Source organism: Oncorhynchus clarkii, chromosome 23, assembly GCF_045791955.1.
Source record: "Oncorhynchus clarkii lewisi isolate Uvic-CL-2024 chromosome 23, UVic_Ocla_1.0, whole genome shotgun sequence".
Taxonomy (NCBI): domain Eukaryota; kingdom Metazoa; phylum Chordata; class Actinopteri; order Salmoniformes; family Salmonidae; genus Oncorhynchus; species Oncorhynchus clarkii.
The window spans coordinates 9620107-9764285 of NC_092169.1; the positions used below are offsets into that span (position 1 = coordinate 9620107).

Genomic DNA, 144179 nt, shown 5'->3' on the forward strand with positions numbered 1-144179 from the left:
ACACTGCTGTGCTCTAGGTGAGGATGTTCATGATAAAAGTTGCATGACGTCAAGGACCAGTCAAGAAACTAAAACGCCCTGCACATATCGTTTCTTTCACCACGGTTTGCAGCCGCAAAGTGATTTTTGCTAATGTGCATCTAAGGTAAGATTTCAACCATTATGTCACATTACAGGTCACGATTTATTGAAGCAGATGTCCCAATTTCTGTTTTATTCTAATGACACATATGCGATTTATTGGAGTCTTCTCCAATCTACATCAAGTCATTGATGTAGATTGCCTTGTATGAATGCTTAATTTGCCATTAGGCTTCTTGTGTTAAAGTACATATTTAGGACTGTCACTCTCTGTCACTAACGTTTGTTATTTCCCCAGAGCAAATCTTTTTTCGCTCGCTCCTTTGTGGACTCAAAAAATGGGAAGATTAGACACTCTGAGAGAATTTAATTTATTGTCATGGATGAGAGAGGAAAGACAATCGAGGAAGTTGACCCTGGTCATCGTTTTCATCGCCTTGCTGCTGGATAATATGCTTCTAACGGTGGTCGGTAGGTGCAACTTTGGAAATATTATTTTCACACCTGTTACTGTTGTGTCAACTGTTGTGTCACCCATCAATGCCTGTCTAAAGGACAATTCGTGTCTGTTGCTAGCCAAACTAACCCATTAACAATGTGGACAACTGACAATATTATTTTCAAACATGCAATGTTTTGTTGTTTCACTTGTAAGAAGGTTGCATTCTCCTTTTTGTTTAGAGTAGTTCAATTATAATTTTTGGTGTGGAAAAAAAGTTATTCGGTCTTGGCTATTACCCCCCCCCCCCCCCCCAAAATAAAAAAACATTGTCTAGTCTAAAGCCTATGATTTGCTCATAATTTTACCTTGCATGAAGCTTTTTAATTATATACGAAATTAGACACTAGCTACTTCAGTTGTTACATTTCATTCAAATAAGATACACATTGGTTTTCATCCCATATCCAATATTAGATAGCACAATGAGTAAGAATGACAGTCTGGTCTCATAGACTAAACTATACATAGTAAACGTAAATCATCGACACAAAAATGTGTATTATATGTTAGGTGTGGTATGATACATAAAACAGAAGGTTACTTAAGGCAAAACTGAAAGTTGGGTGGGTGAGTGTATAACGCGAATGTCTAGCAACCCAAAGGTTGCGTGTTCGAATCTCATCACAGACAACTGGCATTTGAACTAATTAGCAACATTGCAACTACTTGCTACTTTGCAACTACTTAACATGTTAGTGTTAGCCACCTAGCTAACATTAGCAACAACAAATTGGAATTCGTAACATATTTTACATTTTGGAAATTCGTAACATATTGTACGAATTGTAATTCTTAACATTTCATACGAAATGGATGATGGACATCCACAAATGAATACATACATACCAAATGTAACATATCATACTAATCCAGGCTGCATCACATCCGAATGTGATTGGGAGTCCCATAAGGCGGCGCACAATTGGCCCAGCGTCGTCCAGGTTTGGCCAAGGTAGGCCGTTATTGTAAATAAGAATTTGTTCTTAACTGACTTGCCTAGTTAAATAAAGGTGAAATAAAATGTAAATAAATAATTGGAACATCCCGGATTTACTTTTACTACTTTTACGTCTACTCCTGAGTCCAAGTTCAGAATGAATGAATAAAATAGGTCATAAATCCAACACATTGTGAATTAAAATGTAAATATACCCATAATAACATAATAGTAAGCGGCCTATGTGCTACAATGTTTTTCCCTAAACATTTCCTCTGTTGATTATTCATGTTATCAGATTGTGTCAAGTTACAACCTTAGGCATTTTCAAAAGCTGAATGTAGCCTTTAGTGTAAAGTTCACAGGGAGGTTAATTGTTAATAATTGGTCATAATTTATATCGCCTTTCACGTGGCCAAGTGAATAGTAATTAGTCAATTAAAACTATGGTGGGCCGGGATGGTGGGCCCGCTACAGATTATTTGGCCGTGGAATTCATCCATCTACACCCATTGTATATTTTTGGTCCCAAGGTCCCCAGCTCTCTTGATTTCCTTGAAAGCATCAGCATTGCCATTACCAATGAATCTCCCAGTCGTATCAGATTATGGATGACATTGATGTGCACATGAATGCTGTTATTTTGCTTGAGATCGTGTCGTCACGTCTCCCGGACGTCCATGTCCATTGAGCAATGGATACAGATGACTAGAGTAGCTGTATATGCTCATACGTGATTGGAGACAAATCTATAAACAGCAAGGGTGTGAATAACAATATGATAAAAGCATGATAATAACAATACTATGAAAATAATAAGCTAAAACCATCTTAATGGGGCCAATTATTGTGTTATCTGGCACATTTATAGCTACATGAGTTAAATCAAATCAATCTTTTCTTAACCTTTGAAAGAAATGGAGTGTGTCCTAATGTCCTACCCGCTACGAAAATCAAATAAATATGAAATAAATTTGTAATTATATTCCACACAGACTTCTTTGGATGATGAGGTTATATCGGAATATACTATAGTAGATATAACACTTTTCAGGATCTGTTTTTCTGCTCCTTTCTTCCTGGTAGTCCCCATCATCCCCAGCTACCTATACACAGTTGATGATGCAGCAGCCAACATGGCCAAGAATCACACCACGGCCTCCCCACACACCCCTTCTGGAACCTTCCAGACCATCGTGTCCCTCTATGACAACTCTGTCAGGGTAACCAGCGGGGGCCCAATGGACTCCACACCCATACCCTTGGATCAGGCGCAGGCGGTCTCTCTTTCCACCTCGGCTCTCACACCCCACAATTCCACAGAGCCTGACTGCCCCAAAGCAGATGACCAGCTTCTCAATGAGAATGTGAAAGTGGGACTACTTTTTGCCTCCAAGGCCACCGTACAGCTCATCACCAACCCCTTTATTGGGCCTCTCACCAACAGGTGGGTGATTGACATGATCACACTGGTTGGTGTGTTTTCTGTTATCTAATTTTCATACTTATTTCTAGATTATTTCAGTAAAATGCCAGCTGTGAACTGGCTTGCATGGCAACTATAATTCAGGTTTCGTAAAACCTGTCTATTTATGTTGCCTTAGTTTATGAATAGTTTTAGCATTTAAAATGATTCCCTGATTGCACAAATGTTTTAATTATGGTTATAAAAGGGTGGTTTCATACAGTTATGACTTGATTTGACTAATAATACTAATAATTAAGACAAGTAGTTTTGAATGACACTAAAATGAGATGACAGCAGGCATGCAGGTTAGGCCAATGTGTATCTTCAGTGTGAAGCCACATGCAGTGTGGGTGCCTGCCAGGGCTTCCTGCTAGCCTAGAGCTAAATGGTGGCTCAGCTTGGCCTGCGTTTGGGTAATCAGTCAAAGGTCCATGGAGAGAAAGACCAGGAACAGACTCTTTTCAAGTGACAGGGAGTCAAATCGAATGCTGCCATTTGTATATTGCTATTTTGAGACCAAATGTCATGTCAGTTAGATCTAATCCAGCCTGTTCCCATATAGCTAAATTCCTGTTTAGTGGTTTGTGTTGGATTTATGCATCTCTGCATGCATGCATTCAGTATGGACCCTGCTTGTAGTGCTTTACAAGCACTTGTAGTTATTGTTTTGAACTACGTACTGTATTCTGAAATTACTCAATATCGATTGTACTAAGGATCAGTACTTTTGTAGACATATCTGTATGTTAGCGCACCTATTCGGAAAGACCAATTTGTCAGAGATATTACTGTGAAATATTGTCTTATGGAATGCTCACATGGGTAAAGTCAGTCAAGGTTTGAGCTCTAGCAGTGCTCACTGCTCAGTTATAGACGAATGCATCAAGGCTAATATTTACCGTCTCAGCCGGGCGCCACAATATTCTGTAATTGAAGCAAACAATAGAATCCTATTATTTACCCATAGTCACCTTCCGTGTGGGAAACGACAACACAAGGCAAGTCATGCATGTCAGGTACATGGAACAAGGCTCTAAGTACACACAATGCATATTTACAAAAGCATTGACACCGCACAATGATTGTGTCGTTTTTGTGCAGACCAACTCCCAGGTGTGTATCACACAAATATCAGTTGTATCACAACCATTGTGTCAAACGCAGTGTGTACGAGGCCAAAGAGTGTTTCTGCCCAACTTCTACTAGACTGCCTGATGTTAGATGAGCTGTAGTTATGCGTCTTGTTTTATATATTATTGCATTACATTCTATAGTATTGAGAAAGGATGTCTCAATGTGCTTACAGAATAGGATACCAGATCCCCATGTTTGCCGGGTTCTGTATTATGTTCCTGTCAACCATTAGTAAGTATTACCCACATCCACACCTGTCACATCCACACCTGTTTCCAGATCTCACACCGTGTTTCAATTATATTTTTTCATGATTGATGTTTTCTTTTCTTTTTTTTGTCGTCTGAATTTCTATTGTCGTCGTTGTAAAGTGTTCGCCTTCTCATCGAGCTACACTCTGCTGTTTCTGGCCAGATCCCTGCAGGGTGTGGGCTCCTCCTGCTCCTCCGTGGCTGGTGAGGTCCTTGGCATTACCCCTGACATTTATAGATGCTTTCAGGATTAGCTTCACTTTGAGACAGGAGCAGCAAGCACATACAGTTGCCCCAGAACCTTCCCCTTTGTTATTACAGTAGGCCTACCTTGGTATGTATCTTTGTCTCTCGAGTTGAACAATGAGGCATTTATTATACACATCTCTAGTTGAGTTATTGAAAGAAGATGTGGTGAGAGGAACAACAAATACTCCCTAACGTAACGCTGGTAAGTGTCTATTCAAACAGTCACATAGGATTTGTTGCAAGCAGCCCTGGGATAAATGAAGAGCAGTGTTTCAAGAACTAATAATGTATGTAGTATGCTATAAATAAATACATTGCCTTGCAAAAGTATTCAGATTTTTTTTTAAATTATGTTACAAAGTGGGATTAAAATTGATGTAATTGTAATTTTTCTGTCAACAATATACACAAAACACTGTAATGTCAAAGTGGAAGAATTAAAGATTCATATAAAATTAAATAACAAAAATATAGTTGTTGCATAGTATTCAGCCCCTTTGTTTAGGCAATCCTAAATTAGTTCAGGAGTCAAATTGGCTTAACAAATTACATGAAAAGTTACATGGACATGACATGATTTTTAAACGACTAACCCTTCCTCTGTCCCCCATACATACATCTGTAAAGTCCCTCAGTCATGTATTGAATTTCAAGCACAGATTCTACTACAAAGACCAGGGAACTTTTCGAAAGCCTCATAAAAAAAGGGCAGTGATTGGTAAATAGGTAACAATAAAAATCAGACAGTGAATACCTCTTGTGGCATGCATGGTCTAATGTATAATTGTGCTGTGCATTATGTATTAAGCCACCCAGACACCTCCATGATACAGTCGTCCTTCTGAACTGAGCTGCAGGACAGGAATGAAACTGCTCAGGGATGTCACCTTAAGGACATTGGTGGTTTTAAAAGTGGTTTCAATGGCTGTGACGGGAGAGGACTGAGAATGGATCAGCAACATTGTAGTGACTCCACAATAATGACCTAAATGACAGAGAGAAAAGAACAACATAAATATACAAAACATGCATCTTGTATACAACAAGGCACTAAAGTAATACTGCAAGAAAAACATGACACAGGAATACACTTTTTGTCCTAAATGCAAGCCTTATGTTTGGGGAAAATCCAATACAACACATCACTGAGTAACTGCCTTCTTATTTTCAAGCGTGGTGGTGCCTCCATCGTGGTATGGGTATGCTTGACATCAGCAAATACTGGGGAGTTTTTCAGGATAAAAAAAACGGGCTAAATACAGGCAAAATCCTAAAGCAAACGTTGCTTCAAGTCTGCTTCATACCAGACACTGGGAGAGAAATCTACACTGGAGTTGCTTACCAAGAAGACAGTGTATGTTCCTAAGTGGCCAAGTTACAGTTTTGACTTAAATCTGCTTGAAATACTATGGCAAGACTTGAACATTTCTGTTTAGCCATGATCACCAACATCTTGACAGAGCTTGAAGAATTTAGAAAATAATAATAGGTCAATCTTGCGCAATCCAGCTGAGACTTACCCAAGAAGATTCACCTCTGTAATCGCAGCCAAAGGTGTTTCTAACATGTATGGCCTCAGGGTTATTTATATTTATGCAACGACTATATTTTATTTATTACATTTTTATTAATGTTTTTAAACATTTTATACTTTTTCTTCCAAGTTGACGATAGAGTATTTTGTGTAGATTGTTGACAAAAAATTACAATTAGTCCTTCTGAGTAGCGCAGCTGTCTAAGGCACTGCGTCGCAGTGCTAAAAACATCACTACAGACCCGCGTTCAATCCCAGGCTGTGTCACAGCCGGCTGCGACTGGGAGACCCATGAGGCGGCGTGCGATTGGCCAAGCGTAGTCCGGGTTTGGCCAGCCGGGATGTCCCTGTCCCATTGCACTCTAGCGACTCCTTGTGGCAGGCCGGGCGCCTGCAAGCTGACTTCGGTCACCAGCTGGAAAGTGTTTCCTCGGACACATTGGTGCGGATGGCTTAAGCGAGCAGTGTGCCAAGAAGCAGTGCAGCTTGGTGGGGTCATGTTTCGGAGGACGCATGGCTCTCAACCTTCGCCTCTCCTGTGTCCGTACGGGAGTTGCAGCGATGGGACAAGACAACTACTAATTGGATATGATGAAATTGGAGAGAAAAAAGGGTAAAAAAAAGAAAAACACCTACTCACGGGTTTATCTTTATTTTACTACATTTTACTATGAAATAACACATATGGAATCATGTAGTAACCAAAAAACAACAAACAAAATATAGTTTCTATTTGAGATTCTTCAAAGTAGCCACCCCATCAATGCGCCCCTTCGATACGCCATCCCATCTGGTTTGGGCTTAGTGGGACTATCATTTGTTTTTCAACAGGACAATGACCCAACACACCTCTAGGCTGTGTAAGGTCTATTTTACAAAGAAGGATAGTGATGGAGTGCTGCATCAGATGACCTGGCCTCCACAATCACCCGACCTCAACCCAATTGAGATGGTTTGGGATGAGTCGGACCGCAGAGTGAAGGAAAAGCAGCCAACAAGTGCTCAGAATATGTGGGAAATCCTTCAAGACTGTTGAAAAGCATTCCTGATGAAGCTCGTTGAGAGAATGCCAAGAGTGTGCAAGCTGTCATCAAGGCAAAGGGTGGTTACTTTGAAGAATCTCAAATATAAAATATACTTAGATTTGCTTAGCACTTTTTTGGTTACTACATGATTCCTTCCGTATGTGTTATTTCATAGTTTTGATGTCTTCACTATTATTCTACAATGTAGAAAATAGTAAAAATAAAGAAAAATCCTTGAATGAGTAGGTGTGTCCAAACTTTTGACTGGTTCTATGTATGTAAAAATATATATATATATATTTAAAAGACAATTAAATCCATTTTAATTGTGAAAATGTGGGGGGTCTGAATACTTTTGCAAGGCACTGTATATTACCCTGACTGCTCAAACCAACTAAATAGATATGGCCAGGTGAAATGTACATTTGTATATAAGAGCTTACATGTTCTGTTCTTCTTCTAGGGATGGGGATGCTTGCCAGTGTGTACACAGATGACGAGGAGAGGGGAAATGCCATCGGGATAGCACTGGGTGGTCTGGCCATGGGCGTGCTGGGTATGTACACAATTCATGATGTATTTGAGCTCTTTGTAGACTACTGTAACAGGCAACAGTTGGCACAAAATCATTGACCACCTTTAATTTCTTCCACCCAGTGGGCCCACCATTCGGCAGCGTCATGTATGAGTTTGTGGGGAAAACGGCGCCTTTCCTCATTCTGGCTGTTCTGGCTGTGCTGGATGGAGGTAAGTAATGTGGCCATGTTTCTCTCTATCATAATGCAGATATTCTGTTTTCTCTAATCTGGAGTCACCTGTTAGGCATGCTAACTAAGTTCATCCTCTGTGTCTCCCAACAGCACTGCAACTGTTCATTCTCCAGCCCTCAAAGGTGGAACCAGAGGTGAGTGTATGGCTATCGATTTGACAGCTCTTTTTATGATTATTGATGTAAATTCATTGGAATTGTGTAAGAATGTGTTCACAATCACCAGATCACTGTGATATGAATGCGGGGATCAATAGAGTATTATAAGTGATTTGATTGGATTCATACAGCGTCTTTCCAGATGCTTAAAGTGTTTTACACTGTTTAGGGAATACAAATAGTGCACAGGCCATTACAAGTAATTTAAAACTGAATAAATACACTTTTCTCTGTCAGAACTCTTCTGCCATGCAAACAGATAAGCAGAGAAATGAACCTCAGCCGCTCACAGTGACAGCCATGAGTGATGATCCATTTGGAAGTGTCTTCCAGCCAGGTTTTTATATCAGAGCGGCAGCCTGAGCTGTGCGCTGTGTAGGTCTCTGGTATGATGGGTTACCATCCCAGTTAGAGGAGACATGTGCCTGGGATGGATATTCCTATCAGAGCCCCTCTGACTTTGATCTATGGGGCTGATGCATATCAGTCATCACGGATACCAAGGAGGTAGTGACAGAGACCCAATCGAATGGCGGCTGTGATTATCAGACCAATGGCGCTTATACATTGTTTAGTTGTGGATGATGAATATTAAAAAGGGAAGGGGACATGACATAATCCTCACTATTAGTACATCGCTGCTGGGCGGCATGTAGCCTAGTGGTTAGAGCGTTGGACTAGTAACCGAAAGGTTGCAAGATCAAATCCCCAAGCTGACAAGATAAAAATCTGTGGTTCTGCCCCTGAGCAAGGCAGTTATAACCCACTGTTCCTATGTCGTCATTGAAAATAAGGATTTGTTCTTAACTGACTTGCCTAGTTAAAAAAAAATTAAATCTCTTGCTGAGATTTTTTAAACAGTGACGTGAATACATGATCATTAAGCTTAAAGACGTTGTCATAGTAACTGACAAGAGGTTATTGTCACACCTGTGCCAGTCATTAGTGAACTCAATGGCTATGTGTGGACATGTCCTATTCATTACTGTAAGAGCAGGAACAGTGGTATTTCAGTGTGCACAAACACTTTGCATACTGAAAGCACAGATAGTAACTGTACATCATTGTGGAAGATGTAAAGATACAGACAGCACTGTAGCAACTAGGTACCACATAATTATTTGAGGCTGCCTTTTTGTATTAATCAGTTTTGACATGAAACTGATAGCTCTGTTTATCTCTACATTTCCTGACCCTTTTCTCTCTACAGAGCCAGAAAGGGTCCTCACTTTGGAGCCTTATTAAAGATCCATACATACTCATTGCTGCAGGTAAGAATTCATAATTTATTATTGTTAGTCATATTATTACTTCATTCTGAAGTACCCACTGTGGCATTTCCCATTTCAGTCACACTAAGTGAAAAGCAACTGGGTGGGAGCAAAGATGTGGAAGAAGAACTGACTGAGATGTTCAAACAAATTGTATTCCAGTGGTTGAATTTCTGCCCTGAGCTAGGAAAAGACAAACACTGAGCCTACCAATTGATTTCTGGGTTAAGAACAGTATTATTGCCAGAAAGAGTGTTGAGAGGGAGCGAGCACTGCATGTTAGAAGGGGTCATCTCCGCATCAGAATAGAGTGTGTATGTGTGTTGTGTGCGTGCACATTTGCTTGTGTGTGTTGGTGTATGTGTGATGCTGAAGTGCTTGGGGAAACAACATCTATGTGTCAGTTAGATTCCCCACCACTTCAATTACCAGGCCCTTTTGCCAGGGCAGCCTAATACTGGGTATTATGCCTGGGGGGGGGGGGGGGGGGGGGGGGGGGGCTGTCAGGGACATAAAAATGTGTAAAGATGGAGAACAACAGGCCCAAGATCCACTTATCCTCAATCACATTCTCTTTTCCAGGATCCATTTGTTTTGCAAACATGGCCATTGCAATGTTAGAACCAGCGTTGCCTATTTGGATGATGGAGACCATGTGTCCAAGAAAATGGCAGCTAGGTATTTTGACATTTCTTTTCCTTTTTGTCAACCCTGTTTCCCCTATTGACAATGCTGCACATGAAACCACTCTGCTTTTTAAATGTTTTATTTTACCTTTATTTAACTAGGCAAGTCAGTTAAGAAGAAATTCTTATTTTCAATGACGGCCTAGGAACAGGGGCAGAACGACAGATTTGTACCTTGTCAGCTCGGGGATTTGAACTTGCAACCTTCCGGTTACTAGTCCAACGCTCTAACCACTAGGCTACCCTGCTTGCTGAATGTACTTAGAATAATGGCCTTCATTTGAACTCGAGGTTTGAAAACACAGCAAAAAAAAACAGCATAGCACAATAATAACTTGATTATGACACTGTGGCGTATAACTGTGAATTCACAAAAACGTCATACAGTCTCTAGATGACCATTGAAACGGATCTGTAGTCGTTCTCAACCTCATTGAACCTCCCGTTTTAGTGAAACCGAATACTCTTTTTCTTTTCCCGCCATTATGACTTATTTTTATTAGTGGCATTGACTATGAGGACTCGCACAGATAAATGGGGGATGAGAAAGAGGATGGAGGGACATGGGGGGGAGGCAGGGGGACAGGATATTAGGGTTTCATTTGCGGGCGAGTGGAGAGTGGGAGTGCTCATTACTGTGTCTAGGAGATATGCTGGAGCCCTATGATAGAGACGGATAATGTGCTTGCTTATCTGGGCCCCTCTGTACCCTGCTATCTCTCGCTCTCTACCCTGCTATCTCTCTCTCTACCCTGCTCTCTCTCAACTGATCTCTGTCCCTCCCTCTCTATCTTTCTCTCTGCCAGGCGTTGCCTTTGTGCCAGCCAGCATCTCCTACCTTATTGGAACTAACATCTTTGGCGTCCTCGCGCACAAGATGGGGAGGTAGGGAGGGAAATGACTCCCGTTTTTTTTCGTTCTCCTTATCTTTTCCTATGTTGGCATCTGTTTCCTGTGCTATTGAGCAACTCTAAATTAGATTTCTCAGGCAGGTTGGGTATTTGCTGTTTATTGAAGTCTACAGCATGACAGTGTGTTTATAACCACTTTGCTAACGTTTGTTTGTTTACCACAGTTGTGTGTGCACAGTCACATTTAAATCAATAGATTTTTACCTCACACTTTATGAAAATACATGTGTTTCAGGGCTCAAATAATGCCTGTAGTCATAGAAGTATTCTTTTAGAAAGTTTGAAAAAAAATCTAACATTTGTTTCTCAAAATGTCCTAATCCAGTCTCAAAGAAAACAGATTGTGATCCATTTGCTTCCTCTGTCATTTATTTGAAGTTTATTATTGTAATAAATGAGATTTTGTGGGCTTGCGGTAACAAAAACAACAGTGAAGGGAGGGGAGAGGGACATTGACTGTTGTCATTGGCAGACCCTGAACTGCTCTTTCCTCTTTTCCCAGATGGCTGTGCTCTCTCATCGGGATGGTCCTCGTGGGGGTTAGCATCCTCTGTGTGAGTACTAGACACATCTTTATCAGGTAGCTTTTAGCATCCAGCTCAACACAATGCTAACATTAATGTAGCTGTTTAGCCTGGTGGCATCATCAGAATCAGGGGGTCCATCTGAGGATGTTGGGTAACACCATACAGTGCCTTCGGAAAGTATTCAGACCCCTTAACTTTTTCCACATTTTGTTATGTTACAGCCTTATTCTAAAATTGATTAAATAAATACAAATTCCTCATCAATCTGCACACAGTAACCCATAATGACAAAGCAAAAACAGTTTTTTTGAAAAGTATTCAGAGCCTTTACTATGAGACTCGATATTGAGCTCAGGTGCAACCTGTTTCCATTGATCATTCTTGAGATATTTCTACAACTTGATTGGAGTCCACCTGTGGTAAATTCAATTGATTGGACATGATTTGAAGGCACACACCTGTCTATATAAGGTCCCACAGTTGACAGTCCACGTCGGAGCAAAAACTAAGTGATGAGGTTGAAGGAATTGTCCGTAGAGCTCTGAGACAGCAAGGCACAGATCTGGGGAAGGGTACCAAAAGATTTCTGCAGCATTGAAGGTCCCCAAGAACACAGTGGCCTCCATCATTCTTAAATGGAAGTTTGAAACCACCGAGACTCTTCCTAGGGTTGCCCACCCGGCCATACAGAACAATCGGGGGAGAAAGGCCTTGATGAAAACCTGCTCAAAGAGTAATCAGGACCTCAGACTGCAGCGAAGGTTCACCTTCCAACAGAACAATGACCCTAAGCACACAGCCAAGACAACGCAGGACTGGCTTCGGGACAGGTCTCTGAATATCCTTGAGTGGCCCAGCCAGAGCCCAGACGTGAACCCGATCGAACATCTCAGGAGAGACCTGAAAATAGCTGTGTAGCAATGCTGTAATTGATGCTGTAATTACTTCCAAAGGTGCTTGAACAAATGGTTTGAATAATTATGTGAATGTGATATTTCAGGTTTTATTTCACATTTCTAAAAACCTGTTTTTGCTTTGTAATCATGGGGTGTTGTGTGTAGATTGATGATGGAGAAAAAAAAACTATTTCATCAATTTTAGAATAAGGCAGTAACGTTACAAAATGTGGAAAAAGTCCAGGGTTCTGAATACTTTCCAAGGCACTGTAAAAACAGGGGTATGTGGACACCCCTTCAAATTAGTGGATACGGCTATTTCAGCAACACTGGTTACTGACAGGTGTAATATATATATATATATATATATCACACAGCCATTGGCAGTATAGTGGCCTTACTGAAGAGCTCCGTGACTTTTAACGTGGCACTGTCATAGGATGCCACCTTTCCAACAAGTCAGTTCGTCAAATTTCTGCCCAGCTAGAGCTGCCCAGGTCACCTGTAAGTGTTGTCATTGTGAAGTGGAAATGTATAGGAGCAACAACAGCTCAGCTGCGAAGTGGTAAGTAACACAAGCTCACAGAATGGGACCGCAGAATGCTGAAGTGTGTAGCACGTAAAAATCATCTGTCCTCGGTTGCAACACTCACTACAGAGTTTCAAACAGTTCTTGTACCGGCACAAGAACTGTTTGTTGGGAGCTTCATGAAATGGGTTTCCATGGCCAAGCAGCCACACACAAGCCTAAGATCACCATGCGCAATGCCAAGCGTCTGCTGGAGTCATGTAAAGCTCACCGCCATTGGACTCTGGAGCAGTGGAAACAAGTTCTCTGGAGTGATGCATCACGCTTCACAATCTGGCAGTCTGATGGACAAATCTTTTTATATTTTTTATAATAGACCGCTGCTTCACTCGGGAGCCCAGAGTGCCAGGAGAACGCTACCTGCCCCAATGCATAGTGCCAACTGTAAAGTTTGGTGGATAAGGAATAATGATTGGGGGCTGTTTTTCATGGTTCGGGTTAAGCCCCTTAGTTCCACTGAATGGAAATCTTAATGCTACAGGCCTACAATGACATTCTAGATAATTATGTGCTTCCAACTTTGTGCCAACAGTTTGGGGAAGGCCCTTTCAAGTTTCAGCATGACATCTAGTGAAAAGCGTCCACAACTCCATATTAATGCCCATGATTTTGGAATGAGATGTTGGACGAGCACGGGTCCACATACTTTTGGTCATGTTGTGTAGGTGAAAGCTAGGGTTTTACCAACCCAGTCATGTCAGATCAGGGGTTACATACAAGAAGGGAGGAAGTAAGGATTCATTTTCTAAGTATTGGAACAGGCCTACTGTCTTAATGTCCTACTGTATCTCATTAGTCTCCAAATCATATTTTGAGTCTACGAAGGGAAGGGGAGTTCAATCAGAAGTCAATTCAAAAGCCAGTCAGAAAACAGTGAATTCTCTGGACACAGATAATTACATTTTCATGGTTGTTCCTTATGCAATTGTGTTGTGCGATAACAAATGTAGTGCGAGAACAAAGATCCTCAAGTCCTTAGACCACATAAAGATGGTATTCTGAATTACACGGTAAACATTTGATCAATACAAATCCTCTTCCACTCCTTACCTTGACTATGTCGTGTCATAGGTCCCTTTCGCTAAGGACATCTATGGACTGATACTTCCGAATTTTGGTGTTGGTTTTGCAATTGGTAAGTCAATTTGTATTGCATTGTATAGAGAAACAACAGATGATGAAATCAGCATCTGGTTTGTAACAGATATTACTGAACTTCTCATTCTCTTGTCAGGCATGGTGGATTCCTCTATGATGCCAATCATGGGATATTTGGTGGACCTGAGACATGTGTCAGTCTATGGCACTGTGTACGCCATTGCTGATGTGGCTTTCTGCATGGGCTTTGCTTTAGGTAAATTACCATCAGATGCTTGAAAATATCCCAGTCCCATAGTATAGTTTTAAAACATGTCTGTCACACGTTCTTATCTATGTTTTTTTTTGTTGTTGAGGTGTGGCACGAAAAGAGTGGCATCACGATATGTCAATTTGGGGGAAATAATCTATATCCGGCTCCTCTATAAGCTCACTGACCTTCCTTTTGCTGATGAAGGTCCGTCCGCTGGAGGCGCCATAGCGAAGAACATTGGGTTCCCCTGGCTCATGACCATCATCGGCGTCGTGGACATCCTCTTCGCTCCCCTCTGCTACTTCCTCAGGAGTCCTCCTGGGAGGGAAGAGAAAATGGTGAGACACTGAACACCTTGTACACACGTGCACAGAAGTGTGCACGCATGCACACACACACACAAACATACTACACACACTTAAACAGAGGTATGCGTTTGAATACTGGTTACTTGTAAAGCTACATCTGATGCAGAGAGAACTATCCATTGCCGTCCCCACAGGCTCAAACTATTGCCATCTTTTCACTACCAGGTGAAAAGGAGAGAGAGGAACTCGAGACACACTTTGATCATGAGACACACTTTGAATGGGCTGTCTGTTTAAGTTGACCAGTTCAGGTCTCATCATCGCTGTGTATTGCATTTTACTGCTTTTGGCCACCCCCACTCTACCTTCTACCTGCTTTTGGTTCCCTAGACTAAATTGATTTAGACTATGAGTAAGCTGTGTATGGGTAGGTGGAAGAGGATGGCTTATTTGTGCACATGGGGGAGGGATAGGTGGATAGATTGTGCACATGGTGCCTGGTGGCACCTTAATTGGGGAGGACAGGCTCATAGTAATAACTGGAATGGAATTAATGGAATGGTATCAAACACATGAGCTGTGTTCAAATACCCATGCAAACATACTGTATACTGCATACTTAATGAGTATATACTAAATACTATATACTATTAGTTCATTCTAGTATACTGTAAACGAATGGTATCGTTTCAGTTGAGCATACTAGGGCTTTGCCTGTCTACCGGAAGTGGATGCTGTTGCTATGCAACCTCTTGCTAGCCTGTTAGCATAACAAATGACTAGCTAAACATTTTACGATTTTGGGGGTATTCGTAAATTCAATCTGCAGTACCAAAATGCGCTCTGGGCGTTTGTAAATCCAGAGCGTTGTCAGATTGTAAATTCAGAGCGGTCGGAGCGTTCAGAGAGCACACTGGACACTCTGGCCAAGGAGTAAGGAGTAGGGTTGATCCGAGCGTTCAACGGCAGTCAAGCACCCACGCTAACTGGCTAACGTTGGCTAGCTACTTCTAGACACAAATGAGAGAACACCTCTCTCTGACCATTTTACTTGCCATAGCAGAGCTGGTTAGGCTGTTTTCATGTTATCCAGAGCGTTGGTGACTGTAACTGTGCTGCTGGCAAAAATGTATTACGCTTTTTTTTGCCGACACCGGCCATATTCAACTGTGCGCTAGAGTAGATAGCCAGAATTAACCATGTCTATTGAAACGCTCAACGACTATACCGCTTAGCTAAGAATGATGTGAATAATCAAGTCAATAAACTTTGGTTAGTTAGATAGCAGATAGTTAATATACTGCCTGGCAAGTTTGATGTATTAGTATCCAACTAACGTTAGGTAACTAGCTAACATACCGGTACATACTGCTGTAATGCTATGCGGTTCGTAAGGATAGTGTAGCTAGCAAATTGTCTGCCAACGTAACGCAACTTATTTGAAAAGTCATTACTTTATTACATTGCTCAACATTTTCTTAACATTTGTCATTAGTTAGTCAGACTTCGGCTGCATTTTCTCCGCCATTTTCTTCAAATCTGAAAACGTTGTGAAGCCACACCCATTTTCTGAAGAATTGCATTATGGGCCCTAAAAGTACGGAAATAGTGTCCCCTGCGTGTATACTTTGTATTTTTCTGAATTTAGTACGACATCTGGAAACTTTTGGCATACTAACTATATCCATACTATGACCAATAAGCATACTATATACTCAATTCCCGTCACAAATAGTACGATCAGTGCGGTTAGTATGAGTATTCGAACACAGCTATGATTCTACGCCATTCACTCCATTCCAGCCTCTTGTGGTGGAGGGATTGGTGGACAGATTGTGAGAATGTTTACTGTTTGCTGTAACAGATACACCACATACATGACCAGATAGCAGGGGATTCAGCTTTATTAAAGTGTTTGAACTATATAAAGTTTCCCCTTTTGACCTTTTGGTGGTAGATGGTGGTGGTGAATGGTGGTAAGTCTAAAGGTAACTTCCAAAATAAAGAAGGATACAAAATATTGAAAGCAGGTGTTTCCACACAGGTGTGGTTCCTAAATTAGTTAAGCAATTAATATCCCATCATGCTTAGTGTCATGTATAAAAATGCAGAGTTGCCCATTATTGTAGCTACCATGGCTGGAATAAGAGAGCTCAGTGACATTGAAAGAGGGGTCTCAAAGGAGCATAGGAGGTTTAAAAGGTGTGTGTGTGTGTGTGTGCGTATCAGTCACCAGATCTCAACCCAATTGAACACTTATGGAAGATTCTGGATTAGCGCCTGAGATAGCTTTTTCCACCACCATCAACAAAACACCAAATTATGGAATTTGTCATAGAAGAATGGTGTTGCATCCCTACAATAGTGTTCCAGACAATCCGAAGGCGCATTGAAGCTGTTTTGGCACTATTAAGACACTTTATCTTGGCGTTTCCTTTTTTTTGGCAGTTACAGTGCCTTGCAAAAGTATTCACCCTCCTTTGCGTTTTTCCTATTTTGTTGCATTACAACCTGTATTTTAAATAGATTTTATTTGGATTTCATGCAATGGACATACACAAAATAGTCCAAATTGGTGAGGTGAAATACAGGGAAATTCTTGATGGAAACCTCTTTTAGAGACTGGGACAGAGGTTCACCTTCCAGCAGGACAATGACCATAAGCATACTGCTAAAGCAACACTTGAGTGGTTTAAGGGGAAACATTTAAATGTCTTGGAATGGCCAAGTCAAAGCCCAGACCTCAATCCAATTGAGAATCTATGGTATGACTTAAAGATTGCTGTACACCAGTGGTTGCCATCTAACTTGAAGGAGCTGGAGCAGTTTTGCCTTGAAGAATGGGCAAAAATCCCAGTGGTTAGATGTGCCAAGCTTATAGAGACATACCCCAAGAGACTTGCAGCTGTAATTGCTGCAAAAGCTGTCTCTGCAAAGTATTGACTTTGGGGGGGGGGGGGGGGGGGAGAGTTATGCACACTCAAGTTCTCAGTTTGTCTTATTTCTTGTTTGTTTCACAATAAAAAACAAATTTGCGTCTTCAAAGTAGTAGGCATGTTGTGTAAATCAAATGATACCAACACCCCAAAAATCAATTTTAATTCCAGGTTGTAAGGCAACAAAATAGGGAAAATGCCAAGGGGGTGAATACTTTTGTAAGCCACTGTACAATACCTGTACATAGTTAGAAATGCTTTTATAAATTGCACATGCGTATGTCTGCAACTAACTAATGTCATTTTTGCTATTTTATTATACATAAAAAAACAGAAATACATTATTTACATAAGTGTTCTGCCCCTTTGCTATGAGACTCGAAATTGAGCTCAGGTACATCCTGTTTTCATTGATCATCCTTCAGATGTTTCTACAACTTCATTGGAGCCCACTTGTGGTAAATTCAATTGATAGGACATGATTTGGAAAGGCACACACCTGTCTAAGGTCCCACAGTTGACAGTGCATGTCAGAGCAAAAACCAAGCCACGAGGTCGAAGGGATTGTCCGTAGAGCTCCAAGACAGGATTGTGTCGAGGCACAGATCTGGGGAAGGGTACCAAAACATTTTTGCAGCATTGAAGGTCCCCAAGAACACAGTGGCCTCCATCATTCTTAAATGGATGAAGTTTGGAATCCCCAAGCCTCTTCCTAGAGCTGGCCGGCCAGCCAATCTGAGCAATCGGGGGAGAAGGGCCTTGTGACAGAGCTCCAGAGTTCCTCTGTGGAGATGGGAGAACCTTCCAGAAGGACAACCAACTCAGCAGCATTCCACCAATCAGGCCTTATGTTAGAGTGGCCAGACGGAAGCCACTCCTCAGTAAAAGGCACATTACAGACCGCTTGGAGTTTGCCAAAAGGCACCTAAAGGACTCGCAGACAATGAGAAACAAGATTCTCTGGTCTGATGAAACCAAGATTGAACTATTTAGCCTGGCACCATCCCTACGGTTAAGCATGGGACTGGGAGACTAATCAGGATCGAGGGAAAGGAGCAAACGGAACGGAGCAAAGTATAGAGAGATCCTTGTTGAAAACTTGCTCCGGAGTCATCAGGACCTCAGACTGGGGTGAAGGTTCACATTCCAACAGGACAACGACCCTAAGCACACAGCCAAGGCAATGCAGGAGTGGCTTTGGGACAAGTCTCTATGTCCTCGAGTGGCCCAGCCAGAACCCAGACTTGAATCCGATCTATCCTCTCTTTAGAGACCCGTAAATAGCTGTGCAGTGACACTCTCCAGTCAACCTGACAGAGCTTGAGAGGATCTGCAGAGAAGAATGGGAGAAACTCATCAAATACAGGTGTGCCAAGCTTGTAGCGTCATACCCAAGAAGACTCGAGGCTGTAATCACTGCCAAAGGTGCTTCAACAAAGTACTGATTTAAAGGGTCTGAATACTTATGTAAATGTGATATTTCTAAAAACCTGTTTTTGGTTTGTCTTCATGGATATTGGTTGTAGATTAATGAGAAAAAAAGCAATTTAATTCATCTTAGAATAAGGCTGTAATGTAACAAAATGAATACTTTCTGAATGCACTGAGACAGGCGGATGAATTTGCCTTGGTAGTTGTCTTCCACATGACTGTTACAATGTAACCACAGTACAAAGCTCTTTGTGTTCAATCGAGAACCACCTTTTGTCTCTGAAACTTTGATCCTTGATAACAAATTATTGGTGGCTAATTTTTGTTCTCTTAGAATTTCTGGTAAATTCTTTGGTTATATTCTGACTCTATACAATTGTAATCTTCTCAGGCCATCTTGATGGACTCTAACTGCTCGATGAAGACCCGATCATACTCAACACAGGGGAACACAGAGTACGAAGAGATGGAGACAGAGTACGATGAGTATTAATGGACACCAGACATGTATGTTACCTTCCAGAGGATCTATTTTGTTGTACAAAAACAGAGATACAATGTTTATTATTTTTTAACAGCGAAGCTGTTTCGTTGTGAGTGTCCGTCTTCACTGTTCTGTGTCATTGTTATTGTACGACTAGAGCAAACCAAAGTTGTTGTCATTGCCCTGTGTTTATTTTGAGCCAACAGCCTTATCCAATGGAAGTGGGGCCGTGTCAAAACAGGGTTTTCATGGGCCGTAATAGCAGACTGCTGTGAGTCATATTTACTGAATAGTTCAGATGAGGGTGGTATTATACAGTCGTGTCCAAAAGTTTTGAAAATGACACAAATATTAATTTTCAAAGTCTGCTGTCTCAGTTTGTATGATGCCAATTTGCATATACTCCAGAATGTTATGAAGAGTGACCAGATGAATTGCAAAGTCCCTCTTTGCCATGCAAATTAACTGAATCCCCCAAAAACATTTCCACTGCATTTCAGCCCTGCCACAAAAGGACCAGCTGACATCATGTCAGTGATTCTCTCATTAACACAGGTGTGAGTGTTGACGAGGACAAGGCTGGAGATCATCCTGTCATGCTGATTGAGTTTGAATAACAGACTGGAAGCTTCAAAAGGAGGGTGGTGCTTGGAATCATTGTTCTTCCTCTGTCAACCATGGTTACCTGCAAGGAAACACATGCCGTCATCATTGCTTTGCACAAAAAGGGCTTAACAGGCAAGGATATTGCTGCCAGTAAGATTGCACCTAAATCAACCATTTATTGGATCATCAAGAACTTCAAGCAGAGTGGTTCAATTGTTGTGAAGAAGGATTCAGGGTGCCCAAGAAAGTCCAGCAAGCACCAGGACCGTCTCCTAAAGTTGATTTAGCTGCGGGATCGGGGCACCACCAGTACAGAGCATGCCCAGGAATGGCAGCAGACAGGTATGAGTGCATCTGCACGCACAGTGAGGCGAAGACTTTTGGAGGATGGCCTGGTGTCAAGAAGGGCAGCAAAGAAGCCAATTCTCTGCAGGAAAAACATCAGGGACAGACTGATATTCTGCAAAAGGTACAAGGATTGGACTGCTGAGGACTGGGGTAAAGTCATTTTCTTTGATCCCCTTTCCGATTGTTTGAGGCATCCGGAGAAAAGCTTGTCCGGAGAAGACAAGGTGAGCGCTAACATCAGTCCTGTGTCATGCCAACAGTAAAGCATCCTGAGACCATCCATGTGTGCGGTTGCTTCTTAGCCAAGGAAGTGGGCTCACTCACAATTTTGCCTAAGAACACAGCCATGAATAAAGAATGGTACCAACACATCCTCTGAGAGCAACTTCTCCCAACCATCCAGGAACAGTTTGGTGACGAACAATGCCTTTTCCAGCATGATGGAGCACCTTGCCATAAGGCAAAAGTGATAACTAAGTGGCTCTGGGAACAAAACATAGATATTTTGGGTCCATGGCCAGGAAACTCCCCAGACCTTAATCCCATTGAGAACTTGTGGTCCTCAAGAGGCGGGTGGACAAACAAAATCCCACGAATTCTGACAAACTCCAAGCATTGATTATGCAAGAATGGGCTGCCATCAGTCAGCATGTGGCCCAGAAGTAAATTGACAGCATGCCAGGGCTGATTGCAGAGGTCTTGAAGAAGAAGGGTCAACACTGTAAATATTGACTCTTTGCATCAACTTCATATAATTGTCAATAAAAGCCTTTGACACTTATGAAATGCTTGTAATCATACTTCAGTATTCCATAGTAACATCTGACAAAAAATATTTAAAGACACTGAAGCAGCAAACTTTGTGGAAATTAATATTTGTGTCATTCTCAAAAATTTTGGCCACAACTGTAGATCACCAAATTCTGTGCTGTAGATCGGCTAGGAGTACAAACCTATCCTAATAATTCACCTATTGGCCATTAACAGTACGAACAAAACTAATGTACTTAGAGAGTTACTTCTGTCTGTGTAGAAACTGACCTAGGGTCAGATTCAACATCTCGAACAAGGCACTATGAGAACACTGCTTAGTGTTGGTCATTCTATTGGTTGAGTATAATTGGTAAATTATTTAGATATATAGTATAACATAGCCTATTACAGAGATACAAGTTACTCAATACATTTGGAATGAGAATGTTCTTACTGCTATAACAAGGCAAACCACATTTTACCTTGAAATGGGCCTTTTTCATTGATTCCACAAACATTTTTTTTTTATACATTGAGATTGATTTTTAAATTGAGGAAATACCTGAAATGAAAGGACAATACACCAGAAGCTGTTATAGCCAATGCTGTCCTGGGTTGACTGCTTATGACTGTGCTTGTGACTATTTGCATGGTATACCACATTAAAAAAAAACACCATCACTCCAATGCCTTTCCTCAGTTTCACTGTCCACATCAAAACTAAAAACAAGTTAATAAAGCACATGACTGTCACTGTAAATGATACCACAGCTCATAGGACACATGTTTAGCTGTTTTTTAAGTGTACATACGTTTTGGTAAACCATTTGAATGTGTGGAAAACGAAGACTCATATCTTTTTTTTCACCTTTATTTAACCAGGTAGGCTAGGCGAGTTCTCATTTGCAACTGTGACCTGGCCAAGATAAAGCGTAGCAATTCGACACATACAACAACACAGAGTTACACATGGAATAAACAAAACGAACAGTCAATAATACAGTAGAACAAAAGAAAACAAAAAGTCTATATACAGTGAGTGCAAATGAGGTAAGTTAAGGAAATAAATAGGCCATGGTGGCGAAGTAATTACAATATAGCAATTAAACACTGGAATGGTAGATTGGCAGAAGATGAATGTGCAGGTAGAGATACTGGGGTGCAAAGGGGCAAAATAAATAAATACCAGTATGGGGATGAGGTAGGTAGATAGATGGGCTGTTTACAGATGTACTATGTACAGGTGCAGTGATCTGTAAGCTGCTCTGACAGCTGGTGCTTTAAGCTAGTGAGGGAGATGAGTGAGAGATATCTGCTGGTATCTGCTACGCGTGCTACGAGTGGGTGCTGCTATGGTGACCAGTGAGCTGAGATAAGGCGGGGCTTTACCTAGCAGAGACTTGTAGATAACCTGTAGCCAGTGGATTTGTCGACGTGTATGACGCGAGGGCCAACCAACGAGAGCGTACAGGTTGCAATGGTGGGTAGTGTATGGGGCTTTGGTGACAAAACAGATCGCACTGTGATAGACTGCATCCAGTTTGTTGAGTAGAGTGTTGGAGACTATTTTATAGATGACATCACCGAAGTCGAGGATCGGTAGGATGGTAAGTTTTACGAGGGTGTGTTTGGCAGCATGAGTGAAGGATGCTTTGTTGCGATATAGGAAGCCAATTCTAGATTTAATTTTGGATTGGAGATGCTTAATGTGAGTCTGGAAGGAGAGTTTACAGTCTAACCAGACACCCAGATATTTGTAGTTGTCCACGTATTCTAAGTTAGAGCCGTCCAGGCTGGACGGGCGGGCAGGTGCGGGCAGTGATCGATTGAATAGCATGCAATTAGTTTTATTTGCGTTTAAGAGCCGTTGGAGGCCACGGAAGGAGAGTTGTATGGCATTGAAGCTCGTCTGGAGGTTAGTTAACACAGTGTCCAAGGAGGGGCCATAAATATACAGAATGGTGTCGTCTGCGTAGAGGTGGATTAGAGAATCACCAGCAGCAAGAGCAACATCATTGATGTATACAGAAAAGAGTCGGCCCGAGAATTGAACCCTGTGGCACACCCATAGAGACTGTCAGAGGACCGGACAACAGTCCCTCCTATTTGACACACTGAACTCTATCAGAAAAGTAGTTGGTCAACCAGGCGAGGCAATCATTTGAGAAACCAAGGCTGTCGAGTCTACCAATAAGAATGTTGTGATTGACAGAGTCGAAAGCCTTGGCCAGGTCGATGAATATGGCTGCACAGTAATGTCTCTTATCGATGGTGGTTATGATGTTGTTTAGAACCATGAGCGTGGCTGAGGTGCACCCATGACCAGCTCTGAAACCAGATTGCATAGCGGAGAAGGTATGGTGGGATTCGAAATGGTCAGTAATCTGTTTGTTAACTTGGCTTTCAAAGACCTTAGAAAGACAGGGTAGGATAGATATAGGTCTGTAGCAGTTTGGGTCTAGAGTGTCACTCCCTTTGAAGAGGGGGATGACCGCGGCAGCTTTCCAATCTTTGGGAATCTCAGACGATACTAAAGAGAGGTTGAGCAGGCTAGTAATAGGGATCTGAACTCTCAATGTTTAGGGAGAAGATAATTAACTTTCCCTATTGACATTACAAGCCATACAAATATATATTGTGTTGAAAAGTAAACGTACGGATACAGGTTTACTTTGACGTCTCTGAATAAACAGCATCTTGAGGAGATGGTAAAGCACTTTATCAGAGTCTAGTTACTCACACCATTTAACTCCAAGGACAGTTCTAGTATGTTGATGTTGGTTTAGCAGAGAGAGAATGGAGGTGATGAGCTTGATATGTTTTGTAATTGTGTCTAATGTTAGCAACAAAACGCTCAAAGTTTTATCAAAGATGAATTCACTTATTATTGTGTGTGCAGTGCACTGAACATCCCAGTTGTGTTAATCCCTAACAATACTCCCGAGTGGTACAGCAGTTTAAGGCACTGCATCTCAGTGTTAGAGGTGTCACTACAGTCCCTGGTTTGAATCCAGGCTGTATCACAACCGACCGTGATTGGGAGTCCCATAGAGCGGCGCACAATTGGCCCAGGTTTGGCCGGTGGAGGCCGTCATTGTAAATAAGAGTTTGTTCTTAACTGACTTGCCTAGTTAAATAAATAAAATAGAACCGCAATGTACATTATTTTCAAACACTGAGGTTGAATTCCTGGTCTCAATCTTGAGCAGTTGGAATCTTAAACTAACCTGTGAAGAGCATTAACATTATTTGTGAACACTTCCAGTAGGTCATCAAAAAGTATACACACAATATATACAGATCAATATGCATTGTTCCCAAGACCCAAGATTATATTGACCAGCAGCAATGTGCATGCACATACATACAGTAGCAACTTCAGTCTGAGGATTTGATTGGCTGACTGGGCCCTGGCCTGCACATGTCATTAGAGACTTTTGTGTGAAGTCCGTCACCAGTATTAATCCACAACACAGAGCCATGAAGTGTCCCCCCCCCCCCCCCCTCTCTCCTCTCCTATTTGTCCTGAAGCTGAAAATATTGACTCATCCACTGCTCTTTGTCAAGACCACTGTGATCTAACAGAAACAGCCAGGCATACAAAGCACTGCTAATAACTGTCAAATATCTCTGTGCTGTTTTGCAAAGTGCATTTATTACAAACCATTCTGTGGTTGTTTGAGCAAACCTGATATCTGGAAATCTGTGAAAATACTTTTATGCCCTTGCCACGGAAAAACACAATGGCACATGTTAAAAATGTCAAATAAGACTGCATTTTTAGGTATATGAACTGTTAATTGCAAAACTCTGGGTTTGCTGGATTGCAGGTTTGGTTGAATGGACACCCCAATGGGTTTCATTGTAAATAAATGATGCAAGCAAAAAAGTCTGTGTTGGAGTTGACAGAGAAAGTTTCTTGATACCTTAACTATTAGTTTCATTATTTGCTCTTAAATGTATATTAACATTTTAAATTGAAATGCTCATGTCGAGATGGCTACCATTCTGAGAGATTGTTATTATTTCGCAATACATTGTTGGGTCATGTAGGTTACATAATGGATTATACAGTGCCCTCCTGAATTATTGGCACCCCATGTGAACAAAAAAGGCTGTGAAAAAATGTAATTGTTGTTTATCAACTTGTTCTTACACTCCAAATATCATATGAACGTAACATTTAATTGAGTTTAAAAAAATCAAGAAAAAATGTTTTTATTCTAAAACATGCGTCAGAATTATTGCCACACCTAAAAATTATTATTAACAAAATCAAATGTATGTATATTCTGATCTGAGTCTTTGGGAACTCTTAACAGGTCATCCATGACAGGGGTATAAATATGAGGTGACACGCAGGCTAAATCCCTTAGTCATCCATCAACATGGACAAAAGGTTGTTGACCTTCACAAATCAGGCAATGGCTATAAAAAGATAGCTACATGCCTGAAAATACCAATGGCAATAATTAATACATTTTAAACAACTGGTGACTGTGATGAACCTGCCTCGAAGAGGATGCAAGTGTATTAAGAAGGATGGTTCAAGTGGCAAAGAAAATCTCCAAGGATAATAGTTGGAGAATTGCAGAAGGGTAACATCTTGGAGTCACCAAGTCTCCAAAACTACAATTAGACGCCACCAATGCCAAAAAGTTATTTGAAAGGGTTGCTAGAACAAAGCCTCTGCGGTCACCAAACCACAAACGTAAGCACTTGGAGTTTGCTAAATGTCATTGGAAGTTTGATTGGAACCACGTTCTATGGTCTGATTAGACTACAAGAGAGATTTTTGGCAACAAGGGTTTGGTGTAAAAAGAGAGCCATGGTCATGCAGAAAATAAGTATGGTGGTGGATCTGTGATGTTGTGGGGCTGTTTACATCCAAAAACCCTGGGAACATTGTAAGGATCAGTGGTGGAAATATTACCCAATTTTCATACTTAAGTAAAAGTATAGATACCTTAATAGAAAGTTACTCAAGTAAAAGTGAACGTAAGCCAGTCAAATACTACTTGAGTAAAAGTCTAAAAGTATTTGGTTTTAAATATACTTAAGGATCAAAATTAGGGCCTCCCGAGTGGCGCAGTGGTCTAAGGCACTGCATCGCTGTGCCACGAGAGATTCTGGGTTCGAGTCCAGGCTCTGTTGCAGCCGGCTGTGACCGGAAGACCCATGGGGCGGCGCACAATTGGCTCAGCGTCATCTGGGTTAGGGGAGGGTTTGTCCCATCACACACTAGCAACTCCTGTGGCTGGCTGGGCACAGTGCATGCTGACACGGTTGCCAGGTGTTTGGTGTTTCCTCCAACACATTGGTGCGGCTGGCTTCCGGGTTAAGTGGGCATTGTGTCAAGAAGCAGTGCGGCTTGGTTGGGTTGTGTTTCGGAGGACGCACGGCTCTCGACCTTCACCTCTCCCGAGTCCATACGGGAGTTGCAGCGATGAGACAAGACTATAACTACCAACTGGATAACAAGAAAATGGGGTAAAAAAAATATATTTTAAAAATAATACATTCTTTGGGAATGTATTAAAGTAAAAGTTGTCAAAAACAGAAATAGTAAAGTACAGATACCCCCCAAAGACGACTCAAGTACTTTACACCACTGGTTAGGATACATGGCATCATGGGCTCACTCCAGACAGGCAAAAACCTGGGTCGTCGTTGGGAGGCTAAAACTGGGTCGTCGTTGGATCTTCCAGCAGGACAACAATCCAAAGCAAACCTCCAAATCCACAAGAAAATGGTTCACTGACCATAGAATCAAGCTTTTGCGATGGCCATCCCAGTCCCCTGACCTAAACCCTACTGAAAACCTGTGGGGTGAGCTGAAGAGGGGAGTCCACAAGCGAGGACCAAGGATCTGGAGGAATGGTCTCAAATCGCTTCCTGTGTTCTCCCACCCCATCAAACATTACTAGACAACTCAGAGCTGTTATCTTGGAAAGGGGAGGGTGCTCAAATAACTAAATGCAGAGGTGCCAATAATTGTGATATGCATGTTTGTTTAAAAAAAACAGGTTAGATTCATATATTTTGAGTGTAAGATTAAGCTGATAAACAACTTTTTTACCTAGCCTTTTTTGTTTATATTTACCTAGAGTGTAGAGATGAATATATTGGTCATTTGTTTATATTAGAACTCTATTGCACACATGCACAAACATATGTGTGTGTGTGCCCATGTTGGTGTGTGTGCCTTCTGACATGTATGTAATTGGTTTGTGTGTATATCAACTACTTACTAACTGGTACACAAAAACAAATGTTGACCTTTTATATTCTGGACTGGTTGTTTACCTGTAAAGTGTGCTGATTGTGTAATATATGTTGATACTCAGTGGGGATGGAAAACCCCAAAATAAATGTTGCTCTGAAAAAGTGTTTGAATTTAATATGAGTATGTCAACATTGGATATCTTTTTTTTTAAGCAGTAGATTCAATCAACCTCAGTTTGTTACATGTTTGATGGTATGATTGTTTTTGACTGAGGATAAATGCCTCCTATTCTTGATGTCTTCGAAGCAGTAGTGGGAGACACAAGGATGATGGGGGACCAGGCTATGATGATGGGGGTGTGTGTCACCAGTTTCCCATGTTTGAGACGACACACTGTACTTATCATGTCAGTCTCCCCACTGGGCTCCAATTACTTACCAGATGCTCCGTTCCCATTCCACCAAGGAACTTTACAGTTACCATAAGACCGATGGCTGCCTTATCTTTCCCTGTGTCTACAGGACAGTGTGAGAGAAAAACCATTAGATCAATGTAATGTTTCACTAAGAAAATATTTAACAGGAGCAAATGCCATATTCTGAAGGTACTGTAAGACTATGAGTTCAGTATTGTGTAATTCAACGAGTATTTGGAGTAGAAACACACAGGAAGGGGCTTCAGATGAGCTTGTTTATTGAGGCTATGTACAATAGCGCTTCATCACATGATCCACCTCTAGAACTGTGTACAACATCCCTCTTACAAAGCAAATCACAAAAGCAGAACGCCATAACACGATGTGAATCGTGGGGAGAGAGATAAACAGCATATGAATGGGATTAGAGAGCACAGATGTACAATAGCTGCAGCAGTAGTAATGGAAGTAGCAAGACACAGACCAAAAATGTTTTTTGTTTACTCTCCTCATGAGCTCAATTCCAGCCCAGGGTCCCCCAAGTTACCTAACTGACCCTTAAACTACGCCAGATATTTTTTTGCGTCGGAGAGAAACAACGAGAAACTGAAAAGGAGAGATTGCAAACTGAAGATTCCCTTCCTGATTATCACGTCTTAATTTCCTACAAAAATATGAATATACACAACAATTGAAGAGAGATCAACAAGTAGCAGCCAAGACAGTATCTAGAAGAGCATCACGTCTATTGCACAGACATTTTTTGCTTTGCTTCCTTTCCCCTTCACACCTTGTATATTGTCCTCCTGTCTGACCCCAGAAGTCCTGCTTTTAACCAGCTCTGGTCCTGTGCTGAAGCAAATGGCAGCACAGCCACAGAAGTACACTGCAATATAAATTAGCTTGGTGAGAACAGAATACATGTCATACTGATCCTATCCAGAGGATTTGGGCCCCATGAGAAGAGAATAATGCTCTCCTTATATGAACTTTACCCTAAAAATCAGTGTCCTGTCCCCCCATCCTAACTGCACAGAGCATTTATAACATCCTAACTGCACAGAGCATTTATAACATCCTAACTGCTCAGAGCATTTATAACATCCTAACTGCTCAGAGCATTTATAACATCCTAACTGCACAGAGCATTTATAACATCCTAACTGCTCAGAGCATTTATAACATCCTAACTGCTCAGAGCATTTATAACATCCTAACTGCTCAGAGCATTTATAACATCCTAACTGCTCAGAGCATTTATAACATCCTAACTGCACAGAGCATTTATAACATCCTAACTGCACAGAGCATTTATAACATCCTAACTGCTCAGAGCATTTATAACATCCTAACTGCTCAGAGCATTTATAACATCCTAACTGCTCAGAGCATTTATAACATCCTAACTGCACAGAGCATTTATAACATCCTAACTGCACAGAGCATTTATAACATCCTAACTGCTCAGAGCATTTATAACATCCTAACTGCTCAGAGCATTTATAACATCCTAACTGCACAGAGCATTTATAACATCCTAACTGCTCAGAGCATTTATAACATCCTAACTGCTCAGAGCATTTATAACATCCTAACTGCACAGAGCATTTATAACATCCTAACTGCACAGAGCATTTATAACATCCTAACTGCTCAGAGCATTTATAACATCCTAACTGCTCAGAGCATTTATAACATCCTAACTGCTCAGAGCATTTATAACATCCTAACTGCACAGAGCATTTATAACATCCTAACTGCACAGAGCATTTATAACATCCTAACTGCACAGAGCATTTATAACATCCTAACTGCACAGAGCATTTATAACATCCTAACTGCTCAGAGCATTTATAACATCCTAACTGCACAGAGCATTTATAACATCCTAACTGCTCAGAGCATTTATAACATCCTAACTGCACAGAGCATGTATAACATCCTAACTGCACAGAGCATTTATAAAATCAGAACCCACACCAGTCACCAAACCAAGTAAATAAAGATATGCAGTACCAGTAAAACATTGACACACCTACTCATTCCATGGTTGTTATTTTTACAATTTTCTAAATTCTAGAATAATAGTGAAGACATCAAAACTATGACATAACACATATGGAACCAAAAAAGTGTTAATACATTTTATATTTGAGATTGCTCAAAGTAGCCACCCTTTTCCTTGATGACAGCTTCGCACACTCTTGAAACAGTCTTGAAGGAGTTCCCACATATCCTGAGCACTTGTTGGCTGTTTTTCCTTCACTCTGCGGTCCAACTCATCCCAAATCGTCTAAATTGGGTTGAGGTCAGGGGATTATTGAGGCCAGGTCAACTGATGAAGCACTCAATCACTCTCCTTCTTGGTAAAATAGGCAGCACACAGCCTAGAGGTGTGTTGGGTCATTGTCCTGTTGAAAAACAAATGATATCCCATCTGGTTTGCGCTTAGTGGGACTGGCGTATCGCTGCAGAATGCTGTGGTAGCCATGCTGGTTAAGTGTGCTTTGAATTCTAAATAAATCACCAACAGTGTCACCAGCAAAGCACCCCCACACCATCTCCTCCATACTTCACGGTGGGAACCACATATGCGGAGATCATCCGTTCACCTACTCTGCATCTCACAAAGACACGGCGGTTGGAACCAAAAATAAAACATTTGGACTCATCAGATCAAAGGACCAGTTTAATGTTTAATGTCCATTGCTCGTGTTTCTTGGCCCAAGCAAGTTTCCTTATTATTGATGTCCTTTAGTAGTGGTTTGTTTGCAGCAATTTGACCATGAAGACCTGATTCACACAGTCTCCTCTAAACAGTTGATGTTGAAATGTGTCTGTTACTTGAACTCTGTGAAGCATTTATTTGGGCTGCAATTTCTGAGGCTGGTAACTCTAATGAACTTATCCTCTGCAGCAGAGGTAACTCTGGGTCTTCCTTTCCTGTGACAGTCCTCATGAGAGCCAGTTTCATCATAGTGCTTGATGGTTTTTGTGACTGCCCTTGAAGAAACTTTCAAAGGTCTTGAAATGTTCCAGATTGACGGACCTTCATGTCTTAAAGTAATGACGGACTGAAGTTTCTCTTTGCTTATTTGAGCTGTTCTTGCCATAATATGGACTTAGCCCTATTTGGTAAAATTATATCTTCTGTATACCACCCCTACCTTGTCACAACACAACTGATTGGCTCAAACGAATTAGAAGGAAAGAAATTCCTCAAATGAACTTTTAACAAGGCATACCTGTTAACTGAAATACATTCCAAGATGACTTCCTCATGAAGCTGGTTGAGAGAATGCCAAGAGTTTGTAACGCTGTCATCAAGAAAAAGGGTGGCTACTTTGAAGAAACTCAAATATAAAATATATGTAGATTTGTTTAACACTTTTTTGGTTACTACATGATTCCATATGTGTAAATTTGTCATTTTCATGTCTTCACTATTATTCTTCAATGTAGACAATTGTAAACATAAAGCAAAATCCTGGAATGAGTAGGTGTGTTCAATCTTTTGACTGGCACTGTACATAGAATAAAACAGAGATCCATGTGCTCCTGTAACAACATTCATACTGAGATGAACAATATAAATAAAAACTTTCTGCCACGACTACATAAATACTTTGCATTTATCAAGAATAATTTCAAAAGCAAACATTCCGTCTGAAGTAACATGATTGGATAAAACCACCACCACCATAGTTATGTTTTACTTCAGGGATATTATATCCATACAAAAAAAAAAAAAAAAAAAAAACGATTTGGAAGGGGGGCAAGAACACAAAAGCAGGTGCTTAATCAAATAACTTACAACATTTTAAAATGATACATTTGAGAAAAATATTATATAACTATCCCTCCACCCAAAAAGCTAAGAAAACATTGTAACAGAGAGAGAACTAACATGTACAGTTAATATGCTGGTTAAACAAAATGGGTCATACATGTTTGGCCTATAAATAAATTGAACCAAGGATGACAGGGGAGAGACCATCTTCCCCCACAACATTATTGCCCATTTCATTCAATCATCACGAGCTTGTAGTTTGCAAAAAATCAAAAAAAGTCCAAAAGAAGAGGAAAGTCATAGGTGATTTCTAAAAATAGATTATGCATTCAAATCAAAAGCTCACACACAAAGTGAAGATATGAAAAGTACATCATCTGAAACATCCATTTCCATATGGTGGAGGATTTCATTTTTGTTCTGCATTTCCACACTGTTGTCTTCCTGTAGACGCACAACACGGTGTCCAGTCTAACAAAATATGCTTGTGTTACTCACAGTAAAACAAATCAAACTAATATTTATTCGCGAAATACAATTTGGATAAAACAGAGCCATTTGCTATTTGCATAGCTCCTGCAATGGCAACCACATTTTGATTGCAATCTTCTGCAAAACGGAAAAGCGGTTGCTGTAACTTTCAGTGATAATACTGATGTGATAGATAGTGATGATACTGAACTGTGACAAACATTTAAACTTACATTTTCAAGTGATAGAAAAAAAGTTACAGGGCACCTTAATGTCAACAAAAGCTAAATTATAGAAGGCAATTTTATATATGTATGTTTTAAAATGTTTGTGATCCCAAGCACTTACAGATTGCCATGAAACACTGATCCTCAATGCAAATTTCACCATCTAGCTTTCCAGCTACCCTTTAAAAGTATAATTTTAGGAAAACTAGACTGCTGTTCTTTGGGACAATAAGAGTGGTCTCCCCAAACCAAGTATGAATTGCGTGACCAATTGTTTTACAAATCAACAATTTCACCCTCACCAGACCGCCTCAGCTGATCTTCAGAAGGTAACCTTCACCCCACCATCCCCACAGAAAAATGTTCTGAAGCCCATCCCTCGTCCTTGTCCTCTCTAGTGGAGCGCCTCCACACAGATCTGCTCCTCTGTGATGTCATCCAGCAGCTGGGCCTCCACTGGGCTGCATATATCACTGTCATAAACCTCTGTCCCCAGTAAGGCCTCCTCCAATGCCACCCCCTTATCCTTGAAACCATGTGGCTCCGAGGGGGAGGTGCCGGTGCTATCCACAGACTCCAGGTCCTCGATGCCTGCCCGGTAGTGAATCACGAGCAGGGTGAGAGCCTGGAGCCTCTCCCCAGACTTGGCCAGGGCGGACGTGATCAGGGCCTTCCTCCGGGCGTCCCCCGTCTCCCTCTCCTCCAGCATCAGGGCATTGTTGTTCTCCAGTTCCTGGTCGATCTCTTGCTGCAGCTTGTCTAGCATCAGCTCCAGCTTCTGAGAGCGCTCGTCAGTGGGCAGGCCCCGGTAAAGGTCGCGGCCGATCTCCTTCACTGCGATAAATACACTGTCGTCAAGTCCTCCCTCCCGCCGTACAAGCTTGGTGCTGCCGCCGGCTGCATGCTTGGAGGGGCTGGCCCCAGCGTAGGTTTCTGTATCGCTGCTCTCGTTGTCAGAGATGTCGGGGATGTGCACCACATCTGGCACATCAGCCGCTTGCTCTGCCAGCCGGCTCTTTGGCACCTGGCGCAGATTGAGCAGACGGGAGCCGGTGTTGATGATGTGGCGGCTGAGGCCCGCAGTGGCGCGGTTGATGGTGGATTTGGCCTCCGGGTCGGCACTGCGTCGGTCGGTGGCGGCCACGCAGAAAGGGTGCTCGGCCAGGCACTTCTCTTGGCACTTCTTGTGGCAGACATAGGAACAGATCATACACTGGGAGGCGGCCTTGGTCCACACCTTCTTCTTGCAGTACTCGCACCAGGTGGGGTTCTGGAACTGGGTGTCCTGAAAGTTGTGGCGCACCTCCACCAGCTGTATGGCACTGTAGGCCAGGTCGTCACGGGGAACAAAGGAAAGCTGTTCCCTCTCCCTTAGCTCCTCATCCGGCATGCTGGCCTTCTTTTCACCCTCCATCAGCCCAGCACACGTCTCTAACTCTCCATCAGCCAGGTAGCTGAAGTTGAGTGTGACGTCTCCGTAGCAGAGCTTCTCGTTGAAGCCCTTGTGGGTGCTAAGGCTGCGCAGGGCGGTTCGGCTGACACTGGCCCTGGGCTCTGGGGCTTCCAGTCTGAAAGTGCTCTGGTACTCAGACGAGGACAGACACTCCAGGGCCACATGCTCCAGTGTCAAGCTGACGTGGCCCAGACACAGCAGGCTGCCCAGCTTGAAGGGGTCTTTGCACCACAGGGCCGTGTTAAGGTACTTATGGTTGCTCTCCACCGCTAACACCACAGAACCATTGCCCCAATGGGCCGTCCGGTTGCGGAACATGATCTCTGAGGACTCCCACATTGAGTGGTCCTCCATGATGTCTCGGGTGATGATGGAGCTCTCAGACACCTTGTCTTTGGCCAGTTCCTGCTTGCTGGGAGCGGAGGGGGCCCCTGGTGGCTCTTCGCAGGGCTCGGGTGGTTTGACTGCCGGCTTTGGTTCGGGCTGTTTCACAGGTGTCGTCACAGCACTGCCTTTGTCACCATTGCTTCCAGTGGAGTGTGTAGGAGTCTTTTCTGGAGTTTTCTCAGCTGCGGTGGAAGCTTCGCTCCCCTCCAACAGACTTTGTGTTTCAGAAGAGGCTGACGTTAATTTAATGTGGGGTCTAGGGGGAACCAGCGGGCGAGTGGGTGGGGGTGGAGGGGGGACAGTGGGGCGCTGTGGCCCCTCTCCTGGCTCGCCACTCTTGTGTGTTGAGTGCTTTGGTGTGGGTGGAGGTCTGACCGGTGACTGAAGCCCTGCCAAGTTCAGTTTGCGGTTGAGGATGGGCGATATGCTGCCAAGGGGTTTGGAGGCCAGATTGGCCACAGTCCTTTTAGAGCTTTGGTTTACTGACAGGAAATCCTCCTTGGCCTCGGCGCTGCTACTAAGCAGGCTAGACTTGGGGTCTGCAATCGACTCTTCAAACTCAGAGTCCATGTCTCTGCTGTCAGATATGTCGGCGAGGGCGGTGATGGGTGCCGGGTCCTCCTCATAGCCCCCCGGCGGGAGGATGAACCCGGGCTCCTCCAGCTGGCCCAGCCCCTCCTGGAGGGCTCCCAGGCCAATGGTGGTGCTCTGGTGACGCACAGGCCTCTCATACAGGACCAGCACCCTGTCCCCTGCCTGCTTCAGCAGTTTGGGCACTTGGACAGAGGATGTCACTTTGACACCTGCCCAGAGATAGAGAACATGTTAGACTCATAGAGATAAACAGTACAACTGAACAACATACATCCAGTATTACTGTATGCTGCTGTTCTTAAGTCACTTCGAACATCCTCAGGGTTGCCAGATCATGCCACAGTCAGTTTACTTATGCTGCATGGCCTTACTGTCTTACCGCCGATGGCGATGAGTCGATCGCCCCTCTGTAGGTCTGCCAGGGCAGCAGGAGAGTTGGGAGTGACTGTCTCGATGCTGACATGGACCGCATCACCCTCACAGTCGGAGATGTGCCTGAATGTCATACCCACACTCCCAAAGGGCCCTTTGATCACCTCTGCCTGAAACACACAGAGAGAAACAAACACACTTAGCACTTTCAACTTAGGATCACTTTAAAACTAGAATCCTGAAGAAAAAACAAAGTGTTTTGCTAAAAAGCTAAGAAATGTAACCACTCTCAAATGTATAGATAGAGCTATGGATGCATGGACTGACCATCCATGATATAAAAAAATATACTTTTAACCATGTTTTGAGGCTATACAGTGTTTGTAAGTAAGCTCATAAGGCATTTATAAGTTATATTCTACAAGAATGAATGGGTATATAGAATAATGTGTAAGTCCAAAAATGGATGTAGCAACTAAGGATTCTAACTTTAAGCTTGCTATGGATATCAGAACATTGAACAAAATACAGTAAGCCAAAGTATCACAGAACAGTTAACACCCTTACAGCATACAAATATTAAACAATATTAGTATTCAACAAATGAAGTTCATTTCTAGACAGTAAGTAAACACTTGACTTCTTGTGAAGTCCTCTATTTATAGCAGTCGACTATAAAACATCTCATATGTTGCCTGACTACAATATTTTATTTTGAAACGTTAATAAATACATGCTGTGTTAATTTTGGCAGGGTTACCTGCCTACAATACCCACTGTAATGTGCGTAGGTCTCAAGCCCATAGTAAGTCAATAGCGCTAACTGGCTAGCTACTAATGTTAGCTAGCCAGATATAAATTCTCCATGGCTATCTACCTTGGATAACATTGGTTTTAGGTCATTTTTACTATGTTCTGTTCTAGGCCTGTTCTACTATCTGGTTAGCTACATTCCTAGGACGTCATTGAAAATAAGAATGGTCTTCTTAACTGACTTGCTTAGTTAAATAAAGGTAAAAATGTAAAAAATCATTTTAGGTCATTTTTGCCTGTTTAACTAGCTTAAACGATTCATATACAGTGCATTCAAAAAGTATTCAGACCACTTGATTTTTTCCACAATTATTCTAAAGTGAAATAAAAAAATTAAAAAATCCCAACAATCTACAGTACACACAATAATGACATAGCAAAAACAGGTTTAAACATTTTTGCAAATGTATTCAAAATAAACTTAAATATCACATTTACACAAGTATTCAGAACCATTAAATCAATACTTTGTTGAAGCACCTTTGGCAGCGATTACAGCCTCGAGTCTTCTTGGGTATGACGCTACAAGCTTGGCACACCTATATTTGGTGAGTTTCTCCCATTCTTCTCTGCAGATCCTCTCATGCTCTGTCAGGTTGGATGGGGAGTGTGGCTTGGGGTTGTTGTCCTGTTGGAAGGTGAATCTTTGCCCCAGTCGGAGGCCCTGAGCGCTATGGAGCAGGTTTTCATCAAGGATCTCTCTGTATTTTGCTCTGTTCATCTTTTCCTGGATCCGGTCTCCAAGTCCCTGCCGCTGAAAAACATCCCCATAGCATAATGCTGGCTCCACCATGCTTCACCGTAGTGATGGTGCCAGGTTTCCTTGGCATTCAGGCCAAAGAGTTCAATCTTGGTTTCATCAGACCAGATAATCGTGTTTCTCATGGTCAGAGTTGCTTCAATATATCCACAGAATTTTCCTTAATCATGATGCAATCTATTTTGTGAAGTGCACCAGTCCCTCCTGCAGCAAAGCACTCCCACAACATGATGCTGCCACCAACGTGCTTCGGTTGGGATGGTGTTCTTCGGCATGCAAGCCTCACCCTTTTTCCTCCAAACATAACAATGGTCATTATGGCCAAACAGTTCTATTTTTGTTTCATCAGACCAGAAGACATTTCTCCAAAAAGTACGATCTTTGTCCCCATGTGCAGTTGCAAACCGTAGTCTGGCTTTTTTATGGCGGTTTTTGGAGCAGTGGCTTCTTCCTTGCAAAAATGAGTTTCAATGACTCCAACCTAAGTGTATGTAAACTTCTGACTTCAACTGTATGTAAGCAAGGTTTGAAATGATCATGTTTTAGTCAAATATTAAAAATCGGACAATTTGCAGTCTACAAATTATTTGTAATTATGTTCCGGCCCCCTGACTATCTGCTCAAGAAAAAAAATCCCGGCTCCTGTTGAGTCATGCTGATGGCAGAGTCAGCACGCGTCCATGGGCCCATCCTGCCTGGTGTCAACGGTACAGACTGGTGGCAGTGGTGTAATGGTGTGGGGATTGAGCAATGTTTCCTTGCCTTGAAGAAAATGAAATACAGAGATAGAGGTGCTAGTGTCAGAGGTTACGTAAAACCAAACGGTTTGACGAGTAAAAATAAAAGCATAGCTACAAATAGAGGACATTAGGACAATTCAAGTTGGTTTAGCAATGGCAAATATACTTCAAATGAGTAGGCAACACTCACCAATAAGCCATCTATCCTCAACAGCTCAGGCCAACATTGCTGTTCTGCAGAATGGATGAGTTGTGTGTTCCACCTGGCCACCACATTCAGCAGCGTATTTTGCGCATCACACAATGTGCAGGTGATAGGTTGAGTGAGTGGAAGCCTTTTCTGTTCACATAGTTGAACTTGTTTAGGGAGGGTGCTTTTATGGCGATGTGGGTGCCGTCTATTGCTCCATTCGTATTTGGGAACCTATTGATGGCAAAGAAACCCCTCAACTTTAACCTGTTGTGAGATGGAGTATGGAAATTGTATGCAACTGTTCGTTTTTCTAATGATCACATCCAAAACACAGTCCGTCGAGCTGTGAGATGCCGGTAAACTCCTGCCAAAAACCCTAGGGTGGAGAGCACTTGGATGTGCACCGGAGTGGCATGTGCTTGCCTTTCTAAAGTAGGTATTAAATCCTTACAAAAATCCTATAACATTGGTTTGGGGAAACTATGTCTGATGATCCAATTTGTACTTGACGCTAAAAAGTCCCACCTGTCTCTAAAAACGTGCTCGCTGCAAAATACAATAACTGTGCCAAATCTTCCAACAGAGCAAGATCGGCCAGCTCTCATTCCATTTCCCCATTTCCTTTAATAGTATTTCAACAATGGCTTCCCTTTCACATGTACCTCTAATTTAACAAATAACTGTACTTTATAAGGATTATTATTGTAACAAATGCACTGTCAAGATATGTTGCATGACTTCACAATAAAAATGGATCACAATTTCAACATATATTTGACCCATTCACTAGGCTACGCTTGACCAGCAGTTCCCGTATTCCGACCAATCGACACTGTGCGTACGCATGGTCATGGATGTAAATTTACACACACTCTCAAGCAAACGTTCATATTGATAAATCTCACACTTTGCGCGGAAATGATACCCTGCATCGTTTACGCACAGATTTGTGCCTACAGATGATTGATAAATGAGGCTCCTGGAGTTTACCAGCTGCCTCAATCACTGTCACAGCGCACTGAGAACAAGTCACGTATCCACCATTCACCGGTTGTGACGTCGGGGCAACCTGCTTTGTGTCTCCCTGGCCCAATGCAACATGACAGCATGCGTCGCTAAAGTGCAGTCCGTCTAAAGTTGGAGTCCCCCTCTATTGTATGCAGATCCTCATAACACCATGTCATCATGGGACAATTCCAACTATCAACATCGTGCACACACCAACACAACTATGGAATTGTGGAGGAAGTTGATGAAGTCGGTCAGATCTTGAATGAGAGTTCAAATGTGATGAGAGATTGATGGTTGAGGGAGAAGGGGAGACAGAGAGGACTCAGAGAAGCCAGAGAGACTGAGACGAACAACTGTAATTTCCCAGCTGTCATTTGGCATAATTCTCAAGGAGGGAACTGATCGAGTTAGGGGCGGGGATGAAAAAGCAAATGATCTATATGAGCTGGCAAGCCGAGGGGGGTTGATTCACTTGAAGCTGACGGATGATTTCAAACCTGGGATGGGAACCTTTTGGAGATAAAGAGATGTGGCTACATCACAATGTAACACTGTAGGCAAGAACAGATCATAATGGTTTATATTTCTAATAAAAGTTTCAGGTATCATCAGAAAAAGTAAAATGGTAACTTGTGCTTTTGACGTACATTGATTTAACTATTTTATTGTTGGAAATCAAATGATTGTGCAATCATAAAGAACTGCAGATTATCTTGACTATGTTCACACATGTTGCAGATTGTTTAAAAATACTTACAATACACCAGAAAAATAAAAACACAGTTGAGGTGTGAACCATGAAAATAGACTGTAGGCAACTGACAGAATGTTTTTTTTAAATAAAAATAACAAAAAACAATCTATTTTATTGTCACATACACCATATAGGTGCATATAGGTTCCTGTTCCCAAGAAAGCTAAGGTAACTGAGCTAAACGACTACCGCCCCGTAGCACTCACTTCCGTCATCATGAAGTGCTTTGAGAGACTAGTCAAGGACCATATCACCTCCACCCTACCTGACACCCTAGACCCACTCCAATTTGCTTACCGCCCAAATAGGTCCACAGACGATGCAATCTCAACCACACTGCACACTGCCCTAACCCATCTGGACAAGAGGAATACCTATGTGAGAATGCTGTTCATTGACTACAGCTCGGCATTCAACACCATAGTACCCTCCAAGCTCGTCATCAAGCTCGAGACCCTGGGTCTCGACCCCGCCCTGTGCAACTGGGTACTGGACTTCCTGACGGGCCGCCCCCAGGTGGTGAGGGTAGGCAACAACATCTCCTCCCCGCTGATCCTCAACACTGGGGCCCCACAAGGGTGCGTTCTGAGCCCTCTCCTGTACTCCCTGTTCACCCACGACTGCGTGGCCACGCACGCCTCCAACTCAATCATCAAGTTTGCGGACGACACAACAGTGGTAGGCTTGATTACCAACAACGACGAGACGGCCTACAGGGAGGAGGTGAGGGCCCTCGGAGTGTGGTGTCAGGAAAATAACCTCACACTCAACGTCAACAAAACTAAGGAGATGATTGTGGACTTCAGGAAACAGCAGAGGGAACACCCCCCTATCCACATCGATGGAACAGTAGTGGAGAGGGTAGCAAGTTTTAAGTTCCTCGGCGTACACATCACAGACAAACTGAATTGGTCCACTCACACAGACAGCATCGTGAAGAAGGCGCAGCAGCGCCTCTTCAACCTCAGGAGGCTGAAGAAATTCGGCTTGTCACCAAAAGCACTTACAAACTTCTACAGATGCACAATCGAGAGCATCCTGGCGGGCTGTATCACCGCCTGGTACGGCAACTGCTCCGCCCTCAACCGTAAGGCTCTCCAGAGGGTAGTGAGGTCTGCACAACGCATCACCGGGGGCAAACTACCTGCCCTCCAGGACACCTACACCACCCGATGTCACAGGAAGGCCATAAAGATCATCAAGGACATCAACCACCCGAGCCACTGCCTGTTCACCCCGCTATCATCCAGAAGGCGAGGTCAGTACAGGTGCATCAAAGCTGGGACCGAGAGACTGAAAAACAGCTTCTATCTCAAGGCCATCAGACTGTTAAACAGCCACCACTAACATTGAGTGGCTGCTGCCAACACACTGACACGGACTCAACTCCAGCCACTTTAATAATGGGAATTGATGGGAAATTATGTAAATATATCACTAGCCACTTTAAACAATGCTACCTTATATAATGTTACTTACCCTACATTATTCATCTCATATGCATACGTATATACTGTACTCTATATCATCGACTGCATCCTTATGTAATACATGTACCACTAGCCACTTTAAACTATGCCACTTTGTTTACATACTCATCTCATATGTATATACTGTACTCGATACCATCTACTGTATCTTGCCTATGCTGCTCTGTACCATCACTCATTCATATATCTTTATGTACATATTCTTTATCCCCTTACACTGTGTACAAGACTAGTTTTGGAATTGTTAGTTAGATTACTTGTTGGTTATTACTGCATTGTCGGAACTAGAAGCACAAGCATTTCGCTACACTCGCATTAACATCTGCTAACCATGTGTATGTGACAAATAAAATTTGATTTGATTTGAAATGTGTTGTTTTACAGGGTCAGCCAAATTAGGGTTAAGTGCCTTGCTCAAGAGCACAGACAAAATAAAATATTGTCAGCTCAGGATTTCAAACCAGTGACCTTTCGGTTACTGGCCCAACAATCTAACCACTAGGCTACCTGCCGCCATTATATAGTGTGGACAGCAGTTTTTTAAGTTAGTCCTATAACCTGTTTATAAATCCCATGGACCCAGGAACCTGCCTTTTCATTTGAGACATTCCAAATTCATTTAATGCAGGTTTCTGCCTCACGGCTTAACCTGATCTGGCCACGTTGCTCCCCTTTCCTAGAATACCCTAACGACATTTAAAAGGCAACAGGTGTTTGTGGGGAAACTAGGAGAACAGCAAAGCTAACAGTAGCTGTAAAGACAAACTGTGCACAAGAGCCTTTAAAGTCATCAAAATTGTGCACAAGTCAATGATGAAGACCACTGTGTATCTAAGGATTAAATGTCAGGAATTGTGAAAAACTGAGTTTAAATGTATTTGGCTAAGGTGCATGTAAACTTCCGACTTCAACTGTGTAAATACACACACACACACACTTACACAAATATATATATTTTTACAAGTGTCAAACAGAGTTGACAGCATGCTCTTGTAATATTAGAGGAGGAAACTACACATTTTGTAGGTAAGTCAAACTATGGGGGCCAATCTTGCCAAAGAAAACATGTTTTCCCCCTTTTCTAAAATAAGAGGCCAGTGAGATTCAGAAGAGGGTCTGAAACCACACATACCGTCAGCTCCAAAATGATTGGAACCCTTGATAAAATAAGAGGCCAGTGAGATTCAGAAGAGGGTCTGAAACCACACATACCGTCAGCTCCAAAATGATTGGAACCCTTTTCTAAAATAAGAGGCCAGTGAGATTCAGAAGAGGGTCTGAAACCACACATACCGTCAGCTCCAAAATGATTGGAACCCTTGATAAAATAAGAGGCCAGTGAGATTCAGAAGAGGGTCTGAAACCACACATACCGTCAGCTCCAAAATGATTGGAACCCTTGATAAAATAAGAGGCCAGTGAGATTCAGAAGAGGGTCTGAAACCACACATACCGTCAGCTCCAAAATGATTGGAACCCTTTTCTAAAATAAGAGGCCAGTGAGATTCAGAAGAGGGTCTGAAACCACACATACCGTCAGCTCCAAAATGATTGGAACCCTTGATAAAATAAGAGGCCAGTGAGATTCAGAAGAGGGTCTGAAACCACACATACCGTCAGCTCCAAAATGATTGGAACCCTTGATAAAATAAGAGGCCAGTGAGATTCAGAAGAGGGTCTGAAACCACACATACCATCAGCTCCAAAATGATTGGAACCCTTGATAAAATAAGAGGCCAGTGAGATTCAGAAGAGGGTCTGAAACCACACATACCGTCAGCTCCAAAATGATTGGAACCCTTGATAAAATAAGAGGCCAGTGAGATTCAGAAGAGGGTCTGAAACCACACATACCGTCAGCTCCAAAATGATTGGAACCCTTGATAAAATAAGAGGCCAGTGAGATTCAGAAGAGGGTCTGAAACCACACATACCGTCAGCTCCAAAATGATTGGAACCCTTGATAAAATAAGAGGCCAGTGAGATTCAGAAGAGGGTCTGAAACCACACATACCGTCAGCTCCAAAATGATTGGAACCCTTGATAAAAGACGAGCAAACTCGACTTCAGAAAATAAATATACAAAATAATCTATATTTTATGCCAAAAGAATTACACTAATACAATTGCTCAGAGAAAGAGATATTGTTTAACAAGTCATATTTACTTTTCTCAAAAAGATAGGGGTCAAAATGATTGGCACCCTTGTTTTAAATACCTTTACCTTTAAATACCCTTACCTTGCAAACATAATGGCACTGGGCCTTTTAATAAAATGTTTTAGGAGATTGGAGAACACATTGGGAGGGATTTAGACAATTCCTCCATAAGTAATCTTTCCAGATTCTTGATATCCTTCGTCTGTGCTTATGGACTGCCCACTTCAATTCAAACCACAGGTTTTCAATGGGGTTCAAGTCTGGAGACTCAGATGGCCATTGCAAAATGTTGATTTAGTGGTCAAGTAACCATTTCTTAATGGATTTTGATGTGTGCTTGGGGTTACTGGCTTGCTAGAAGATTCACCTGCGTCCAAGTTTCAGCCTCCTGGCAGCGGTAACCAGGTTTTTGGCTAAAATGTCCTAGTACTGTGTAAAGTTCATGATGACGTAGACCTTAACAAGGGCCCCAGGAGCAGTGGAAGCAAAATAGCCCCATAACGTCAAAGATCCACCACCATATTTTACAGTAGGTATGGGTTAATCTTTCTTTCGAAGCCAAACCCACCACTAGCCCAAGAGCTATATTTTCATGTCATCCAACACATGTAAACGCCTGGAGTATGCTAAACGGTAATGGCACTTGGATCGGAACCTGTGCTGGGGTCAGATTATATGAAAATAGAGTTCTTACACCAGTGGTGGAAAGATGCATAAAAAGAAAAGACCATACCTACTGTAAAATATGTGGACTTGTTCATCAAAATCTCTTTCTCTGAGTAATTGTATTAGTATAAAATATAATTTAAAAAATGTAGCATGCAATATAGCTCAGAAATGTTAATTGTATTATTTATTTTTCATTCAGTCTTTTTCGTTTATCTATCAAGGGTGCCAATCATTTTGGACCCGAGTGTACATAAAGCAATTCAAGCTCAACATTTAGCTGGGCAGAGTGAATATCAAGGGTGCCGCCGCTATTACTGAGGCTAATATCTTCTTTGTGCCAGGAGCGGAAACGCTGTGTGATCTAAACCGGAGGCTTTCATCTGAGAATGTCTGCCTCTGAAAGCATTGCAATCCACTTCAGTCGCTGGTTATGATGCAAATCACACACAAGGCTGCGACTGACAAAAGACAATTTAACATCAGATCGAATGGTCTGCTATACACTGCTATAGTCACGAAGCAAATTCAATTGACTGCAAACCATCAGCTGGATCCTCATGAGTTTCAGCATCCAACCTGAAGAAACACTGATCTCTGAACTAGACATTCAGTCTAAAACCTCACAATTCTAAAAAGCATTAAACAAAACTGTTTTCATGGTATTGCAGCTTATCAATATTTTGTGATGATAATGCTCACCGGGGGCCTCCCGGGTGGCGCAGTGGTTAAGGGAGCTGTACTGCAGCTTATCAATATTTTGTGATGATAATGCTCGCCGGGGGCCTCCCGGGTGGCACAGTGGTTAAGGGCGCTGTAATGCAGCTTATCAATATTTTGTGATGATAATGCTCGCCGGGGGCCTCCCGGGTGGCGCAGTGGTTAAGGCCGCTGTACTGCAGCTTATCAATATTTTGTGATGATAATGCTCGCCGGGGGCCTCCCGGGTGGCGCAGTGGTTAAGGGCGCTGTACTGCAGCTTATCAATATTTTGTGATGATAATGCTCGCCGGGGGCCTCCCGGGTGGCGCAGTGGTTAAGGGCGCTGTACTGCGGCTTATCAATATTTTGTGATGATAATGCTCGCCGGGGGCCTCCCGGGTGGCGCAGTGGTTAAGGGCGCTGTACTGCGGCTTATCAATATTTTGTGATGATAATGCTCGCCGGGGGCCTCCCGGGTGGCGCAGTGGTTAAGGGCGCTGTACTGCAGCTTATCAATATTTTGTGATGATAATGCTCGCCGGGGGCCTCCCGGGTGGCACAGTGGTTAAGGGCGCTGTACTGCAGCTTATCAATATTTTGTGATGATAATGCTCGCCGGGGGCCTCCCGGGTGGCACAGTGGTTAAGGGCGCTGTACTGCAGCTTATCAATATTTTGTGATGATAATGCTCGCCGGGGGCCTCCCGGGTGGCACAGTGGTTAAGGGAGCTGTACTGCAGCGCCAGCTGTGCCATCAGAGACTCTGGGTAAGCGCCCAGGCTCTGTCGTAACCGGCCACGACCGGGAGGTCCATGGGGCGACGCACAATTGGCCTAGCGTCGTCCGGGTTAGGGAGGGCTTGGTCGGTAGGGATGTCCTCGTCTCATCGCGCACCAGCGACTCCTGTGGCGGGCCGGGCGCAGTGCGCGCTAACCAAGGTTGCCAGGTGCACGGTGTTTCCTCCGACACATTGGTGCGGCTGGCTTCCGGGTTGGATGCGCGCTGTGTTAAGAAGCAGTGCGGCTAGGTTGGGTTGTGTATCGGAGGACGCATGACTTTCAACCTTCGTCTCTCCCGAGCCCGTACGGGAGTTGTAGCGATGAGACAAGATAGTAGCTACTACAACAATTGGACACCACGAAATTGGGGAGAAAATGGGGTAAAAATCCCCCCCCCCCCCCCAAAAAAAAAAAAAGATAATGCTCGCCGGGTCAAGGAGGGTTAGGCTTGAAGCTCATCAGTTTGCCTTGAATAGGATTTATAGGAAATAGGCATGTCACCTCTTGAAGGCTCTCAAAAATGAGACACTATACAAAAGAAGAAAGCAGAGATAATACCCTCTGCTATGACTGTTCTACATGCCCTGGCAGCAAGACCCTGAGATAGACATCCTGTGTGTGTCCATGTCACTGTTTTCCCCCAAAAATCCTAACCCACTCAGAGGAGTCATTGAGTGGCAATTATGGGTAATTTGCAAGGATGAACGCCGACTAAAGGGCAATTACGGAGGAGACGGTAGGAGCAGTGGGGAGCGGCGTAGGATTCAGCCAGGCCAATAATTTCAGGGAGCAGGTAAACAGATGCTGCCGCTCACCAGGGCTGTGGCGTGCAGCGCTCCGCACCACATCAATTTAAACTGATGCTGTACACGGTCCCTATAGATCAGCACGCCTGGCCCACAGATGGCCTACCTGCCATGAACTAAAAAGAGGCACACCAAACACACACCTCCCTGAGGAGGAATATTCATTGACCAGCATTAATGTCCCCTCGAGCTGTGTGTACAACATGGTACCATTGTCTTGAGTGACATGTGATTACATTCATAGGGGTGACGTAACACTAAAAAGCTTTACAGTTAGATGACCAAGTCGTAGGCTGCAGCAAAATCATACAGGGTTGAATACATCTATGCTTGCTGTTACAGCACTTCAAGTATTTATACTGAAAAAAATGATCGACTTGCACTGAGCGGAAATCATATGTTTTTCAGTACAGGAAGTGAGGTGAGTCAACACCATTGATGACTAAATACAACTCCACTACGTGCTTTATTCAGTTACTGTTCACAGGGAAACAAGTAGTGAAATCGTAAACATAAAACTGCAGGATGATTCACACAACAAAAAAAAACAGTGTCCCCACAAATACAATTGTATGCTCTGCTAAGCAACATTGCCTCTGAACAGAATGCACAGACATCAAATTGTACGCTGCAATTGTAATGACAGGCCGTCTGACAGAGTAGATTGGTGAGAAACAAATTACCCATGTAGCAGATGCCAAGAGATTGAGGAGGCGGCGGGTAGCCTAGTGGTTAAGCGGTGGAAAATCTGACGATGTGCCTTTGAGCAAGGCACTTAACCCTAATCGCTTCTGTAAGTCACTCTGGATAAGAGTGTCAGCTAAATTACCAAAATGTCAAATGTAAATGAGCAAATATGCCAAGTTGAGGCACATGGATGGGTGTGTGTGTGTGCTGACGGACAGTCATTGTGCTCAAACACAGTAGCCTTGCATATATACCTGTTGCTCGAGCGACGCCACTGTTCAATCTACCTCTTCATCCACCCCCTGGGTCATTTGCATATGAGAGCAGAGTTTTTTTTTTTTTGTGTGTGAAGTGCAAATAGTGCCTTCTCCCCTCCCACATGCTGTGTGCACAACACACACACACACCGTGGACACTGACAAGAAAGAAAACCCCTAATGAATTTAGAAATAAGACCGCTGTTCTCTCCCAGGTGTTCATTAAAGAGTGTTTGTCCCGGGCTCCTTCAGAGTTATGGTCTACTGTACACCGATGATTCATTCAACTAACATAAGAGAAACCAGCACAACCTCTCATAATCCACCAGTGCTGCTGCTGACACAAAACAATTATAGTAGTATTCCTTTCAGCTTGATGTTAGTATCCAAATATGAATATAAAGTATATATATCTACAGTATGCGTCAGTAAACACCTTTTTTTATCATTTAGACATAAAAAAAAAAGACTGAATATCAACCATGGTGTTGGACAAAAACAGACCTGAAATTCAACTAATGAAAAACTGTGTGCGCCAAACAGACCTTTTCTTATGGCACTTTTCGTGCTTAAAGTTGTTTTTAAATGGTTTTTCACCCTCAAATGACATTGTTTTATTAATTTATGTGGGTGCTTAATCTCAAGCGCGAGCTGAAGTGACTGAGTAATCTAGTTAACATTGACAGAGAACAGATAGCTCTTGGTTTCTTCTCACTGAGGAGAAAAACAAACAGGAAGCGTAGCAACAGTGAATGGCCTCGATGTAAATAGAAAAATGTTATGCCTATTTCAGCAAACCTATCTTTTATCTGTGCTGCCATGAAGAACAAATGAAAGGTTAATATGACTTATTTAGCAGGTATTCCTGATTAAAATACACATTCGTCTGTAGCCTCGTCCTCCGCTTGAGTAAGAATATAGTTGGCCATTATCTTCTTTGATTCATCACAGTATCTATTTAAATCGCACGTTAGATTTTTACTTAAATTGGCCTGTACTGTGAAATCTATTCAATAGTTTGTTGATAATGTGTGTGTGTCTTTGTTATTATGTAGCCTATTTAAATTATGTGAAATTCTATGACAGAGAAATTTTAGATAAATGTTAAACTTCAGCACTCCCTACATCAACGTCCATGTGTAGACACCATGCTAGATGCCAAAATATAAGCAGCAATATCATGACGTTAGGCAGCAAGAGGTAAAAAAAACTAGAAAGGTTAGCCAAAACAAACATGGTTTCAGTGGTTTTGCACTATTCAGAAAAAAGATAAAACATGTCAACGATACTAGCCCCTTACTTTCATTCTGCCTCAAAAAACATTATATAATACCCTGTATAGGCCAGGTAGTCTCTAGTGTAACATGTGCTTTTAGAGGTACAAACTGAAATATAGATGACCTGAGAGGGCTGGGGCTTCTGCAGAATGGCTGAACTTGAAGCTCCTCTCGGGCTGGTCCAGGGGGTTGCACGTGAGCAGAGTGTCTGCCCGGATGCTGGTCAGGGCGAACAAATCCTTTTCCCTGTCACTGGGCTGCCCAGTAATCTAATCTAATGCCACATGTCAGATCGATTTGTGTATGCTTATAGGGTACAAGTCCCTGCAAGGCATGCAGACAGCTACTGCAGGGGGTCCGCGGCCAGATCTCAAAATATATTTAAAAATACATGTTTATGAATATTATTAAAAACAACGGGAATAAATTGAGGGTGTAATACAGTATTATGGATCTAGAATTTCTGTTCTTTCCACAGTATTCCACCAATTATCAATGTTTTCAACTCAATACTTATTGTTTTCCCCAAAAATACATTTAAAAAAAATTATATATATATATATATATATATACACATCTTCACATGCTTTAAAATGGCAAAGTTCTCCTTCTGCCTCATGGAAAAATGTGTTGAATTTCAGGATATTAGCTTTAAAACTGCATTAAAAAAACACATCTCTGCCACATGACAAGATGTGTAGAATTGCAGGAAATTTGCTTGAAAACTGCAAAATTCTCTCTGATACCAAGAGGAGGGCCTCTAAAATGTTCCTTCCCAGGGCCAGAGACTTGGTTTGTCTGGCCATGCACTGTCAAAAAGTCATAGTAAAACTCTAAGTATGCTATTTTTACCTCACTCGAGTTGTGTTCTGATTATGAGGGGATCCCCAATGAATTAGGCATCACAAAAAGCATCCCCAGCCCCCAAAAAGTTTGGCAACCCCTGCAATATGGAATAGAATGTGTAAGAGCGAATGTGACTGTGATTACTTTTATATGGCTGGTTACGGCTGCCTGGTTTAACAGATTTAATAAAAGGTCTCATAATGGATGTTTCCTCAATAATCTCTGTTTTGGATGTGAAGCATTGCAATCTGTTTAACTCAAAAACTTTTAATTGAAGGAGAAAGCCAATTACATTACTCGTTGGGCATGTTGCAGATGTACCTGCTAAATCAGGCCTCACACGTAACTGACATAATTATCGTTGCCTGTCATGGTTGCCCTTTCCTCTTTCGTGAAAAGTAAATAACGCTCTAAATCAACTATTCAAATACCTATTTATTTTACTGAAATGTATGTCCCTCAGTTTTATGCCATTGGTGTTACCGCCTTGAAAATCACAGATTACACTACAAAGATATACAAGGACATTGAGCATTCTCTCCATTGGCGAACTGCTACTGGGGAAGAGGTCTGTCTATATTAAATACAATTATTAGCTAATCACACCCATTTAGTATGTCATACATTTGAGGATTCCATTGATCATTTGGAGTGTGTAAATTCAAAAGTGTCAATTGGTGGTAGTCAATTTAAATGAAGCATTAGTGGCTTCCACTAATGATGAAGTAATTAAGCTACTATATTAGTTATTTTAGGATGGGAAGATGTACCCAAATACATTTAAATAATACAAATCTAGAAAAATTGAGTTGACAAAGCTTGCGGTCTAATTTATGATTGTGTTTGTCATCAAAAGATATTTGAATTTTAATGTTGCCACTGTGGCTTATGATAGGAGGCCGGGTTCAAAAGCAAGGGGACAAAAGAGTTGTTATGGAGACTGAGGCAAACACAAAAAAGGTACTCATGTCCGCCCCCCCCCCCCCCCCTCCCTAATTTGCACTTGCACATACAGCCTCCCCTGTAGGTTCTTCACCCACACGTAGTCCACAGGTCTGTTTATAGCAGGCCCATTGTCCTTCGCACCCAGATAATAATCTCTCATCAGCAGCAGTTTTCCCAAATGGAAATAAAACCACCACAAAGACACAAAATGTCCTTCCTCTCATATCAGCAATTTCCTTTCAAACAGCAATGACACACTTTTATTTTCCTTATCACGTTGGCATTTAATTATTTATTCTTGGTCCTTTGAGCTCCAACGTGCAGCTTGTCAATCAGGCAAATGCAGAGTTAGCCTGGTCATATCCTTGTCTGAACTTCTCAAGTGGAGGCTCTCTGTGGGATCGCAGGTGCTACTCAGCTCTCTGGGACTTCTCAATCCTGACTTGCCTGATTAACCCCTGGCATTTACTTAGCTTACCTTACCTTACCTTAGGAGCTGATTGGAGCCCATAGGTAAACAGCAACACAGTGTATTAGTCTGCTCCAACCACAGTGTATTAGTCTGGTCCAACCACAGTGTATTAGTCTGGTCCAACCACAGTGTATTAGAACATCCCCTGCCAACCAACCCTTTGAACCCTACCAGAGCAGACGTGGAGCCAGTCCCATAGCAACCCCCTCCAGCACCAGTCTCTTCATTTGTCTCTTAGCCTTCCTGTGTACTATCAGAGTTTTGGATCAGAGGAAATTCAAACTGCAGCAGAAAAAAATTCTAAGAAAAATGACCATCAATTTATTTCATACTGAATGAAGTTAAACTGAGGAGAAAAAACATGGCCCTTGTCAGAGGAATATAAGCTGATCATAAAACTAAACAGTTCTCCTTCAGCTCATCTGAGCAGTTTGCCAACTAGTGTGATCTACTGTAGGCTATAGCCTAAGATCCATCTGCTGTGAGTTTATACCGGTACTAATAAAACAAACATTGATTTGCTGTGCCACAACATCATAGTATTTCTACCAAACTTAGTTTTAATAAACTTGTGTTATGCTTTTCTTCAGTAAATGGATCTGTTTTGGTACAACAACAGCTTTCTAAAGGTTATGTAGTTCTTTGTGGCACTGTGGCAGCCAAACCTGCCTGCGCATGAAACACAGAGCATCGCATTTGGTTCATTTCCTCACAGTATTGATGTTTCTTTCAGAACCTGGGACAATTCTGACATACAGCAGCAAATAACGTGAGGTCATTCACGCTCGAATGAGTGATGCTGTCCAAGGCATCAGATGAAGGCATTCCGAGCCCAAATGACAGGAAGTCAGTAATGTGGTTGTGGCGAGGTCTGTCATGCTCACCCTCCGAGGTGAATCGATTGTAAATTCAATGATGATAACAAACAGCCTACGAGACCTGGTGTCTGTGTCTTTAATCTGTTCCCACCTTGCAGACACACAGCTGTAAACAGAATTATAGTGGGCCATTTATTGGCCACACCTAGGAGGAAGGCGCTGATAAGTGTCACACAATCCGGCAGTCAATTTGTTTGCCATGTAACAGATATTGAGGTGACAGCAGTTCTCCAATGGCTTGATGATCAACTATCCCCACTGGGTTAAGAAATAAAATTATTTTACTGGCTTTTGAGAGAGTTGATGCATGTCAATACATTTTCCACATACATTTTCGATCCATTAATATGTGTCAAAGGCATTTTTGTTACCTACAGTGGTTCATCCTTTAAAAGTTGCAGCGTACTGCGGTGCAGCTTGCATGGTGCCGCAGAATTTTATGGCACGTTATTTACGTGTGAATCACTGGTAGAATTAATGCTAGTTAGTGTTAGTTTGCCCACCAGAGGGCATCTTTGAGAAGCATTTGATAGCCTTTTTGTAAGAACATAGTATACGGGACATATTTTAAGAAAAGTTGCTTGTTTAATTTGATTCATATTATGATGTTTCTATTCCAAGAAAAAAAAAAAAACTTGGGGTTTCCGTTAGGATGGAACGGAAAATATGGCACTGTACAACATGACGGTCGGGAGTACAGTACTGGACTACTTCGCTAAAGAATCCCCATGTCATGCGGGCACGTGGGAGACCGGGGTTCAATTCCCCGACAGGGAGGAAGGAGTAGGCTGTCCTTGTAAATAAGAATTTGTTCTTACTGACTTGTCTAGTTATAAAGGTTTCACTACGAGCATAACATTTTCATTCCCTAATTTTCTAATTGTAGTCTAACCAATACCCAAATGGAAATTCAGTGAAAATAAAAATCTCATTGATTTATCAAGACCAGTCCCCATGCTTGTTTCAGAGCAGTGCGATACTGTGCTAAAATAGTTGTAGGCTATTGCTTCAAATTCTATTGCTTCTAACTTCAATATGCTCTTTAAATAAATAAGACCTACACCACTTTTAACAGCACATTACTCAACACTAGTGAGACTCATGTCGCCTACGGTTGGCCTTCAGTATATCGAAAAATATGACTTCTCTCCGCTAATAATTACATATAGAGGATTGGAGGATATTTATGTAATTCAGTGATATTTATTCCCATAGTAATTCGTTATGGAGCCATAACTAAATAAACATCTGCATTTTGAAAGAGTATTTTTATAATTATTTTATTAACGAAAGCATAAAGATGCCAGTATTAGTTACACTGTTTTAGGTTGAACGTTCAGACTGGCACTAAGAACAAACAGCTAGAACGTTTCCCTAGTCAGCGACATTATTAGTGCAATGCCTCAAAGTGTTGCCAGTGTGGCGAGGTGGGGGTCCTTCCTTCCTTCCTTCCCTCCCTCCCTCCCTCCCTGCGGGCTAGGTCGGTCTTCTGTGCGCGGCTCTGCGGCCCATCCCGTGGCCCCTGCCCCCGTGCCTTGAACCTCGCACGCTTTCAGTGGATACAGCAGGAGAACTGCAAGGCAGTCCCATTGTGGGTCACTCGGGAGCCATGACCAATATATATTGTCCTGCTAATAACAGGGTTAATAATATATCTGTGAGAATATCCAACAGGCTTTTATATAACTCTAAACTAATAAATAATAGCTTTGTTAAAAAATATATATATTTTGGAGATGATTTTGTATTCAAATAACATAAAATGAGCAAGAAAAAGGCCATCCTTGAACATGGCGTGAGACATCATTACTAATTTGTAAATAAAGCCAGTTTGTTATTTATAATTATTTATTTATGTTTTTAGAGGGAGAGAAACCAAAAACCTAGTCATCTCATGCGACTCCCAGTCGAGGCCGGCACGGGTATTGAACCAGCATCTGTAGCAACACAGCATGCCACTACATGCAGTGTCTTAGACAGTTGTGCCACTCAGGCGCTGTATAATGTGACCGATCGGGAGTGGCCTACAGTAAGAACAAAATCATCTTAACAAAATAAAATAATAAAAACCTTAGTGTAACAACAGTTTTAGTAAGTAATACTGAAATCATGCACCATTATCAGTTTATATTTAGGTTTATGTCACCCATTCATTGTCAGAGACACAGTAGGACACAAAAGCTTAATCGGTGCTCCAACTCCCCTGTGCGCTGGTCTGGAGCAATGAAGTGGTGACGCAGGGTACCGTACTAAACCACACATTACCTAAGTCCCGCAGCATAATCACAAAACTTTTAGTGGCGCAACCACTGTATATTATCACTGTCCCTCAGGGAATTGAATAGCCACACCAACACGATGAAAGCAACTAAAAAAATACCTGATAAACCATCTACTTTTTCACATCCTCTCCATGTAAATCAAACATTTGCCTCAAGAGAAGAGCTTGATAGCTCTGCCACACAACAAAGGAGCCAGTAAGTGCACTGTGTATACCTGACCTGTATGGTGGAGTTTGGGGTTGTGTGCAGCCCATCGCCTGAATGAACCTCATCTTTGCAGGGCAGAATGAGCAGGGGCAGGCGAGGTCAAAGGGAGGGGGAGAGAGAGAGGGAGACAGACCTGTCAATTGACTGCCTTTCATCAGCTGTCAGTGCGAGCCATGCACAAGGTGGATTAAAAGAGACAGGAACGCACACACGCCGGAGTGGAACATCAAACAGTGGGGAGTGAAGAGGTGCGTCAGAGTATCTCTGATGACACCAATGGACACAGGAAGTGCTCCCTTTCGATCGCTCCAAACCAGCACTGGTGAGATGCTGAAGGCCAGACTGCAGAGATGGACACATGGAGTTGTTCCAGGTGAACTGGAAAAATGAGAGAGGATCCTTTGTGAAAAAAGGATGCAGAAAAATGACAGTTCTTAAGGCGTCCACATGCTTCCCATGCGAAACAGTTTGTGCATCTATTATGATGGCATTTTGTGATGTTATTTGTTCGTTTTGGTCTTTGGCAAGGTACCTACCCCTAAAAAACAACAAAATGACAGATTTCTTGAGATATCTTAGATCATTAGTGTCCAGGACGTTGATCGCGGTTGACCCTTTCAGAGAGGCCTTTTTAGAGGCAGCAGAAAAGTAAAAAAAAGTCTGGGCACCCCTGTCTTAGATGAATTCAGACTATTTTGAGGAAGTGTATACTGGCTACGGCATCTCAAGGAGGACAAACAGTACTAGTGCCTATTTTTTCTCATTTCTCAAGCGAAGGTCTTTTAAGGGAGTACAGACATTCACTTCAGCCCAGTTCTGCTTGGAGCAAACCAAACCTAGTGTGCAGACAGATGCCTTTACAGTGAAAAGTGAGGAAATGTCTTATTGATTATTCATGAAAGACGGGGAGGGACAGAAACACAGAAAAATGCTGAATAAAAGAAAGAAAAACACAAGGAAATAAAAGCAAACAAGCTCTCTAGGTCACAGGAATTAAGGATGCCCAGTGAGCACCTTTACGTCTTGTCTTGTTTTTGACACTCAGTCTGTGGGGAACTCCTCTGAACGAGCTGTGCGTGCACAGTACTACGTCTAACTGTGTACAGACAGACTCACTAGTCTCCAGCCAGCTGAAGAGAGTGAGCCTCAGAGAGATAGCTCCTAACTCCAGCCAGAGACATTGTCTGCCTGTGTCATTCCCATGACCAACAGCAATGATGATGGAGAGAGTGAGAGAGATGTAGAAATGGACTGCTCTGTGGTGAGAAACGCTGTGTTCTTTCGCAGTGTCATGATCTCCTAACCACTGGGCTGAGGTGATCCTATCGACAGAGCAGTGCATTTCCCTTTATGTGTAGTAAAAATAAGTGTGTGTGTGTGTGTGTGTGTGTGTGTGGGGGGGGGGGGGGGGTAGTGCAGTGCTGAACCCGGACATCCTTTGTCATTGAGGAGAACTAGACATCAGTTCTTAGATATAGCCATTCAGCCAATCACTTTCTAATCTAAGCACACACCTTCAGGCACATTTGGACAACAGTAAAAAAATAAAAAATAAAAAAAAATCTAGTTTAAATCAATTGGTTATTTACCATTAACATTTTGGTACTAAAGAGATGGACTTATAGACACACAAATATGAAAACATATGTAGAAAACAAATACAGACACACATCGTCTGGTAGGCTGTCAGAAAGCATCAGCACTCGGGGCCAGTTGATGGCTGATGATGGAATCAATGGGGCAGATGTGCAAACACGTAAGGCGGAGCAGTCTGCACCACAGGCCTCCTGTCACTAATAAACCCAGCCCAGCTTGGTCATGGAAAAAGGCTAAATTTACCCAAGCGTCCGCAACGTTTCCTCTCCCCCTACACATATTGAGACGGGTAGATGACACAAAAGGGGTATGTCTGGGTATTATGTGATGGCAGGAAGGAGTGTGAAGGGAGCGAGCCCCCCCTCTAGTCTACAATAGGAAGGGAAATGCATCTAAAAATCAATATTAGGAATGCAAACCGTGCTATAACTCGATGTAGGGGAGGGTGGTCAAGGTGAGAGTAAAACGGAAGCAGATAGCTCAAACCTTATCCTGGTTTACAATCATTTACCAGTAAAATTACACTATACTCTAAGCTACAACTGTGACCACACAACTAGTATGAATGACAACACTATTTTCTTTCTGCAAACAGGTTATTCAAGAGCAGGCTTTGCAGCACTCTGCAATGGAAACCAGTGTTGTGCATGTCTTTTGTGTGAAACAACTAAGTAAATATCTACAGACAGCTGCAAATGGCTGTGAAAAACACTGTCAATAATATAATTTAGAAGCTTGAACCAATTCTCCTGGAAAAATGCTACTCTGAGGACAGAGCTGCTCAAGGGAGGAAGGGAGGGAGAGAGAGAGAGAGAAAGTAGTTAAGTCGCATGAAAACCATGAACACAAAGAGCCCAGTTCAGAGGAAAGTTGGGCCTCATCTCAGGCGATCATTCTTGGAAAAAAATGCAAAGGAATATGCAAAGAGAGAAAGAGTGACCTTTTTTCAGATGGTATCGCCTTTAATCCTTAGCATGGAGTCCTGTTGGGACACAAGCTGGAAGAGGCTGATAAAAAAGCCTAAATGCCACTTTGCATCTGCATCTCTAGGTTGCATATTAATGGAGAGCTGGCAACAGATCTGTCTGTAGAGGAGCCATTAGAGGGACGCACCAGGCAAGTTGAACACTTTTACCTCAGCAGCTGCAGTTGAGGTTTTACATTGGAAGGAATGTTTGAGGAAAATGTGTTGTAGCACGTCTGTGATTCATAGCTTTTACAAAAATGGCTACTGCCTTCGGCTATCACTTGCACTATTACACACAGTGCATTCAGAAAGTATTCAGACCCTTAGACTTTTTCCACATTTTGTTAAAGCCTTAATCTGAAATATAATTTTTTCCTCAATGTACACACAATACCCCATAATGACAAAGCAAAAACAGGTTGACATTTTTGTAAACATATAAAAAAAATAAACACACCTTAAGTGTAAGTATTCAGACTCTTTGCTATGAGAATAGAAATTGAGCTCATCCTGTTTCCATTTATCATCCTTGAGCTGTTTCTACAACTTGGAGTCCACCTGTGGTAAATTCAATTGATTGGAAATGATTTGGAAAGGCACACACTTGTGTAAGTAAGGTCCCACAGCTGACAGTGCATGTCAGAGCAAAAACCAAGCCATGAGGTTGAAGGATATGTCCGTATAACTGGGGAAGGGTACCAAAAAATGTCTGCAGCATTGAAGGTCCCCAAGAACACAGCAGACTCCATCATTCTTAAATATAATAAGTTTAGAACCACAAGACTCTTCCTTGAGCTGGCTGCCTGGCCAAACTGAGCAATCGGGGGAGAGGGGCCTTGGTCAGGGAGGTGACCAAGAAACCAATGGTCACTCTGACAGAGCTCCAGAGTACTTCTGTGGAGTCAGGCCTTTATGGCAGAGTGGCCAGACGGACGCCACTCCTCAGTAAAAGGCACATGAGAGCCCGCTTGGACTTTGCCAAAAAGGCACCTAATGGACTCGCAGACCAAGAGAAACAAGATTCTCTGGTCTCATGAAACCAAGATTGAACTCTTTGGCCTGAATGCCAAGCGTCACATCTGGAGGAAACCTGGCACCATCCCTACGGTGAAGCATGGTGGTGGCATCATGCTGTGGGGACTGGGAGGCAGGGACTGGGAGAGAAGTCAGGATCAAGGGAAAGATGAACGGAGCAAAATACAGAGAGATCATTGATGAAAACTTGCTCCGGAGTCATCAGGACCTCAGACTGGGGTGAAGGTTCACCTTCCAACAGGACAATGACCCTCAGCACACAGCCAAGACAACACAGGAGTGGCTTTGGGACAAGTCTCTGTATATGTTTGAGTGCCCCAGCCAGAGCCCGGACTTGAACCCAATCACACATCTCTGGAGAGACCTGAAAATAGCTGTGCAGCAACACTCCCCATCCAACCCGACAGAGCTTGAGAAGATCTGCAGAGGAAAATGGGAGAAACTCCCCAAATATGGGTGTGCCAAGCTTGTAACGTCATACCCAAGAAGACTCGAGGCTGTAATCGCTGCCAAAGGTGCTTCAACAAAATACTGAGTAAAGGGTCTGAATACTTATGTAAGTGTCATATCAGTTTTAAAATGTTTAATACATTTGCTAAAATGTACAAAATTAAATAATATAAAAAGTCATAATGGGGTAGTTAGTGTGTGTAGCTTGATGAGGGAATTTTGCAATCAAATTTAGAATAAGGCTGTGACGTAACAAAATGTGGAAAAGGTCTGAATGCTTTTTGAATGCACTGTAGGCTACAGAGCAACAACAAAAACACAGTTTGAAGCAAAGCGTAAAACTCAAACAAGCTTAATATGGGAAAATGTAATGGTAGAGATATAATTAGGTCTCTCTCAAATTAATGAGGGTAAAATAAAAATGATGTTCATTGGCTCCCTCTTTAAAACAAACATCACACACAACTGTCATTTACAGATCATGTCATGCTAGAAAGAATGGCTTACTGAGAGGATACTCAGTAAATAAGGATTACTGAGACATTTATTGGAAGAGACGTAGCGAAGAACAAATGTTAGCGGCATTGCCCCCTGCTGGATAGGATGGAAGCTGCTCCTTTAATTACAATGAATATGAAATAATTGTTCAGAGAAATTACCTCTTGAATGAAACTAAAATTAACTTTGAGCCAATACAAATGACAGTTATACACACAGAAAGAAGCAGCGTTGGGATGTGTGAGCGGTGGAGTCAGCAATTAGCCTAGACTTGACATTTCAGTCCCAAATGGTCGTTAGGCGTTACTTCCGAAAAACCCCAATGTGAAAATGCTAATATCTCTGAATTGCTGCAATTAGAAAAGGTTTGCTCTAAGGCCTGATTATTTGTTTTCTTTCAAAATGTTACTGGGGGTAATTGACTTCTCAGATGGGGGGGGAAGTTGAAACATTTGTGTCAATAGATCAAGTATGTCATGCTTCTTCTATAATGGTTATGGTCTCTATCATGTTAATATCTGTGAATAAAAATGTATAAAAATCAAACGTGTCAGCAGCCTTCTGGCTTTTTGTCAGAAACAAATAGGCATTCAACTTAGGTGGTCTTTAAGAAAGATGACTGCTGTTTTACATGGGGGGGAACAGTATCTTAAGAGAAGCCCACCGTTTTGATGGAGCTGCGCGTCTTCTCTTTCCACTCATGGCTGCTCAGCTCAAAGGTGCAGTGCACGTAGGTCTCTCTGTCATACGAGCCCAGGATAAACAGCCTGAAGGAGAAATTACAGAACAAAAAGCTCATTTAGACAGTACATCATTGCGGATTCTCTTGGTCTCCCTATGTATAGTGCATAGCCTACTGTATGTAAACCTGTTGATGCCACTATGTTTTCTGGTGCTACTAAGATGTATCAGAGAGACCCCTGACCAATGGTTGCAATGATACTAAAGCAAACAAACACTGTCAAGGCTATTGCTGCCCCCTGGTGTAGTGATGAAAATACACAAGAAAAGCATAAACTACTGTAGTATAGCAGTAGTATCTGCACATTTGAAGTGTTGAGCTATTTACACTCCCATAATTATTTATTTTGGATGGTGAAGATAAAATGTTTCATATGAGGTGACAGTACAGAATGTCACCTTTTATTTGAGGGTATTATTTTTATACATACCTGTTTTACAGCACTTTATGTATCTAGTACCCCAATTTGAAGGTGTCATAAGTATTTTTACAAATGTACTTGTGTATAAAAGTAGTCAAGTGTTGTATTTGGTCCCATATTCCTAGCACAAATTGACTACATCAAGCTTGTGACTCCACAAACTTGTTGGATGCATTTGCAGTTTGTTTTGGTTGTGTTTCAGATTATGATGTGCCCCAATATAAATGAATGGTAAATAATGTATGGTGTCATTTTGGAGTCTTTTATTATTGTAAATAAGAGTGGAAAATGTTTCTGAACACTTCTACATTAATGTCATGCTACCATGACTATGGATAATCCTGAATACTGATGAGAAAGTTAGACGCACAAAGATCATACTCCCACTGTTATTTACAATAAAAGTGACTTCAAAAAGACAATACATTATTTACCATTCATTTCTATTGGGCACAACATAACCCGAAACACAACCAAAATAAACTGCAAATGCATCCAACAATTTTGTCGAGTCACAAGCTTGACGTAGTCATTGTGTGATAGGAATATGGGAGCAAATACTACACTTGACTACTTATGACTCCTTCAAATAGGCGGTACTAGATACATAACAGTTATTTCTTTCATAAAGTTCTTTCTAAACGGTAAAACAGTTATATAAAACACCCTCCAAAAAAAGGTGACATTCTGTAGTGTCTCATATGAAACGGTTCATCTCAAATCCAAAATGCTGGAGTATAGAGCCAAATGAAAAGTTTTTGCTTCACTGTCAAATTAATACATAGGAGAGTATTCTTGTGTATTGTGGGATTCATTTCTACAATATACAGTACGTAGACCTATTTGAAATGGATGGTTTCAAAATGTATATTTTTTTAACTTAATTTTATGGTCATAAAAATACAACTGACAAGTGTTTAAAAAAGCAAATAAAAGAAACGGTAGTAACCTTTTTTTATTTTCCTCAATTAGACCACTGGATAAACCACTGGAGTCCCCAATTACTGTATACAACAAGTGCAGTATTTATACAAGAAGTGTGGATTCTGGATTAACAATATACTGACTATGTCTCCATCTGGTGGTGGTAGACAGCACATTTTACACAGACTTGATAACTTAATACTGTCACGGACTGATTGCAAAATCTTCGAGCTCCTCTCTGAATTTGGGTAAAAGCCGACCACAAACTTTGGACACCCTTCTTCTGTCTTGACCAGGGGTTTTCTTTATTTTTGCTATTTTCTACATTGTAGAATAGTGAAAACATCGAAATAACACAGTAATAACCCAAAAAAGTGTTAAACAAATATATATTTTAAATTTGAGATTCTTCATAGTAGCCACCCTTTGCCTTGATGACAGCGTTACAAACTCTTGGCATTCTCACAACCAGCTTCATGAGGAAGTCATCTTGGAATGTATTTCAATTAACAGGAGTGCCTTGTTAGAAGTTAATTTCTGGAATTAATTTCCTTCTTAATGCTTTTGAGCCAATCATTTGTGTTGTGACAAGGTAGGGGTGGTATACAGAAGATAACCCTATATGGTAAAAGAGCAAGTGATTTATAAATCAGTCAGTGGCAGTATGGTAAGAACAGCTCAAATAAGCAAAGAGAAATGACAGTCCATTACTTTAAGACATGAAGGTCAGTCAACACAGAACATTAAGAACCTTGAAAGTGTCTTCAAGCACAGTCACAAAAACCATCAAGTGCTTGATGTAACTTGTTAACTGCACCTCAGATTGCAGCCCAAATAAATGCTTCCCAGAGCTCAAGTAACAGACACATCTCAACATCAACTGCGTGAGGAAACTGCGTGAATCAGGCCACTAAGGACACCAATAAGAAGAGACTTGCTTGGGTCAAGAAACACGAGCAATGGACATTAGACTGGTGGAAATCTGCCCTTTGGTCTGATGATTCCCAAATTTGCGATTTTTGCTTCCAACGGCCATGTCTTTGTGAGATGCCGAGTAGGTGAACGGATGATCTCCGCATATGTGGTTCCCACCATGAAGCATGGAGGAGGTGCTTTGCTGGTGACACCGTCTGATTTATTTAGAATGCAAGGCACACTTAACCAGTATGGCTACCACAGCATTCTGCAGCAATACGCCATCTCATCATGGTTTGTGCTTTCAACCTCCAGGCTGTGTAAGGGCTATTTGACCAAGAAGTGCTGCATGAGTGCTGCATCAGATGACCGGGCCTCCACAATCACCATTGAGATGGTTTGGGATGAGTTGGAATGCAGAGTGAAGGAAAAGCATCCAACAAGTGCTCAGCACATGTGGGAACTCCTGGAAAAGCTGGTTGAGAGAATGCCAAGTGTGCAAAGCTAATTTATTTATTGATTTTTTTTACTTTCATTGAACTAGGCAAGTCAGTTAAAGAACAAATTCTTATTTACAATGATGGCCTAGGAATAGTAGTAGTAGCCTTGTTCAGGTGCAGAACAACAGATTTTTACCTTGTCAGCTCGGGGATTCGATCTAGCAACCTTTCGGTTACTGGCTCTAACCACTAGGCTACCCTGCCGCCCCATCATCAAGGCTGAAGAAACTCAAATATAAAATAGAGATTCTCATTTGTTTAACACTTTTTTGGTTACTACATGGTTCCATAGTTTAAGTCAACACTATTACTCCACAATGTAGGAAATAGTTTTAAAAAATAAATTTGACTGGTAACTCTATATTCATACAGAGCCTAGTGAAAGTCTACACACCCCTTGCACAGTCTTCACCTTTTGATGCCTTACAATTACATCTGAAAAAAGAGATTCATTTGGATTTTATTCCTACAGATCAACACAACCTACTGCTCGTGGCAATGTCATTTCGCTAAGTTTACCTTTAAGGACCTTGTTGCAAACAGAATGGATGATTTGGAGTGGATTTTTTAACACCAGCTTTCTTCTTTTCACTTTGTCATACAGGCCAGTAATGTGGAGTGAAAGCAAAGTTGTTGATCCTCTGTATTTTCAAGTATTGTGGTGGCAGCATCAGGTTATAGATATGCTCGTCACCTGCAGCGACTGGGGAGTTTGTCCGGATGTAAATATTAAATATTAATATTAAAAAGGAGGAAAACCTACAGCAGTCTGAGTTTTATTTTTCAGCTGGAGAATTACACAGATTTTAACACCAAAGTCTACGTTTGAATATTGCTGTCCATCAATGATTCCCAACCAAATTGACTGAGCTTGAGCAATATTGACAAAAACTATAGCTGCTGTAAGAGTTGTGCTTAGTTGGCAAAATCTTATTCAAAATGAGTCACAGTTGAATTACTGCCAAAGCTTCTTCCACCACATTAACTCTGGGGTGTGAAAATATATGCATTCATATATGCAATGTGTATTTTGTATTAATTTGGAGGGGAAAAAAATTGACTTTGAAATCCCTTTTTAGATTGAATTTTAGACTTTCACTAGCGATGTATTTTGGACACATGGTAGGCAAGAAAAAGCAAGCATGCTATCATTACCTTTAAAGAGGTTTCTCACCGTCTGTTGGTAGTAACCAGACAGAAAGTAGCCAAAACTAAGATAACATAAAGAACATGATAGGCAGTTTAAAGAGATCCTGTTGCAATTTGCAATCGATCAAATATTCATCCGGACCAGTGCACTGTACATTTCAGGCCTATGTAGAATATCCTGATATTCCTCTGAATATCAACAACCTTTTTTTCCTTAAAAATGCATTGCCTATCCCCCAAAAACTAAGACCTCGCAGTTTGGTTGCATTTGGCACCATCCCAATGGAATTCCACATAGACAAACCCAATATTGGATAAGGTAAGTTGAGGTGGATGGTTGTCATTGTCAGATATGTCTGGCTGGCCCAGTGAGGTAATCGGGTATCCATTTGCAGCAGCTGTGAGGATAGGTGTGTCAGCCAGCCAGTCATAGCGTTGGCCTGGCCTCATAATGGGCAGGGACTGTGCATTATTAATGAGGAGCGGTTTCTGGATGTCCTACCGTCTGCAACCACTCCACTAATATACCAGACCCAAGCAACATAAAGGCTTACACCACCATCAGGAGAGGGTGGAGGAGACAGAGCTCAGACCCAGAGCTGGCATGTTTACACATTTTCATTGGCCCAGAGTAGGGCTCTGGAGGTCATGAAATTGTGTCATCTGGTTGTCATGCAAAAGTCTGCAGCTAATTAACATAAACATGTTTAGCATCTCAAGGCCTCCGCGCATACAAGCCGCTGATGCATGCCTTTTCAACATCTACATTTAAAAAAGTCTAATAAATCAATTTAATATACACCATCACAATAAATCCATTATTTATTTTAGTCAGATCTAAAGGAAATTGCCCTCCTTTCGGCAAATCTGACCACGACTCCATTTTGTTGCTCCCAGCCTATAGACAGAAACTAAAACAGGAAACGCCTGTGCTCAGGTTTGTTCAACGCTGGTCCGACCAATCTGATTCCACGCTTCAAGATTGTTTCGATCACATGGATATGTTCCGGATAGCATCGAACAACAACATTGATGTATATGCTGAGTTTATTAGCAAATGCATCAGTGATGTTGTACCCACGGTGACTATTAAAACCTTCATCAACCAGAAACCGTGGATTGATGGCAGCATTCGCGCAAAACTGAAAGTGCGAACCACTGCTTTTAATCACGGCAAGGCGACCGGAAACATGACAGAATACAAACAGTGTAGCTATTCCCTCCGCAAGGCAATCAAACAAGCTAAGAGTCAGTATAGAGACAAAGTAGAGTCACAATTCAACGGCTCAGACACGAGACGTATGTGGCAGGGTCTACAGTCAATCACGGATTACAAAAATAAAATCAGCCCCGTCGCGGACCAGGATGTCTTGCTCCAGACAGACTAAATAACTTCTTTGCTCACTTTGAGGACAATACAGTGCCACTGACAAGGCCCGCTACCAAAACCTGCGGGCTCTCCTTCACTGCAGCCAATGCGAGTAAAACATTTAAACGTATTAAACCTCGCAAGTCTGCCGGCCCTAACGGCATCCCTAGTCCGTCCTCAGAGAATGCCCAGACCAGCTGGCTGGTGTGTTTATGGACATATTCAATCAATCTCTATCCCAGTCTGCTGTTCCCACATGCTTCAAAAGGGCCACCATTGTTCCTGTTCCCAAGAAAGCTAAGGTAACTGAGCTAAATGACTATCGCCCCATAGCACTCACTTCCGTCATCATGAAGTGCTTTGAGAGACTAGTCAAGGATCATATCACCTCCATCCTACCCGACACCCTAGACCCACTTCAATTTGCTTACTGCACCAATAGGTCCACAGACGACGCAATCGCAATCACACTGCCCTAACCCATCTAGATAAGAGGAATACCTATGTAAGAATGCTGTTCATCGATTACAGCTCAGCATTTAACACCATAGTACCCTCCAAACTCGTCATTAAGATCGCAACCATGGGTCTCGACCCCACCCTGTGCAACTTGGTCCTGGACATTCTGACGGGCTTCCCCCAGGTGGTGAGCGTTGGAAACAACATCTCCACCCCACTGATCCTCAACACTGGGGCCCCACAAGGGTGCGTTCCCAGCCCTCTTCTGTACTCCCCGTTCACACATGACTGCGTGGCCATGCACGCCTCCAACTCAAATCATCAAGTTTGCAGACGACACTACAGTGGTAGGTTTGATTACCAACAATGACAAGACAGCCTATAGGGAGGAGGTGAGGGCACTGGGAGTGTAGTGTCAGGAAAAATAACCTCACACTCAACGTCAACAAAACGATAATGATGATCGTGGACTTCAAGAAACAGAAACGGGACAGTAGTGGAGAAGGTGGAAAGTTTTAAGTTCCTCGGCGTACACATCACAGACAAACTGAAATGGTCCACCCACAAGGACAGTGTTGTGAAGGCGCAACAGCACCTCTTCAACTGAAGAAATTTGGCACGTCACCGAAAACACTAACTTTTACAGATGCACAATCGAGAGCATCCTTTCGGGCTGTATCACCGCCTGGTACGGCAACTGCTCCGCCCACAACCGTAAGGCTCTCCAAAGGATAGTGAGGTCTGCACAACGCATCACGGGGGGAAACTACCTGCCCTCCAGGACACCTACACCACCCAATGTCACAGGAAGGCCAAAAATATAATCACTTGAGCCACTGCCTGTTCACCCCGCTATCATCCCGAAGGCGAGGTCAGTACAGGTGCATCAAAGCTGGGACCGAGAGACTGGAAAAACAGCTTCTATCTCAAGGCCATCAGACTGTTAAACAGCCATCACAAACATTGAGTGGCTGCTGCCAACACCAGTTTATATAATGTTTACATACCCTACATTACTCATCTCATATGTATATACTGTACTCTATACCATCTACTGCATCTTGCCTATGCCTTTAGGCCATCGCTCATCCATATATTTATATGTACATATTCATATTAGTTCCTTTACACTTGTGTGTATAAGGTAGATGTGAAATTGTTAGGGTACTTGTTAGATATTACTGCACTGTCGGAACAAGAAGCACAAGCATTTCGCTACACTTGCTTTAACATCTGCTAACCATGTGTATGTGAGCAATAAAAAATTATTTGGATAGACATTTTGGAACGTAGCATAAGGTAACCACACCATCTGGTATGAATAATAATAAATAAATAACTGTCCACACTCAAAAGCGATTACTCTAATTTGTATAATTTTGGAGTATAGGCTAGACCAATTATGTACCAAAGGCATCTTAAAATCAGTTTAGTTTCTTGTTTTTCTGCCATGCGTAATATGCTGTAGGTTATATATTGTATAACGGCAGAGTCATTATTCAGGTTTTTATTTCATGCTTGCGCTCATAAGCCTCTGCGGCTGTATAAGCCCTAATATGCCAATGTGTGTTTTGAATTAATCATCACCTTAGAAAGCACTGTTTCGTTACCGTTTGCATTGATGTCAGAGTGGTTAGAGGGACAATAGAGCCCGTTATGCCATTAGCAAGTTGGGTACTACTAAAGCATGTCCAGTGTGCATAAGAGGAGATTACCATGACTCAACAGTCACATGGAATTTTACTGCGGTCATGAGGTGGTGAAACAGTCACCGCAACAGCCCTAGCCCAGTGCAGAAGTGGGTGTGTTTCAGGAAGGGAGAGGAGACTAGTGAAGGGATACATCACCTACCCCGAGACAAAGGGCTGCTTTCTAAGTGCGCCCTCTAACATGGAAACCAAACCAGCTACGCGCGTGCGCCATCGTGCATACATTTATTTTGTCCCCCCACACCAAATGCGATCACGACACGCAGGTTAAAATGTCAAAACAAACTCTGAACCAATTATATTAATTTAGGGACCGGTTGAAAAGTATTAAACATTTATGGCAATTTATCTAGCTAGCTTGCACTTGCTAGCTAATTTGTCCTATTTAGCTAGCTTGCTGTTGCTAGCTAATTTGTCCTGGGATATAAACATTGAGTTGATATTTTACCTGAAATGCACAAGGTCCTCTACTCCGCCAATTAAACCAAACATAAAATGGTCAACCAAATCGTTTCTAGTCATCTCTCCTCCTTCCAGGCTTTTTCTTCTCTTGACTTTATATGGCGATTGGCAACTTTTATAAATGAGGTGCATTACCGGCACTGACCTCGTTTGTCTTTCAGTCACCCACGTGGGTGTAACCAATGAGGAGATGGCACATGGATAGCTGCTTCTATAAATCAATGAGGAGATGGGCGAGTCAGGACTTGCAGTACGATCTGCATCAGAAATAGAACGGACTTCTATTTTAGCCCTTGGCAACGCAGACGCTCATTGGCGCGCGCGAGCAGTGTGGGTGCAATAATTGAATAACATGCATGTCTAAATTTATTTTGCGCGCACACGACGTGAGCGGTGTAGTCAGCCTGAAACTGTGGTAGGCATTGTCGCCCAAACGGATTAGGTTAGTTTGAGCAGGCGGTAAGTCAATCACCTGGTAAATTTGTAGCCCTGCAGGTTAAGTTGATTAGTGCTGCATTTCCTTTCTGTGGCTAGAGAATAAAAGGCCTTGATTGTTTATGAAGAGCAGGCTTGAACACCTAGCATAGATACTAGTGACAAATGCAATGTTAAGATATAGTCCAGACATCTTAGGTCCTTTTAATACTTATGTAATAAAAGTGGTTTTCACCATAAGATATATCCTAACCTGTCAAGTAGCTCAAACCAGGCTAGAATACACACAGCGGGTGGCCTACCTTATGATTCTGCATAAAAAGTGCTGAACATAGTGTGTGTTATATAAAGTATATAGTATCCCTGTGCAGAAAAGCTGTGGAGACCAGTACTGTTGAACTACTAATAATGATGATCAATAGCATTTCATTCTTAAGGTCTCATAGGCCTGTTAGGATCATAACACTAACTACATACAACACGGGAAGGGTTGACTTAGTTTGAGTATAATTATATTATTTGATATATTCTCTGATAAAAGGGGGATTGCTGTAATGCATAGGGAAATACCACCCCACCCCCCCTCTCAAATATTACCAAGAATGAGTCATCCTACCTGCTACATTCAACGAGGGTGACCCTAAGCCGACCCTCAGCCAATCCTGAGTCCTGAACAGAGAGGTCCAAGTCACAGGCGGAGGATCCAATGGAAGGTTGCACTTGGAACGGGAAGAAGGGTTTGTATCTGGAAAAACACAAAAAGGTAGAGTGAGTGAGTAAATTATTATACATTTGTTGTATACTGTTAGTGATTTCAGTGAGACTATAACTGCTGAGGGATTCTACACTTGAAAGAACTCGGGGCCTAACTGAAAACAACATTTAGCCGTGTTTGACAATCGAAGCATAGGCCTCTGGCTTTTCCATTGGGGGTAACATCTACGTTTCAGAGGATGATCTGCTGTTAGCCCACAGCAACAGATTAACAGACACAATCGTTAAGCATTTCTGCTTTGTCAGCATCCTCAGGATTGTCTCTCTTAAGTGACAGAAATACAGGCTCAGTGATAAAACTAGAGACAACCAACAGTCTAAAACGCATGCTAAAGCTGCTATTGACGGCTTCTTCACGACACCTACACATAAACAAAGCCACACAGTATAGGACTACAGATATAAAAAGGCACAAAAAAAAAAGAATGCACTGAATCAATGTGTGTAATAAATTAGTGTAATATGTTACATTCTAATTACAGGAATAATTACACAGTAATAAGGGCACTTCTTTGCTCAGAGAATGAATGGGTTGGAAAAGGGAATTTAGAAGACAATGAGAAGAAGAGATGAAGTAGAAAGAGAAATGAGGAGAAAATAAACATTTTAGGAAATAAGAGATTGAGAGGATATGGAGTTGAAACATGAAGGAGGGATGATGTAGAGATGAGGAAGATGGTGAGATGAGGAAAAGTAGGGGAAAAATGGAGAACAGATAGATAAGAAATGTTGGAGATGCTATAGGAGCGTTTACAGGAGCCCCACAGTTCCAGTTGGCAGGCAGGTAGGAAAGGCAGGAGGAAATCCATATCCTGCTGGGATCAGATTATCTAACAAACCCTGGTTGTTTCCTGCTCTCGCTCCACAGCAGGGAGGCTGACCTCAACCAATGCGGGGCTGAGAAAGACACTCACAGCTTTGCTCTCCATCTCCCAGGCTCGCCCTAGCTCACACTCTTCTACTCACACACTGACCAACTCTCCGAACATGACGTTCTCCTGCCCGTTGCTCGCACAACCTCTCTCCCTGACCATACACACAGACACCCTCACAAAATGTTTGGTCCCAGCACTGTGACTTCCGCAATTGGGTGTGGTTATTGGCTAAAAGCAGCAGTAAGGCAGATGGTTAAACCGTAAATAATGGGTTCATTGTAATTAGGTAATAAAAAGCATGAGCTGGCACGCACGCAAAATAGTTATTTGAGGTGCTGACTAACGGTGAGTAAACAGTATGCTATTAAATAAGAGAGCCTCACACTCCATATACAAGCTTCCAGTAATTTATTGGATAAAGCACCAACTGAGCAAAACAGTGACGCAGAAACGTTGGTGGTTCACCCAATAAATTACCGGGAGCTTGAATATACAGTGTGCAACTCCCTTTACTCATTATAATTAAGAACCTCATGCTGTTTGGGTCCACACGTATGCCTTTATTTTCCAGTAATTGATGCCTGATGCTATTTCTAGCCTGAAGCCCCTCGCATTCTAAACCAGATAAGATTTTGTGTAACTGTTCATAATAATCTAACATGGAAGATGTGAGATAACCTAACCATAGACGTATTGAATAGGAAAAACGTATAACTCATTCTAGTTCTGTGAGCCTAACTCATCTCCAAAAGTCAAAGCAGGGAAACTTAAAATCTCAATCAGCAAGTCAATGTCCAACCAGAGGGAAAGAAAATAGACCACATTTACTCCACACAGAGACACGAACAAAGCTCTAACCCACCTTCCATTTGGCAAATCTGACCATAATTGTATCCTCCTGATTCCTGCTTACAAGAAAACATTTAAGCAGGAAGCACCAGTGACGGTCTATAAAAAAAAGTGGTCAGATGAAGCAGATGCTAAGCTACAGGACTGTTTTGCTAGCACAGACTGGAATATATGTTTTGGGATTCTTCCGATGACATTGAAGAGTACACCATATCAGTCACTGGCTTTATCAATAAGTGCATCGAGGACGTCATTCCCACAGTGGACTGTACGTAGATACCCCAAACAGAAGCCATGGATTATAGGCAACATTCACACGGAGAGTAGAGCTGCCACTTTCAAGGAGCAGGATTCTAACCCGGAAGCTTATAGGAAATCCCGCGATGCACTCCAACGAACCACCAAACAGGCAAAGCATCAATAAAGGACTAAGATCGAATCATACTATACCGGCTCCGACGCTTGTTGGATGTGGCAGGGCTCGCATACTATTACAGACTACAAAGGAAGTACAGCCGAGAGCTGCCAAGTGACACATGCCTACCAGACGAGCTAAATGAATTCTATGCTCGCATTGAGGCAAGTAACACTGAAACTTGCATGAGAGCATCAGCTGTTCCGGACGACTGTCTGATCACGCTCTCTGCAGCTGATGTGAGTAAGACCTTTAAAACAGGTCAACATTAACAAGGCCACAGGGCCAGACGGATTACCAGAACGTGTACTCCGAGCATGCGCTGACCAACTGGCAAGTGTCTTCACTGACATTTTCAACCTCTCCCTGGCCAAGTTTGTAATACCTACATGTTTCAAACAGACCACCATAGTCCCTGTGCCCAAGAACACCTGCCTAAATGACTAGCGACCCGTAGCACTCACGTCTGTAGCCATGAAATGCTTTGAAAGGCTGGTTATGGCTCAATACACCACCATTAGACCAGAAACCCTAGACCCACTCCAATTGGCAAACAGCACCAACAGATCCAAAGATAATGCAATCTCAATTGCACTCCACACTGCCCTTTCACACCTGGACAAAAGGAACACTTATGTGAGAATGCTGTTCATTGAATACAGCTCAGCGTTCAACACCAAAGTGTCCTCAAAGCTCATCACTAAGCTAAGGACCCTGGGACTAAACACCAGTGACTCTGCAACTGAATCCTGGACATCCTGACAGGCCACCCCAGGTGGTAAGGGTAGGTAACAATATATGCCACGCTTATCCTCAACACGGGGGCCCCTCAGGGGTGCGTGCTCAGTCCCCTGCTGTACTCCCCGTTCACTCATGACTGCATGGCCAGGCACAACTCCAACACAATCATTAAGTTTATCGATGACACAACAGTGGTTGGCCTGATCACCGACAACAATGAGACCTGACCATGTGGTGCAAGAAGAACCACCTCTCCCTTAACGTGATCAAGACAAAAGGAGAGGTCTACTTTTAAACTCAGACAGAGATGCTTGTTCTAGGTCCCAAGAAACAAATAACTCTTCTGTTGAATCTGACAATTTATCTTGATGGTTGTACAGTCCTCGGAGTTACTCTGGACCCTGATCTCTCTTTTGACCAACATATCAAGACTGTTTCAAGGACAGCTTTATTCCATCTAACATTGCAAAAATCAGAAGCTTTCTGTCCAGAAAATATAATCCATGCTTTTGTCACTTCTAGATTAGACAACTGCAATGCTCTACTTTCCACCTATCCGGATAAAGCACAAAAAAAACTTCAGTTAGTGCCAAACACGGCTGCTAGAATCTTGGCTAGAACCAAAAAATAAATAATAATCATATTACTCCAGTGCTAGCCTCTCTACACTGGCTTTCTGTTAAACTTTTAGGACTGAGATCCCGCTAACGGGATCGATATGACAACAGCCAGTGAAAGTGCAGGGCACCAAATTCAAAACAACAGAAATCCCATTATTAAAATTCCTCAAACATAGAAGCATTTCACACCATTTTAAATTTGCACTTCTTGTTAATCCCACCACAGTGTCCGATTTCAAATAGGCTTTACGGCGAAAGCAACACAAACGATTGTTAGGTCAGAACCAAGTCACAGAAAAACACCGCAATTTTTCCAGCCAAAGAGAGGAGTCACAAAAATCACAAACAGATACAATTAATCACTAACCTTTGATGATCTTCATCAGATGACACTCATAGGACTTCATGTTACACAATACATGTATGTTTTGTTCGGTAGAGTTCATATTTTTATTAAAAAAATCTCAGTATACATTGGCGCATTGTTCAGTAGTTCCAAAAACATCCGGTGATTTTGCAGAGAGCCACATCAATTTACAGAAATACTCATAATAAATGTTAATGAAAATACAAGTGTTATGCATGGAACTTTAGATACAGTGGTTGCATTAAGGAGAAGTGTATCAGATTTCAAAAAAGCTTTACGGAAAAAGCAAACCATGCAATAATCTGAGTACGGTGCTCAGAGACCGAACAAGCCAAAAAGATATACGCCATATTGTGCAGTCAACAGAAGTCAGAAATAACATTATAAATATTCACTTACCTTTGATGATCTTCATCAGAATGCACTCCCAGGAATCCCAGTTCCACAATAAATGTTTGTTTTGTTTGATAATGTCCATCATTTATGTCCAAACAGCTACTTTTGTTAGCACGTTTTGTAAACAAATCCAAACTCACGATGGGCGTCCACTAGGAGCAGACGAAATGTCAAAAAGTTCCATTACAGTCCGTAGAAACATGTCAAACGATGTATAGAATCAATCTTTAGGATGTTTAACATAAATCTTCAATAATGTTCCAACCGGAGAATTCCTTTGTCTTCAGAAATGCAATGTTCCATTGCGAGCTAACTCTCAAGTGAACGAGCGTCACGAGCTTGTGGCACTCTGCCAGACCACTGACTCAAAGAGCCCTTATGAGCCTCTCCTTTACAGTAGAAGCATCAAACAAGGTTCTGAAGACTATTGACATCTAGTGGAAGCCTTAGGAAGTGCAACATGACCAATATCCCACTGTATCTTCAATAGGGAAGGAGTTGGTCCAACCTCAGATTTCCCACTTCCTGGTTGGATTTTTTCTCAGGTTTTTGCTTGTCATATGAGTTTTGTTATACTCACAGACATCAGTCAAACAGATTTAGAAACTTCAGAGTGTTTTCGACCTAAATATACTAATAATATGCATATATTAGCAACTGGGACTGAGTAGCAGGCAGTTTACTCTGGGCACCTAATTCATCAATACTGCCCCCAGCCATAAGAAGTTAAGGCTAGGGCTGATTCCAAGGTTTTACTGCTAACCTACAAAGCACTACATGGGCTTTACATTACATTTCCGATTTGGTCCTGCCGTACATACCTACACATACGCTATGGTAACAAGATGCAGGCCTCCTTACTGTCCCTATAATTTCTAAGCAAACAGCTGGAGGCAGGGCTTTCTCCTATAGAGCTCCATTTTCATGGAATGGTCTGCCTATCGATGTGAAAGACACAGACTCGGTCTCGACCTTTAAGTCTTTATTGAAGACTCATCTCTTCAGTAGGTCCTACGATTGAGTGTAGTCTGGCCCAGGAGTGTGAAGGTGAACGGAAAGGCATTGGAGCAACGAACTGCCCTTGGTGTCTCTGCCTGGCCGGTTCCCATCTCTCCACTCGGATTATCTGCCTCAAACCCTATTACAGGGGCTGAGTCACTGGTTTACTGGTGCTCTTCCATTCCATCCCTAGGAGAGGTGTGTCACTTGAGTGGGTTGAGTCAATGACGTGATCTTCCTGTCCGGGTTGGCGCTCACACCCCCCCCCCCCCCCCCCCCCCCCCCCCCCTCGTGGACTATACTCAGCCTTGTCTCAGGACTATAGGTTGGTGGTTGAAGATATCCCTCTAGTGGTATGGGGACTGTACTTTGGCAAAGTGGGTGGGGTTAGATCATGCCTGTTTGGCCCTGTCCGGGGGTAACGTCGGACGGGGCCACAGTGTCTCCCTCCTGTCTCAGCCTCCAGTATTTATGCTGCAATAGTTTGTGTGTCGGGGGCTAGGGTCAGTCTGTTAATATCTGGAGTATTTATGTTGTCTTAGCAAGTGTCCTGTGTGAATTTAAGTACGCCCTCTAATTCTTTCTCTCTCACTTTCTCTCTCTGTCTCCCTCTCTCTTGGAGGACCAGAAGCCTAGGACCATGCCTCAGGACTACCTGGCCTGATGACTCCTTGGTGTCGCCAGTACACCAAGTCGTGATGCTGCTCAAATTTCAAATGATCTGCCTGTGGCTATGTAACCCTGGCCTGTTCACTGGACGTACTACCTTGTCCCAGACATGCTGTTATCAACTCTCTAGAAACAGCAGGTGCGGTAGAGATTCTCTGAATGATCGGCTATGAAAAGCCAACTCACATTTACTCCTGAGGTGCTGACCTGTTGCACCCTCTACAACCACCGTGATCATTATTATTTGACCCTGCTGGTCATCTATGAACATTTGAACATCTTGGCCATGTTCTGTTATAATCTCCACCCAGCACAGCCAGAAGAGGACTGGTCACCCCTCATAGCCTGGTTCCTCTAGGTTTCTTACTAGCATCTGGCCTTTCTAGAGTTTTTCCTAGCCACCGTGCTTCTACACCTGCATTGCTTGCTGTTTCGGGTTTTAGGCTGGGATTCTGTATAGCACTTTGTGACATCAGCTGATGTTAGAAGGGCTTTATAAATACATTTGATTGATTGTGGACTACAGGAAAAGGAGGACTGAGAACTCCCCTTTCTCATGTAGTGAAGCAGGTTGAGAGCTTCAAGTTCTTTGGCGTCCACATCACCATCAAAATAACATGGTCCAAGCACACCAAGATAGTCGTGAAGAAGGCACGACAAAACCTTGTCCCCCTCAGGAAACTGAAAAGATTTGGCCTGGGTCCCCAGATCCACAAAAGGTTCTACAGCTGCACCATCGAGAGCATCCTGACCGGTTGCATCACCGTCTGATATGGCAGATGGTGATGCAACCATAAGGCGCTACAGAGGGTAGTGCGTATGGCCCATTACATCACTGGGGCCAAGATTCCTGCCATCCAGCACCTCTATACAAGGCGGTGTCAGAGGAAGGCCTTAAAATTGTCAAAGACTCCAGCCACCCAAGTCATAGACTGTTCTCTCTGCTGCCACACGGCAAGCAGTACCGGAGAGCCAATTCTAGGTCCAAGAGACTTCTAAACAGCTTCTACCCCCAAGCCATAAGACTGACTGCTAAGGGGGAGGGGTGGGGGGGGGGGTAATTTTCTTAAAACTGCATTTTTGGTTAAGGACTTGTAAGTAAGCATTTCACTGTAAGGTCTGTTGTATTCGGCGCATGTGACAAATAACATTTGATTTGATTTGTTTTGAAATTCACAGCTAACACTGATCTTTTCTTATCTAGCATTGTCCAAATTCAATATCTTAAAATCCCATTTTACCCTCCATGTTGACATTACGGCTGACCCCATTTAGTTGACTGGTCGATTGTTTGGTCAATAAATATTTTTTTAGTTGAGCAGTTGCAAATAAAGTGCCTTCGGAAAGTAATTAGACTCTTTGTTTTGTTACAGCCATTTTGTTACGTTACAGCCTTATTCTAAAATGGATTCAATCAATAAAAATTCCATTGTAATCTATATTTATCAAGGGGGAGAAGTGACTATGCACAGGTAACAACAGCGAGTAGCAGCAGTGTTCAAAAGGAGAGGGGGGGGGGGGGGTCGACTCAATGTAAATTTAATTAATTGTTCAGCAGTCTAATGACTTAGGGGTAGAAGCTGTTGAGGAGCCTTTTGGTCCTAGACTTGGCGTTCCGGTACCGCTTGCCATGCAGTAGCTGAGAAAACAGTCTATAACTTGGGTGATTGGAGTCTCTGACAATTTGATGGGCTTTCCTCTGACGCGCCTATAATATAGGACCTGGATGGCAGGAAGCTTGGCCCCAGTGAAGTACTGGGCCGTTCGCACTACCCTCTTTAGCGCCTTACGGTCAGATGCCGAGCAGTTGCCATACCAGGCGATGATGCAACCAGTCCAGATGCTCTTGATGGTGCAGCTGTGGAACCTTGAGGATCTGAGGACCCATGCCAAATATTTTCAGTCTCCTGAGGGTGAAAAGGCATTGTCGTGCCCTCTTCACAACTGTCTTGGTATGTTTTGACCATGATAGTTTGTTGGTGACTTGGAAAACAAGGAACTTGAAACTCTCGACCCGCTCCACTACAGTCCCGTCAATGTTAAATGGGGGCCTGTTTGGCCTGCCTTCTCCTGTAGTCCACGATCAGCTCCTTAGTCTTGCTCACACTGAGGGAGAGGTTGTTGTCCTGGCATCACACTGCCAGGTCTCTAACCTCCTCCCTATAAGCCGTCTTCATTGCTGTTGGTGATCAGGCCTACCACTGTTGTGTCGTCAGCAAACTTAAAGTACACACCCGAGGGGCCCCAGTGCTACTCTGATCCCCTGGGGGCGTCCCGTCAGGAAGTCCAGGATTCAGTTGCAGAGGGAGGTGTTTAGTCCCAGAATCCTTAGCTTCGTGGGCACTATGGTGTTGAACACTGAGCTGTAGTAAATGAACAGCATTCTCACATAGGTGTTCCTTTTGTCCAGGTGAGAAAGGGCTGTGTGGAGTGCGATTGAGATTGCGTCATCTGTGGATCTGTTGGGGTGGTATGCGAATTGGAGTGGGTCTAGGGTGTCCGGGAGGATTCTGTTGATATGTGCCATGACCAGCCTTTCAAAGCACTTGATGGCTACAGACGTGAGTGCCATGAGGCGGTAATCATTTAGGCAGGTTACCTTCGCTTCATTGGACACAGGGACTATGGTGGTCTGCTTGAAACATGTAGGTATTACAGACTCAGTCAGGGAAAGTTTGAAAATGTCAGTGAAGACACTTGCCAGTTGGTCAGCGCATGCTCGGAGTACACGTCCTAGTAATCCGTCTGGCCCAGCGGCTTCGTGAATGTTGACATGTTTCAAGGTATTGTTCACATCAGCTACCGAGAGCGTTATCACACAGTCATCCAGAACAGCTAGTGCTCTCATACATGCTTCAGTGTTGCTTGCCTCGAAGCAAGCATAAAAAAGGCATTTAGCTTGTCTGGTAACTGGGCAGCTCGCGTCTGGGTTTCCCTTTGTAGTCCGTAATAGTTTTCAAGCCCTGCCACATCTGACGAGCATCAGAGCTGAAGTTGTAGGATTCAATCTTAATCCTGTATTGACGCTTTGCCTGTTTGATGGTTCGTCTGAGGGCATAGCAGAATTTCTTATTAGCGTCCGGATTAGTCTCCCGCTCCTTGAAAGCGGCAGCTCTACTCTTTAGCTTGATGCAGACGTTGCCTGTAATCCATGGCTTCTGGTTGGGATATGTACATACAATCACTGTGGGGACGACGTCGTCTATGCACTTATTGAGAAGCCGATGACTGAGGTGGTGTATTCCTCAATGCCATTGGATGAGTCCCGGAACATATTCCAGTCTGTGCTCGCAAAACAGTCCTGCAGCGTAGCATCCGTGTTATCTGACCACTTCCGTATTGAGCGAGTCACTCCCGCTTTAGTTTTTGCTTATAAGCAGGAATCAGGAGGATATAATTATGGTCAGATTTCCCAAATGGAGGGTGAGGGAGAGCTTTGAATGCATCTCTGTGTGTGGAGTAAAGGTGGTCTAGGATTTTTTTTCCCTGGTTGCAAATGTGACATGCTGGTAAAAATTTGGTAAAACTGATTTAAGTTTGCCTGTTAAAGTCCCCGGCCACTAGGAGTGCCACTTCTGTTACCACAAAGATGAAGCACAGAATAGTCTCGAATGTCATTGTATGCTATAGCATTAAGATTTCCCTTCACTGGAACTAAGGGGCCTAACCCGAAACATAAAAAACAGCCCCAGACCATAATTTCTCATCCACCAAACTTTACAGTTGGCACTATGCATTCGGCAGGTAGCGTTTTCCTGGCATCCAAACCCAAAGTGGCCTACCACTTAGCGGCTGAGCCTTTGTTCCTCCCAGATGTTTCGACTTCACAATAACAGCATTTACAGTTGACAGAGGCAGCTTTAGCAGTGCAGAAATTTGACTGACTTGTTGGAAAGGTGGCATCCTATGCTGGTGCCACGTTGAAAGTAACTGAGCTCTTCATTAAGGCCATTCTACTGCCTGTTTGTCTATGGAGATTGCATGGCTGTGTGCTCGATTTTATACACCTGTCAGCAACAAGTTAGGTTGAAATAGCCGAATCCACTAATTTGAAGGAGTGTCCACATACTTTTGTATATATAGTGTAAGTCTACCAGATTACTTATTTTCCCTTGGGCAAAATAGCCTACAGCTGTGTGTCTGTCCCGAGCTTATTGGCCCCGGAAACTCTGAGGGTCCCGAATATTTTACACAATGTTGCAAGTTTCCTAGCACGAGCTTCGGGCCGGACCAAGTTAATACAATAGTTGACACAATATTTAAAAGTTCCATGAGTAGCCAATGTGATTTACAGGATATTTATCAGGATAGTTTCTACCTTCAACGTTTTTATTTGTTGGCTTTATAGGCTATTTTTATATGGCAATAGATGTTACTTTTATATTTGAATCATTCAGATATAATTGATTAACCACATGGCATTGATTTTGAGATATGAAGACATTATTATAAAGGAATAAATTAACTGGCATGCAGATCAGTAGAAATGGTATGATAAATTGGCACTCCAACTGGAAAAGGTTGCCGAATGCTGGTGTAGCTTATTACCGGCAACATCAGGAGCATAATGGTAGAATCTGCGAAGGCCAGCAGCAGAGGGCAGCGGGAGGAGAACGGCCGGGAACAGATTTTTTTTCTTCTAGTTAGGCTATATTGACCGGTGTCTTCATCTTATGCGCAGTGCTTAACGCATCAGACAAGCTCAGTAGCCAAACATATGGCTTGCCAAAAATATACTTTTTAAAATTTCAACCAATCGACTCGTCAGAAGAACAGACAACTCTTTTTTTTTTTTTACTTGGATACAGCCATAGTTAATACCGTGCTCCCACCCATCCAGGACATCTACTCGAAACAGTGCCTGAGGAAGGCGTGCAGCCTCATCAAGGACCCCACACACGCCACCCACGAGCTGTTCTCTCCCTTACTGTCAGGCAGATGCTATCAGAGCATGAGGTCGGATACCAATAGGCTCAGATACAGTTTCTATCTACAATCCATTAGAGTGCTGAACACTTGAACTGGACTGACCACCTGCTGATTCTCCAAACCTTAGCACACACACCCACACAGATACACCACAACTGCTGCTACCAGAATCTTAATATACTGCTCAATTTATACACTTGGCCCCTTTCCCTAATACACGTGTAAACATTAGACTAGACTATAAATTGTACCTTCCTGTATTATACTTATGCTAAAAAAAAAAACATATTCTAATGCAATTAACTTTATGGTCGTAGTCTTATCTTGTATTATTTCTTATTGTTGTTGCATTGTCGATAAGGAAGCTGCAAGTAAGCATTTTGTTGGAGAATCTATACCATGCGTTTCAAGTACATACAGCAGTAAAAAAAACTAACTACACTGAACAAAAGTTAGTTAATAAGGAAATTTGTCAATTTAAATAAATAAATTAGGCCCTAAATCAATGCATTTCACATGACTGGGAATAAAGATGTGCATCTGTTGGTCACAGATTATTTTTAAAAGTAAGGTAGGGGTGTGGCTCATTAAACCAGTCAGTATCTGGTGTGACCACCATTTGCCCCATACAAAGCAATATCCTTCGCATAGAGTTGATCAGGTTGTTGATTGTTGCCTGTGGAATGTTGTCCAACTCCTCTTCAAATGGTTGTGTGAAGTTGATGGATATTGGCGGGAACTGGAAAACGATGTCATACACGTCGATCCAGAGCATCCCAAACACCCTCAATGGGTGACATGTAGGCCATGGAAGAAGTGGGACATTTTCAGCTTCCAGCAATTGTGTACAGATCCTTCTGACATGGGGATGTGCATTATCATGTTGAAACATGAGGTGATGGCGGCGGATGAATAGCACAGCAATGGGCCTCAGGATCTCGTCACGGTATCTCTGTGCATTCAAATTGTGATCGATAAAATGCAATGGTTTTTGATGTCGGTAGCTTATGCCTCCCCATACAATAACTCCACCACCACCACTTTGTTAACATGGTCATCAGCAAGTCGCTCACCCAAACAATGCCATACATCCTGCCCGGTACAGTTGAAACAGGAATTCCTCCATGAAGCGCACACTTCTCCAGCGTGCCAGTGTCCATCAAAGGTGAGAATTTGCCCACTGTAGTCGGTTACGACACCAAACTGAAGTCAGGTCAACACCCTGGTGAGGATGACAAGCACACAGATGAGCGTCCCTGAAAAGGCTTCTGACAGTTTATGCAGATATTCTTCGGTTGTGCAAACAGTTTCATCAGCTGCACCTGGTCTCAGACGATCCCGCAGGTGAAGAAGCCGGATGTAGAGACCATAGGCTGGCGTAGTTACACTTGGTCTGCGGTTGTGAGGCCGGTTGGTCGTACTGCCAAATTCTCTAAAATGATGTTGGCGGCAGCTTATGGTAGAGAAATTAACATTGAATTATCTGGCAACAGCTCTGATGGATATTCCTGCAGTCAGCATGCCAATTGCACGCTCCATCAAAACATGTGTGGCAAAACTGCATATGCATTTGCAATGGCAAAATATTCATTAACAGGGATGTAAACAAATTTGTTCCCCAAATTGAGAGAATCTTATTTCAGCTCATGAAACATGGGACCAACACTTTACATGGTGCATTTATATTTTCGTGTTTATCAACATTTTTAGCTAAACGTTCCCCAGTGGGCAAAACCTGGACCCTAAACAGCTTCTACCCCCAAGCCATATGACTTCTAAACAAGACTGCTAAATAGCTAATCAAACAGCTACCCGGACTACCTGCATTGATCCTTTTTTGCACTGACTATGCACACACACTGGGCTCTACCCACACACGCACTATATACACCCACACACACAACATTCACACACATGCATACTGACACCACACACACCATACGCTGCTGCTACTGTCTATTATCTATCCTGGTGCCTAGTCATTTTAACCCACCTATATGTACATAGCTACCTCAATTACCTCATACCCCTGCACATTAACTCAGTATATAGCCAGGTTATTTTGACTCGTTATTGATATTATTCATTGTGTATTTATTCCTTGTCACTATTTCTACTTTTGGTAACACCTTATTTGGATAGTCCATCTATAGAGCATGGACTATCTACTAACCCTTATCCTAACCCTAAAAACTTAACCCTTACCCTAAACCTACTCTTAGCAAGCAGTTGGTCATACTATCTGTTGATAAGCATCTGTAGAACATCTACAGATAGAAAATCTGGACTATCAAAATAAAGTATATATCTTATCTGAACTGCCTTGGTTGCCCAATAAAGATCTGCAAAACTCAGTTTAACAGTCCTGGTGTGATCGGTGAGGATTAAAGTCTATTTTGGGAGGACTGGATAAAATTCAGCCAGACAGATGTTTCAGGCAATAATCCTAAAAATGACTGTATGAGGGTTGCTAGGTGAGAGGAAATGATAAGCAGAGGTGACCAGTAAAATGCAACAATCTGATGGAATAACCAAACACATTGTGATTCTCTTAAATAATGTATGAAAACTACATTACTGAGCAAAGCAGACTGAAAATCCTTCCACTACCTAGTCTACATTTTTTGTTAAGGTATCAGTCTCAAAATGAGAAGAAGCATGTGTCTGGAAAACATGCCAATGGCCCATGTGGTGAAAATAACAGCAATTATTTATGTTATGAAAATGGACTCAACACCACCTGTGTAACCCCCCCACTGCTCAATGCCCTAACAGGATCAAGGAGCACATGTGTCATCATAAACTTGTCGTGTGTGTGCTAAAGACAGTAGCATAGCATTTTCTACTACTTCACTCAAAATAGAACTGAAATCACATGCTCCTTAAATTATTACTGTACTCTGAGACAAATGTACTTCTCCCCTAATGTCGCCATCCCTCAGCTACGAGGGAATTATAGTACCCATTGTTATGCCCGGTGCCCTAGCAACAGTGAAATCATAAGATGTTAGATAGAAATCTTGAAAACATTGAGCTGAAACAGATTGCGATCCATATTTAACAGACAGTGAGTTATGCTATCACTTTAGCAGATAAAGAAAACTGGTCAGGTGTCTTGTAAAAAAATATATCAAAATTTCGAGCAAAAGGAATCGATGAAGTTATTCATTATCAGGATGTCATGAACAACATTATCAGGATGTCTAGCACAAATACGTATAACCGATGGTTATGGATGAAGACCGTAATGAAAATAAAATAACAGCCATAACCATTTAGAATTTTTGTTTTCTATTTTTTTGTGCAATGAGCAGCTGACCGAAGACGGGACGGCCAGGCATTCGTGCAGTTGTCAGTTTCTGCGGTAACATGGACTGTTAACAACGTGATGAAACTGTTGGTCCTTGCTACAACAAGCAAGGTGTTGCCTTAAGGTTAGGCATAAGGTTAGCAGTGTGGTTATGGTTTAGGGTTAGGTTTTAAATCACATTTTAATAGAGAAATTGTAGAAATGGGCAGAATTCAGCCATACATTTTGGACATTGTTGCTATGGAAGCTAATGATGACCAGCGGGGTTGGAGCAAAGGATTCGTCGGTTGCCTAGGCAACACCCCCCATATTGCAGCTGCAACACACATTGCCCATACAGTCAGGAGCGGAGGAGAGGAGAAAACATACATACATACATACATACATACATACATACATACATACATTTTTGTGGATGGCCCATTAGTGCCATCCAAAATCCCATGACAGTCACAGCCCTACCCTGACATAGGGTGACCACATATCCAGGATTGTGCAGGAAAGTCCTGCATTTTGGCCCTTTGTCCCACAACCAAACAATTGTGTCCCACATTTTATCAAAAAATTAACTAATTTACAGAAAAGGTCAATTTATCACGCATTTCACTCAGACTTCCTTTTCAATCGAGGAAAATAGACATTCCAACCTGTACCTTTTGCATTGCGCTTATGACGAGATAGATCATAAGGATGTGGTGCTGGTAATGTTAAACACTTCTCCAATCGTTGTTGAGATCTGATATTATGCACAGCGCAGGATGAGACATTGGTTGAGATATGACATTGGCCTATCACATTGGTCAAATCCTTTCGGGCTGAATTCCATCTAAATTTGGAGAAAATTGGACAGTTAAGAACTTACAAAAAGCATGCTTTTAACAAAGAGCTACAGAATTATGTAAATCGCCATATTAGACTGAAACATAAGGTCATTTTCAAACTAGTGCGGTTTTCTCATTCAACATATTTGCTTCTACTTCACTCAATCCCGTTTTTAGTCTCACTTCCTAACTGTTTTACATTCCCTGAAACCAACCAGAAAATGTTCTTTGGCCACATATTCCACATTTTCAGGAAACAGCTACACGTGGTCTCGTTTTCTGCATCACCAAATTTGGCATGAGGCAAGAGTAGGCTAGGTGCGCTTTAGTTAAAGGGGATGTGTGTGTTAGGGGGGTGCTGGCCCCCCAAAAGTGTTAGGGGGGTGCTGGCCCCCCAAAATTATTAATGTAGGCTACACTGTCCCGCAAAATCCTGTTCTCCCTCATTTGGGTATTTTAAATGTGGTCACCCCAAGCTGAGCACCAGTCACTAAAACACACACTTATACAAGAGTATGCAATATGTTGTTCTATTGACAGAGGTTGGACATAAAGTACAGGCTGTAGCGCAGCAGCAGTAGCAGTAGCAGTAGCAGTAGTAGCAGTAGCAGTAGCAGTAGTAGCAGTAGTAGTAGTAGTAGTAGTAGTAGTAGTAGTAGTAGCAGTAGCAGTAGCAGTAGCAGTAGCAGTAGCAGCAGCAGCAGCAGCAGCAGTAGTAGTAGTAGTAGTAGTAGTAGTAGTAGTAGTACTTCTAGCTTCATTGTTTTATAAAACTATTTTTCTCCCTCTCTGAGCTCCAATAGAACAGCTAAATAACAATGACAGCTCAATCAATGAAGTGTCTGAAGTCCCAGGTTATCCAGAGTGGAGCAGAGAGGAGAAGAGGGTCCATTAAAAAGTGGCTACCTACATGTAAAACTGTGCTGTGTCCAGCTGTGTCCCTCCCTCAGCATGTAGAGTCAAAGAGCTCAAAGAGAGAGCGATAGAGGTTAGATGTAAAAGTGAAGGAATAACAGATGTCTGGAGAGCAATTATGTAACAAACAACCCAGCTGACAGTGGATAAGTGAGAGGTGGGGGTTGTTTGATGCCGTAATGGCTCCAACGCCATGAGGCTTCACCCATTACGGATGGTCCAGGACATCTCAAACTAAAATAATTTCTGAATTTCACACAAGACATACGAGTCATATTGTAGAGTCAATCCAACAACCACCCAAAGTCATGACAATTAAAAAGGAATGACGCACGGTAAACCCAAGCTTACAAAAAAATGATGCCAATCTGGTCTGTCCTGTCCACTCTCAGATAAGGATGGGAACAGGGTGAATGGCTTAGTGCATTTTACTCTGATCTGATCCACCAAGTGATTGGCCCCTTACCTGGCAAAACAGGTCAACGTAAATAGTCCGGGTGGCCATTTTAATTAATTGTTCAGCAGTCTTATGGTCTTGGGGGTAGAAGCTGTTAAGAAGACTTTTGGTCCTAGACCAGTCAATACGCTCTCGATGGTGCAGTTGTAGAGATTTTTGAGGATCTGGGGACCCATGCCCTCTTTACAACTGTCTTGGTGTGTTTGGACCATGATCGTTTGTTGGTGATGTGGACACCAAGGAACTTAAAAAAAACTCTCGACCTGCTCCGATTAAGCCCCGGCGATGTTAATGGGGCACCTGCTCGGCCCTCCTTTTCCTTTAGTCCACGATCAACTCCTTTGTGTTGCTCACATTGAGGGAGAAGTTCTCGTCTCTGACCTCCTTCCTATAGGCTGGCTCATCGTTGTCGGTGATCAGGCCTACCACTGTGTGTCGTCAGCAAACTTAATGATGGTGTTGAAGTCGTGCTTGGCCACGCAGTCGTGGGTGAACAGGGAGTACAGTAGGGGTGCATGCTTAGTCCCCTAAGTGGGCCCAGTGTTGAGGATCAGTGTGGCAGATGTGTTGTTGCCTACCTTTGCCACCTGGGGACATCCCATCAGGAAATCCAGGATCCAGTTGCAGAGGGAGGTGTTTAGTCCCAAGGTCCTTAGCTTAGGTGATGAGCTTTGTGAGTACTGTAGTCAATGAACAGCATTCTCAGAAAGGTGTTCCTTTTGTCCAGATGTTAAAAGGCAGTGTGGAGTGAGATTGAGATTGCATCATCTGTGGATCAGTTGGGGTGGAATGCGAATTGGAGTGGGTCTAGGGTTTCCGGCATGATGGTGTTGATGTGAGCAATGACTAGCCTTTCAAAGCACTTCATGGCTAGCGACGTGAGTGCTATGGGCAGTAATCACTTAGGCAGGTTACCTTCGCTTTCTTGGGCACAGGGACTATGGTGGTCTGTTTGAAAGATGTAGGTATTACAGACTCGGTCAGGGAGAGTTTGAAAATGTCAGTGAAGACACTTGCCAGTTGGTCTGCGCATGCTTTGAGTACACATCCTGGTAAACCGTCTTGCCCAGAGTTCTGCCATCTGTGACATTCAGCAAATCCTAATGTCCACTGCTCAGTCCTCAAAATCACCTCAGAACCCTAGCTTGCTCAGTCAGTCTTTATCATGGGCACCTCAGACACATGCACCCTTTTAGGCAACTCCTCCAGATTGGTGCATTTAGTCTACAATTAACAGTTAGCTCCCACACATGAGCCGAAACAGATCTTTCACAAGAAGTGGCTATGCCATGCCAATAGGTGTCTGTGGCCACACAGAGGAACATTAAAATAGTTACATTTAGTTGTTGTTCTCACAAAACAACTAAACCATTGTTTGCCTGCTCTGCAGCCCACACAGTACATAGTGGATAAAAGGAAAGTCTGACAAAATGAACGGACACAAGACAGCATTTCATTGATTTTCAAGTGAAGCAATGTGCCTACTCACATTCTCTGGCATTTAAACAGCAATAATTACCTGATTAATCTCACCTAATTAGTTAAGTGTAATCTAAATCAATGAGAAAAGCTGGTTTTGTAGGGACTATTTGCTGCATTACAGTGTTACAAATGTTGATATCAAATAAAACATGTAAAAATCAACAGCCAGGGGCCTCCCAAGTGGCACAGTAGTCTAAGGCACTGCATCGCAGTGCTTGAGGCGTCACTACAGACCCGGGTTTGATCCCAGGCTGTGTCACAATTGACCAAGGCTGTGTCACAATTGACCCAGCGTCATCCGGGTTAAGGGAGGGTTTGACCGGCTAGGATTTCCTTGTCCCATCGCGCTCTAGCGACTCATTGCGGGCCGGGCGCCTTCAAGCTAACTTCGGTCACCAGCTGGCCAGTGTTTCCTCCAACACATTGGTGTGGCTGGCTTCCGGGTTAAGCGAGCAGTGTGTCAAAAAGCAGTGCGGCTTGGCAGGGTTGTGTTTCGGGGGACGCATGACTGTCAACATTCGCTTCTCCCGAGTCCGTAGGGGAGTTGCAGTGATGGGACAAGAATGTAATTACCAATTGGATATCACAAGATTGGTGAGAAAAAAATGTTTAAAAAATTAAAGCAACAGCCAGGTAACAGCCAGGTAGAACAATGATAAACATAAGCAATTCCACAGTAACACAGTGATGCACCATTTTTTTTACTTTAAAATGTATGCCAAACAAAAAACAATGATTGCAAAATTAAGCAAACCATACAACTCCATGCACAAGGCCAACTTTTAACAATTTCCACCGAATTTCACTAAAAAACACATTTGCTTGAAGATAGTGCTGAGCAATTAGTGCTTTTTGAGGCCGGTTCAGATTTGGTTGGATTTTCTTTTTTTAAATGATCAGGCTTTTCGACTTCAATCATTTGAGTTGAATGCTGTAACACAGAATAAAAACATTAATAGAATTCCCATGACGGTAGTGACTGCCCATTACTGCTTATCACTTATTAGCCACTTATTCACATTACTTAGATACATTCAGTTGTGTATATTACATGCGTTTTATTTGATGACTATTATTCTATTCCAAGTCATCATCTCATCTCTATAGATCTGCTGCCTATGCTTTCTGACAAAAAGTATATTTTGTAGTTCTTCAAAGTAAATAAGGCATACTTTTATGACTGCTGAATACCAATGATGAATCACTTAAAATCATGTATTTTCAGGTAGAGATATCTCGAAGCAACAGCCGCTCTCTATATTTATTTTATTTAACTAGGCAAGTCGGCTAAGAACTTATTTACAATGACGGCCTACCCCGGCCAAACCTTAACCCGGATGACGCTGGGCCAATTGTGCGCTGCCCTATATCCCCTCACGATCGTGCATTCTTCTGCCGCTTTTGTAGCAGGCAAAAAATAAGCACATCCTACCGATCCTCGACTTCGGCGATGTCATCTACAAAATAGCTTCCAGTACTCTACTGTTAGGGTTGGGAGATATGGCCAAAATCTCATATCCCGATATAGGCCATTTCATATCCCAATAACGATACATATCACGATATAGCACATTTTCTGTAAATTCAATGAATAAATAGTTTATATAAGATGACCACATGTAAAGGCCTGTACATATCAATGATGTTGCTCTTGCTGCGGGCGATTCCCTGATCCAGCTCTACGCAGACGACACCATTCTGTATACTTCCGGCCCTTCCATGGACACTGCTATCTAACCTCCAAACGAGCTTCAATGCCATACAACACTCCTTCCGTGGCCTCCAACTGCTCTTAAACGCTAGTAAAACCAAATGCATGCTTTTCAACCGTTTGCTGCCTGCACCCGCACGCCCGACTAGCATCACCACCCTGGATGGTTCCGACCTAGAATATGTGGATATCTATAAGTACCTAGGTGTCTGGCTAGACTGTAAACTCTGCTTCCAGACTCCTATCAAACATCTCCAATCGAAAATAAAATCTAAAGTCGGCTTTCTATTCCGCAACAAAGCCTCCTTCACTCACGCCGCCAAACTTACCCTAGTAAAACTGACTATCCTACCGATCCTCGACTTCAGCGATGTCATCTACAAAATAGCTTCCAGTACTCTACTCAGCAAACTGGATGCAGTTTATTACAGTGCCATCCGTTTTGTTACTAAAGCACCTTGTACCACCCACCACTGCGACCTGTATGCTCTAGTCGGTTGGCCCTCGCTACATATTCGTCGCCAGACCCACTGGCTCCAGGTCATCTACAAGTCCATGCTAGGTAAAGCTCTGCCTTATCTCAGTTCACTGGTCACGATGGCAACACCCACCCGTAGCACGCGCTCCAGCAGCTGTATCTCACTGATCATCCCTAAAGCCAACACCTCATTTGGCCGCCTTTCATTCCAGTTCTCTGCTGCCTGTGACTGGAACGAATTGCAAAAATCGCCGAAGTTGGAGACTTTTATCTCCCTCACCAACTTCAAACATCTGCTATCTGAGCAGCTAACCGATCGCTGCAGCTGTACATAGTCCATCGGTAAATAGCCCACCCAATTTACCTACCTCATCCCCATACTGTTTATATTTATTTACTTCTCTGCTCTTTTGCACACCAGTACCTGTACATGACCATCTGATCATTTATCACTCCAGTGTTAATCTGCAAAATTGTAATTATTCGCCTACCTCCTCATGCCTTTTGCACACAATGTATATAGACTCTCTTTTTTTTTCTTTTTTACTGTGTTATTGACTTGTTAGTTGTTTACTCCATGTGTAACTCTGTGTTGTTGTCTGTTCACACTGCTATGCTTTATCTTGGCCAGGTCGCAGTTGTAAATGAGAACTTGTTCTCAACTAGCCTACCTGGTTAAATACAGGTGAAATAAAATAAAGAAAGAAACATCTTATTACATTTTGAATTATACTCAACAAATAAAAGGTACTTACTCATATTTGATTATTTCTCCTTTTATTTAGAACCTTTTTGCAAATGTTCAGTTAAGCATGTAACAAAATAAAAATATTAATGTATAAAATCTAAAAAAAAAAGGTAAATAGAAAATACTTCAACTATAGTTGCAAACAAAATAAATATAGGCCTAAAATAGATATATTTTGGGGGGCTTGCCTGTTATTTTGGCATTAATACTTGTCACATATTCATTTGGTACCTTGGGTCGACTGTTAGCACCAACTCAAGAAACTCCCGTTTCTCGACCATGTAAATTGGGGCCATGTCTGGACAGATGTAAGTTGTAACGGCAGCTGTTCTCTCCTTCCATCTTCGGGATTCTTTGGCATATGGTGTGCCGCGGGCAAAAACTTCTTGCAACGTCTGAGTCAGGGGTTTGTTTTGAGCACTCGACTGTACTTTTTTGGGTCTCATCCATAGACTCTCTCCATACTGTTTCACATGATTCTTGCGTAGGTGGTAAAGAGGTTAGTCGTGTTTGAGCTTGTTGTCAGAACTCTGGCCTGCGGCATATTTTGCAGAGGACGGTTTTCTGGTCTGTGTCAGACTTTTCATACCCAAACCTAGGGCTGGGCAATAAATCAATAATTAATCGAGGTAATTACTTCCCTCAATATTGATATAAAAACGTTTAGATTCATTTTCGATAATGTCGATATAGAATAATTAGGTACAGCAGTCCATTTGACCTCTGACGAGCAGGAACGAGAGGAGAAGTGACAATATGCACGTGGAGAGGTATACGCCCACTAAAAACCACTTAGCACCTCATGTGATGGAGTAGCCACTATTAACCACAAAAAATTATTGATGTAAGCGAAAACAGTGGCAGTGATAGCCATGGAGAAGGAGCAGCTTCCAAATAAATGATTGATAAAAAGGGTTCAACTGTTTCAGTAATTTGGAAGTGGTTTGGCTTCTTGAAGTCCGACAAAGAGCAGAGCAACATTCGGTGCAAATTGTGCCGTAGACAGGTGGCTACAAAGTCTGGTAATACGACAAACCTTATTCAACATCTGAAGCAAAGTCACTGTTTGGAACATGCAGGAAGTTTTGAGTTTGCGCCACGGTATTGATAAACGCCCCTCAAGCACCAGCCAATCTAGGGATGTTTGCCCGAAGCAGTCAACACTGACAGCGTTTATGCCCTTCAAGCAAACATTGAAAAGACATCACAAATGCTATTATGCATTGCTATTATGCATTTTTTCCTTGTCAGCTCAGGTATTCGATCTAGCAACCTTTCGGTTACTGGCCCAACGCTCTGCCTAGTGGTTTGTTCAGGAATTAGGCATTCTTGAGTCTGAAGCAGATATGCACCTTTTAAACATTATTTGATTAATATCGTGATAACTTTCGTTATCGAATGAAAAAAAAAATATAGATAGTGATCATTTATTTGCCATATCGCCCAGCCCTACCCAAACCACATCCATGCGACTGAAGTAGCCCCTCTTTTAGGTACGAGCTCCGTGTCTCCGTGCTCTGTGTCACGTTCACGCTCCTCCATGTTTGTTTGTGTTGCAAATTTCAAGAACACAAAGCATCGTCCAATTGACTAAAAATATTGCCGTACAGAATGTGATTTACGACAACGGAATAATTACCATGTTATATGCGCTAAACTACGTAGAATATTGGCCTGTTGTTAACGACAACTCCCTACTACATCACAGTTCAGACAGGACCTGATTTATCTCTAGAGAAACTGTGCAATGTGGGCGTTGAGCTCACAGAAAAAAACTAACAAAGCGGAATTCAAATAATAAACAATGTTGGTCAACTAATTGATTAAAAATAAATAAATAAATAACCGAAATTTCAGGTAATCGCTCAGCACTACTTGAAAAACAGTGCAAATGCAAAGTTTCTCTGATTTTTCACTTTAAAATGTCAAACAAAAACTAATTACTGCAAAGTTCAACAAACCATATAAAATCACAAAAAAAAACACGTGCTTGCAGAACAGTGCAGATGCAAAGATTGGTAACAGAATGACGGTTTATGCTGTTGGTACCGTCATTCTGTTACCGAACTGTGCATCCCTCTGTTAGCGTGGATTTGCCCCAAAAAAAACACACGCAAAGACCACATCTTGAAATAAATCATATTAGGCTAATAGCAAACTAAAAAAGTGATTTTGGCATGCTACATTCTAGTGAATCTCCAACACACCTTCAGACAACCTACCCAGGATGTGAAGTGCATTTCACTTCAAAGAATAGAACAGGCAACAAGATAGAATAGCAGTATTCCAGCAAAATGTTAACAATCCAAGCAAAGGAATGAGACAGGAATAATGTTAATCACGCTGTACAGGAGACTGAATGTATAGAGGTTTTACATTCCAATGCAGCTATCGCTGCAGTTCCAGCACACCAGTGTGACCCTTCTAAACATAACACAGAGGAGCCAGCTGCATGGGACAGTGTGCCATGTAATTGGGGCCACCAATTCTGAGCCCAGAGAGTGCTGTCACAGCATTTATGATAAGCTGACAGAGCCACTAGAAGCATTTAGAAGAAGCTCAACCATAGCAACTTATAGGTGATAGGCTAAGGCCTACCTTTTCAGCATAATTCAATCGATTAGTTTTCCGGCAACATGAAAAGGCATCGATTTATTCTACATTAAGGCCTAGTCACGTTGAAAAGGTAACGCTTAACATTAAATTGCTCTTATACCTGAGAAGTCACAGTAGTGGTACAGTGTAACAACATTACGGTAACATAATAGCCTAATTTAGTAAGGCAGTATATCATCAGTTAAACTTACATTTAGGCTATGTGACATACGTTTATAGAAAATCGGAAAACTTCCAGGCCTAGCTTAGTCTAAATTGTTTACCTATGAGAGTGCAACCAAATACAAGAGTGAAGGGGAACACTACCAGTAAAAAATACCTATAAAAGGGAGCCTGAAAAAAAGTGACAGATTAATAAATAGGAGGAGCTGAAAGGATGCTGCACGTGCATTCATGTTTCTAACAGGGAAATACTAGAAAGCTTTTGTCTTTCAGTTTTACACAAGTGTTGGCTAAATGTTTAACTGTCACTACTTCACACCAGGTTGTGATTATTTAAAAACATTCTGAATGTAGTGACAGAAAGCACTCCTCTGTCTAAAAAGGATGAACCCTATCCTTTCATAGGTCTGCAACCATGATGTCCCTCAATGGCTTTCTTTGCAACAGGTGCCATCCCATGTCTCAAGACCTTAAACTAACACACTGTGTGCATACTGAAAGTGGGTATGTCCTGGCTGACAGTTGAAAAAACATCAAGACAGCATGTTTTGTTGTCATTAAACCTTTCAGTAACATGGTGGTCCATTTTTAACCTAAACATTTTTCTAAACAGGTTGCAGTAGGCTAAAAGGCCTAAGCAGAGCCTTAAACTGAGCTAAATAGAAGGCTCTGGGCCTATGTATTATCACCAACTTGGAGTCCAAATATGCATCTTACAGATCTTGGTAACTATAGAAATAGAAGTGAGGCTGTTGAGGGCCACTTTCCATGGTCCTTAGGTTAGCTTGAAATATTAATACACATTTTTGACCATCTCTCGGCAGGCCTACTGACTTGCATAGACCTAAACAAATATAAAACTGTAGTTTCTGAGCAAGTTTACCTGATTTTGTAATTTGGCAAGGTGTGTTTCTTCTTGATGACTCTTTTCAACTGGTTGACAATGATTGAGGTAAGCTGAGGCAAGGGCCTTCCCTCGAACTGTGACTTCACCTCAAAGTCTATCAATGGGTCCTCGAGGAACGTGAAGGACCAGTGCGTAAAAGGCACGCGAGTGAACTGCAGCTTCAGTCTTCCAACCACACGCGTCATCTTTACGAACAGGTAGGCTGATTTCCCAAAAACAAGGTCTACATCAATTGCTAGATGGAATCCCCCATTATATTCAAGGTCCACTTCGAAATTGAGTTCCTCGGGCATGCCGTCTTCATTTAAACGCACTGGATTAATAAGTTTGGCCGTTTTAAAAACGGGCAAAGAATTACCCAGGGAGATATCCCTGAGACTGAGTCCCTCCAACAGGCGACCAGCTGTCTTGGTTTGTAATAGCTCCTCGAACTCCACCTTGATCTTTTTGGTCAGCCAGTGCCTAACGACAGGAGTGTCGCGGAGTTCTCTGAATAGGAACAAAAAGATAGCGTTTAGAAAATTGCACGTCTCCGGTTTGGAGGTGTGGAGTGGCTCGCTTTGACAATGCGGTGGCGGTTGTTGTTTAGGGCTACTGCTTGTGACAGCTGCTTCCTGTTGCCTGTGAGAGATGGCCTCTTGCTGTTTGGATGCAGCAGATGCTGCGATATCTTGTTGTTGACCTGATTCGGCATGTTGGTTATTGAAGTAATCCTTCAAGGCGGGATCAGGCACTGCTTTGACATATTGCACTGTCCCGGTTTTTGGCTCGGGGCTTCTCCAGTAAAGCAGTAAGAACTGTAATACCAACGTAATGAGTACGCCAGATAATGCGGAAATTACTATCAAGTAAATCATCTCGAGCAGTTGACTCTTCCCGTTTCCGCGTTATAAAACAATCATATTCCGACGTTTAACCGTAATAACAAAGCAAGTTCCACCTGGTTGCTCACAACCCTGCCATATTAGCTGCCTTTTTCTTGGGGTTCAAGCTCTTCAGCTGATTGGGCGAACGTATTACGTGGTTGTGCGTAATGACGGATTTAGAAAAGTGTACACTACCATACCAAAGATTATGGATATTTTGCCGCCTTCGTGTGCAAGTCGGAACTAAACTCAAATTTCCGACTCGCTAACTGGTTCACATGTGGCACGTGTATGACTACAACTAGTTAGCAAATCTGAAATGTCAGAGTTTGACTAGCACTTGAACTAATACTTGTCTCTCCGCCCTAACACAAAGCTGCACTGAGCTCTCCCTATTCCTCTCTTTGGATTGGTGGATACATCTCATTATTTGAGTTGTTAACATCAACCACCTGTATTAAATATCTGCTACGCTACTAGCCTTATGTCATGAATATGTATAGCCATCTCGAGACAACTCCGATATAAAAGGTTTTTTTTTCAAATTGCCGGGATATCACGTATCCTACTTATCAGTACACTCGTAACAATCTAAGCATGACAAAACTTATATTCGATCAAATAAACCTCATAAATAAATAAACTAAACAACGTCGCCTGCTGGAGAAGAAAGATTTCTGGCAAAGTTCTGCCTCTCGCTTAGCCTTTTCCGAAATGACAATAAGCACCAACCGAGCCCAGGGAAACTGTTGGTGCATTCAATGCCATGTTCAAAACAACTGGGAACTCGGATCTCGGAAATCTCCGACTTCTGACTTTAGCACATTCAAAACAACTGGGAACTCTGAAAAAAAACGAGCTCCGACCGGGAACAATTGATTTGAATGGTCATCCAACGCGGAATTCCAACTCGGGAACTCAAGCCACTTTCCAGAGCTCTGACTTTCCGACCTGAAGATCACTGAGGTCATGATTTGACCTCATATTTAAAATTAAAATAAAATATATTTTTTTAAAGAATGTAGTCCTCTTTGTGGCATTTTGTGAATGCTTTATTTTATACTGATCGCACTATACGTTTTTGTGCTTGTGGATTAGAGGTCGACCGATTAATCGGAATGGCCGATTAATTAGGGCCGGTTTCAAGTTTTCATAACAATAGGAAAGCTGTATTTTTGGGTGCCTATTTGCCGATTTAAATTCTTTTTTTATACCTTTATTTAACTAGGCAAGTCAGTTAAGAACACATTCTTATTTTCAATTACGGCCTAGGAATGGTGGGTTAACTGCCTCGTTCAGGGGCAGAACGACAGATTCTCACATTGTCATCCCGGGGGAGCCAATCTTGCAACCTTATAGTTAACTAGTCCAACGCAATAACGACCTGCCTCTCTCGTTGCACTCCACAAGGAGCCTGCCTGTTACGCGAATGCAGTAAGCCAAGGTAAGTTGCTAGCTAGCATTAAACTTATCTTATAAAAAAACAGTCAATCATAATCACTAGTTAACTACACATGGTTGATGATATTACTAGATATTATCTAGCGTGTCCTGCGTTGCATATAATCTGACTGAGCATACAAGTATCTAAGTATCTGACTGAGCGGTGGTAGGCAGAAGCAGGCAAGTAAACATACATTCATTCAAACAGCACTTGCGTGCCTCACGTATGTATCTTGTTAGCAAATGTGTAACATTAACAACTGTACATTATTTTACTAGCTACCTATGTAACAATTTCAATCTCACAAAATTATAAACATGACACAAGATAAGATTCCAAACTATTGTATATCCACCAAGCTAGATAGCTAAATTTACTAGCAAACATTGAGGAGAAACAATAATACAACAATTTACTATTGTAAATCTAAAACTGAAGCCGGTTTTACTATAAAAATAATATTTGCCAAAGCATGCCTGATAGACATGGCTGTAGGTAGATAGCTACTGTCTGCCTACCTACCTACCAGGTTTTACTTTATTTCTAACTCAAGTTTGTACTATGCTATAAACTGTCTCCAGACAGCACCACTGAATAATTTTCTACTTTGAAACCACCGAAGTCCAGTCTTGGCCATGGCAGGCAGTGATTAGCCAATTTGGGCCATATTGCCCCACCCCAGAGACGAAAACACTCACTGCCTTGTCAGAGAGTCACATTCTTATTTTATTCAGCCACCGCTGTTTATCGAAGCCACCATTCTTATCATCTGAAAATTCATCTTTACTTTTTTCATCCAAATTGCTCAATGTCAGATACCCTACGCCTTCGACCGAGCGACAAAGACATATTTTTTTTTACATTTTAGATTCCTTTGACATCTGTCCGTTTAGAAGCCTGAGTCAGCTAGCTTTCAAGCCACTGCTAACGGTCCTTCTAGCTAGCTAGCTAACGCGTCATGCTTGCAGGAGACAAGATTCTGGGGTAATTATTTTATAATCGCCTTCCCAATCACACTCAAACAGTGTTCTTAAGCTTTGAGTGAGGGTACCAGATGGATTCCTTCAGATTTCTGTTTTTTAACTGTTTATTTCTCCTCAGACGGAGGTGTCGTAACCTGCCGGGATAAAACAGTGCGTCGAGTTCATGTCAGGGAGGGACTTTCACGGAGAGTGCGCCCAATGCCTCGGACCACGTAGAGGTGGATGTAATGGACCCCTTCTTCTGTATCCACTGCTCCGGGCTTCCTCTGCCTTCTCTCCGCCATCAAGTGGACCTGGTCTCTATCTCTCCACCACCCAGCTCCTCCCGTATAGCTCCGCGAGAACTTACGGAAGAGCGGCCAAGGTGCGGCTCTCCAATACTGGACTCTGCCTCTGCCCTTCCCCAAACTGCTGGTTCTTTTGAGGACGCAGAACACCGGGAGCTGAGAGACGTCCATGCCAGCCTGTAGGATACCACAAAATTGGGGAGAGAAAAGGTGGTAAAATAATCAAATAAAAAGATGCCTCTCTGAGGATGCATAACGACTAGTTAGTGGGAAGAACGTTTTTTGTATGCTGTAACATTGAGATTTCCCTTCACTGGAACTAATGGGGTGGCAGGTAGCCTAAAGCTTTGGACTTGTAACCGAAAGGTTGCAAGATCGAATTCCTGAGCTGACAAGGTAAAAATCTGTTGTTCTGGTCCTGAACAAGGTAGTGATGTCATTAAAAATAAGAATTTGTTCTTAACTGACTTGCCTAGTTAAATAAAAAGGTTTTTAAAAAAGGGGCCTAGCCCGAACCATGAAAAACAGCCCCAGACCATTATTCCTCCTCCACCAAAATGTACAGTTGGCACTATGCATTCATTCGGGCAGGTAGTGTTCTGGCATCTGCCAAAACCCGATTAGTCTGCAGGACTACCAGATGGTGAAATGAGATTCATCACTCCGGAGAACACATTTCCACTGCTCCAATGTCCAATGGTGGCGAGCTTTCCACCACTCCAGCCGATGCTTGGCATTGTGCATGGTGATCTCAGGCTTGTGTGCGGCTGCTTGACCATGGAAAGCCATTTCATAAAGCTCCCGATGAACAGCGCTTGTGCTGACATTGCTTCCAGAGGCAGTTTGGAACTCGGTAGTGACACAATAACAGCACTTACAGTTGACCTGGCCACTCCAAGCAGGGCAGAAATTTGACAAGCTGACTTGTTGTAAATGTTGTAATCCGATAACGGTGCCACGTTGAAAGTCACTGAGCTCTTCAGTACGGTCCATTTTACTGCCAACATTTGTCTATGGAGATTGCATGGCTGCTCCCTGCTCAATTTAATACACCTGTTGGTGTCACTGAAATAGTCAAATCCACTCATTTGAAGGGGTGTCCCCATACTTTTGGAGATGTAGTGTACCTGAACGGGAACGTCTTAAGTGATGGGTTAGCTCTGGCGGTTATAAAGACTATACAGAGTGCTAGGGCTAGTTCGAGAAGGTCTCTACACATACAGGTGGCATGCGTTTGCAAGCGCATAGTGAAGACTCATTTCACTGCAGTATCGGTATCATACTGAGCTTCCTTCAGAGTCTATTTGATAAAGGCCTTTCTCCTTCTACATTGAAAGTCTATTTGGCTGCTATATTGGCTTACCACTCTGATATAGATGGGAAGCCACATTTTGGCCTCTCGGTTTATGAAGGACACCTGGCGTCTGCGCCCGCCTACACGTTGTCTATTACCCAGATGGGATTTGTTCACAGTTCTGGATGCGTTAACTAACTCTCCTTTCGAGCATAGAGACACAATAGAATAAAAATTCCTCTTGTTTAATTTAAAACGGCACTACTATTAGCCCTTGCCTCCGCAAAATGGGTAGGTGACCTGGCGGCCCTTCTCCGTGCACCAGTCATGCATGGTGTTCTCAGAGGACAAGTGGAGGGCTACATTGACACCTAACCCCGCTTATTTGCCTACGATCATTACATCTGGTTTTAAATCTATGGTTATTGATCTGGCTACATTCTCCCTCCTCCGTTCCGCTCTGAGGAAGAGGTGTGTCTTTACACCCTGTCCGTGCGCTCTCGGAAAAGCAGCCTGCGCCGCTCTGACCAGTTGTTTATGTGCTTTGGTACACAAGCACAGGGTAAGGCTTTGTCCAGAGAGCTTCAACTATCCAGCGAAATAGTCGTTATCTCTTTGGCATACTCCTCTGCGTGCAAGGCTCCCCCCAGAGGGACTTAAAGCACATTCTACTAGAGGTGTGGCAACATCTGGACACTACTTTGGGTCGTTACATTGGACGATGTATGTGGGGCAGCTTCTTGTGCCACACCTCACACTTTTGTCAGGTTCTATAGTCTTGACATGACTGCTTCATCGTTGTCACATACAGTACTGGCTGCAGCCAGACGTTAGTTCCCACAAAACATGTATTGTACACATCCCTTTGGGCCCTACATGTCCACACTATAATTCCTTCTACCAGTGCATAGTTATAGAAAATTACCTGTGTTACCTATTTCTTACTAATTGTATCACATAGCCTGCAGGCTTTGCTTATCTTATCCCGGTTTAATCCATTTTACAGTAAGGCTGTAACGTAACAAAATGTGGAAAAGGGTCTGAATACTTTCCGAATGCACTGTATTCCCTGAATTTTAGTACACTGGCGATACTGTATGTTACTTTGTAAATGGCAATTTCATCATGACCACTAGTTCTTAGCTACAGATTGTTATACCAGATAATGTGATATAACCAAAGATTCATGCTATTCAATTACTGGGAGTTACAGGATAGGTTATGTTTGACGTAGCACAGAGAATTTAACCAATCTTAACGATGTCGTCTTCATCCTTGATTCAGGGAAACAAGAGTCTCATAAAATGTCTGCATCCAGTTGCAGGGGGTCAGTTTGGATTTTAAAAAATGCTTTGTTAATAAAATACTTTTTGCTCCATGACATAATCCATCAATTTGTAAGCCGCCATCTTGTCTATTTCAAGTCTTCTCTCATTAATCGAAGCAGGTCTCGGTTATCATGCCATGCAGCTCTTTGGGGTGCACACCCACCTGTCTCGATCAATGAGAGAAGACCTGAAATTAGACGATGTCTGCAAGAATCTTTGGGTAAATCACATTATCTGGTGTAACAATATGTAGCTACAGTTCCCTGCACTTGTGTGTCTCTACACCTGAGAAACACCCAGACACACTGAACTGTAATACAGTGTTCATACAATGTTTTTGTTTTTTTACTTGATTTAGCATTAAATAGTGTACCCTTGTATTTTAGATTTTGACAAAAACATTTGTTGGAGCATCTGTTTGATGCTACATAGCCCTGTACAGGTAATATAAATATATTCTCTGAATCCATAAAGGCATACAAATTTCCAAGATATTTTGAAAGAAAAGATCCATATTTATCTCATGGTGATTCTGCATCAGGGCTCTACAACCCTGTTAATGGAGAGCTACCGTCCTGTACATTTTCCCTCAACCATAATCTAGCACACCTGATTTTAATAATTAGCTGGTTGATAAGCTGAACCAGGTTAGTTACAACTGGGGTGGGAGCAAAAACATAAAGGAGGGTAGCTCTCCAGGAACAGGGTTGGAGACCCATGGTCTACACATGGTCTTATGCTGAGCCACACTGGCTGTGTTTACAGAGGCAGCCCAATAGTGATCTTTTTTCCCACTATTTGGTCTTAATCACATATCTTTTTCAGAGCTGATCTGATTGGTCAAAATACCAATTAGTGAAAAAAAAATAAGAATTGGGCCGACTGTGTAAACGCAGCCATAGTCCTTTATCCGGCTTCTGTACACTGGCAATGGTGTTCGGCATTGGTGGGTTGGGGAAGCTGAGACTTTGCGCTTATGGCGAATGTTCTTGTCCTGTCTGCGGTAAGTGGCCAGCTGGATAAGACTCTGCCAAAAGTGGTGTAGGGCTTCTTAACCAACAACTGTTTGGTCCTCTTGCAGAAGATTTGCTGGTACTGCTCGTCTGCTGGAAAGACATGGTGTAAGCATTTTACACTTTTTGTGGAAGGGATGTAGGGCAACATGCCTTTGTTGGTAAAGGTGTCAACAGAATGGGACCATTTAGCGTATTGTTTAGGGACAATGAGGGGACATTGGGAGAGGAAAGATAGTCAACACAGTGAATGGGCTGGGGGGCTAAAGAAAGTGTAAAAAGTCTTTGGAAGGAAGTTCTTACACAGTATGAATAGTTGTGTTGGAGATTAAGGATTTAACCACCCCACTATTTGTATTGATGTCTATTAGACTGGCTAGCTTAGCATACCTAACATGGACATTTCAATGTTGTCAGTTTGCTGTTAGCTAACTACGCTTAGACGTTGCTAACGCTTGCAGATCTTACAACTCCTGGATAAGTATTATAGTAGTATAAGTGTCTTAGCTAACCAGACCGCATGTTATAGCATTTTTTTTTTTGTCGGTGACGTATCACGCCACCATTGGTTGTTCCCTCGCCTCGCCTTACCTGTGGTACGTGCCCAATTTTGTGCATCAATTCTGGCCTAACCTAGACCAAAATATTGTATTTTAAAAACAATACAAAGCATACACATGCAAACGACATCATCAAACAAACATCAACTGATCACACCTGCCCAGACCCACTAGCACACATCACTTTCCCCCACAAAGCCTGAAACTGCACCATTTTTTTTCTCTCCGTAGCCCAGCACTTTCATTATTTAAATAATAAATAATTAGATTTTTCCATTGTAATTAATGATGGCGGAGTGATTCATTTCCACGTTTTTTGTTTACATTTTCTCAAGATGAGTGATGAAAAGAGAATCGTCCAACCCGTCGGGTATCTCACTACACCCCATATGCAATGTATTGTAATAAGCAGACAGACGGGTTAAAGGTAAATGTTCATTATAATACTTCTGACAGACAACTTTCTACCTCCGCTCACAACTTCCGGACTTTATAGCATTCCCAGAAAGCATGGTTGGATTTTTTATTATTGAGTCATTATTACTTTACACTTTAGACATGACTTGGGCCGGCGTTATAATTGGAGTGCCTTAGGAGGCCTGGCCCTTACTACCGTACCTCCTTGCCTGTCCAAATAAAATATTGAAATATTGATTTATTTGACTGAGACACGCATCGACAGAAAGACGCGTCAATCTCATATAAAACATCTGATCGAGCGAAACAGCGCCCCTCTGTCTTAGCATGTGTAAACCATGTATCTGATGCTGTTTTGACAAAAATAGTACGATATCTCCTTTTACTCTCTGTTCTGAACGTGCTAGACGGCCAGTTCGTATACTCTTTAGCCGTACCCTTATCCTACTTCTCCTCTGTTCATCTGGTGATGTGGAGATTAATCCAGGTCCTGCAGTGCCTAGCTCCACTCCCACCCCACAGGTGCTCTCATTTGTTGACTTCTGTAAACGTAAAAGCCTTGGTTTCAGGCATGTTAACATTAGAAGCCTACTCCCTAAGTTTGTTTTACTCACTGCTTTAGCACACTCTGCCAACCCAGATGTCTTAGCCGTGTCTGAATCCTGGCTTAGGAAAACCACCAAAAACCTTGACATTTCCATTCCTAACTATAACATTTTCTGCCAAGATAGAACTGCCAAAGGTTGCAGTTGCAATCTACTGCAAAGATAGTAATACAGAACTCTGCAGGCTATCTAAGTCTGTACCCAAACAATTTGAGCTTCTACTTCTAAAAATTCACCTTTCCAGAAACAAGTCTCTCACTGTTGCCGCTTGCTACAGACCTCTGCCCCCAGCTGTGCCCTCGATACCATATGTGAATTGATTGCCCCCCATCTATCTTCTGAGCTCGTGCTACTAGGTGACCTAAACTGGGACATGCTTAACACCCCGGCCATCCTACAAACTAAGCTTGATGCCTTCAATCTCACACAAATTATCAATGAACCTACCAGGGACAACCCCAAATCAGTAAACACGGGCACCCTCATAGATGTCATCCTAACTAACTCGCCCTCCAAATACACCTCTGCTGTTTTCAATCAAGATCTCAGCGATCACTGCCTCATTGCCTGCATCCGTAATGGGTCTGCGACCAAACGACCACCCCTCATCACTGTCAAACGCTCCCTGAAACATTTCTGCGAGCAGGCCTTTCTAATCGACCTGGCTGGGGTATCCTGGAATGACATTGACCTCATCCCGTCAGTAGATGATGCCTGGCTATTCTTTAAAAGTGCCTTCCTCACCATCTTAAATAAGCATGCCCCTCTCAAAAAATGTAGAACTAGGAATATATATAGTCCTTGGTTCACTCCAGACCTGTCTGCCCTTGACCAGCACAAAAACATCCTGTGTCGTTCTGCATTAGCATCGAATAGCCCCGGTGATATGCAACTTTTCAGGAAAGTTAGGAACAAATATACACAGGCAAGCTTTTCAAACAGAAATTTGCATCCTGTAGTACTAACTCAAAAAAGTTCTGGGACACTGTAAAGTCCATGGAGAATAAGAGCACCTCCTCCCAGCTGCCCACTGCTCTGAGGCTAAGAAACACTGTCACCACTGATAAATCCACTATAATTGAGAATTTCAATAAGCATTTCTTTACGGCTGGCCATGCTTTCCACTTGGCTACCCCCTACCCCGGTCAACTGCCCGGCAACCTCCACAGCAACCCGCCAAAGCCCCCACCATTTCTCCTTTACCCAAATCCAGATAGCTGATGTTCTGAAAGAACTGCAAATCAGCCGGGCTAGACAATCTGGACCCTCTCTTTCTAAAATTATCTGCCAAAATTGTTGCAACCCCTATTACTAGCCTGTTCAACCTCTCTTTAGTATCGTCTGAGATTCCCAAAGATTGGAAAGCTGCCGCGGTCATCCCCCTCTTCAAAGGGGGTGACACTCTAGACCCAAACTGCTACAGACCTATATCTATCCTACCCTGTCTTTCTAAGGTCTTCAAAAGCCAAGTTAACAAACAGATTACTGACCATTTCGAATCCCACCATACCTTCTCCGCTATGCAATCTGGTTTCAGAGCTGGTCATGGGTGCACCTCAGCCACGCTCAAGGTTCTAAACGACATCATAACCGCCATCGATAAGATAAATTACTGTGCAGCCGTATTCATCTACCTGGCCAAGGCTTTCGACTCTGTCAATCACAACATTTTTATTGGCAGACTCGACAGCCTTGGTTTCTCAAATGATTGCCTCGCCTGGTTTACCAACTACTTTTCTGATAGAGTTCAGTGTGTCAAATCGGAGGGACTGTTGTCCGGACCTCTGACAGTCTCTTTCGGTGTGCCACAGGGTTCAATTCTCGGGCCGACTCTCTTTTCTGTATACATCAATGATGTTGCTCTTGCTGCTGGTGATTCTCTGATCCACCTCTACGCAGACGACACCATTCTGTACACTTATGGCCCCTCCTTGGACACTGTGTTAACTAACCTACAACTCTCCTTCCGTGGCCTCCAACTGCTCTTAAACGCAAGTAAAACTAAATGCATGCTATTCAATCGATCACTGCCCGCACCTGCCCGCCCGTCCAGCATCACTACTCTGGACGGCTCTGACTTAGAATACGTGGACAACTACAAATACCTGGGTGTCTGGTTAGACTGTAAACTCTCCTTCCAGACTCACATCGCATCTCCAATCCAAAATTAAATCTAGAATCGGCTTCCTTTATCGCAACAAAGCATCCTTCACTCATGCTGCCAAACATATCCTCGTAAAACTGACCATCCTACCGATCTTCGACTTCGGTGATGTCATCTATAAAATAGCCTCCAACACTCTACTCAACAAACTGGATACAGTCTATCACAGTGCCATCCGTTTTGTCACCAAAGCCCCATACACTACCCACCATTGCGACCTGTACGCTCTCGTTGGTTGGCCCTCGCTTCATACTCGTCGCCAAATCCACTGGCTACAGGTCTCTGCTAGGTAAAGCCCCGCCTTATCTCAGCTCACTGGTCACCATAGCAGCACCCACTCGTAGCACGCGATCCAGCAGGTATATCTCACTGGTCACCCCCAAAGCCAATTCCTCGTTTGGTCGTCTTTCCTTCCAGTTCTCTGCTGCCCATGACTGGAACGAATTGCAAAAATCTCTGAAACTGGAGACTCACATCTCCCTCACTAGCTTTAAGCACCAGCTGTCAGAGCAGCTTACAGATCCCTGCACCTGTACATAGCCCATCTGTAAACAGCCCATCTATCTACCTACCTCATCCCCATACTGGTATTTATTTATTTTGCCCCTTTGCACCCCAGTATCTCTACCTGCACATTCATCTTCTGCCAATCTACCATTCCAGTGTTTAATTGCTATATTGTAATTACTTCGCCACCATGGCCTATTTCCTTAACTTACTTCATTTGTAGTCACTGTATATAGACATTTTATTTTATTTTGTTCTACTGTATTATTGACTGTTCGTTTTTTTTATTCCATGTGTAACTCTGTGTTGTTGTATGTGTCGAATTGCTACGCTTTATCTTGGCCAGGTCGCAGTTGCAAATGAGAACTTGTTCTCAACTAGCCTACCTGGTAAAATAAAGGATAAATAAAAAATAAATGAAATAACTGTATACAGATCTCTGGTTTCAGCATCTTGCAAATTGGAAAGGAAAGCTGGTGATTGCACAGTGCACTGTTCGGGTACTGGCTTCCCCTAAAGTAAGTGTATGTTTTGCCACAATTATATAATTACTCTGGTCTAAATTAATTCATTAAAAATACTTCACTTCATTGAGGATGATGAGCTGTCTGGTATTTACCATTACACCCATGAAGAAATGTGAGGTATTTCCTGCCTATGGAAATCAAACGCCGGTCCAACTGATTTGTTCTGCGGCAGGACCTGGACATAACTCTGCCGTTATGATGTAAAATGTGTGAATTTTGTCTCTTGTATAGTACATTCTATACATTATCTTTATACTGGATTCATCGTACAAATTCGTTAACCGTAATTTCGTTCGCTATGCTCCAACTTTCCCTCCATTTTGTGCCAACATCAGTTCTTTTCAGGTCTTGGTTCGAATAGTTTATTTTTTCTAAGAGATTGTCAATTGAATATGCTCACTGCAAGGTTTTGAACATTTTACCTATCATGTGAACATCATTTTCTGACTCAAGTAAGATTCCCACAAGGTTGCGCAGTTGTCTAAAATATTTAAAATCGAAATTTCGTGAATTTTAAATTGCATGTATTTGAAACTATCAACACTGGTCATTCAAAAATGTATTTTTAACTCTGTCATTGAAATACATGTATTTTCTGTTATCAAGTAATTTACGGTTTCTATGCCTTTTTTATTTTATTTTTATTGCCATTATTAAAAACAATCCACGTTAATTTGATAAGTTACTTTCTAAATGTAATCATTTACCTGTCAAATTGCAATCAGTAACGTAACCTTTGGATTACTCAAACTCAGTAATGTAATCTGATTCATTTTATTGGATTACTTTCCCCTTGAATGGCAATAGAAGAAGACGAGAAGGATCCATCAAGCACATTTGGTGTGTCATTTATAGTGGCATGCCTTGTGGTCAGACTCGCTCAGGTGGAGTACACTTGCACTTTTTTTCAATGCTGAATTGAATGTGATTGAGAAAACAGAAGGTGTCATCATGTATTTTTTCGCAAACCTTTCTGATTTTAAAAGTAATCAAATAAGTAATTAACTAGTTTTTCCAAAAGTATCTGTAATCTGATGACAATATTACAGCTGGTAATGTACCTGATTACAGTTTTTAGTAATCAGATTACATGCACATGCTTACATGTAATCAGTTACTCCCCAACAGAACACTCTTAAATCTTAATAAATGCCTAGGCATAAAAGTATGTGTTGAATTGAATTTCTAAGAGAAGCTGTGTTTTGTCCACATTGTGCAGGACATACCCATACAGTACAGCAGATGGCAGCAACTTTACATTTGAATTTTCAAAGGACTCTCTAAAGGGATAATATATTATGCAGTATAAGCTAACTGTTATATTATACGATGCAGCCTGGTCTCATAGAGTAACATAGTAAATGTAAATTCGGGACACTCAACTTAATGTTATATTACGTTAAGTATGCTTACACAAGACAGAAGATGACTTAATCATCTGTTTTATACAACAACGTGAATGTCGAGCTAACCAAAGATTGCGTATTCGAATGTCATCATGGACAACTGTAACATTTTAGCTATTTAGCAACTTTGCAAATACTTAGCATGTTAGCTAACCATTCACCTTTAAACTAACTCCTAAACCTAACCTAAACCCTATGCCCTACTCTAACTAACATTAGCCACTTTTTCCACACAATTGGAATTCGTAACATATCATACGTTTTGAAATGTATAACATATTGTATGGATTGCTATTCGTAACATATTGTACGAATTGCAATTGTAAAATATATGACTTGTAATTTGTAACATATACAAAATGGATGATGGACATCCACAAATGAATAGCCTACATACCATACAAAACGTAACATTTCATATTAATTGGTGTGGCCGTCATATTTCATTCTGGGATGTTTCCTACTGTTCAATATTCACAATCAGTGGAGAAAAGATCTGTGGCTGCATTAAAAAAAAGTAGGCCTATGCTTTAATTTGGACCACTGGTTAACTGGAGCCACTGCATAGCCTTATAACTGTTTTTAGACTATTTTCCACACCAGTGTTATGGGACATAGCATCGGTCTGTTTCATTGGCTATATAGCGTAAAATAGCATCCTATAGTATAGACTAAGAAAAGTCCCCATTGTCGGGTCATCAGACATGGCGGAAAGTGAATGGTAAATCTGTAGAAGGGGTCTGTCAGCCTCCATGTCTACCATTTATTTATGTGTATGGGAAGTTACGTGACACTTGTGGTCGGGGGAGAGGTTTTATGGTGCTTTCAAGACTGGGAAATAACCGAGATCAGGTTATGACGTTGGTGATCTTCAGGTCGGAAAGGCAGGGCTCTAGAAAGATGCCTGAGTTTCCGATTTGGAATTCCGAGTTTGATGACCATTCAAAACGTTTTGTTCCGAGTTCCCAGTTGTCTTGAAAGCACCAATAGCATTGAGGTCAGAACTTGTTTTTCTCCCATTGAGCGTCATTTTACCAACTACACCTCCCGCCCCCTCAGCGCACTCTCGGGAACGCGGTTGCACTATTCGACTCAATTTCGTTATCATCGGTTGTCATTTTACTCTTATATGCAACGGACTTTTCTCTTATGTTCACATCTATTTGTGTGAAGATGACTAGCTTGAAGGCGTTTAAGGAGCCATTCGGTAAGTCTGCACTGTTATTTCAAACGTTAAATGGTATAGATATTCTATGTCGTTTATGATGCTACCTTTTTGCTAGTGGTTCTTTTTGAGCAACCTTCTAATTTACAAATAAATAGACCCACTGTAATATTGAAATGTAAAAGTCCTTTTGTTTTTTAAATGTTGGTTATCTGAACTTTTTAAATAATTAGTTTAAAAAAACGTTTTATAATTCATTTCACATTGACATAATTTAATTAAGATAACTTGCATTCCATTGATTCCATTTCAATGTGCTCTTCTCACAAGTGGGATTTCCCCAAACATAAAAATACCCCTCATACTGGTCATCTATGGGAATCAAACCGACAACCCTAGCATCACAAGTGCCATGCTCCACCAACTGAGCCACATCACATCATCGCAAACCACTTGATGTCTCAATGTACTCAATAACTTTATTGTCCATTGTTTTTCTTCATGGTGATGGAAAGTCTACAGGTACAAACCTAGATGACCAGCCTTTATACAATATAGTACTGTACATTTACATTAAGTGGTTTGTAAGGATGGTAAATTAATACTGAACAAAAGTGGTTATTTTCCATGTTATAAAAAATCTATATATATATGATCAAGAAAATATTTACTTTGATTTGGATATTTTGTGTCTTTGCCCATAACTTTGCACATTTTGATGTAAATGTTTGAGGACAGGGTTTTGTTCTTTGTCATTCTAATGGAATCCAGAATAACAGAGAAAGGGACAGGGCAACAACTCTTGTAATTCTAACTATTGAATCCTGAAAGATACTGTTCTTAATTGTACAACAACATTTTCTGCCAAAGTAGAGATGCTGAAAAAAAAATGTTGCCAGCCCTACAGACTTTTTATATCGATCCACTAATACTAGTAAAGGCCCAGTGCACTACTTTTGTGGAAAAACATTGAAAAAATAATAATATATACAATACCAGTCAAAAGTTTGGATCCATCTATTCATTGAAGGGTTTTTCTTTATTTTTACTTTTTTTTTTATACATTGTAGAATAATAGTGTTGACATCAAAACTATGAAATAACACATATGGAATCATGAGGTAACCAAAAAAGTGTTAAACAAATCAAAATATATTTTATATTTGAGATTCTTCAATGTAGCCACCCTTTCTTTGCCTTGATGACAGCTTTGCACACTCTTGACATTCTCTCAAACAGCTTCACCTGGAATGCTTTTCCAACAGTCTTGAAGGAGTTGCCACATATGCTGAGCACTTGTTGGCTGCTTTTCCTTCACTCTGCGGTCCAACTCATCCCAAACATTCTCAGTTAGGTTGAGGTCAGGTGATTGTGGAGGCCGGGTCATCTAATGCAGCACTCAATCACTCTCCTTCTTGGTCGAATAGCCCTTACACAGCCTGGAGGTGTGTTGGATAATTGTCCTGTTGAAAAACAAATGATAGTTCCACTAAGCGCAAACCAGATGGGATGGCGTATCACTGCAGAATGCTGTAGTAGCCATGCTGGTTAAGTGTGCCTTGAATTCTAAAGAAATCATGACAGTGTCCATGCTTCACGATGGGAACCAGACATGCGGAGATCAACCGTTCACCTACTCTGCGTCTCACAAAGACAGGGCGGTTGGAAGCTAAAATCTCAAATTTGGACTCATCAGACCAAAAGACAGATTTCCACCGGTCTAATGTCCATTGCTCGTGTTTCTTGGCCCAAGCAAATCTCTTCTTCTTATTGCTGTCTTTTAGTAGTGGTTTCTTTGCAGCAATTTGACCATGAAGGCCTGGTTCATGCAGTCTTCTCTGAACAGTTGATGTTGAGATGTGTCTGTTACTTGAACTCTGTGAAGCATTTATTTGGGCTGCAATTTCTGAGACTGGTTACTCTAATGATCTTATCCTCTGCAGCAGAGGTAACTCTGGGTCTTTGTTTTCCTGTGGCAGTCCTAGTTTCATCATAGCGCTTGAGGGTTTTTGCAAATGCACTTGAAGAAACTTTCAACGTTCTTGACTTTTGCTGGGTTGACTGACCTTCATGCCTTAAAGTAATGATGGACTGTCATTTTTCTTTGCTTATTTGAACTGTTCTTGCCATAATATGGACTTGGTATTTACCAAATAGGGCTATCTTCTGTATGTCACCCCTACCTTGTCACAACACAACTGATAGGCTCAAATGCATTAAGAAGGAAAGAAATTCCACGAATGAACTTTTAACAAGGCACACATGTTAATTGAAATACATTCCAGGTGACTAGCTCATGAAACTGGTTGAGAGAAGGCCAATAGTGTGCAAAGCTGTCATCAAGGCCAATGGTGGCTATTTTGAAGAATCTCAAATATAAAATATATTTTGATTTGTTTAACACTTTTTTGGGGGGTTACTACATGATTCCATATGTGCTATTTCATAGTTTTGATGTCTTCGCTGCTATTCTACAATGTAGAACATAGTAACAATAAAGAAAAACACCGGAATGTGTAGGTGTGTTCAAACTTTTGACTGGTATCATAGATTATTTATTTTTTTATTCAGATTTTTATTTTTTATGTATTTTTTTAGGAGGTGCTGCAGCACCCTCAGCACCCCTACTTCCCACGCGCTGTGGAAAATGTATGAAAATGTGAGCTGTCCCCTTGAGCTCATACATATAAATTACATTTACTCAGTGATCTGTTTGGACAGATACCTGTTGGGTCTTGAGGATGCCTGCTCAGTTGAATGAGCAGAACAATAATACCCCAATTTTGCACAATGCTCTGATTCTTTCATAAAAATGTCTGTGCTTTTTTTAATGCTGAAACATTGTCCTCATCAGCAAGCCTTGAAGAACAAGCTCTTTATTCTTTATTACTATTGTGTTGTCAATCTTCGTATAGCAGCCAAGGCCTGTGCAGAAGCTGAGGGCTTTAGGCCAGCAAAGTAAGCCTCCTCTCACACAACAAAATCACAGAACTTATTTGTCCTGCTGGAACTTGAGTTTTACAACACACACACACACACACACACACACACATACACATACACACACACACACACACAACCCTCAATCATTCACCGTACATAGACAAGGCAACTTTCAAAGCATTTGTCCATCTCTGCTTTAGGTATAGAAACTGCATGGATTGAGTTAGGTATTAGCGCGCCATTCATCTCAAGCCATGTGTGGAAAAAAGCATGCCTTGGTCGCTGCAGAGCAAATGCAACATTGCACGGTCTGATTAAACTTTTAGAAACTCGACTTATCTTAGTAGCAAAGGCATGGGTGGTCAAAAATGAGAAAATCTAGGTTAATCTCTATGGAATCATGGCCTGGAGGGATCTATTATGATGTGGTTTATATTTCATCTATTGAACTTCTTGCAGAGCGAGTAGGTACATGTCTGTGCATTCCCTGTGGAGCAGAAACAATGCTGAGCTGAGATGGGTTTCTGCTTACAGTTGATGAGTAGGGGACATGGGGCTGATGTGTCTCAGCATTGCACTAATCAAGAGCAAGGTAGAATGAGATTGAGTATGCATTACCAAAGCATCTGTACACATCTATGCAACCACAGACCTAGAATGAGATTCTATTTTTGTGTCCATCAGCAATTACACGGTTATTACAGTGATCATCACTGCTCACTGCAATCCAGCAGTGGTATGCAGGGTGGTATGCTGCTGGCTAATCAAAGCTGGTGAGAGTGTTTTTTAGTATTTATTTTAGTCTGGTATGACTGCAATGTAAAACTCTGACACAGTTTGCCTCCCCACAAAAGAAGTGACGTCTTGACAATATTTCCCTTCTTGTTGGTGATATGTTCAATCAATGACACAGGCCCCTGGTGTGAGACACCTTACAACTCCATTATAGTAAAGTGTGTGTGTGTGTGTGTGTGTGTGTGTGTGTGTGTGTGTGTGTGTGTTTACTCATGCCACCAATGTGAGAAACCCTGCTATTTTTTTCTCTTGTTTGAGGAAGTGAATCCACCCACGTATTGTCGTTTTGAGATCTATGTCTGACTTACACTGTAGTTTCAACTGTGTCAACAACTTCATTAATATAACCCATGTGAAATGGTCTTTGGTTAACTTGAATGTGTTTATAAATCCAAGGTTCCCATTTAAGCTGAAGTGAGTGTCAGCTTCATGGAGTGTAACCTAAGAAAGGTCAGAGTAGCTCTTTATTTGGAACTCTGAGGTCTCATACAATAGCCTCACAGTGACGCAGACTGATAGAGGCCTGCATAGCCTTGTAGAGGTATGTTTTAGAGCTGAAAAGAGGGCTTTGTACGTCTGCAACTATCAGGACCCAGGACACTCAATAAGTTCAGATTTAATGTGTCCTCTTCATGCTGATATTTGCTTTGTTGAAAAACTGCATTCCATTTCCATCGGCCATCATTTTCTATAAAATCTGCAATATTGTCCTTTGTGCATTGTTCTCTTCATGTAATCTCCCTGTTACACCTGTCTTGTCTCGACAGATAGAATAATCTCTGAACCAGTGGAGGACACAGATACTAGTAGCTTCATGGCAGAAATGGTACGACCCTCCTAATATCATCAGAAACAAACTAGTGTAAACAAATGTACTATCTGAATTTAAAGGGATAATCCACCCCCAGAAATAAAAAATCATGAAACACCTGTCAATTTGGTGAAAGCCTATGTTCTATCAGTGGTTCAAATAGAACTATACCCAATGATTTAACTTCTAAATGGTCCGTCTGGGAAATCTGAAAATCATGTAGAAACTCGTCATAGCTACCAGTTTCTCGTCACTGGAGATAGTGTGTTATCACCTATCACATTTCATAACGCTTTTAAAACAATTACCTGCCCTTCAGATCGGCCAATAGAACACATTCGTCCGTTTTATATCGTCATGACAGAGTATATATTTAGCTTAAAGATGTGCTCAATCTAAACAGTGTACCAAATTATTCAACTCAGTTTCTCCTTTAAGTACCATCTCACAATGTGCCCTGTGAGAAATGTGAGAATTGGCTGTTGTTGCCATAGCAACATACTCTGCACTCGCTCTCGGTAGTGACGAACTGCAAATTTAACTCACTGAGATACACTCCTACATTGACAGTGCAGTTTGTTTAGGTGATTTTTACAGCTAGCTAGCTACTTCACATGCTGATATGGACTTTGGTATTATTGTGTGTAGCTAGCTATATTTGCTAGCTAGCTACCTAGCTAACTTGTCAGCCAACCCAGAGAGAGCATTGCATGGTGGGTTTTGTAGTCAACTTGAACAGCAACATTTTTCCCCAATTATTTTCATGTTGCTACCAAGCTTGTTATAATGACAAAATGAAACATTTGTTCACAAAAAATATTGTTTTCACATATTAGTGTTATTTAACACTCTTTAACACTGTTAATAATTGGAATTAGAGGTTTGGGGTGGATTATCCCTTTAATTGAATAGATACATTGTTTTTGTTAGCAATAATTTTGTTATATTCTTTTGAGATAACTCTTCGGCCTGTTTAGATTGAGAAGAAAATAGCCATGTAAAGTAATTGAAGCATAGTTGAGTACATTATGCTGGAATTTCTTATGCCCAGGGACTGATATAGAAGCAAGTTGCAACAAGCCACTTTTCGCTATCCAACACAGAGTATAATTTTCTCACACAATTTACAGACGTTTTCATTGCTACCTCTCGGTCTTAAAAGATGTATATCAGCATAAATATCTGCATTGATATATAGTATTAAGATCACAATCCATCAGTGTGCCACTTCCCAGCAAAGCTGAACATGTGTGTTTTGTGTCTCTTAGTCCTTGAAGTCCAACTATCCAGTCCAAGTCACAGAACCTCAAGGTGGGTGCTCTAAGCTCAGTACATCTGTTCACACAACTGATGTGCCTTTCTGTGCACTCTGAGAAAGTACAGCATTCACTTACACCGTCCATCTGACCTTTCCAGATGCAGTGACACTGCAGCTGAGGTCCATGCCACCTGGCTACCTCACACCTCCCTCAGGCAGAATAAGACAGGTGTGTAATGGGGTCACTTGCACTGAGCTAAAGTGTATTGTTTCTTTGTTTATGATATTAATGTGAAAATGTGGTGACTAGTCTTGACAGGCTGCCCCTGTACACTGTAGCTTTTTAAATATAACTCCAAACCTCTTACCCAGCATCTGAAAATGTCATACCCTGGCTATCTGTAATGTTTGAGCCTTTGTAACGGAAACTAGCTGTTGGTGTCAAAACCACAAGACCATTTGAATGGGTGAGAATGATCACTTTTTTTCCATAGGAAAGGTGTTGTGAGTTGGTTTAAAAAGGTTGTGATTATTTTAATGGTATCAATTAGAATATTGTGAGGTCTTCTGAATCATATTTGTAGTTAATTCCACTCTAGAATTACAACAACTGAATGTAATGTTTTGTTTTACCCAACCTCATACAGCCAGTAGAAGTTGGTGTGGAGTGCATCTGCACAGGCTCCATCTTACAAGGTAAATTAAATTAGCGTTTTTATCATGATGTATACTGTATTTCCGAACAACATTTCCAAGCACATGTTCTACATAGATGCATTACACTAACATACGTGTACCTAAAATGGTAGTCTAATCATTTCCATGTACAGTGTATATATTTCCAAGGCTGTTGGTAATTCCATTTTCCTTGCCCCAATTCCTACCCCCTAGACTTCCCCAAGGAGCTGCAGTTCTTGAACAACCCCTGTGAGAAGTGCTGTTGCTCAGCTCCACCTCCAAAGATCAGTGACCTGATGGATGACAAGGACTTGCTGGACTTACTGCGTCTTAAACTGGATCCAAATCATTGCACTGTTAAGAACTGGAAGAACTTTGCGAGCCGTTGGGGTATGAGCTATGATGAGCTGACTCTGCTGGAGCACCGGACCCAGGGCTCAATGTGCCACAGCCCCACACAAGAGTTCCTGCTGCGCAACAACCACAAGACCGTCACTGAGCTCACCGAACTTTGCCGGGTTTACCAGCGCATTGATGTGCTGCGGCTTCTGCAACGCTGGATGGATAACGACTGGCCCTCACGCTGGCAAAATGCTCATTAACCACTTGCCCCAACCCCTGAAAATCCCTCAGAAATTATGCATATTACTTTTTACTTTTTACATTTTGCTATACACTTTATTGAATTAGCAACAGGGACTTGGACAATTATTTCTTTAACAGAAGCCCATTTATTTAACATCCAGTGGTTCCAGGATTTTGGTTGAGTTGGTGTGCAAAAGACCGGTGGATCACATTTTATAACTCCTGCGGAGTTGAGGACTTAATAGGACTGATTTCCATTGTGTACTCTTTACCAATACTGTAGTTCTGAGCATCTCAACCAGCTCATTATTTTATTTTTCAAAGGTTCCGCAACCTCAGAATTGCTGTGTGTCCAATACTGATGGGTTGTTCGCGAACAAACGGCTCTTTATGAACAGATCCTTTTTGGTGAACTTCAGGAAACAAATCGCATCGTTGAAAGAGACGTTCATTTGGCTCCCTGATTTGCATACTGCTACTATGCAAATATAACGTGTTCATTCTGGTCCACATTCATTTTTGCATTGCGTTAAAAATGAACACCATTTTTTTGGGACCGATCTAATAATTTGACCACGTAAACATTTTTTTGAACACGTATTTCACGATCTGACATAATGGTAGCCTACCTTTTGGGCTTTACATTGGAGATTGGAAATCATGGTTCTAGGTCAATCTTAAGTGGAACTGTGCTAACCAACATGGCACATCAAGAAGTGGAAAAGAGAGAAGATTTAAATGGTGAACTGTTAGTACATTTTTACTTATTAGAACAGTCACCATAGTAATGACAGACAATAATAATCAATGTAGTATATATAATATGGCAAAGGAGATAGTGTTGCGTATTGGTCTTTATAGTCTCATAAAAACATGAAACATCTCCAAATATTGTATCGTTTGTATTAATAGTTAATGAGTCTTGATTATTTTGGGATAGTTTGATGAAGCTGAGGTCATGTTATCAAATGAGATATCTCACTCCGGTCTGAATCCTAATTAGCCATTTTCCCTTACGTTTTATATATTTTTTGTGGTTACAATTCCCCCCACCCCCACTTGAAGCAAATAAAAGCTAGATGTTTCCCAGCTTCTTGCTAATCTTATGAACTTTTCTTCATCAACACGTTTCAAAAGTCATCATTGAAAAATACAGCGCTGAAAAAAAAGGATTTCTGTTGGAAGTTACCCATGAGAGTTTGAGCTTTCTGTGTATATGATTATATAACTTGGTAAATGTTTATTTATCTAGATTTCAGTGATGAATATCCAATCAGAGGAATTCAAGCCTGTCATTTAATTATACAGTATCATATGGTTGTAGTCAATTATAAATTAGTAGTCTATCATCAATAAATGACAAAGAAACATAATGGATGTATTAATTTAATATAATAGTTTATTGGAAAAAATATCTCATGAAAAGTTTAATTACATTTCACTTTTCAACTATTGTTTTTGCTTAAAATGTAAAGATGACATCTTCCATACAGATTGTGTCCCCTTTGTGGGTGAAATAGGCCTGAATTGTGACAGATACAATATTGAGGCATTTGTAAAAATGAGTATACTTCCAAGTGAACAGAAGTTGGGAAATGGTACCATAATTTAAATAAGTTTGAGTACATATAGAGCTAATGAGCACATTTTCCTTAATTTTGATGTCAACTGTTTAAATATAGATGTAGCATATGGATGAATACAAAGAGATATCTGAGACAAATCTACATAAAAAATAATGACATGTTTATGTTTTCTACATAGAAACAAATCACATCCTCAACATGGAGTCAACCCATGCACAAATGGAATGGTGCTTATTTACAAAAAAGTTGCATTCATGTTGGTTTATCCCAAGTGTAAGGTTTACATGGCTGGAAACCAGGATTAATCTGCTTCGGGATCTGTGATATTCAGACCAAGCATATTGGAGAGGCTTATTGATATCCTGTTGTTTTCATCCGATGAGTCTAGTGCATCTGAGGTGATTTTTGCTTTGAACAACTTCAACCGCTCCATGATGTTAATAGGTCCTGAAGGTGATGTCTCTTTCCCTCCTTCAGTCAAAGATACATTCACTTTAGACAAACTGACCTCTGTACTAGCTGTATCAAGGCTTCCTTCAAGCTTTGGTGTGTCAATGGCCTCAAAAAGGGCCTCCGCAGCATCTTTGAGCGCACTCTCAATCTTGTTGTTCTTTGGAAGTCTGTGAAAGGTAAACATTGGTACTTCTACCTGACCACTCTCTGTTTCATCCATACTCTGCTCTTCCTCATTGTCCATGTCAGAATCTTTACCTTTTGAGACAGAGAATCTAAACCTTGGCCACTTTAATTGCCATTTTAACTTACTTTTGTGAGTGTCATCTATGTTGATGTCAGGTAAATTGGCGTCAGGAGCAGAGAGACTCAGTTCAGGTGTACTAATCTCTCCCTCAACTTTGGGGACAGAAACTTCCACATAAGGCGCATTCACATCTGCACTGGCATCAAGTTCTGGTATCTTTATTCTAGGTCTTGAGAGACCAAACTTTGGCATCTTAAAATAAGGCAGTTTTCCAGAGGGAGCCTCAATGTCAACATCTGGAACTTTCAGCTCAACCCCAGGGCTTTTAATGTCTCCCTGCACACTCAGATCAATGTCTGGGACACTTACTCCAATCTCTGGAGTAAATAGATTAAGACCAGGAGCATTCAATTCCACCTCTGAGCCGGAGAGGTCAGCTTTTGGTAAACTTAGATTTACATCTGGAGCACTGATATCACTTTCAACATTAGGAGCAGATAGCTTTTGGTCTGCTTGAGGTACATCTACCTTTGGGGCTACACGCCCAGTCTCAAGTGTGGGAACTAGAATATTTATGTCAGGTGTATCAACGTCAAAGTTGGGTTCCTCCAGTTTATGATTTGAAAGAACAAATGAGGGGTGCCTAAAATAAGAGAATTTGAATTTGCCTGAAGCGGCATCCTTATCTATATCTGGAGCTTTTAGATCTACTTCAGATCCTTTGAGGTCAGCTTTGGGTACGTTGATATCCATCTCTGGTACATTCACTTCACCCTCAAGTTTGGAGGCTGAAAGATTGAGCTCTGGTGTTTTCAGGTCTAGATCATGAACTTTAAGGTCTACTTTTGGTAAATGCACATCAACCTCAAGAGCTGCGATGTCTAAATCTGGTGTCGTTGGATCAGCATCAACATTAAGGTAAACATTTGGGGCTTGTCGATCTACATCTAGTCCTTCAAGGTGCATTTTGGGCAAACTGATATCTAAATCTGGAGCAGAGATATCTCCTTCAACCTTTAGGGTAGAAAGGTTCAGCTCTGATATTTGCAGCTGGTCATCGGTGGCTTTTCGGGCAGCTTCAGGCAAACTGACATTGATACCTGGAGCAGCAATGTCTCCCTCAATTTTTGGAGCTGAGCAGTTAAGGTCAGGTGCATTCAGGTCTAGATCAGACCCTTGAATATCTGCTTTTGGTAAATTCACATCGACCTTTGGAACTGATATGCCTGAATCTTGTGTCTTAAGCTCAATTATTGGAACCTCAATGTTGAGATCAGGGGCTTTAAGGTCTACTTCAGACAAATTAATATCAAGACAAGGAGCAGCGATGGCTCCCTCAATTTTGTGGGCGGAAAGATCAGGTGTTTTCAGCTCTACAACACAGGCTTGGAGGTCAGCTGTTGACAAATCGACATACACATCGGGAACAGAGGCATCCAACTCTGGAGCCTTTAGATTAACATCCAGGTTTTGTCCTTTAACTCTAGGCCCTGTTAAACCAACATTTGGCAGTTTGATTTTAGTAAAATTTAATTTTCCAGAGGGAGCATTACGGTCAACATCTAGGGCTTGAAGATCTACCTCTGGACCTTTGATGTCAGCTTCAGGGAAACTGATACTCAAATCTGGAGTAGCAATGGCTCCCTCAATTTGAGGGGCAGAAAGGTCCAGGTCTGGTGTTTTCAGCTCTACTACAGGAGCTTGGAGATGAGCTGTTGGCAAATTGACATCCAGATCAGGAACCGAGACGTCCAACTCTGGGGCCTTTAGATTAGCATCCAGGTTTGATTCTTTAACTCTTGGCCCTGTTAAACCCAAATTTGGCAGTTTGATTTTAGGGAACTTTAATTTTCCAGAGGGATCAAGGTCGACATCTGAGACTTGAATATCCACAACCTGTCCTTTGAGGTCAATTTCAGGCAAACTCACATTGAGATCTGGAACAGTGATGTCTCCCTCAATTGCTGGTGCTAAGAGGTTGAGGTCTGCTGTTTTCAAATCAATTTCAGTCCCTTTCAGATATGCTTCGGGTAAATCAACATCTAATTCTGGGGTGTTAAAATCAGCATCTACATCCGGTCCTTTTATTTTAATTATGTTTGGCCATTTTATTTTCGGCAACTTGAATTTTCCAGAGGGAGCATCAAGATCTACATCTGGTCCTTTGAGGTCAGCTTCAGGCAAACTGACATTGAGATCTGGAACAGCGATGTCACCTTCAATTGCTGATAGGTCCAAATCTGGTGTCTTCAGATCAACATCAAGGTCTGGTCCCTTCACCTTATGTCCAGACCAGTTAACTTTGGGCATTTTAAAAGTTGGAAATCTATGTTTTCCAGAGGGTGCCTCAACGTTGACCTCTGGTGCCTGAATATCTACATCTGGACCTTTAAAGTCAAGTGTGGGTAAATTGACATCTACATCTGGTGCACTTATATCCCTGTAAATATTAGGGGTAGAGAGACTCATGTCAGGTACAGTCAGATTAGCATCCAGAACCATTTCTGTCTCCTTCACCTTTGGACCATGGAGTCCAAATTGAGGCTTCTTTAGGTTGAACAACTGGAATTTTCCAGAGGGAGCATCAGTGTCAACATCTGGGGCATCAAGGTCAGCTTTGTGTAAATTAAGATATACATCTGGTGCGCTTATTTCTCCATCAATGTTTGGAGTGGAGTGATTCAAGTCAGGTACAGACAGGTCAGCGTCTATGTCGACTTGGAGTCCCTTAACCTTGGGTCCAGAGTGTCCAAATTTGGGCTTTTTTAGAGTAATCCATTTGAATTTCCCTGAAGGGGGCTCAATGTTCACTTCTGGTGCGTTAAAGTCTACTTTCGGGCCTTTGATATCTGCTTTTGACAAATTGGTTTCCAAATCAGGCATGTCAAGACCTGCATCAACATCAGGGACAGAGAGACTGAGGTCAGGTATCTTCAGATCTGCATCAGCTTTAATCTTTGGTCCAGAGAGCCTGAACTTAGGCTTTTTGAGTGTCGGGAACTTAAATTTGCCAATGGGAGGATGAATGTCAACATCAGGGCCACTCAGGTCTGCTTTGGGTAAATTCAATTCTAAACTTGAGGCAGAAAGATCAACGGGTGGTGTCTCCAGGTCTGTCTTAACACCAGGAGCTTTGACTTTTGGCCGATGAAGACCAAATTTGTGTTTCTTTAAATGAGGCCATTTGAATTTACTTGAGGGAGCCTCAATGTTGATATCTGGAGCTTGCAGATCTACCTCAGCTTTTGGTGAACTCAAATCTACATCTGATGCACTTATCTCTCCATCAATGTTGAGAGTGGAGAGATTCACATCAACTGCAGACAGGCCAGCATCTATGTCGACGTCAGGTCCCTTCACTTTTGTTCCTGATAATCCAAACTTGGGCTTTGTTTGAGTTAGCCATTTGAATTTGCCTGAAGGAGCCTCTATGTCAACATCTGGAGCTTTCAAGTCAGCATTTGGATCATTCAAATCTATATTTGGGGCTTTAATTTCCACATCAGGGGCTGAAATCTTCAGGTCTGGTGTCTCCAGCTCTCCACTGAGACCAGGGCCTTCTAAATCTCCTGATATGTTCACGAGTCCCTTTGGTGCTTTGGCCTTTATGTGTGGTAGATTGAAGTGAGGCATTTTTAATTTTGACTCCTTGTACTTATATGCATTTGTCTTAACCTCTGGTTTCTCCAAGTCAAGTGAGGCATCTGGAGTGCGGAGCTTTAGTATTAATAGACTGTCTTCAAGGCATCTTAGGGTGCCATCGAGATCTGCTCCTTTCATTATAGGCATAGATATTCCAATGGTGGGCATTGTGAACTTTGCATCACCATCAGTTCCAGGTGTGTTCAATGTCACATTGGGCAATTCCCCATTCAAAGTGGGACCATTGATTGCACTCTTCAACCCCCCTTCAGCATTTAATTGTCCACTGAGGCGATCAACCTCGATAGTTGGTGCCTCAACTGATTGCTGCATTCTGCTGTAGGTATCCTTGAACATCTGTAGACAATCAAATAGTAAATAAAGCATAGTGCTATGTGGTACTCAGTGGGCAAATATTAAGGTTTTGATCCACAATACATTATTTTATTACCTTCAGAAAGTATTCAGACCCTTGACTTTTTCCACATTTTGTTACGTTACAGCCTTATTCTAAAATGGATTAAATAAAACAAATTCCTTAGCAATCTACACACAATACCCCATAATGACAAAGCAAAAACAGTTTTTTGAAACAAAACAAAACAGAAATACCTTATTTACATAAGTATTCAGACCCTTTGCTATGAGACTCGAAATTGAGCTCAGATGCATCCTGTTTCCATTGATCATCATTGAGATGTTTCTAGAACTTGATTGGAGTCCACCTGTGGTAAATTCATTGGACATTATTTGGAAAGGCACACACCTGTCCATATAAGGTCCCACAGTTGACAATGCATGTCAGAGCAAAAACCAAGGTCGAATTGTCTGTAGAGTGCCGAGACAGGATTGTCTCGAGGCACAGATCTGGGGAAGGGTATCAACAAATTTCTGCAGCATTGAAGGTCCCCAAGAACACAGTGGCCTCCATCATTCTTAAGTGGTAGAGGTTTGGAACCACCAAGACTCTTCCTAGAGCTGGCCGCCCGGCCAAACTGAGCAATCGGAGGACAAGGGCAGGGAAAACCTGCTCCAGAGTGCTCAAGACCTCAGACTGGGGCGAAGATTCACCTTCCAACAGGACAACGACCCTAAGCACACAGCCAAGACAACGCAGGAGTGGCTTCAGGACAAGTCTCTGAATGTCCTTGAGTGGTCAAGGCAGAGCACGGACTTGAACCTGATCAAGCATCTCTGTAGAGACCTGGAAATAGCTGTGCGGTGATGCTCTCCATGCAACCTGGCCGAGCTTGAGAAGATCTGCAGAGTGGAATGGGAGAAACTCCCCAAATACAGGTGTGCCAAGCTTGTAGCGTCATACCCAAGAAGACTCAAGGCTGTAATTGCTGCCAAAGGGGCTTCAACAAAGTACACTACCGGCGCCGACAGAGATGGCCGCCTCGCTTCGCGTTCCTAGGAAACACTTTTTAGTTTTTTTACGTGTTATTTCTTACATTAGTACCCCAGGTCGTCTTAGGTTTCATTACATACAGTCGAGAAGAACTACTGAATATAAGATCAGCGTCAACTCACCATCAGTACGACCAAGAATATGATTTTCGCGAAGCGGATCCTGTGTTCTGCCTTACAAACAGGACAACGGAGTGGATCCTATGCAGCGACCCAAAAAAACGACTCCGAAAGAGAGGGAAACGAGGCGGTCTTCTGGTCAGACTCCGGAGACGGCACACCGTTCACCACTCCCTAGCATTCTTCTTGCCAATGTCCAGTCTCTTGACAACAAGGTTGATGAAATCCGAGCAAGGGTAGCATTCCAGAGGGACATCAGAGACTGTAAAGTCCTTTGCTTCACTGAAACATGGCTCACTGGAGAGACTCTATCCGAAGCGGTGCAGCCAACGGGTTTCTCCACGCATCGCGCTGACAGAAACAAACATCTTTCTGGTAAGAAGAGGGGCGGGGGCGTATGCCTCATGGCCAACGTGACATGGTGTGATGAAAGAAACATACAGGAACTCAAATCCTTCTGTTCACCTGATTTAGAATTCCTCACAATCAAATGTAGACCGTATTATCTACCAAGAGAATTCTCTTCGATTATAATCACAGCCGTATATATCCCCCCCCCAAGCAGACACATCGATGGCTCTGAACGAACTTTATTTAACTCTCTGCAAACTGGAAACAATTTATCCGGAGGCTGCATTCATTGTAGCTGGGGATTTTAACAAGGCTAATCTGAAAACAAGACTCCCTAAATTTTATCAGCATATCGATTGCGCAACCAGGGGTGGAAAGACCTTGGATCATTGTTACTCTAACTTCCGCGACGCATATAAGGCCCTGCCCCGCCCCCCTTTCGGAAAAGCTGACCACGACTCCATTTTGTTGATCCCTGCCTACAGACAGAAACTAAAACAAGAGGCTCCCACGCTGAGGTCTGTCCAACGCTGGTCCGACCAAGCTGACTCCACACTCCAAGACTGCTTCCATCACGTGGACTGGGAGATGTTTCGTATTGCGTCAGATAACAACATTGACGAATACGCTGATTCGGTGTGCGAGTTCATTAGAACGTGCGTTGAAGATGTCGTTCCCATAGCAACGATTAAAACATTCCCTAACCAGAAACCGTGGATTGATGGCAGCATTCGTGTGAAACTGAAAGCGCGAACCACTGCTTTTAATCAGGGCAAGGTGTCTGGTAACATGACCGAATACAAACAGTGCAGCTATTCCCTCCGCAAGGCTATCAAACAAGCTAAGCGCCAGTACAGAGACAAAGTAGAATCTCAATTCAACGGCTCAGACACAAGAGGCATGTGGCAGGGTCTACAGTCAATCACGGACTACAGGAAGAAATCCAGCCCAGTCACGGACCAGGATGTCTTGCTCCCAGGCAGACTAAATAACTTTTTTGCCCGCTTTGAGGACAATACAGTGCCACTGACACGGCCTGCAACGAAAACATGCGGTCTCTCCTTCACTGCAGCCGAGGTGAGTAAGACATTTAAACGTGTTAACCCTCGCAAGGCTGCAGGCCCAGACGGCATCCCCAGCCGCGCCCTCAGAGCATGCGCAGACCAGCTGGCCGGTGTGTTTACGGACATATTCAATCAATCCCTATACCAGTCTGCTGTTCCCACATGCTTCAAGAGGGCCACCATTGTTCCTGTTCCCAAGAAAGCTAAGGTAACTGAGCTAAACGACTACCGCCCCGTAGCACTCACATCCGTCATCATGAAGTGCTTTGAGAGACTAGTCAAGGACCATATCACCTCCACCCTACCTGACACCCTAGACCCACTCCAATTTGCTTACCGCCCAAATAGGTCCACAGACGATGCAATCTCAACCACACTGCACACTGCCCTAACCCATCTGGACAAGAGGAATACCTATGTGAGAATGCTGTTCATCGACTACAGCTCGGCATTCAACACCATAGTACCCTCCAAGCTCGTCATCAAGCTCGAGACCCTGGGTCTCGACCCCGCCCTGTGCAACTGGGTACTGGACTTCCTGACGGGCCGCCCCCAGGTGGTGAGGGTAGGCAACAACATCTCCTCCCCGCTGATCCTCAACACTGGGGCCCCACAAGGGTGCGTTCTGAGCCCTCTCCTGTACTCCCTGTTCACCCACGACTGCGTGGCCACGCACGCCTCCAACTCAATCATCAAGTTTGCGGACGACACAACAATGGTAGGCTTGATTACCAACATCGACGAGACGGCCTACAGGGAGGAGGCGAGGGCCCTCGGAGTGTGGTGTCAGGAAAATAACCTCACACTCAACGTCAACAAAACTAAGGAGATGATTGTGGACTTCAGGAAACAGCAGAGGGAACACCCCCCTATCCACATCGATGGAACAGTAGTGGAGAGGGTAGCAAGTTTTAAGTTCCTCGGCATACACATCACAGACAAACTGAATTGGTCCACTCACACAGACAGCATCGTGAAAAAGGCGCAGCAGCGCCTCTTCAACCTCAGGAGGCTGAAGAAATTCGGCTTGTCACCAAAAGCACTCACTAACTTCTACAGATGCACAATCGAGAGCATCCTGGCGGGCTGTATCACCGCCTGGTATGGCAACTGCACCACCCTCAACCGTAAGGCTCTCCAGAGGGTAGTGAGGTCTGCACAACGCATCACCGGGGGCAAACTACCTGCCCTCCAGGACACCTACACCACCCGATGTCACAGGAAGGCCATAAAGATCATCAAGGACATCAACCACCCGAGCCACTGCCTGTTCACCCCGCTATCATCCAGAAGGCGAGGTCAGTACAGGTGCATCAAAGCTGGGACAGAGAGACTGAAAAACAGCTTCTATCTCAAGGCCATCAGACTGTTAAACAGCCACCACTAACACTGAGTGGCTGCTGCCAACACACTGACACTGACTCAACTCCAGCCACTTTAATAATGGGAATTGATGGGAAATGATGTAAATATATCACTAGCCACTTTAAACAATGCTACCTTATATAATGTTACTTACCCTACATTATTCATCTCATATGCATACTTATATACTGTACTCTATATCATCGACTGTATCCTTATGTAATACATGTATCACTAGCCAATTTAAACTATGCCACTTTGTTTACATACTCATCTCATTTGTACATACTGTACTCGATACCATCTACTGTATCTTGCCTATGCTGCTCTGTACCATCACTCATTCATATATCCTTATGTACATATTCTTTATCCCCTTACACTGTGTACAAGACAGTAGTTTTGGAATTGTTAGTTAGATTACTTGTTATTACTGCATTGTCGGAACTAGAAGCACAAGCATTTCGCTTAACTCGCATTAACATCTGCTAACCATGTGTATGTGACAAATAAAATTTGATTTGATTTGATTTGAGTAAAGGGTCTGAATACTTATGTAAATGTCATTTTTCTATTTTTCTTCATAAATTAGCTAACAATTCTAAAAACCTATGAGGGGAAAAAAATGTCTAATCAATTTTAGAGTAGTAAGGCTGTGACTTAACAAAATGTGGCAAAAGTCAACGGGTCTGAATACTTTCCGAAGGCACTCTAATTCTTCAAAACTGAAAAATAATATTGGAAGTATTATGTCAGCATAGTGCAATGACTGCTGGCATAAATCATTAAGTACATTTGATTCTGACACTTACATCCCCAGGATCTTTGAGGCCACCATCCAATGATCCGAGACTGACGCTGGCTTTCAGATCCTGCTTTGTCATAACTGTCATGTTGTCATTGTAAGGCTCCATGATCTTGAGTAATTTCATCCTGTCCTCTTTACTGAGGTGATTCAGATTGATGGTGACCGCAACAATCTCATTGTCTAAAAGAGTAGAGAGAAAAACGCTTCACTAATAATGATCTATTGTGCTTTGTATGTTATAATTATGAATGTTTTTGATCAGAAATAAACTAGTATGTGACATTTTACCTTCTTTTAAGCCAATCTTATCAGTGACACTCGGGTCTGTGATTCCTGTGATGACAACTCCTCCTCTTTCTGAATCCTCCAGGACCAAGCTTTTGGAGTAACGTCTTTGCTGACTTTCCCCATTCTAATAAGATGTCAAATAAAATGAAATAACAATTGTAGTCACTATCATCAAGCAGCAACCATTTGTAACAGTTACATTAGCGTGTGGGCAGTACTCATCCAAAGTGGACTAAGAATCTGGTAAAACAAAGTATCTGTATGGTTTTAAGCCCTGATTTTTTTTTTACACTGAATACACCCCAGGATAGATTGTTCTCGTAAAAACAAGTTGACTCCCTCAAGGCTCCTGCTCTTTAAAGGATTAACAAAGAAGTCACCTGCCATTGTTTTTGTAAATGTTATCACTCTCAAATTCATAGATAGAGCTATGGTTACAAGGACTGACCAGCCATGATATAAACATTATAGTTTAAAATATACTTTGAGACTATACAGGGTTTGTTTACAATGATATCGTTTACTAACAATGAAGTAAAATGTTCTTATATTTTGGGTTCTGATGGGTTATGACAGTTGACCTAAGCACACAAGGATTTTATAAGTTATATTCTTCATGAATCAATGGAATTTATTTATATAATTTATTTAAGTACAAAAAATGGATGTACCAATCTCAGATTGTCGCTTTAATGGGAAGCATAAAAGGTTATAAAATTTCAGGGAACGTTATAAATTATTTGACTCACCATGATTTCTGAAGTATATTTACAGTGGCATATCAAGAAAAATGTCCTCACTATAACCTGTAAAAACAACAAAAAAGAAGTGGTACAGTTTGTCTTTACTATCAGTTTATAATGTGATTTAATAAGCAAAACTCCCTCTAAAATAAGACATTTCATCTTACAGGGTTTGATGTTGCACAACAATAAAATGTACATTGAAAAATCCTTAAGGATGATTTTCCCCTATCATTTTGTAGGGGCCAAATGAGAAATCTATTTCAACTATTTCTATTGAAGGGTAGCTTTGGAAATATTGCATTTACTAATTACAAAACTGCCTCACATTATTATAATATCTGTATGTGGTGATATATCTGATAATTAAAATGTTTGTGAGGTGTAGCTTGCAGAGAAAAACCACATCCTCTACCAGCTCAGTGGGTGAAACATCCACACAGAAACACAGTTGCACACAGTTAATGCATCTCTGCTCAGACTGACACCTAAACAGTCTTTGCTAGACTTTTGCTGTGTCACAAGATAAGGCAGGAGGTGGGATGAATGCTTGAGCATTTCACAAATGGAGGGTGATTTACGTACAGAATAATATGAAATGTTCTGAGACCAGGTTGCATAACTTAACATGTAAAAACCAACCAAAATAGTCATTGGACTATGTCTGCTGAAAGGTATCATCACTATTGTTATAATGACAATAATTATCTTGATAACCACTCTAAAGCTTTTGACAAAGCTCTCTGCCTTTAATTTACTGCTGGCTGATTGACAGAGAGAGTGACAGCGACACCCACACACAGACAGCCGCACACCTTAGGAACCCCAGGAATGGCCATTGCCAGGATGCTCAGGGGAATGTTTCCCAAACAAGTTGGTTTAGATGCATGATAGCTTACATGCCATACCTACTACCACAGCCACATACTGCCACACCCACTACTATCATGAATGTCAACGTATTCACGAGGGGTTTGGGCAGCATGTCAGAAAGAGGGAATGGTGTAAACTGAATTATGAGTGCCATGATATTGGCTTCAAAACATTACATTATTGTACCGGAAGGGGCAGACTGGGACAAGAATCCAGCCCAGGCATTTTATCCACACCAGCCCACATCACTGTGCACGCTGCCAACTCATCCACAGCCATACACACACATCCCATCCCCACACCCTACCTGGACACAGGCAGTACAGCCATAACATTGGCAGAACAGTACAGCGTTATTCAGTACATTATTCGTTGTCTGCAGCGTTATTCAACAATTATTCAACAGTTATTCAACAATTGACAGTACCAGTGACTGACAGTACCAGTGACTGACTGGTACTCAACATTTTTTTTTACAACAAAAATATATTTTTTTACCTTTACCCTCCAATTTCACAGTATCCAATTGGTAGTTACAGTCTTGTCTCATCACTGCAACTCCCGTACGGAGAGGCGAAGGTCGAGAGCCATGCGTCCCCAAAACACAACCCACACTGCTTCTTGACACAGAAGCCAGCCACACCATTGTGTCGGAGGAAACACTGTGCACTGCGCCCGGCCCGCCAGTGCACGATGGGACCCTGCTGGCCAAACCTGGACGACGCCGGGCCAATTGTGCACTTCCCCACGAGTCTCCCGGTCATGGCCGGCTTGCGACAGAGCCTGGACTCGAACCCAGAATCTCTAGTGGCACAGCTAGCACTGCAATGCAATGCCTTAGACCACTGAGCCACTTGGGAGGCCCTCCTCCTCCTCAACAATATGTAAAAACACCACTGGTGACAATAACTGTGCCTCTGCGCTAGCCATTTTGTTTGCCTCCTTGTTGTGCTGTCTGTATCTGCATCTTCTCTGCTGTCACTCTGTGCTTCTTATTGTTCTCTGCCTGCCTGTCTGCTTAAGCCTTATAAGGCTTATAAAACAGACGTTATAAAAGCCAAGCTAGCGACTTAGGCTATATTGGAAATTAGTAGCTGTTATACACTATATATGCACAAGTATGTGGACACCCCTTAAAATTGTAAGCAAATCCTCACAGCAATGTTCCAACATCTAGTGGAAAGCCTTCCAATAAGAGGTATTAATGCCCATGATTTTGGAATAAGACTTTAGACGAGCCGGTGTCCACATACTTTTGAGTGAGGTGACAATGTATACTGAACAAAATCATAAATGCAAAAATGTTCATATGAGGAAGTCAGTCCATTGAAATAAATGAATTAGGCCGTAGTCTATGGATTTCACATGACTGGGAATACAGATATGCATCTGTTGGTCACAGATACCTTAAAAAAAAGGTAGAGGCGTGGATCAGAAAACCAGTCAGTATCTGGTGTGACCACCATTTGCCTCATGCAGCACGGCACATCTCTTCCACATAGTGTTGATCAGGCTGTTGATTGTAGCCTGTGGAATGTTGTTCCACTCCTCTTCAATGGCTGTGTGAAGTTGCTGGATATTGGCGGGAACTGGAACACGCTGTCGCACACGTCGATCCAAAGCATCCCAAACACCCTCAATGGGTGATATGTCTGGTGAGTATGCAGGCCATGGAAGAACTGGGACATTTTCAGCTTCCATGAATTGTGCACAGATCCTTGCGACATAGGGCCATTCATTATCATGCTGAAAAATTAGGTGATGGCAGCGGATGAATGGCACGACAATGGGCCTCAGGATCTCTTCACGGTATCTCTGTGCATTCTAATTGCCATCGATAAAATGCAATTGTGTTCGTTGTCTGTAGCTTATCCCTGTCCATACCATAACCCCACAGCCACCATGGGGCATTCTGTTCACAACTTTGACACATCAGCAAACCACTCGCCCACATGATGCCATTCACATGGTCTGCGGTTGTGAGGCTGGTTGGACGTACTGCCAAATTCGCTAAAATGACATTGGAGGCAGCTTATGGTAGAGAAATTAACATTCACTTCTCTGGCAAAAGCTCTGGTGGACATTCCTGCAGTCAGCATGCCAATTGCATGCTCCGTGACATCTGTGGCATTGTGTTGTGTGATACAACTGCACATTTTAGAGTGGCCTTTTATTGTCCACAGCACAAGGTGCACCTGTGTAAGGCTTGTGCTGTTCAATCAGCTCTTGATATGCCACACCTGTCCAGTGGATCGATTATCTTGGCAAAGGAGAAATGCTCACTAACAGGGATGTAAACAAATGTATGTGTGCACAAAATTTAAGATTTTTGTGCATATGGAACATTTCTGGGATCTTTTATTTAATCTCATGAAATATGAAACCAACAGTTTACAAGTTGCGTTTATATTTTTGTTCAGTGTAGAATGTGCTATTTTTTATTTTATAGGCACCCTTTATGTTTTTTTTTAATGCATGATCTTGGCTGTCTAACGGATGACAGAGTCGAAGCAAGTCTAGTATAACCAAGAAACACAAAAATAAATGCAAAATACAAAATCTTAACAGGTCCACAAGCCGCCAGCCATTCACCTTTTTCATTTGTATATAAAACAAATATTTTTGTGTGTGTCAATTCCGACCTGCTCACCCAACCACAAAATGTACCAGTCCTTCGGGCATTTGCCAGAATTGCCAAATAACTAGTCTGACCCTGTCCACCAGCACAAATGCATTCTGTGAAAATGTAAAACCTGAGGCCACAAACATTGGGTTATAACTTTTTACTGGTCTCTTTGTGTTTCATGAAAAGGAAAAAGGTTGTATTCAATCTCTGACTAATACTAGATATAAGACAGTTGAAGAAAGTAAGTAGTTGTGGCTTTATTATTGTGGCTTCGTTTTAAGGCCAGAATGGCTTGGTATGTAATTCATATTGTATATCACAACAAGCAACACATTCCATATGTTAGGGAGGTCTATTTACATATTTGATAATAATTGTATGGTGGCTTCATTCTCATCTGACCACCATGGAGAATGTAATACAACAGCAACACCTCAAACAGATATCAAGTAACAATGGTACTATAAAAGACACTGTGGGCCGGTTTCCCGGACAGATTAAGTATAGTCATGGACTAAAAAGCTTGCTCAATGGAGAATTTCATTCCAGGACTAGGCTTAATCTGGTTTCTGGGAAACCAGCCCTATATGTTTGATGAATAGTAACCCACAAGCAAAATCCACTTCATTGATTTATTTACAGTTCTGGGCATTAAAGTGTATTTATCAAAATGCCTTGCAAGGGTGATGCCAAGTTCATTAGAAACCATCCAACAGCGATAACCCATGTGCTGAAATACATTACTGAAATATGCCCCTACATCCACTACCCACACCCACACATCGATATAATCCCCATCATTTCACAATGTTTCAGATAACACAACAAATTTGCTCAGACGATGACTCACAAACCCCCAACCAGACAGCAATTATGGGAGTACCTTCAGGAAACGAAATGGATCGCAACAACGACACTAAAAGCACAACATATAAAACAACCATCCTCCCTTGCCACATATTCAAATGAAGTTGTAAGGTTACACAGGTCGATATTTACTTTTCAGATATCTACATGTTTTCTCATGTATATTTCTTTCAAGGAAATTCAATGAGGGACTATTTAATCTGAATAGCAAGACATTTAAAATACAATAATATCGCTGTGAGCAGCAACGAACGGGGTTCACAGGATGACAGAAAGGACACAAGATCAGTTGGATAACAAAGCAAGCACTCTATAATGTATGCATATTCTTTTATGTGCAGTTATGAGTTGAAATACAAAATCTGAAGTGAATCGGACATAATTTATGAGGAGAAGAGGATTTTTAGTATTAGCGTTACAAAGAATGAATTGTTAACCCAATGAGCTACAGACTTTTGGGTTGTACCATTAGATTTTTCTATTTATTCTGCATTCATTGGTACCAACCATTATTCTGTGTTTAACGGGGGCTGAGTAGAATAATGTTTGTGAGACTAGGGGCCGTTCTTTTTATAAAAACCTCTGTATGGTTTGAGCTACAAACTATTAAAAGCTTTCTATGAAAAGCCGAGACTCTCACAAACTATATAATGCTCACAAGCTACACAAGAGTCATTAGAAGGTAAGGGGTTCTTCTACATAGAAGATCCTAGGAAATCCACGGACCTTGTGTCTATAATACTGTAATAAGCTCACATAGTTGCTGTCACAAACGCCAAACTCCACACAGTTGTCACTGAATAGTTGGATATTCACCTTTATCAATAAAACTCGTGAATTCAAATGTTTAGGGCTGGGGTCTCAGGACTTATAAGGTTCATTATATTACCAGTTGACACAGCAGAAACAAGAGCACTGAACTATGATTAAAATTCCCATTGTACCATCAGCACGAATTACATCAATTTGTTAAATATCTTATTCTAATGGTACCAAAAGCCTTATAATGTGGCCGCGTAGCTCGTATACATATATGCTGGGCCTGTGCTGGGCTCAGATTGGGGCATAGGATGGGAAGGACTCACCTTGTGATGCTCCTAGATATGCGTCCTCTTAAAGCCCAGGCAATGTTGTCTCCTCTGTACCTTAGCTGTTCTGTCAACCTAAGAGGATCTGTGTTAAATACATTATGTTAAATGCCTTCTCTGACCGCAACCTGAGCTGTAGAACAGGTTAGGCAGCACCTAGACCGCCTCCCCAATGCCACCCCAACCCCCACTATTAACCTTTTCACAGGGAGAGGGACATGTCATGCACATTTACAGGGCTGGTGACAGCCGAAACCTTCCAAGAGAGTGAGAGAGAGAAATGGAGATTTAGAAAGAGAGAGAAAGCGGTACACACCACCCGTCCTTAACCAAGGATTAAGAAACAGAGGCCTGCAACAATTGCAAAACATGCATCTACATCCATCAACATATGAATGCACTCTCTCCTTCTCTGTCTCTCATACACACACACTGCCCACAGCTCTGGAGAGATTAATGGAATCCAAAGATTCTGCCATAAGCCATTGATCAGTGTCTTTGCCGTCTTCTACTGTATCTGACTGACCTGTATAGTGAAGGGAGGCTGATGTTATTTTGAGTGAGTTGAACTTGATTGCGATCGCTCAAAAATCTGCTCATTATCTTCAATATCATGATAAAGTATTGTATTTTTGTCATTTCAACTTCTTTTGGAGGTTAATATGTATACACACAGATACATGGCAGCCCCTACACTACAGCATCCTTATTATACTGTAGACTCATACTTTACTTATTGATTTCACTTCGTCCCAGGTACAGTAGGACATAAAGCCGTAGAGATGAGGTCACAGTGCTGACAATCAGTGTGTCAAAGTGGTAATAATAACTGGGTTTATTCAGTATTATGCTTACTATGTACCAAACCAAAACCAGGCATAATATAGTGAGTTATTACCCCACCCAATGAATACAATGTTCAGAAAAGTACATCACACAAGTAGGGCTCTGCTCCAGGAAAGCAGTAGTGCTCTAGTGGTAGGTAAAATAAGAAGAACCTCTGCATTCAAAGCTTAATTTCCATTAGAAGTGCACATCCAAGAATTCTCAGGGTTATTGACTACAGATAAAATTATGTCAAATCACCTTATATCTACAGTAGCTTTGATTGGACTGGTTCTCATATATTCCAAATCTTAGCTAGCACTCATCATCATGAATCAAGTCGACAATCTAGTGTCAAATCCTTTTTAATCCTTGTCACATGAAGATAAATAATGAATAGAAATCATAGACAAAACATATCGGTGCTCATCGCCCGTTGGACATAAACATTACACAACAAGTTGGAAATCGCAAATTCAACAATGAGTGTTTTGGAAGGAATCAGTGGCTAACTGCAAGCATTGCAAAGCAATCACTAGCCTGCTACTCAGTGGAGTGGCGTTATGGTCCCAAGTCTGGGTTTAAGGGTCTCTTTTTGTCATGAGAATTATGTTCTCGATGTTCATAAACCAATTCAATTAAACTACTCAGTCTGCTAATCAGGATTTGTAAGATACTGATTGAACAGACGGAGGCCCAGCTAAAATAGTAAATAAGGTTTATTCACAAGAGCGCTGGTTAGTTGTACAAAACCATTTGTTTTATACTAGCTCCTTACGCACATACATTTGCACACAAACAGTAGGTATCCTACGCACAGATTGTCCTGTTACCCAGCCGACAAAGATTAGGGACCGTGAGAATCACTCCCTGTCCTTTCCCAAATCTCTCAGTGGCCCCTAGCCAAGGACGGCACCGAATCTTGCTCAGACAGTCTGTGTTTAAGACACTTTAGAGACATATTGTACAATAATTATGTTTTACCCTAATTCTGACTAAAACTACACACATCATTTATTATAATTTTACTGACTATTAATCATTTCATTCAATTGTATGGCTTCAGGGTGGAATATTCTAGTAATTCATTTAAACCTATAAATTCCATCAACACTTTTCCAAGCTTAAAATGATAAACATTCAACTGGCCATCCTGTCAATCCAGCATGATTTCTTCCTGTGCTCAAAACAACTGTAAACTCGGAACTGGGAAATCTGACTTCAGTGAGTTCCCGACAACTGGGAACTTGGGAAAAAAAACATTTTGCACGGTCATCCAACTCAGAATTGTAAGTCGGGAACTCGGGCCTCTCTAGAGCTACGACCTGAAGATCACTGACGTCATCATGATTCAACTTTTTTTTTTTTGAGTTCCCAGTTGTCATGAAAGTACCACAAATCCAGAGAATGCCAGACTTTGATGACAAAGTTTGATGAACTTTTGAACTCCTGTTCAAGTGAGCACAGCACAAGTCCAAAAATGTCTTGTATGCTGCTGCATAAATGATGTAATATGTCAGGGAGATTTGTATACTGTAGCTAAGAAAGTAATACTAAGTGTATGTTGTGTAGTAATCTGTTAGTAGCCCATGTGCCTCACCTAATAATTTGGTATATTTTCCACTCTTAATTTCGCCTTTTGTTCTGATTTGATGGTGCACATGTAGCCTATAACCTGTTTAAGAGAAATGTAATCACATACTATTCTAAGAGCTTTCATTGTCTGCTTATTAGCCCCCTTTATTTATCATATGGTTCTGACTTGGTGTACAGGGAAAACACTGTAAGAACGGCCCACGTTCTGAATTCTGTCACTGTACATTTCAAAAGTGCTGAAAAAAAGTAATATTGACTATGTTTGTCCTAGCTCGCTCATTACTGTCTTAATCGAAATTACGGATTGCCTCTTATCCGCTTGTCGTCCCCTTATGCCATAGTTTCTACATCTCAATTGTCAGTAGAAACCACCTTGCCTGCCCTGACCCTGACCCTGACCCTGAGCCTGCCGTCCTGTACCTTGCCCCACCACACTGGATTATTGACCTCTGCCTGCCCTGACCCTCAGACTGCCTGCCGTTCTGTCCCTTTTGGACTGATCTGGATTACTGACCTCTGCCTGCCCTTGACCCGTCATTTTGTAGGCTACGTGTGCCTTTAAAAAAAATTATGTAGTTCTGTCCTTGAGCTGTCCTTGTCTATTGATGTTCTGTATTATGTCTTTCTGTATTATGTTTTGTATGAACCCCAGGAAGAGTATCTGTTGCTTTAAGCGACAGCTAATGGGGATCCTAATCAAATACCAAATACACCCAGAGCTGTCTATATTGTGGAGCTACGGGACATTTCGTAGCTACCTGCCCATTAAGAAACCAGGCTCATCAAGAAGGGGTGAGTACTCTGGTACTGGTACTTTTCCTCTTTTCCTCTTACTCGCACCCCTTTCCATGCCCTCCTGCTGTGGAGGAACCAGTCAAAATTTTTGTTTTAGATTCCGTTTCTAACAATTGAAGTCTACCTATGATAAAAAATGACAGACCTCTACATGCTTTGTAAGTAGGAAAAACTGCAAAATCGGCAGTGTATCAAATACTTGTTCTCCCCACTGTATATTAAATGTCTAGTTTCTGTCCTCCCAGTCCAACAGACAGATAGATCTCACTAGGTGTCTGGAATCCATCTCAGTACCACCACCATTGAGAATTTCTTTACTGATTTACTGTTGTTGTAATGAAGTTGCAAAGTATCAAACTTATCATGCATGTCTTATCATGCATGTCTTACCATGCATGTCTTATCATGCACTGTCCTCAGAGCAGAGAGGTATCAGGCAATGATGGCATTTTATGTTGAATTCCCCAAGTTTAAGATACTGGAACACAATAATCACTTGTTCTCTTCAGAAAACATGCGCAGTAACTGTGTTGTAAGGTATTTGGAGGGTGGCAGGTAGCCTAGCGGTTAGAGGCGGTTTGAATCCCAGGTCTGATAGGAAACGTATGGTATCACATTTTTGATGACATTCCTGCCATTGTGCCTTTGAACAAGACATTTAACCCAACTGCTCCACGGGCGCCTAATGTGGCAAACCCCCCCACCCCTGTTCCAACCTCTCCAACATGTATGTGTGTCTTTCGGAGGGTTTGGCATAAAGCGGTTGGACCTTGTGTACAAAGAACTAATAAAGTGACTTAAACTCTGAAAACACAGTCAATATCTGTATTTGGCCTTCCAAAGGAGGTGGTGGATGTGAAATGACCATGTAGGCAGGGGAATGAACAGTGAAAAAAGCAGGTTTTACACGTGTAGAATGGACAAAGACATGCACTGCAAGGAAAATACCAGATGTTCTCATTATAATGAATTTGTTGTGAATTTGTTCCTACATGTCTGCAACCAAGTCAAATGGTTTCGCCTGAAGGGAGGATTCTGGAATCAGAAGAGAAATAAGGATGGCTTCTTGATTCATGTTTCACTTACTGTCTCAGCTTCAGGTCTAAACATGCTGTACTCTCATAGCTAGACTTCTCTTTAATGAAAGTCTCTAAAATGTCAGATGGGGAGCTCTGTGAAACAAAGAAAGTCTCCCCCTCTGTTTGCACAGGCCCAAACACCACACTGTGCACATCATTCAATCATACAGTATGTGCTTCAAATATAGTAAACTACGACACTAAATCAGAAAAATAAACCATGTTGAAAATGTCACAAGAAGGGTTTGTGTCATGCCACTAACATTCTTCCACACAACAACATTCCTCACATGCTTCAAAGCGAGATTCTTTATTTAACAATCCGTGCTGATCAAACCACCTCTTGCATTTGTAAGTCCTCGTATGCAGCAGCTCGTCACTGTGGAGTGTCAAGAGGAGGGGGGATTTTTATTCATTCAGATGTGAATGGCTCTGATGACAGGTGAATAGTAAGACGCTGTCAATCCGGTTATTGCGATTCGACATAATCTGGTAAGTGGTACCCATAGTAAAGGAAGGAATTCTGAGTATTCGACAGTCAGCTTTTTCTAGCCTACCTACTCCATTTGTCTTGACACTGATGTCCAATCAACACAACATTGGATCAAAGGTTACACACCTTCAATTAAGAATCAAGGGCAATCATCTGTAATGAGTTTAGCACAATGAAAAGTCTGTGGTGTACTTGTTTCCCTGGCTATTTTGCATTGAAACTTTTGCAATGCTCAACTGCAATACTCTACTTGACAGCTAGGCCAACGATCCTTTCAGTCACACTTGGATTCATCCCACTGGACACACCACGTAATTTCAACATGGTTGAGAATAACGTCTCAACCAAATATTACCCTTATTCCCATGTTGAAATTATGTGGTGTGCCCAGTGGGATGAATCTAAGAGATTTCAACCTTTATTCACCCATTCAAAAAATCATCCAAAAGTCTGTAGAATTTCCAATGTGTTATCACTTTGATTTCAACCATCTAAAAGCACAACCAAATTCCAATGGGAATTTTTTTTTTGTCATCTAAATGTGTCCTCGCCGTGCTTTCAACCATTTAAAAGCACAACAATTTTGAAATGGGAATATAATGACATATTTTGTGTTTATACAAAAACTGAATCTGTTATCACTGAGCTTCATCTAATAGCACAATGAAACGGCCTGGATTGCAGTTGAGATTACATTAAAAGTACATTGTGCAAGCAGTCAATGCTGTTCGAGATTCTGAACAGATTAATATAGCAATTTTGAAGATCTTCATAGACCTGCGACTTTGCTATCTTGAACATGCAAGTTTTTTAAGATTACATAAGAAGACATGTATAGTTACTGTAGGCTAACCTCAACATTTGGCCATGGATGTGTCACTGATTTTAAGGATGAATGAATACTGCTACATTAGTTCGTAAGATACATAAAATACATACAATCGTACAAAATATTTTTTGCCTTTACTTTAGGCTATGTGATGCATTACACAAATAATATTAAATTGTGTTTGGTTGACAATACAACCAAATATCAACATTTAAAGGATATCTAATGACTGGATCGTTTCGTCTGCGCTACTGGCTTAATCCTATTCTTCAACTTGTATTTTTTGGTTTAGCTGGAGACATGAATCCAACATATAATTTGTTAACTTGTCAACAAGTTAATATGCTATTTACTGTATTGCAAAAGTGATACTGAATTGTGTTTGGTCGTCAACACAAATATCAACATTTGAAGCAGTTAAAGAATAGGACCAAGCCAAACCAAACTTTATGCAAAGTGCATTTAAAGTTTGATTTGATTTAGTCCTATTCTTTAACTTAGATTTTTGGTTGAGATGGAGATGTAAATCCAACATATCAATTATTCATTTGTAGACAAACTGGAATTAAAGCCAGACTAAGTCAGTGGCACAGATGGAACTATCCAAGCAGAAGTTGATATTTGGTTGTATTGAAAACCAAACACAATTCAATATCCAGTTCGTCTACAAATTAATAGTTTATTTTTTGGATTCACGTCTCCATCTCAAACAAAAATCTAAGTTAAAGAATAGGACTAATTATAATCTAACCAAACTTTGAATGCACTTCAAATAAAGTTGCATTTGATTTACTCCTATTCTGTAACTTAGATTTTTGGTTGAGATGGAGATGTGCATCCAACATATTAATGATTAACTTGAAGATTACATTTGAAATCAACCAAAGCTTGAAACTCTGTGCCTATATGCGTTGTCTATTTTTTGTTGAACCCTGGGTTGAATTGAAGCAAAAGCTGTTGATGACTTTTAATTTGCTATATAGGCCTAAATAGTATCATTGATGATATGACTTTTAAAGTATGGTTACATTTCATCTACTCTGTTTATGGCATGAAACAAAGCTTGGTGAGTTGTGAAAAAATTGTAGCAACACCATCCAAACGAATATCAAACCATTTTAAAAATGTATGTTGTGCGTATTGAATATTTCTTCTGTCTTATCCGGTGTCCTGTATGAATTTAAGTATGCTCCCTCTAATTCTCTCTCTCTCCCCTCCCGGTGGACCTGAGCCCTGGGACTACCTGGCCTGGTGACTCCTTGCTGTCCCCAGTCCACCTGGTCGTGCAGCTGCTCCAGTTGTAACATAGCCTGCGGCTATGGAACCCTGACCTATTAACCAGATGTGCTACCTTGTCCCGGACCTGCTGTTTTCGACTCTCTCTCTTGCTACAGCACCTGCTGTCTCTAACTCTGAATGCTTGGCTATGAAAAGCTAACTGACATTTACTCCCGAGGTGCTGCCCTGTTACAACCTCTACAATCACTGTGAATATTATTATTATTTGACCCTGTTGGTCATCAATGAACGTTTGAACATCTTGGCCATGTACTGCTATAATCTCCACCCGGCACAGCCAGAAGAAGACTGGCCACCCCTCAGAGCATGGTTCCTCTCTAGGTTTCTTCCTAGGTTCCTGCATTTCTATGGAGTTTGCCCTAGCCACCATGCTTCTACATCTGCATTGCTTGCTGTTTGGGGTTTTAGGCTGTGTTTCATTAAAGCACTTTGTGACATCGGCTTATGTAAAAAAGGGATTTATAAATACATTTGATTGAGTTGTTCAGGTATGCAACAATGTCATAACAAAACAGTGTGTCTTTTATTCATGAATGGAAAACCTGCCATCTTGCAATGCAAAAGTGATGTTTTCGTCTTAGCCTAGAAACCTGGTTATCGGTTTTCATTAAATAGGGCCCTTTGTTGGACTGTGATTATCTGTTGCTGAACAGGAAATAAATGTGTCACTTGTCTTACCCATCCTCAGTCTTCAGGAGGTCAGGTCACTCACTGTACATTGTGCAATCCGTGGGGTAAACTGAGACTCAAGCACGCCAGGCATCTGGGAGAGCAGAGGTATTTTGCATTGGGCCCAAGTGAAGGAATGCTTGTGTTAAGATTCTTATGATAGTCATCAGTTAATACAGTAGACAACAATACTATAGTTTCACAATGAAAATGCCCAGTTGTACGTTCGACATGCTTCTTTTGATTTAAAAGACAAGTGGTCCTGTCTTCATGGAATTTGAATTCTTCAGTCAACTACTTCAACATAAAGCTACCAAGGCCCTACTCAATATAACACAGTAATCGAGTGAGAAAAGTAGAAAATCAATCATTCTTCTTTCCTAGCAAGAATTGTGAACTACATATTACTTCTATCACACTTTCTCACTATGTTTAAATAATGTTATCATGGAAATGCATAAAGGCCATGCAGTCTGCATGTTAAGGGTGTGTACTGGAGGCGAAGTCAGGTTCAGGAGAGCAGAGTGTAGTTAACAGGCACACTTTTTATTCTGGTCCAAACGAAAGCACATATGTACATATAACGTGCCCAATACACAGAATATAAACAAAAGTTTGGCGTGTAACAATACCCACATAACATCAAAACAATTTCATACAAAGACATGGAGGTGAACAGAGGACTAAATACATTCAGTGTGATTAGGGAATGAAAACCAGGTGTGTATGGAACAAGACAAAACAAATGGGAATATGAAAAATAGAGAAGCAATGGTTAGAAAGCCGGTGTTGTCGATCGCCGAACGCGGCCCGAACAAGGAGAGGAGCTGACTTCGGCAGAAGTCATGACACTGCAAAAAACTATATTTTTTTATTTGTTCTATTTTATAATTGTACAATAACCTTAAGCATTTATAAATGATTTGTAATAAGAAGTTTATAAGTATTTCACTATTTCTAATAATTGATGCGCATTATATACCGTACAAATCATATTTAGAAATGTTATTGTAGGTCGTCATCAATAAAACTTCAAAATATGGTGCAGAGCGTTCGATTTGGCTGCTGGGGGGCAAGGAGACCCCCAGGATTTTATACGGTTCATTTAATCAATATCCAATTTAGTTTAATAATCATTTCAACTGCATTCATTTATTTTTCTTATGTCATCCACAAGATTGAATGAATGAACAGAGACGGTGTGGGCATAGATGAAGGGCTGCAACAGGATACATGTGCAAGCTCTTTTCAAAGTAAAAGCTGTGTGACGATCTGACGTTAAGTGATCATCGCTACAGCTAGCTAGCTTTCGTTAGTTATAAATAAGCGACACAAACAGGTAACGTTAGTTACTTCAATGTTTGGTGGCTTTACTGACAGACAATACAGGGAGCTTATATTAAAAGCCACCAAGCATCGAGCTAAAGGCTAAAGCTAGCTAGCTATCACACCAAACAGGTGTGTGTGTGTCTGTTTGTCTGTACACTGTACAAGGATCGTTCAAGACTATCCAACCCCAGCTAACATGGCTTGACATACACATTTTGTCCATCACCCTCTGTTCAATCATTCAATTATTCTCAATGGTAATTAGTGAGTATAGGTGAGTATACCTGTAGAGAAATGGCTGGGCATACTGTGTATTCCTGTGTATGGCCACCTCTACACCTGCATCTACAGTATGGGTGATAGTGAACCTGGTATTGTTGACAGTGACACTACACATATAGACAGTCACAAAACTTCTGCCATTCCCTGCCTTGCAAGCTATGGCTTTGTATATACTAGAACCCCCAAACTACACTCTGGACCTCCAAGCCAGTTCCACTGCCTTTTTTCATTGCTAATCAGGGACTGATTTAGACCTGGGACACCAGGTGGGTGCAATTCATTATCAGGTAGAACTGAAAACCAGCAGGCTCTGAACCTCGTAGGGTAAGAGTTGAATACCCCTGTACTAGAGTACAATGACACAATTTCCCTCTGTTTTTCTAGAGAGGGTCAGGGACAATGTGTAATATGTGATTAACTAACTCACATTCGGTAGAGAAGAACATCCATAGACATGGAGTTGCTGCAGCTGCTAGACCACTTCCTACAGGTAACACGCACACAAAGGAATGGATGAGCACACACAGACAGACACATGGTCATAATTTCCACATAGAAAGGCTTCAAGTCTGCACTGAGAATCTTATGAGATTTATTTATGTTTATTTGTTTGTGTGTGTGTGTGTGTGTGTGTGTGTGTGTGTGTGTGTGTGTGTGTGTGTGTGTGTGTGTGTGTGTGTGTGTGTGTGTCAGTTTAGTCTGCCCTACTCATAATATTCATAAAAGTCTGTTTTTTGTGAGAGATGTGTGGTCATTGTTCTATAAAGTTGATGTGTGTTCTCAGTTGTGTTTGATTTAATCTAATTTCCACCCAAATGTGCGATGAGTCTGGTTGGCCAACGCATTAAACTGTGGTCAGAGGGAGCTGTGGTGTAGATAGCAGACGGTGGAAGTGTTTCAGGTGAAGAGGATGGTGTACTCAGTGCAGGAAATCCCAGCCACTTTGCAGTGTTGGCACTGCTACTTCCTGCCTGACTGGTAAGTGGACATGACTTCTACTTATACAATCAATTGTCATGACTGTCCACGTGAATCCAAATAGGTCAGATCGGGTTTGCAATGAATAACTTCAGTCAGACCCCCTCTCACCCTAGAGAAGGGAGGGTGGAGAACTAGTGGGGGTTACCAACTCACGTCCTGTTGTAAATCAAGGGAGAAGATCCAGGCTTGTGCTCTCAACACTCACCAGAGAAAGGTTCTTTGTTTCAACAGACCTTTTCCCGCTGAAACTGTAACACGTTCAAAAGAGAATACTGGAACAATATTTCTAACATAGAATGTGGGGAATGGTCAGAGGAGATCTACAGAATACTAAAGTCATTTTGGTTGTTATTTAGTGATCAAATCAAATCAAATTTATTTATATAGCCCTTCGTACATCAGCTGATATCTCAAAGTGCTGTACAGAAACCCAGCCTAAAACCCCAAACAGCAAGCAATGCAGGTGCAGAAGCACGGTGGCTAGGAAAAACTCCCTAGAAAGGCCAAAACCTAGGAAGAAACCTAGAGAGGAACCAGGCTATGTGGGGTGGCCAGTCCTCTTCTGGCTGTGCCGGGTGGAGATTGTAACAGAACATGGTCAAGATGTTCAAATGTTCATAAATGACCAGCATGGTTGAATAATAATAAGGCAGAACAGTTGAAACTGGAGCAGCAGCACAGTCAGGTGGACTGGGGACAGCAAGGAGTCATCATGTCAGGTATTCCTGAGGCATGGTCCTAGGGCTCAGGTCAGTTGAAACTGGAGCAGCAGCACGGCCAGGTGGACTGGGGACAGCAAGGAGTCATCATGTCAGTTAGTCCTGGGGCATGGTCCTAGGGCTCAGGTTCTCCAAGAGAGAGAAAGAGAGAAGGAGAGAATTAGAGAACGCACACTTAGATTCACACAGGACACCGAATAGGACAGGAGAAGTACTCCAGATATAACAAACTGACCCTAGCCCCCCGACACATAAACTACTGCAGCATAAATACTGGAGGCTGAGACAGGAGGGGTCAGGAGACACTGTGGCCCCATCCGAGGACACCCCCGGACAGGGCCAAACAGGAAGGATATAACCCCACCCACTTTGCCAAAGCACAGCCCCCACACCACTTCAACCACCAACTTACCATCCTGAGACAAGGCTGAGTATAGCCCACAAAGACCTCCGCCACGGCACAACCCAAGGGGGGGGGGGGGGCCACATCAGTGACTCAACCCACTCAGGTGACGCACCCCCTCCAGGGACGGCATGAGAGAGCCCCAGTAAGCCAGTGACTCAGCCCCTGTAATAGGGTTAGAGGCAGAGAATCCCAGTGGAAAGAGGGGAACTGGCCAGGCAGAGACAGCAAGGGCGGTTCGTTGCTCCAGAGCCTTTCCGTTCACCCTCCCACTCCTGGGCCAGACTACACTCAATCATATGACCCACTGAAGAGATGAGTCTTCAGTAGAGACTTAAAGGTTGAGACCGAGTTTGCGTCTCTGACATGGGTAGGCAGACCGTTCCATAAAAATGGAGCTCTATAGGAGAAAGCCCTGCCTCCAGCTGTTTGCTTAGAAATTCTAGGGACAATTAGGAGGCCTGCGTCTTGTGACCGTAGCGTACGTGTAGGTATGTACGGCAGGACCAAATCAGAGAGATAGGTAGGAGCAAGCCCATGTAATGCTTTGTAGGTTAGCAGTAAAACCTTGAAATCAGCCCTTGCTTTGACAGGAAGCCAGTGTAGAGAGGCTAGCAATGGAGTAATATGATAAAAAAATGTGGTTCTAGTCAGGATTCTAGCAGCCGTATTTAGCACTAACTGAAGTTTATTTAGTGCTTTATCCGGGTAGCCGGAAAGTAGAGCATTGCAGTAGTCTAACCTAGAAGTGACAAAAGCATGGATTAATTTTTCTGCATCATTTTTGGACAGAAAGTTTCGGATTTTTGCAATGTTACGTAGATGGAAAAAAGCTGTCCTTGAAATGGTCTTTATATGTTCTTCAAAAGAGAGATCAGGGTCCAGAGTAAAGCCGAGGTCCTTCACAGTTTTATTTGAGACGACTGTACAACCATTAAGATTAATTGTCAGATTCAACCGAAGATCTCTTTGTTTCT

General features: G+C 42.0%; 4 protein-coding genes and 1 long non-coding RNA gene across 6 annotated transcripts; 2 read left to right on the forward strand and 3 right to left on the reverse strand.

The window, feature by feature from the left end:
* The first annotated feature begins 43 nt into the window (after window positions 1–43).
* Window positions 44–22230, forward strand: LOC139381590 (synaptic vesicular amine transporter-like). Its single transcript, XM_071125240.1, is given in 17 exon segments — window positions 44–100; window positions 102–145; window positions 380–552; window positions 2607–2967; window positions 4295–4353; window positions 4494–4577; window positions 7645–7737; window positions 7839–7928; window positions 8042–8085; window positions 9320–9380; window positions 9963–10058; window positions 10873–10951; window positions 11480–11531; window positions 14061–14124; window positions 14224–14343; window positions 14545–14678; window positions 19407–22230. Coding segments are annotated over 17 exon segments (1713 nt in total). The 3' UTR covers window positions 19509–22230.
* Window positions 22231–32335: 10105 nt separating this feature from the next.
* Window positions 32336–93688, reverse strand: LOC139381592 (PDZ domain-containing protein 8-like). Its single transcript, XM_071125243.1, has 5 exons — window positions 92713–93688; window positions 68112–68240; window positions 59075–59177; window positions 35149–35311; window positions 32336–34978 (listed from the first exon to the last, which is right to left on the reverse strand). Exons 1-5 carry the CDS (start codon window positions 93591–93593, stop codon window positions 32730–32732), a joined length of 3525 nt encoding a protein of 1174 aa, XP_070981344.1. The 5' UTR covers window positions 93594–93688; the 3' UTR covers window positions 32336–32729.
* Window positions 93689–107200: 13512 nt separating this feature from the next.
* On the forward strand, window positions 107201–115740 carry LOC139381620 (ectodysplasin-A receptor-associated adapter protein-like). 2 transcript variants are annotated; one of them, XR_011628568.1, is made up of 7 exons: window positions 107201–107344; window positions 111808–111866; window positions 113120–113162; window positions 113268–113338; window positions 113757–113805; window positions 114001–115113; window positions 115167–115740. XR_011628568.1 is itself a non-coding variant. In XM_071125285.1 (6 exons), the coding sequence occupies exons 1-6, from the start codon at window positions 107287–107289 to the stop codon at window positions 114387–114389; spliced, it is 669 nt and encodes a 222-aa protein (XP_070981386.1). In that variant the 5' UTR covers window positions 107201–107286; the 3' UTR covers window positions 114390–115740. The 2 variants fall into 2 exon arrangements, 1 of the variants encoding a protein (XP_070981386.1); XM_071125285.1 differs by having other exon boundaries at window positions 114001–115740.
* A 519-nt stretch (window positions 115741–116259) lies between these two features.
* LOC139381999 (neuroblast differentiation-associated protein AHNAK-like) lies at window positions 116260–120468 on the reverse strand. The gene has a single exon (XM_071125910.1). It carries the CDS (start codon window positions 120466–120468, stop codon window positions 116260–116262), a length of 4209 nt encoding a protein of 1402 aa, XP_070982011.1.
* Window positions 120469–125496: 5028 nt separating this feature from the next.
* Window positions 125497–126512, reverse strand: LOC139381859 (uncharacterized). The gene is made up of 3 exons (XR_011628585.1): window positions 126456–126512; window positions 125707–125830; window positions 125497–125598 (listed from the first exon to the last, which is right to left on the reverse strand). It is a non-coding gene; the product is annotated as an uncharacterized lncRNA (long non-coding RNA).
* Window positions 126513–144179: the final 17667 nt, after the last annotated feature.

What these genes read in the sequence shown, in the direction of transcription:
- LOC139381592 (XM_071125243.1), bottom strand. Translation starts at nt 93,593, where the DNA reads ATGATTTACTTGATAGTAATTTCCGCATTATCTGGCGTACTCATTACG. An exon ending in TTGCCAAATTACAAAATCAG is followed by an intron (nt 68,241 to 92,712) that starts GTAAACTTGCTC and finishes GTGTTTTTCCAG; the next exon opens with ATACAAACCCTTCTTCCCGT. An exon ending in CGCGCAGCTCCATCAAAACG is followed by an intron (nt 35,312 to 59,074) that starts GTGGGCTTCTCT and finishes TGTGTGTTTCAG; the next exon opens with GCAGAGGTGATCAAAGGGCC.
- LOC139381620 (XM_071125285.1), top strand. Translation starts at nt 107,287, where the DNA reads ATGTTCACATCTATTTGTGTGAAGATGACTAGCTTGAAGGCGTTTAAG. An exon ending in CCAAGTCACAGAACCTCAAG is followed by an intron (nt 113,163 to 113,267) that starts GTGGGTGCTCTA and finishes TGACCTTTCCAG; the next exon opens with ATGCAGTGACACTGCAGCTG. An exon ending in CACAGGCTCCATCTTACAAG is followed by an intron (nt 113,806 to 114,000) that starts GTAAATTAAATT and finishes CCTACCCCCTAG; the next exon opens with ACTTCCCCAAGGAGCTGCAG.
- LOC139381999 (XM_071125910.1), bottom strand. Translation starts at nt 120,468, where the DNA reads ATGCCCACCATTGGAATATCTATGCCTATAATGAAAGGAGCAGATCTC.